Here is a 121,896-nt window from a genome sequence, read left to right as displayed (position 1 = left end):
ATGGTTACCGGGGTTGGAGGGGAAGGGGGTGGGAAGGGATAAACTGGGAGTTTGAGATTTGCAGATACTGACTAATATATATGAAACAGATAAACAACAAGTTCACACTGCACAGCACAGGGAACCATATTGATATCTTGTAGTCACCTATGGTGAAAAAGAATATGAGAATGAATGTATGTATGTTCCTATGTGAAGTATTGTGCTGTACACCAGAAATTGATACAACATTGTAAACTGACTGTAATTCAATAAAAATATATTTTAAAAAAAGAATATGTTGATTATGACTTGATGAATGAAGGGGCACAAGACACCCACATGGGGTCAGCAGGTAGCTCCCTCGACATCCAAGTTCTCACTTTGCGGGAGTCATTTAGATTGAAGGTGCAGTTTCTTTTCTTTTCTTTTTTTTTTTGACATTTAACTTAGCTTTATTTATTTCGTATTAGTTTGTGTTTTTTTAATGGAGAGACTGGGGATTGAACCTTGGACCTTGTGCTTGCCAAGTACGCCCACTACCACTCAACTGTACCCTCCCCCCATTTACGTTTTTGTTTTATTATTACTTTTTTATTTTGGATTTTTCTTTCTGAAGGTGCAGTTTCAATACAACTGCACAAAAGAAGTAGAGTCACAAGATTTATTACTCCTTACAGATCCCAGAAGCAAGGGGGCACAATGAGCTGGGGGAAGGGCAGTCCTCTGTTCCAGGTCACCGGCAAGCAGGAGCTGGAGAGCAGGTGGCAAGTGCCTTTACTTACAGGGTGCTTGGGCCGAGGTTACTAACTTTCGGTAGGCTTAACTCTAAACGGTTATTTTAAAAGGTGCCCTGGGACAAGCAAAGCCAGAACTTACTGCGGGCAGCCCCTAGTTTTTCCCTAAGTGTTCAGACTCTGGGTGTGAGAAGGGTTATCATACTATAAAATGCCTCGGCAGCAACTCAGAAAAACAAAGTTGTTTTTCTCATCAGACGGAGGGACTGGAATTCTCACACACTGATGCTGCGAATGTGAAATGACAACCGTTTTGGAAAGTTTGCTGTTAATCACGGCACCATGGGATCCAGCCATTCCACTCCTAAGTACTTGCCCAGTGGAAAAGAAAGCGTATATGTAAACAAAGACTTGTACACAGATGCTGATAGCAGCTTTATTTATAATAGCAAACAAACAAAATCCCCAGAGATCCATCAATAGATAAATGGATAAATGAATTATATATGCACACACAATGGAAAACCACACAGCAAAGAAAAAGAGTGAATAATTGATGCATAATGACATGGATGAATCTCAAAATCATCATGTTGAGTGAAAGAAAGAAAAAAGAGTACATACTGTATAATTACATTTATATAAAAATCTAGAAAATGCAAACTAATCTATAGTGACAGGAAGCAGGTCAGTGGCCACTTGGGGATGGAGGGGACGTGGGGAAGGCTAGGAGGGAGGGATAACATAGGGCACTGAATATGTTCAGTCTCCTGATTTTGGTTACAGTCTCTCGAGTGTTTACAGAGAGCAAAACATCAAATTGTACACTTCAAATATATGAAGTTTACTGTATGTCAAGGATACCTCAATAAAGCTGTTATGGATAAAATTGAGGAATGAGACACTGATATGTAATATTTTTTAATTTCCTCCTTTATCTGATTTTTCTTTTGTTTAATAGAATTTATTGAGTGTCTTAACTGTGGCAGAAGATCAAAGAATGAGATGGTTTGCCTCTAAGTCCAGTAGAGGAGCCCAGCAAAGACAATCCTGCGTGGTATTCCCGTCAGATATACACATAGGAAGCTAAGAAAATGTCAAGGTCAGTGTGTGCGTTGGGGAAGGCTTCTGAGAGGGCCTTGACCCTGAGCCGTGTTCTGGAGGACAAAGAGGTGGTTCAGGACAGTGAGGAGGAGGGGAGGATGTGTGGTCATGGTGGCAGCTTTCTGTCTTAAGCAAGGCATGCTGTGAGAGGACAAGGGCCTGTGGCAGAAAAGCAAATTGTAGCAGAGAGAGGAGGGTTTTGAAACAAGGCAGGTAGGAACTGATTACTGAGAGCCTGGGAAGATGTGATCAGGAATTTGGCTGATATTGAAGGCCTGGGGAGCCAGGGAGGATATCAAGCAAGGAAGAATGTGATCAGATAGCATAGTGATTAAGAGCACAGGTCAAGGTGATGAAGAAAAAAGACCACATAGTGCCCTTAGATTGTCTCTCATTGTGGTTAAGCAAGCATATTTAGTTAGTCTCCAAGTCTTGCTAATGGCTTTTCCTGGATCGCATTCAGATGTGTTCAGTTCTTTCCATGCCCTTGTTAGAGCTTGCTTGGTTACCATAGCATCCTTCAACTGGTGGTCTCCTTGTCTTCGGTCCTACCTCTGTTTGATACCTGCATCTTAAAACTGTCTTGTGAAACTCCAATCTGATCCCCTCACTCTTAGCTGAAAACCTGATCTTCATCCTCCAGTCTTGTGTCTTACCAGTCCTAACACCATAGTTCCAACAGTGACAATCACAGCATTTATAATAGTCCAGGAACTGTGCTAAGATCTTTGCCTTTATCTCTTCAAATCCTCCAAATACATTGTTATTATTGCCATCATTATCTAACAGGTGAAAACTCTGATACTTAGTGCAGGAGAGGAAGAGCTTTCCTTTACCCTCTTAAGTGCAGTAACTGGGACCTGCAAGTTAAACTGACAAAAGGCAGATTAACAGGAGAAAAACACCAGAGTTTACACACGCAGCACACACACACACACACAAAAGGATTCAGTGATGCATAACTCACAGTGGGGGGTTAAAAGTTTGTGCTTATATACCTCACTTAGTAGGCATTGATGCAAAATTAATCAATAGCAGATCTAAAGAAAAAATAAAGACTTTTTTCTGTGCCAATCTGAGGATTATAAACCTGTAGACAGCCTTTTGGAAAACTCTTGAGGACTGTTCTACTGGTTGGAAGTCGAAACACAGTTATATACATTTTTGAGACAAAGGATCGCTCATCAAAATGGCACACTGACATCTTATATAGAGTTCACCAGAGATACACAGTCCAGACCTACACGGGACAAAGGGAGTAGCAGGTCACTGTAACCCCTTGCAGAGTTAGGAAAAGAATGTTATCTGCTAAGGAGTTACATTACTGGCATCAGAAGAAGGGAAAAACAATCTTTATGATTGAGCAGACATTCCTGCCTTTGAGGAGGTCTGGTTACTGTATAACTCAGATGCAGAAAGGGCCCTGGCAGGCAGGGAATATGTTCTGCTGAAATTTTCTTGTCCTGCTTTAAAAAACATACATTTTATTCCATCCTAGGTGATGGGGAAGGGGAGAAAGGGCCCTTAGGGGAAGGACTTTTTGGAAAGATAAATGGTCCTTTAGGAGAATAGATAGGAGATATGATGGCCTTGGGACACTGGCTGTTTGGGTGTGGCATCCAGGTCTCAATTCCAAGATGACTACAGTTGCTACAGGTGGGGGTTTATGACAATTGAGTTCTTTTGGGAGACTCTGCTTTAGGCAGATAAGGGATTTCAGGAACTCAAATCCCTTTTGCTCAGAACATCCCTGTGCCTCGGGGGCCTGTCCTGGCCCCTGTCATCAGGAAGGTTTAGCAGCGTGCCCAAGGTCACACAGCTGATAAGTATGATTAAATATCTGTCCCCCAAAACCCTTAAAGGCATTTAAGTATGGGATAATTTTAACTTGCACTTGCAAGAGAGTCCAGTTATTATCAGAGAAACGGCTCTGTGTACAAAAAAGTAGGTAGATACTTAGAGGCCGAAATCACAAGGTCGAATGATAGCTCAGTTGTTATCGGGGAGTTGATGAGCTTGCTTGGTTGCATTTGGGTCCATGGTGATAAAAGTGAGACCGTTCTTTCTTTCAATTAAAAAGAAAAAAACACATCAACAAACAACAATAAAAAAGAAAATTCAGGTCTGTTTCTCATGGCTTATGCGGCTTATCGTATCCTAGGAATGTGAGACGTTTTCTGGACTAGAGAATGAACGTTTCACAAGAAAACATTTAAGCGTGCTGTAGAGAATGGTGTAGAGGAAGACAGGAACTAAGGCACTGGCAGGAGGGATGGAAGGCAGCAAGCAGGTCAATTTAAAAACGAGGACTGGGAGAGGATACAGAAGCTGGTTACTAACAACAGCTCTTAGACAAATTGATCGTGAACACCCACTAAGAATCCTTGCTAGCACGTGAATCAGTGTTATTTAGACAGTATAGTTGAGAAAAAGGTTTACCTCAGCTGCTAATTTAAAAAAAAAGCCAATAAGTTAATGAATATGGCTTTATTCATCATAAAAACACATATATTCTTACAGACGAAATCTAGGGCAGAATATTCTGAAAAACAAAGTGCTTAGCCCATCAATCCGAAATAAATACAGCCGTTCATCAAAGAAGCAAATGATAAGGATGCCTCTGGGGCTGTTAATTCCAGTAACAAAGTTTCATTCTCCTGTAGTGGTTTCTAGAGGTTCCAGTTTACAGGGACAGAAGCAGACAACGCAAGCCACCAGCTCTACTTTTGAAGAGGTGGCTGCCAGTTCATTTCTCAAACTGCAAACTCCGATGCAGAAACGTGTTTGCCTGTTTCTAAGTTTGGGTCACACACACACACCCCCACCCCCGCCGCCTTTGGCGCGACAGAGCAGGTCTTAACTGTTGTAAGGTACGATGGTGAGTTAATTTTGGAACGTGTTGAGGGGTTGGAAGATGGACATGTGGGTATCACTCAAGATTTAGGTCGTACATGTATGAACATTATGAGGGAGATCATATTAGGACTTAATCTCGGTTGAATGTAAAGCGTCATAATCTGTGTCTGTTTTGCTCACCACTCTATGCCTATTAGTGTGATCGGCACAAACCAGACGCTCCACGGTTTCAGAGTGGATTTTTTAGAAATCCGAATTTGACGTTCCCTTGTCTCCGAAGTGAGGTCAGGGCGCCCTCGGGTTTCGCCTTCCTGTCCCTTTAAGAAGCGCGGTGACGGGAGGAAGCGCCGCCGGGAAGGAGGGCGGAGCGGGGTGGCGCGGGGCGCGGGCGCGGGCGCGGGCGCATCCTCCCCGCGGGAAGCCCGACCCCCGGGAGCGGTCGTAGTGGAGGCTCAAAAACAGATGCAAAAGCGAGTAAGAGGCTTGCCTGTGCTTAGCTGCCCAGGGCGGTGTTCGCGCAGCCAGGTAAGGAGGGAAGGAGGGCTGTGCCTGCCCCTTTAAGACTGAGTACTCCCTCCTCCCTGGTGGGAAATAACGTGCTAACACGTTTGGAACTTGCCCCCTTTAAGGGCGTCTTCTCTTTACCAGTCAATCCACGTGCCAAGGGTCCGCCACATAATCGCATATTCGTAAACGGATGCTGCGCTGGTGCTGGCGTGGGAGGGGGCGGCATCGGCCTGGAAGACACTGTGTCCAAAGTCAAAGGCATCTCTTACTTGCCCTGCTCGCTTTTTAAAACTTAGGCTTGTACAATTCAAGGGCAATCCTTCCTAACAGAGTTAGGCCAGTGAGGTCAGGCTGTTCGAGTCCCTGGGATTGCAGGGGCATAAATGTGGGCTAATTGAACACTCAATGAAGGTCTCTTCTGAGTTCACAGACTAGTAGCCGGACAAGCATTTTGGCCTGCCCTGTGTCTTGATATTTTAATTAATTGCCCGTGTTTAAAAGTGGGAGTTTATGTGTAAATATTTGGATTATCTTGTGAAATTGGAAGATCTGGCGACATGCCCCTGCCTGGCAGCAGTTTGCTGACCCCTTTGGACTGGTTTGAAACAGTTTCCAGTTTGCTACAGCCTGTCTGTTACCTAATGACCAGTGTGCATCACCAGTCTGGCCCCTACTCTGCTGGCATTTGCGCTTGGGACCCCTACTCTTAAATACTTGCGTGGACATAAGACTATTTAAAACACTTATGCATAACCGACCAGAGGTCCCAAACAACTGGGTGTGTAATGTGTTTAAACTACTATTCCTCATTCTTACTTAATCTTATCAAAGCCTCTTTATTAAAACTAGCCTTTCAGTCCAGGTTTGATAAAGATGACTCAATTGATTTACAGAAAGAGATTTGGGAGTTGGTTTTTTTTTATTATAATTAAATCCATAGTTTTTTTTTTTTTAAGGAAAAAATCTGAATCTTAATGACACTGGTTTTATGCTAGGACTATCTTAATTGAAATAGAACGTAGTCAGTATCATTTGTATCTCTCTGCCCACAGACAGTTACATTTTGATAACCTGCAGAGCTCTTTGGCTAGACTTCATAAAGGTAAGAACCATGTTTGTCCTGTTAATTGCTCTGTTCCACCACTAGAATCCAAGCTTCCTGAAGATGGGACTTTTGTTTATTTTGTTCACAGTTGCCAAACGCAGTGCCTACTTAAAAGTAGGTGATTTATTAAATGCACTTAAAGGTTCACCTTATTTTTTGTGACAGGCATGTTCCTGAGGGAGTCTTTCACAATCAAATGCTTGTATGTTTGTTGTTCTAAATTATTAAAAGGATTCTGTTGTGAAAAGGTATCTTTGAAAAGGTTGGGTTTTCCTAAGTTAATGCACCAATGCACTTGTGAATCATCTGCCAGGGAGCTAACACTAATATTTACTTACCATGTAATAGGATTTGGAGGTGTCAGTGAGCCTTGGAATTTTCAGTTTCATTTCTGTTTTTAGGGGTCCGGAGATTCCAGTTGAGATCAGTTTGACAGCCAGACCCTTATTCTTTCCCCACGAGGAGCAACTCTTACCAACAGCGACACCCACAAACCTGCGCTAAGGGCGGGACCAATGGCTTTGAGCCCAGGTTGGAGAGCATTCGCACCCTTTCCCGTGAACGGCCGTGGTGCCCTTCGGAAGGCTGTCAGAAGCAGTGGTCTTCCCTTGTTCCCCTGGGGCCACTGCCCCTGGAGAGGAACTGGAAGCTTTTTGGACCCTGAGATGAAAGCTTTCCTGGAGGAGAACACTGAAGTCACCAGCAGTGGCAGCCTCACCCCTGAAATCCAGTTGCGGCTTTTGACCCCCAGATGCAAGTTCTGGTGGGAGAGAGCTGACCTGTGGCCCCACAGCGATCCTTACTGGGCAATCTACTGGCCAGGAGGCCAAGCCCTGTCTAGGTACGGCCCTAAGTGAAGCGGGGCCTTTAGGGATATCCTCACATCCTTTCTCTCTTCAGCTCCTTCCAGCTCCACATCCTCCGTGCTCCTCTCAAAAAACCAGAGCTGAACCCAGAATTGTTTTCTTAATTTAGAGCAGTTTAAGAATAGTTTGGGGTTGCTTCATTGCATAGTTTTACCTTCTACTCCTAGCTCATCAAGATCTTTCCCCAAATATAGTTCTCTCCCCAAGAGAAATCCTGGGTCCGCTAAGACCCTGGGCAGCTGTTGATCCAGAAATCTCACACCGTTCTCAGATCCGTGGTTCCTAATGCAGAGTTCCTCGGTGGAGCCTAAACAGCCCCAGTCCTTCGGCTCTCCTGGTTTAGTCCTGTAAATCCTGCTCCTTAAAACTCATACTTCCTCCATCATTGCTTCTTTCCACTCTCTCAAAGAACAAGGGCTGCTCAAGGATTCCCTGTTCTCCAGTGGTTTATTGACATCGCAGGTGAACTCTGGACTTGCATCTGCGTTTTTAAGGTCCCCCCTTTCCGACGCTCCATACTGCAAAGGTCTTCTTTTAAGGACATTTTCTCATACATTCACACTATGCTTTCTATTAAAATGCAGCTGCTGAAACAAAGGCAAGAACGTTGAGCGTTTCAGTCTAGTCTTTGCTCTTAGATTGGCAGAGTATTTAATCTGTGTATGCCTTGAGGTTACAGAGCTGTGAAATGAAAAGGATAAGGACTTCTCTTTCACAGGAATGGTGGGGTCTAATAGAATTCAGAGTGTATAATTTTAAATACAAAAAAAAATGTGATCACAGAGCTTTTTGGAGAACCCTGAGGCCTGGAAAGCTTTCCGGGTAGTATCAAACAATCCCAATTTTCTGGTTGTTATGTTGCCAAAATTTCAAGCTTTATTTACTTACATCATATTTTTGAAATAACATCTTAAGTGACGTCTGTGAAAGTTATTGTTTATCAACTCCAAATATAAATGCAGTCAAATTCTTTAAGAGACTGTCTGAATCAGAGGTCACAAACTGGTGATCCACAAATGTGTTTTCTTTGGCCTTTACTTGTAAACTTTAAAAAGAAATCAGTTGCTAAGGGGAGCGTACAGCTCAAGTGGTAGAGCGCATGCCCAGCATGCATAAGGTCCTGGGTTCAATCCCCAGTACCTCCTCTAAAAAAACAAATAAAAAAGCAGTTGCTAACATTTAATACTTGAGGGATTTCACATAAAAGTTTACTTTGATTTGAAAAACAAGAATCTCTGATAACATCGGATTTCTGTGTGGCAACAGCTCACCGTGGGTAGCAGCTGTCCCTTTAAGACAGGGCGCTACATCCTTGCTGGGCCATACTTCCTGCCCTTCATGATTATTCCAACACCGAGGTCAAGGGTCAGGTGGCATTTATTATTTCAGTATTTTCCCATTCATCTTCATTTGTTTGGTAACTACTTAGCCCTGGTCCAGATTCTTTGGTTGAACTGGACTTCGATGGCACCATACCGGTGAGTTCATTATAACATGCCTCAAGCCGTGGGGAAAGCCACTCTGTGATGAATGGTCAAAAGGAGATGAGGGCTTTTGGATCTGGCTTACTGAATCCTGGCTCCAGCAGCATTCGGCCAGTCTGTATTCTTGGTGCTTGGTGGTTTCTGGATCATAGCAAGTGCTCAATACTTTTTTTAAAAGTTGGCTTGAAGAGCAGGAGTAGTCGGTCGTAGGGAACGGCTCTTCACACCTGCTCAAGACAAAGACCAAAATGACCAGGTCGTCTCTCTGCCTCCTCTGCCCAGCTCTTAAGATTGACATTGTGTCAGTCTGGTCGGGCCAGACTTGCCAATGCTGGGCCAGATTCTTCTGCTAAGCGCCACTCTTTCTTTGTCCAGTCAATCCAAAGAACACATGTCAGACACCGCTTCCTGACCTTCTCCCGTCCCTCTTAGATAATGCTTTCCCTTTTCTTTCTAATTTAGGTACCTTCTGGATAATCCTGGTGTCGTCAGAGGGAAATCCGTGTTAGATGTTGGGAGTGGATGTGGAGCTACGGCTATCGCTGCTAAGATGAGTGGAGCTTTAAGGATCTTGGCCAATGACATAGACCCTAGTAAGGACTTCATATTTTAAAATATCTAAAGCACATCTCTTTTTTTCTTACAGGATTAATACCTACAGGTGCCTCAACACGATGGCCTGTTTCCGTGTGTATTTTGTAATCTGACATAGTGAATTTACTGAGTGGGACGTTACCTGCGGGGCCTGAGTTGATGGTGCATTTTTTCACAGGAGGACTTTGTGTCTGTCAGATGTCCCAAAGCGATGCCAGCCTGGGAGCACTGCCTGGATTTCTGGGCTAGGACTTCCCTGAAATATGTGGGTAGTATTTATTTGACCAAAACCCAAGGGAAGAGAGGCGTGTGTCTTTGAGGGTGATTTTGTTCCGTTAGAGCAACGTCACCTGATTTTCTTCTCGTCTTCGCTTTCACTGAGGACCTCGCCCTCGAGAGCCTCAGAGGCTCTCAGCTCTAACTTGCCATCCTGTCAAGCCCAAGGCTTGTTTCCTTGTCTCCTGGAAAGCCGTGCCGAGATCAGCAAATGCTCCTCAGCATTCCCAGGTGTTTGGGTGTGGTTTATTTTCATATGTTTGAGAATTGTAGGTAATAGCTTACGTTGCCGTATACTTTAGGCTTCTTTATCTAAAAAAAACCTTTCAACAGAAAGGGAAAGGAAAATATTGTTTCTAAAAGGAGAGTTTCTAAATTATTTAATCAACAGTGAATTAAAACAGCCTAGCACATACCAATACCAATTCACTATGTAATTTCTTTTTTTTTTTTTCCAAGTTGCAGGAATGGCTATTACACTTAATTGTGAACTGAACCGACTGAATCCTTTTCCCATTTTAACCAAAAACATTCTGGATTTGAAACAAGATAAGTGGGACCTTGTCGTGTTAGGAGATATGTTTTATGATGAAGACCTGGCAGACAGCCTGCATCAGTGGCTGAAGAACTGCTTTCGGGCCCAGAGAACTCGAGTCCTGATTGGTGACCCCGGGCGACCCCAGTTCAGCGGCCATGGCATTCAGCACCGGCTGCACAAGGTGGTGGAGTATCCGCTCCCAGAGCCCACGAGGCTGGAAAACAACGGCCTGACGACGAGCACGGTGTGGGAGTTTCAGCCTTGAGCCTGCTGAGTGGGACGTTCTCTGGGGGGCCATTATCGAGGTACTTGCAGTGTGGATGCAGCTACGTCTGGGTTTAACCCTAGAAGGAGCTCCAGTTCAAAGAATGCATGTTCAATGTTAAATGGCAGGTCTTGTTCTGTCAGCCTTTGTCATGCAGACTTGTTCTGTGTTACGCCAAATACAGAAATCTCTCTCTCTAGTTTTTTTTTCCTAGTTCTACTGCTGTAGTAATGTAATTACAGAAGGCAAAACCCAATGATGACAACATGTGATTTAAGTAGCAGAGAGGAATCAGATATTGTAGCAGAGTGTATCTTTGAGTTACACTAATGATGATGTGTCTTTGAGTTAAACAAAATACAGAAGAATACTGTATTTTTTGAAAAATCACCTGTAAAGGTCAAAGATGCAGTTAGTGTGGCACGGAGCACATGGCTTTGGAGTCAGGCTGCTGTCACTTTCCAGTTGGGATTTGGGGCTGGTAGGCTCTCTGAGCTTTAATTTCTTCATAAAACAGTAATAAAATTTAATAAACCGGACCTCGAAGGGTTATTGTATTAAATGAAAGTACAAAGTGCCTCATACAGGATTAGTACCTACTAGGGCCCCAGTTCAGGAACATGGATAAAAATACAGGGTTAGAATTTCCTACATACTCAGTACTGTGAAACCTTATGATGCCTTTTTTATGGTTTACTGAGGTCAGCTAGAAATTGGTGATGCCACCACTGCGCGTCCCGGGGTCAGGATCTCATGCATCAATAAGAACATTAGGACGTAAATGAGAAACAGCGTGAAGAAGAACGTGCACAGTGCACCACTGCTTATGTAAAAAGGACACGTGCACACATATGAACGTGTGTGCATTTCCTGGCAGTAAACATAGGATATCCCTGGGAAGATGAGGCGTTGGTACCAGTGGTTACCTTCTGAGAGGGCACCAGTAAAGGGCCAGTCGTTGCGTAGACAGGGAAGTAAGAAAGGTGGATGGGAGTTTTGGAGCTGGGGTCACAGCGGACCTCGGAATTTACTTACTCGGGGTTCTTGAACTTTGGACGTCAGAGTTTACTACAACCCAATGAGTCAGCTCTTGCTGAATCTAATTTCCATTGGTCTACTGGGGCTTAAAACTTATAAACTCACAATTTTGATTCAGCTTTAGTTAAAATTAATAGAAACTACAGGCTGCAGTGGCGCTGGCTGGCATTTGAGAGAAGGGGTTTTGGTTGACATGCTCTGTGAAAGCTCAGGGTGTTCTGCTGAGTGTTGTCCTCAGCGAGATAAGGAAGAGGAAACCTGAGCAAGTTACACTCTGGAGAGCTGTGGAAATCAACTTGATGAGGCAAAGAGTAGATTTAATTTTAAATATCTATAACCCTGTTTCTGTTTTCCTCTCGATGTATAAGGAGGGTACAAGAAGGTCTTTGAGATATCCACATATTACTTAAAATATTTAAAAACCGTCCATAGTTATATAATGGTGAGCCTTGAAATGACGTCACAGCTTAACAAGCAGGTTTGGATTGAGACTGTTCACAGTTAAAGAGGTTACTGATGTAGTGGGATTAATGTCCACCACGTTTATAATTGTTCCCTACTCACTGCCCTTGGACTTGGTTTCTTTTTTGTGTTCCTTTTTTTCTGCGTTTTCTGATTTTAATTGAGCATTTTGTGTGATTCCATCTTCTCTCCTCCCTTAGGATATCAACTGTATTTATTAAAAGACATTTTTTTAGTGGTTGTCCTAGTGTTTGCAGTATGTATTTACAACTAATCCAAGTCTACTTTCAAATAAGACTGCACTGCTTCGCGATTCTCAGCTTGTTCAGCTTTTATCTCATGAGGACAGGAGTGGTGACTTCCTCTGCACACGTCAGATTAGAAACTGGACATCTGCGTATTTTATTTATTTATTTTATCCTTTATTTGTTTTCTTGTCTATTCATTCAACAAATATTTGGGTTCTTTATCTGTACCAGACACTGTTCTAGGCATTGGAGATGTACCAGTGGGAAAAAAAAGAAAAAGAAAGAAATTCTGTCTTCATGAGGCTCACATTCTAGGGTGGGGAGACATAAGAAGTAAAAAATAAAACATGTCAGATGGTGACTGATGGAAAAGGGAAACAGAAAGAGGCAAGGGTGACAGGGATAGGTAAGATAGGGCGGGGGGATAAAACTTTTAAACAGCGTGGTAAGAAACAGCTAATATAACGAGAAATATTTTTTAGAAAGTCAGGCTGCAGACTGCTTCAGGATGATAAATCCTTTACCGATCCTAAAAGTCTGACACATTAGATCTTGAAATCAGTTTCCCCAAAAGGGGAAAAAGCTATTGACATGGTTGGGTATTCAATAATAAATCTTACTGAATTTGTCTTAAGCAAAAATTCCACGCGTGGAAGACCTTCCCCATTTTACGCACATATATACACATACCGCCCTTGCAGTGAGTGGCAGGATGTACATCCATGCTGTAAACGTGTCACACTTACAAGGTAATTACAAGGACAAGAAATAAGCTAAATATGGAAACTCTTCCTCTAAACATGTGCAGGCAAGTCTACCACCCCGTATTTTCCCTGTTCTTCACTACATCGGAGCTGAAATAGGAAACTTCAAGAAAGCCCCTGACGCAGGCTCACGCCCAGGGAATGTGCTGACCGTGGGGGCGGAGCGAGCACAGGGAGTACCCGGGATTTGGGGACTGCAGCCGGTGATGCGTTTCGCTGGAAAGCTGAGCCCCGGGCTGTGTTTCACAGCGCGAAACCAGCGGAGCTTCAGGATGCAAGCTTCGTGATGATGCTTGCATTTACTCATTCTTACACATCCTTGACCGCAGCTTTTAAGGAAGAAAGTCCACAGACGAACAGCACGTGTCTGCCAAGAGCAGCTGTAAAACGCAGCGTAACAAGCGGCTAGGCAAGGGCCCAGGAGCACCCCGGCGCTTGACGACCGAGGTACGTGGTGTCCTCACAGTTACAACAGTGAACCATTATGCTTCTTCGTTTCACCGACATAGTAAATTCCATGGCGAATTCACAGGCCTGATGTTCAGCTTTGCTTTTGGCCAACAGACATTTAAATACTTCGGAAGGTAGTATCCGGAAGCTAGGAAGGTATTCATGCTTACAGAAGTTTCTTTACTTAGAATTCTCCTATTGTTTATCCATATTGGTCAATTTCTCTTGTAACAGCTCAAATATCTAGGTAGAATGAATCCCCAGGGAAAACAGGTAATTTAAAACTTTGTTATTTAAGAAACAAACACAGGACCATCCCCCAGCACATCAGAGGGCATGCTAGGACTAAGTTTCAAGGACAATCACTCATCAAGCAAACACAGAATAACAGCAGGATTCAAATGCTGAAGAGTCTGGTTAATGTCAAGGCATAAATCATATTACTGGAAAGCCAACCTCAAAGACCACTGCTCCCTGGGAAAGTGGTGTGAAGAGCACAGCTTTGATAAAGCTTCCGTAAGAATCAGTAAACAGTCCACGTCACTTGCTTTAGCTTGTTTGGGCCGACTAACTGCTCCAAGACTTCCCGCGAATGATCTACAAAAGACAACAATGATGATATATTAATTCACAGTCATCAAAGATATTTAATGTGTCCTCGTGTGTAAAACGGGGAATGATGATGATATATCATAGGGTTGTTTAAAGGATTAAATGAGATGATATATAAAAAATAGCATACAACTATAAATACATTTATTTGATGGTAACCATCCCTATTGTTCACTGCAGTGCACATATCATAGCAACAGTTTAAATAGGCACTTACTGTTTTCTCTCTCATTTTATCTTAATTTCACCAACCAGAGAGTACCAGGTCAATGGTGTAATTTTACCATTTCCAGTGGTTAATTTCACCATTAACTTGTGTATAAACTTTCTCAGGGTCCTGGCAGGAAGTAGATGACATACTGAAGTGGGTGTCTGAACAGGGTTTAATGAAGTGACTATTTACAAAGAAGTGATTAAAGAAAGCCAACAGGTGTGGTGAAACACCTTGGGCAGCGGCATCATGTCCAAGAAGGTTAGGTGGGGAGAGCAGTTAGCAGAACAGGACAACTTGACCTGCAGTTGAGCATTTTTCCATGTCATATAATGCTTTTATAAAACATGATTTTTAATAGATGACAATTATATGAATTCATTGCAATTTAACCAGTCTGTATGACTGGATATTTAGATGGGTTTCAGTATTCACAATGTATAATAGTGATTTTAATATGGTTTACATATCTTTCGTAAAGTCAGTTTTACAATGTCTTTTAAAAATTGAATTAAATGAGTAAAATAAGTTAAAACAAAGGTACTCCTAAAATTTTATTACTTTGAAAATTATTCAGGAGTTTAACAAACTTGTTCCGTCGATACAACCTATGTTGTATGTACAATGTATCTCTAACCCAGTCTTAGAAAATTTCTAGTGTAGTGGTTCTTAGACTTAAAAGATTTGGTAGACCAGTAGGAAGAAAAAAGTAGGCCTAACATATGGTTACTAAATTTTATTTTACATAAAACAAAAATAAGCCAAAATACCAAGGCTTAGTGCCAGAAAGAGAACCAGAGAGAATATAGAAACAAGAAGTTATTATAGTTGTGAAAACAAAGGTTTACATCAGTAGCTAATTTTAAAAATGGCAGCTACGAATATAACAAATGCAGCTTTCATTGTCATAAAAATATCATCCGTTGTTAGAGAGGAAGTCTATTATACAGGAACTCTAGATCAAGGATGGGTTTCAAATAGGTTGAAAGTAAAAGGATGGACAAAGATGTATCATGTAAATAGCAACTATAACAAAGCTGGAATGGCTATTCTAATAGAAGAGGGGGGAACACTGTCCACCTTCTTCTTATGAGGCCAGTATTACCCTGACACCAAAGCCAGATAGAGATATCACACACACACACACAAAACAACAGACCATTATCTCTTCTGAATATGTACTCAAAAATCCTCAATAAAACACTAGCAAACCAAATCTAGCAACAGAAAAAGGATTATATGCATATCCCAGGAATGCAAGTTTAGTTTAACATCTAAACATCAACTAATGTAATACACTGTATTAGTTTCCTCTTGCTGCTGTAACAAATAACCACAACCTTAATGGCTTAAAATAATACAAATTTTTTGCTATAGTTTTGGCGGTCAGAATTCCAAAATGGGCCTTACTGGGATAACATCAGGTATTAGGAGGTTAGCAGTCCTTTTTGGAAGCTCTAGGGGAGAATCCACCTCCTTCACTTTTCCATCTCCTAGAGACCACCTCATCCCCTGGACTCCTCCATATTCAAAGTGAGCAACATCAGACAGACTCCCTTGCATCCTGCCATCTCTATGGTTCTCCCTCTGTCTCCCTCTTCTACTTTTAAGGACCCTTATAATTACATTGGGCCCACCTGGATAACCCACAGTAACCTTCCTATTTTATTCACAGGTTCCGAGTATTAGAACATGGGCACAGAAAAGCCATTTGACAAAATCTAACACTCACGATAAAAACATTCAACAAGCTGGAAATAGAAGGGAACTTCCTCACCCTGATAAAAGGCAACTCTGAAAAACCCACGGCTCACATCATTCTTAATGGGGAAAGCCCAGATATTTCCCTCTAAGATCAGGAAGAAAGAAAAGGATTTCTGCTCTTGCCGCTTCCATGCAACACTGCACTAGAGGTTGCAGCCGTGGAAATTAGGGAAGGAAAAGAAAAGGCATTCATGTTGGAAAGGAAAAAGGAAAGCTCTTTATTTGTAGATTAGGTAATATGATATACAGAATTTCCTAAGGAATCCACTAAAAATTAGAACTAATAAATTCAGCAAGGTTGCAGGGTACAAGACTAATAGACAAAAATGAATGTATTTCTATACAGTGAACAATCCAAAAGTGAAATTAAGACAGTAATTTCATATACATCCCATAAAGAAGAATAAAATACTTAGGAATAAATTTAACAAAAGAAGTGAAAAACTTATACTCTGAGAACTATAAAATATTGTTGAAACAAATTAACCATGTTCATTGATCAGAAGACGTAAGATGGCAATACTCCCGAAACTGATCTACAGATTCAATGCAATCACTAGCACAGTCCCAGCTAAGATTTAAAAAGAAAAGAAATTAACAAAATAATCCTAATATTTACATGGGAATTCAAGGGACAATACAGTTTTGAAAAAGAACAAAATTGGAAATATGTAATTTCTAGTTTCATTTTAGTTGATGTTTTTAGGACTATTTTGGCATTTTTACTAGTTATGAATATGTTATCAAGTATAATATGTAAATATTTGTTTTCTGACTATATTTGTGTCACTCTTGTAGAAATTTATTATTGCACATAAATAGGAAGATACTTTTCCCTCCAATTGTGAGCATATAGTATATTTTTTATGCAATTAAAATTTTTTGATGCTAGATGGCAGCATTACATTACTCAAAATCTCAAGCATCTTTTTCCCATTTAGGGCAGTGAGTTTCAATACTAGGAATATTAAATGCCTGTGAGTTTATTATGCTATAGGGAGAAACTGTGGCATCTCTAAGTATTTCATGATCCCTTGCCAGAACACTGTAGCAACTGTGGAGGAGGGAAAAAGAATTTTCTTTTTACTCTTCTGAGTTCTTGGCTGTGATCCTCTATAGCAAAAGACATATGAACAAAAGAAAAACAAGTTTTATTAAGTATACCTCATGTATACGTGGGAGACACCCTGGGAAAATGAGTAAACTCCTTGAGATGGCTCAAGCCACTACTTTGAAAACCATCTTTGGCTAAAGACACAGGAAAGATATTGGGGTTGTGGGGAGACCAGTTATGGGAAATTACCAGGAAAAGCACAATAAACGAGGGTAATGAAACCAAGCAGGACCCTATGGGGCCCTCCTGGGTACAAGCCCCTCCGTGTCCTCTAGTTCTTACTTGCAGAAAAAAACTTCCATCTCCTAGGCCTTCCCTGAATTCCAAAGAGCAGACTCAAACAGCTAATGATTAGAAAAGTAGAAAATCAGAAAAATGCAGAAACAAAGGAAAGTGGTTGAACAAGAAAAGTAAAAACAGCTTGAAGGACAGTCACAGACTCCTAGCTCCTCCCGAAGGGACAGAGGTAACAATCTGACACATACCTCTGAGAGGTTCTGCAGACACTAGGACCCGCCCCCCGCTCAGTGGAGGATGCTGACTACACGCTGAACACAAGCACACAGACCCCAAGAGGCTGGAACTAGAAGACTGATGATTCAGATTCCCCTACACATCACCCTATTCCTCCACCACCAACCAATCAGAAAAATGTCCACGAGCTAATCACACACCCTGCAACCCACACTCCTAATGCTGCCTCTGCCTGAAAGCCTTCCGGGAGGTTAGGGTTTTTTGAGCACAGCCTGTTGGGGGACACCATGAGCGGGTGTCTCGGGTGGGACAAGAATTTACTAAAGACACAGGGAAGTTTAAGAAACAAAGGAGAAGTTTGATAGATTCAACAGTGGGCCAGAGGCGCCTGTGTGAGCGCCGGGGTGGACGGGCAGGGTCTTGTATTGCGGAAGGGGCTGTGAACACAAAGGGATGGAACAGATTTCTGACTGGCTACAAATGCGGTAAGGGGCTCTGGTACATGGAAGTACAGTTGGATCTATGACCCCAATAAGACGAAGACATGGGCTGAGACAACCAAGGTAGTGGATGTATGACTCTGGTAAGGAGGAGACATGGGCTGGGACAAGCCGGCCTGCGCTCCAGGGAGGCTGCCCATTTTTCAGGGCGGTTAATTCCGCTCAGGTAAATGCGTGTCAGGGAAGAATGCACTTTATCTTCTGAAGAGCAGCAGGCAGATGCCTAAGGGTTGGCAGTCTGGGGGTCACGGGGCTCATCAGGCACCAGCTGGCACTGCGTAGCCGTCCGTTCTCCTTGCTCGCCACCCTGCACTTTCCTTCACAACCTGGTGTCGACAGGCTGCCTTTGCCACGTGTCACTTGAGCGGACCTGAGTTTGGTTTGGAAATAGTAAGATTTGCCACACGGATTTAAATCAGTGCCTTCTCCGCTGGTAAGATTCTCTTATGATTTAGTCATCCCTGTCAGTACACAGAGGAAGATACTGACTGAAGGAGGCATCTTACAAATGGAGATTTCCTTTATAAATGTCAGCCTTCCTTACAAGAGGGTAACTTCTGCTCTGTTTTCTGAGCTTCTCCATTGTCTGCTGTTTCCCAAAAATAATTAGCTTAAAAGAATCCTTAGGCTAGAGAGGCAGATTCTGGGGTGGCTTGTTCTGCCACTCATCGAAACAGAGACTAAGGACTGAAAAAGAGTCAAAAGATAATGTACACCAATCACACTGCTGATGCTTGATGTCACTCTCCTATATCCCCCCCCCCCCCCCCGTTTTACTACTAGTTAATCTGCTTGACACAAGAGCCTTAGGAAATTGCTCTATTGGGGAAAGGAGTAGAGACTGTGGGTCAGGTGACTTAGGTTTTCACTTCCAGTTCTACTATTAACTACTTCTAAGATGTGGGGCAAGCCACCTAAATTCACTGTATCTTCGTTCCTTTATCTTTAAAACAAGGGAGTTTGTATACGGGACTTCTGAGGAAACTTACCACTGAAACAGAGCAGCACCCTGCAGGGTCTTCCCTGGTACAAATCTTTCCTGTGTGCCCCGTTTCCTGCTTGTAAGAAATAGGCTTCATTCAGCCTCCTTGACCTTCCCTGAGTTCCCAGGGGCAGATTAAAATAGTTGCTGATCGGGGAAGGGAGGGAGTGCAGACAAGGGAGAACAGTCAAGAAGCAACAGTGCAGCCTCGGGGCAGGGCCCTGGCTCCTCCTCAAGGAACAGAATATACGTTAACAACACCTTTGAGCTCTTCTGCAGGAAGTAAGGCCCCCACCCAGGTGGAGGATGGTAACTTCAGGCTGAGCACAAGATTCCTGGGAAGCTGCCCTGCTATCTCACCACCAACCAATCAGAAGAAAGTCACACACCCTGCAGCCCTCACCCCAAATTTCATCTAAGCTTTTCCCTAAAAACCATCCAGGAGTTCAGGTTTTTCAAGCATCAGCCACTTGTCCTCCTTCCTTGGTCCTGCAATAAACCTTGAAGCCCCAAGAAAAAGAAGAAACTATGTGAAATAGAAATTAACAAGCTTATTTTTGCAAATGATCAAGGAAAATGTAATTTAGACATTTTCATAGTGTACACAGTGAAAAAACGGAGGCTGGGCACATTTTTACAAACAGTAATCATGGTTCTGATGCTTCACGACAGTGTCCTGCTGGACTAGTAATGGATGGATAAATGATGATGAGGAAATAAAATAAAACAGGACTTAGAAATGAAATATGAAATAAAAAAAGGAGTTGTCCTTCAAGCAAGTAATCAGCTTTAAATACAGGGAAACTCTGAAGCAAACTGCTTGGCTCTTTGTGGTAAATCTTGACATATTTATTATTCAGGAATTTAAGTAAAGAACTTGTAAAGTAATCAAGCTGAAACAAATCCTCAGATATCACTAAAATTCGAGTCAGTGCAATCAAAAGCGGCAGATTTCCTGTTGGGTTTTCCTGCCTTTCAGCGTAAACATAAAGGCTCTAGTGTTTGCTGCCTAACTGCTCTGCTGCTCTCCTAAAACCTAAACGTTCACGCCTGCGAATACGGTGAAATATGTGTGTGCGTAGTGATTAGAAACGGAAACGCACGGCCATTGTAGACTAATGAAACTGGGTGAGTTGAAATTACTGAAAATCTTTGCAGACATAATGGAATTTAAAATAATTTAATTCATTTAAAAACTCTTTTGCTGTTTCCATAGTGTCTATAATTTACAATATAGTTTTTTTGTTTCTTCTGCAGAAATAAAATCAGAGTGCTTCTAACAATTTCAAGACCTATTTTATAATGTGGAGTTTTGTTTATATTCTGATGGTAATATTAAGAAATGTTATAAAAACTTAGAAATACAGTGAAGATAAACCTACTATTCAGGGAATCTGATGGGTAACTACAGTGGACACGGACAATTGGGGGGGTCAGGTTGCTTTGAGTTTAACACAATATTAGACTTGCACAATTGGATATATATATGTATATATACACTTGTATAGAATATAAATTATATTGTCTTATCAAGTCAGATGTGAGCAATCACATGAATACATAAGAGAAAACATTAAGGTGCCATGAAAAGAGAAAGAACTTTCATTTATCAGGCAAAAAAAAAAAAAAGGCATTTGTCTTCTTTGGAGGAAAAAGAAATTAAAATTAAATTTAAGGTAAATATATAAGCCCACTTTATTTTCCTTCAATGATGGTAGCAAAAATATACCATGGCATGCTGATGGGAAAGGAGGATGAGCGGAGATGACCTGAGTAACTGAAAAACTTCAGCTTTTTGCTCCTTGAGAACCTTTATTGATAAAAGCCATGTGTATGAACTCGTCTCATTATCAGGTCTCCTGATTTCATGACTGGCAATTACGTGTGAGGGAAAGCTGAGGCCCATACAAGCTAAGTTACTCCGTGTTCTGGAGTGACGGCAGGGGGCTGGGGGTGGGGGCTCGTTTCACTCTATCTGGAGATTTTGTTTTAATCTAAGCACTATTATTAAAAACCGTGTCACAATGAGCAAACATTTCAGTAACTCACCTCCTATTCTGTGAGAGCAGGGGTCAAAAAATAATATATAAATTATTCTGTGCTAAGAAAAAAAAATCGGGAAATGCTTCTGTATGGGAGCAAAACTTGCCACCCCAAATTGTCTCTTTGGCATGTGGATTATTTTCAGCTGAAAACAATCAAGACTCAAAAGAAGAAACTCTGACCTTGCCCCTCACTGTCTAGGGAGTGAGGGCCCTTTCCCGGAATAGAGCTGTCACCAGAGAGCGTCTGCAAAGAAAACGGGCCAGGTGTGGAGCTGGAAACTCAGCAGGACCTCGGGATCAGAGCACCTCTGCGTCCCACTGCCTCCACGGGGCCCAACAAACATTTGTGTACCAAACATCTGCTTTTCCATCTTCATGTGAATTTCCTTCCTCCCTTCTGAAGTCCCAAACCACTGTCCCCAACATCCTCTTTTGTCTTTAGCTGCCGAGGGGGGTACGTAGGGTGAGAGTTCCGGCCACTTCGGTGAGTGACTCAGTTCTTCCAGGTCTCTCCCGCGTACACGTATCATTAAACTTTGTTTGACTTTCTCCTGTTACTCTGTCCCATGTCAACGTAATTCTTAGACCAGCCAGAAGGACCTAGAGGGGCAGAGGGAAATTTCTTCCTCCCTGGCACTTGGATTTAAAAAGTTGTTTCTTAGCTACAGTATTTCTCAGCCTTTGATGTATTAACATTCATTATAGTGGTATATTACATTTACCCAGCTTTCTGTACATACAAACATTTTTTGTTTTATGCTATACCCTTGGTGCCGTCTGGAATACCACACCATGTAGCTGCAGCGAGTGAGATCAAGGGATCATGGAGCAGAGCAAGGAAAACGGTATGACCACAAGGTGGCAGTAGCACACAATGAGACTTACGCGGGCAGCGCTTTGACAGGTTTGCACGGGAGGAGAGTCCCTCTCCACAGGAGACCTTCCAAGGGTAAGACCTTTCAAAGGGGGTGTGCGTGTGTGTCGGTCGGCTGGGAAGGGACACTACTCAGAAAGGGAGTGAGCTGAGGCTGAGGAGGGGAGTTACGTGTCATGTGGCTGCTCTGCAGCAAGATAATCGGTAAATTCAGGATTTTGAGTCGTTACGTGGATGGGGAAAAATTTAGTAGGATTAAGCTTTCCTAGTGTCTATGGTCATAGCAGACAGGCATTTCTCTTGAATTCACCAGCTATTAATATATCTTTGGTTACCAGTGATCTCAATAATTATATAATTTTATCTCAAGTCTTCTGCTTTAAAAATCAGATTAATCACTCAACATGTTCTGCAGACTTGAAAACTGGTATTTGTCAGTCAGTTCTTTTTTAATTTATTTTTTACTTTTCAATTTTTTTTAAGAAAGCAATGTCAGTCATTTCTACACTGACACAGGCACATTTAAGCATTTTAATATTAATCTTGTACTCAAATAAATTTTTGGTTGTACCTTCTAAAGATTTCATTATCTACAGGGCCTCTGGTAACCCGTTTTAAGCGGTCTGCCTAACGGTAAGCTTTTCTGGGTGACTGTGTACGCTCCGTCTTGACTTCTAGGAAAAGTACAGGGAAAATGCAAATTTATTTCCAAATGGTAACCAGAAAGGTAATCAAGGTAAAATCATAACATGTTATGTAGCCAAGTTTTCCTGAGACAAATGGAACGTTAAAATAGGACTTTTCAGCTAAGGTTTCAGGACTGGAGATACCAGCCACCCCCTCTCATTCCAAAATGAGATACCTGACCACCTATACATGACTTGCAAATGGTTTGCTGAAAACTGATTTGGGGATCCGTGGTGCCTCAACCAAAGACACAGAAGTGTTAAAGTGGGAAGAGATGGAGAACTGGAAATTGAAGAAAGGATTTCTTTGAAGACAGTTGTGATTTGAATTCTAGGAAGAGGGCTGCAGGTGCCTGCTCTTCCCCTGAAGCCTAGTGAGAGGGCTTTCAGGAGACTGGCTGGAGAATCCGGTGTGCCCCCTGGAGCTTGGGGGAGACACAGCACACGAGCATCAGACCCACACCTAAAACAACTAAAACCCAGGGCTGTGATAAGAGGCCATGAAGCTAGAGAGAGGACTGAAGATAAGAAACACCTGCGCTCTCACTGTCTAAAGCACGGGTTTTCTGTGGACAGATGTGGGCTGGCACGGGTTGCCTTATGTTCTGCTCATGAGAGCAATCTGGGTGAGTTCGGAGATCTCAACAGAAAGAGACTGAAAGTGTGTGGCCAGATGCCTGGGGGCAGAGGAAGACAAAACGCTAGCTAGCTACCAGCCAGAGGACACATTCGCTTCAATCAAGAGAACTGCAGATAAAGAGAGAAACCCAATGGTGAGAGGAGTGGGAGAGGGTGGACCCTGGAGAAGATGAAAGGTGCCCCCCGGCCCCCCGTGGGAAGAGTATGGATCAGGGTCAGCTCACCCACAGAGCCCAGCGTGCTGTGGTCAAGTAAGACTTTTCTTTCCCTTATCTCCCCTCCTGCCCACTACCGTCCTACCCTGCACCGACACCGGTGGGTCAGAAACCACGGCGGGGAAGCTGAGGAAGGAAGAGGAGAAGCATGAAGTGGTCAGCAGGGAAACTAACGATGTCCCCTCACGCCCCCTCCCGGCAAACTGGGGCCGAGGGGAGGAGCGAAAAGCTGTAATGTGAGCTTGTTTAGAGTATTACGTGGGTCAAAGACATTTTGACGATTGAAATGAAATGACAAGACTTTTTTTTTAACTATCTGAGAATGATAAGTCAACAACGTATGTCTGAGATTTTCATTGGTTTTGGGAAAAATCAGCCCCTTTAGAGCAGATTTGTAATTGAAACAATGAGAGGAAAATGGAGTCACTTTCTGAGTACATTTTCTTGTTTAATGTATTGATTAAATGTACACATAGCCCAGTGAGTAGATTTATACACTTTTAGTTGTTATTCTGAAAAGCTCTATTACCAAATGTTGTCGTTATTACATTTCACATTTTGTGGTCTCCTCCACCTTACAGTGACAGCCTACTTGTTATAATGTAATTTTCTGCTTTTTCTGATGACCAGAGGGCCTCTGCCTACCTTCTCATGACCCCCAGAATAGTGTTTACATGTGCCAATTCCCTGTCCTTAGGCCCATGAATTTTTCTGGTTCTAAATTACTTTTTAAAAATTATGATTATTAATTTTTAATAGGTAAAATCATTCACATGATACAAAATTCAAAAGGTACAAAAGGGTATATAGTGAAGGCTTTTTCTTTCTCTCGTCTCTCCGCAACTTTCCCTAGAGGTACCCACTGTTAAAAGAGTTTCTAATGCCTCTTCTGGCTTTAGTGTTCTGAGAAATGTCTGCCTAAAATAAGATTCAGTCTTCATTATGGATGTCACTGATAACCAAATACAGCCCATTACAGGCATGGTTTAGCCTGGTAGTCCAAACATAAGGGAAAACAGAAGCTGTCAAAAGGACTTCTAGGACAGTGACTGTAATTAGAGAGATGAGGTGGAAGGGCTGGACGTGAGCACCGACTTAGAGTAAGATCCAGGTGATGCTGCGGTGTGCGACCTGTCACTGGGGTCATGTGAAAGGGGGCTCGCGGCTTTCATACAGGCCAGAAGGGCTGTGACTGCTTTGTTCTCCTTTAGGGAAGAACCACATGTAGCCTAAGAGTCCAAATTATTCTGAATCTCAGTTTCTCAAGCTACAGCTTGATGAGATGACAACTAACAGGTCACTTAGCATATCGGACTGATGTAGTATTACAAACTTGACTACATAAAGCATCTTGTTTAATGTCATGACCACTATCACTGCCACCGTCGTCATCCTCATTGTAGTGAACATTTACTGAGCACTTGCCATCACCACCACCACCACAATCATCACCACCACCACCATCACCACCATCACCACAATCTTCATGACTAACAATTACTGGGTGCTGGGCACCATGTAAAGTGTTGTCAGATACTCATCATGACCAAGCTTACGAGGTAGGGTGCTGTCATTTCATCCATTTAGGATAAGACACGGAATACTGGAATGGGTTAAGTTATTAACTCAAAGTCACAGTTATTAAAAATGAAATCAGGATTTGAACCCAAACAGCCTAACAACTAACCTGTTATCAAGGGGCATCCATGGAAGAGCAATATGCAGATCTGCGGGCAGCAGGTCAGGACAGCTTCTACCGCCTCGTCAGTCAGATTCACACAGTGTCCCATATGAATCTCCTGTTTAAACATAAAGTGCAGTGAAAGAAAAAAAAAACAGGACAATAATTACAGTATGAAAAAGCTTGGGAAATTCTGTACTCTGATAGCAGAGAAACCAAATATCTACTTGTATGAAAAACTCTGTAGAAAGGCCCAATGTAAGTCTGTAGTAATTTGAAGGTATTGCAACCTTAAAAGTTAAATGCCCAACCATTTTATAAAGTAATCTGGAAATATCTATTAAAACTGACAGTGAGTTTGCCCCAGAACCCAGCAATTCCATCTGCAGATATCCACTATGTAGAGAAAAAAAGCTTGTACATGTATGCAAGGAAGTAATTTATAAATATGCCCCCTGAAATGTTATTTGTATAGTAAAGAAGTGGAAATTGGGTAAATAAATGGCGATTCATTAATATAACGTAATAGAACAGTTACAATGAAAAATATCTACTTTTATTAATAGATATAACTCTTAAACATAACGTTAGCTCAGACACTTCAGAGAACAGTAATGGTAGCATCTTATAAAGCTCAACATATACTTGTGCATGTTTCTGAGCCAGCATTTCCAGTCTAGGTATTCACCCCCACAAAATGAGAACATATATCTACACAAAGACTGGTATGCAAATGTCCATAGCAATATTTATAATAGTCTAAAACTGTTACAACCCAAATATCCGTCAGATGGTGAATGTATGAACAAACGGTGTCATATTCAGTCTATGGAATACTACTTAGCGAAAAAAAAAAGAAATGAAGTATTAACACATGTAACAACATGGGTGAATCTCAAAAACATTATGCCAAGTGAAGGAAGCAAAATAAAAAAGTTAAAAAAAAAAACCCCAAAAGGCAATATAGTGCATGATTTCACTCATATAAAATTCTAGAAAGGGCAAAACTATATTGACAAAATCAGTGGTTGCTTGTGGGGGGAGGGCCATGGCAGGGGACTTACTGCAAAGAGATGAGAGGACTTTTTAGGGTGACGGAAATGTTCTATACTTAACTGCGGTAGTGGCTACAAGGCTGTGGAACAATTAGCAAAATTCATCAAACTATACAGTTAAAATAGGTGAATTTTAGTGTATGTAAATTATACCTCGATATGCTTGAAAAAAATTTTAAATATAATTTTGAATTAAAAAAGTAACTGTAATACAACACATACATTATGAAATTATTATGTACAATTTAAAAACATAGAATATTATATCTTGTTTATGGAGATACACACACGCGCACACACACACATATATACTTAGAGAGATGAAGTATCTAAGCATGGAAGGAAAGATACAAAGGAATCTTTGGAATAGTGGTTACCTCTGAAGGAAGATGGAGAAATACGTGAGGGGAGGAGCTTTAGATATGACGTACTAATTTTAAAAAAGAATTAGAGTAACTGCAGAAAGTGTTAAAATTCAAGTGATTGGTCCATAGGTCTCTATCATATTATTTTCTATGCTTTTCCATATATTTGAAATGTATTATCTTTTGTTTGGTGTTCTAATTTGGAAGCATCTTCCTTTGCTGGTGAGAATGTAAAAGGATACAGCTGCCATGGAAACAGTATGGCAGTTCCTCAAACAATCATACCTAGAATTAGCACACGATCTAGCTACCTCACTTCTAGGGATACACCCAAAAGAACTGGAAGCAGGGACCTGTACGTGTATACCTACGTACACAGCAGCAGTATTCACAATAGCCAAATGTGGAAACATATTGATGGATGAACAGATACATACACAAAGTGTGACTGTAACAGGCAAATTTATAAAGATGGAAAGGAGAACAGAGGTTGCCAGAAGCTGGGGGTGAGGGTGATGGGAAGTTATTATTTAATGGATAAAGTTTCAATTTGGAAAGATGAAAAATTCTGGAGATAGGTAACGGTGATGGCTGCACAGTGATGTGAATGTACATAATTCTACTGAACTGCACATTAAAATGGTTAAAATGGTAAATTTTATGTACAGTTGACCACAATAAAAACATTTTAATGATTCTGGAAGTAAAATTAGCTAATAATTGATGTGTATGTTTATGGTAGCAGTATTTCTTTTCTCCTGAAATGTTGATGTTATGCCAGTGTACATATTATAATCAATCATATCTTAGAAATAAAGGAAACCTGAGTATGTTGAAAAATCATAAAAACTGAGGCAAAAAGCATCCTTATTATAAACTGGAAGAGGCATCCTATGACACAAACTGGCAAAGGCTACAGACAGTGAAATACAATTGAGAACAGATGGAAGGAACCATGTTCAACTCAGGTTCCATTTAAAATATACTAAATTTGAAAAGCATTAAAAAAAAAAAGAAAATATTCAATTCTGGCAAATTGGGATCCTGGCAAAAATTGCAAATTCACAATGTAACCTTCATGGGAAACAATTCAGCATCATGCATTTAGGACCATTAAAAATATTCATACCTATTGACCCACTTGTTTCGTTTTTGGGAGTTCATCATAGCAATGGAAGAAAAATTTGGTATGTCCCAACATATGATTATTTCTAATAGCTAAAAGCTGTAAATAATCTGAATTACCAACACTAGAAAAATGATTAAAGGAAAAAATGATATATAACATGGACAGATTTTGTTCTCTTATAAGCTACTGCCTAGAATATAGCAGATAATAAATATTCTTTTAGTAAAAAAGTTTTATACAGCAAATTAAATTTTTAATCATGAAGACTGCAGAAAACTATAAAATGACTATAATACAAAGTTAAGAATCTGATAACATTTACTGAGTGACTACCATGTATCTGGACTGCAGTAAACCTGCAGATAAAATGATGACAAAATGATGCACAAAAAGGTCTGTGCTCCTGGGAACTCAGACTAACAAAGATTTCAGAGGCAATCCTGACATTCATTAAATGCTGTAACATACATCTGTACTAAATGTCAACCTTTAGGAGGGATTTAATCAAATTTATTTTTCAAGTTATAAATAATTTAGCAACACTGGTAATTTAATTTCCCAGAATCGAACAAATTAAAAGTACCAGATTAAAACAGGGTATGTGATAAATGGTAGAGATACGTATCACCCAAAAGAGAAGAATCAGTTAAAGATATAAATTCGTTTATATTTCAAAAATTTCAGTCAGGAATTGTGGTCACAATGATGCTATGAGTCAAAAGTTAAAATATATTCACTCTACTTCATTTAAGGAGGGAATTAAGTTCTAACAAATTTTAGAAAGATTTCCATTACAATGTTTCTGTACTTATAGAAATAAACTTTAGAAAATTCATAAAATGCAAAATTCCATGATACGGCACCAACAATCACGAATGCATTGGTTACTGGGCCTTTTCCTACGTCCTAAGTTATCAGATCTTAAGTGGGTGCTCCTAGTTTCATAATGCTGAAGTAAACGCGTAGGTGTATTTCCCACCGCTGCGTAACAACTAATTTCCTTGGCTTTATTAGGAAGTGATAAGCTAGGTTATCTGTTTGAGAGCTTTGTTAAAAACGATGGTGATTACAGGAGAATACTGTTGTAAGAATTAAATAGTCTAATGAACACGAGGCAACAGCACGGAGGCCAGACTACAGCAAGTGCTCAACAAATGTTAGTATATAAGAGAGTAGAAATTACGGCAGAATTTATTGCCCCTACAGTTTGATGCAATTTCGGATTTGGAACTTTGTATTAAAAAATGGTAATTTCTTAATTAAAAGATTTGTAAAAACATATATGCTATTTTATACACACACATACACATACATACATGCCAGCAGGATGCAGATATATAAATATCACAGAAAAATCTCCTTGGGCAGTAAGTCAAGTAGAAATATTTTGGCAAAAATGTGGCACCACCCATTCTATTGCAGTAGTGATTGCTGACATTTATAACTCATGTATAGCCTGCTTACTTCCAAAGAGGATTTGATGTGACTTATTGTTGAAAAGCACAGCTATATTGAAAGCAAAAACAAAACAATGTAAACTGCCAAAAGCTTGGGACAGAAGGCTTCTTAGATATGTATGTTCAGAAACAGGTTACAAAGGAGCCACGTCAGTCACTGAATACAAAGGCTGAACACTAATTTAAGATCTTTTTAAATGGCTGCACAATGTGGCTGCTGGGGAGGAAAAACCTTTTCTCTAACCTCTTATGTTTGTCTTTAAAAGTCTCTGAATTAAACTCACAAAAAGATTAGCAAGAGAAAAGACAAAGTTTATTCACATGAAAGCTCACAAAGAAAGTAGCTCAAAGAAAAGGCTAGAATTTAGTGTTTATATACCATCCTAACCGGGAGGGGGAGGGGGAGGAAGGACACTTGCAGAAAAGCAAATGGCTGTTAGGGAAGACAGAACCGTCAGGAGAGGAGCTGGGAGGTATGACAATCTTGTGACAGTGCTTGTTTAGTGCCATTCTCATCTGACTTCTCCAGTGACAGAAGTGATCCCCCCACATATGGGAAATCTTCCTTAAATGGGGTTTAAGGCAGTTGAATCCTTTTGGAAGTCTGGTTTTAGGCAGATGGGAAAGGTAGGGTTTCAGATAAAGCCTTTTTTTCCCCATCTGTTGATTCTCACACATCTTCACTCAAAATAATTTTTATGCCACAGTGGTATATTCTGGATCCCTTCCAGGATCCAGAAAAATACAATGGCAAGAGAATAAGCAGTCCTGATAAAAATATCAGACACAAACATTTGAAAGAATGTCAGTTTGCACTGATAAATTTTCACTATCATCATCCGTAATAAGACTACTTAAATGTATTAGAAGCTAAAACTTCTGGAAAATAATAACTTTTACTGAAAGTAAAATGTATTTTATTATAAAGCAGACTTAATCTAACTTAACCAGTTTTTTTTTTTTTTTACTGTGGGAATAAAGACGTAGAAGCAAAAAAAAAAAAAAGGCCCATGCAAATACCTAATTGATAATAAGGCACTGGTTGTTGGCTAGGTTTGAAAAAGAATTTCTGAGGATAATATAAAAATTCAGTTGGCATCATCTTTACAGATGTTTTAAAATTACCTCTAATTTCTTGGCACAAGGTCCACTAACAAGTGCAACCACACCATTGTCAGATACCTAAGAAAAGGGAAAAAGGAACAGCACGTAAATGGAAATGATCGAAGCAAAATTTTCTAAAATTTATTAATCATTTAGATAATGGTTTCATTGCCTCCCATTTAGCAAACATGTTTAAGCCACACATACCTTCCACCCTTACTAGAATAATTGAGGGGAATGTGCCAAATTACACTGCAATTATTTAACCACCAAAACATGAAGTGTCATCAGTTTCACTAACAACAGGAAGAATTAATTATATTCTGATGAGTCATGGAAACACACTGGGCAAATGCATACCTTCTCTACATTTCAAGCCTGTGTTTCATTTACCTGAGTCGCTGAAAAATCAACACACTGCAAAAATGCGCAGTTTTCTCCCAGCGCCTGTAAGGACACATCCGTAATGCACAAGCAGCCACCCAAATCAATGATCTTCAGCAGCCGGCAATTGAGAGCGAGGGCAAGGACTCCCTCGTCAGTGACTTTGCAGCATCTTTTCAAAGACGCTTCATGCAGGTATGAGCAAGACGAAGCCACAGCTTTTATTCCTGAGGGAAAGCATGATTCTGTATTAATGAGCTACACGTGTCCATATACGAGAACTGTGACTGATCTTCACGTTAGCAATCCCCACCCCTGATACATCCGACTGTATGTTAGCCTTTTTCAAAGTCGTCCATCTGTGGGGATATGCTTAGTTTCCAGTGATGTTATCCTTATTTAGAACTCTTTTGGAATGTTTCAGGAATTCCCTACAAAGTCTGTACCGTATTCTTCAGAATATCTGCAGTTAATGGCAAATCTTATTTATAATTTAGATTTGCTTTTAGAAAATAGCCCAAAATCATTCAGAACCAAATTAGGTAAATTAAATAGCAGGTGAGTCTCCTTCCTGTTAAAAGTTTTAAAATAATAAAGCTAATTTTCTTGTAGACTCCGAAAAGAAATCAAAAGTTAAATGGCCCAAATACCAGCCTTATCCTTAGGACTCACACCTGCGTTCCCTCTTCCCTCTTTGACTCTGCTTTTTCTGCCACCATGCTCCTTCACTGTTAGCCTGGACCAATCTTACATTTCACCAAGGGTCAAGAAAAGAGAAGCCCTTAAATCCAATTAAACGGGTGGAAACGCACATTGGTGGTGGGTACGTGAGAGTTTGCCACATAAATAAAAGGGCACCTCAGGGACCCCGGGCCCTTCAGCCACGGACAGACACTACAGCGTTTTCACAGGCAAACGACACAAAAGGGAAGATGGTAAATTCATGAGTAGGCCATTTTTATTGTTTTTTAAAATCTTAAGAAAGAACTATTATTTTATTCATTACTATCCAGCATGAAAATTCTTTTTAGGAAGTCAATATTTGTGTAAACATTTAAAAACTTATGCTTATTTGGCAATTTTATGAATATCCTAACTTGCTAAGCAAGCTGACTGAGAAATAGAGCCAGCTACCCACAAAATTTTCCAGAAACCTAGTTAGCCCAATAACCCCCTTTCTTATATTGAAGAAAAGGTACAACCCTACATTGAAAAAAGTGGTAAAATTCCACTAATTCATGTAACAATCACACTGAAAAATGCAGTTTTTGTCTTGCTATAAAAAAACATGTATTGTACAGAGGGATAGGAGAGTGCCTAGTAAATTTAATCTGATGATAATTTAATTTTCTGTTGTAATATTGCATCAAGAAAGCCTTAACAAAGTATGAATTGATCATTTCTTGTTTCATTATACTAGGCAAAATATTTAAAATATAGAGGTATCCATCCATGTTTATTTTAAATATGTTTAAAATACAAGGTAGTGACTTACTCAATGTATTCTTAACTTTCGGCGTTGGTTATAAACAAGAATTTTAGTTTGGATTCTTTAGCTTAGTTTGAATATTTTTATTAACATTGTTTCTATTTCTTTCACATCTTCATACTCTCTTTTGACATGTTTTCCCTTCTTTACTCCAAAATTATGCCAGATGGTGAATAGTACTCTACCAATTCATTTACTGTTAATAAACACACCTTTCGAAGTTACGGAAATTCTGTTTCCTTTTGAGGCATTTAAATTTAATTTCTTCAGTTTTCTGCAGTTACACAGGTGCAGGAGAGCAGTATCTGAAATATCACAGCTCCGCAGATCCAGAGACTGGACTTCAGGATGTAAAATCTATAATAAATACATGATTTTGAAAAATTAATTTTTCCTATAAATATAAACATTCATTCCATATTCAGTCTTTTGATGGTCGTAACAGACACGTGGTGGATGGAAAATACAGCAAAGAATGCAGAAACGCATCTGTGTGGACACAGTTACACACAGCAGGAAAACACCAAGCCTGCTTCCACTGGAGGTGCAGCTTCCAGCGTGCCCCAGGCCCTTCCTGGGACGCGCAGCGCTGCGGAGACAGCCGGTCCAGAACGAGCACCCGCCAGGCCTGGAAGCAGAACCAAGGTAGCAGCGGGTGCCAATCCTCTGCCAGTAGTTCCCACTGTTATCAGAAATTCTGGCTACCTGCCTCTTTGCTCAATGGCTACGAGTCTTTAATCACTGATACACCGAATGCTTGTCTAGAACATTTCCCTCCTTTATTTGTATTTTTGGGAGCCAGTACAACAAACCAAGCATTATTGAATGTTTACCTGATGGCGACAAATAGCAGATCAATTACAAAGCATCCTGAGCTCTCTTTCTGGGGGTATTTTTCTTCTTCTTTTGGTTTCTTTCTTTTCTTTTTTTTTTTTTGGAGGAGGGAGGTGATTAGGTTTATTTATTTAGTATTATTTATTTCAACAGAGGTACTGGGGACTGAACCCAGGACCTTGTGCATGCTAAGCATGCACTCTACCACTGAGTATACCCTCCTTCTTTTTTCCTTCTCCTTTTGCGTTATTTTTTTCCAAAATAGAAATGGCTTAACTTTTCTGAATATGAAAGTGATATATTATTAGTATAAAACATTCAGACAGCATAGAAAAATTATAAAAATGATAAGAATAATTATTTCTATGTATTGAGCACTTATCATGACGCGTCCTAACTGTGTTACATACATTGTATCATTTAATATTCTCTCTCTGTCTGACACGCACACACCCCTGACAGACTGGTAATCGCTATTTCTTAAATGATGGAGTTGAGGCATCCAGAGCTTAAGAAGCAATAAAAAGTACACAGCGAAAAAAGGAACAAAGCCAGGACTGGAAACCAGGTCTTTCTAATTCCAAAGGCAATGCTTTTAACTACTATAACTAAAATTATCCGTAATACCAACACCCAGAGACAAACATAATACTCGTTTTGATGTGTTTTGAGTTTTTTAAAAAACATTTGAAGGAAAATGGGATCAGACCACATATACTTGTAAATGAGCACTTTTTATAAAAATAATTGTGGTTGCATACAGATCCATTTGATGCGTACACCATAACTTACTAAGTGCACCCTACACTGGCAAACACTAAGTTGGACATTCAGACTGATTTTAAGAGGCACCATAGTATAAGGGTGTAAGAACACGTACTCTGGAGGCAGGCTGCCTGACCTTGAACCCCGTGATTGTGATCAAGCTCTGCTGTCTTTTTGCGCCTCACTATCCTCAGTAAAACAAGGATAATCTTTTGTGAGAAGTAAAGGTGCCTTGCTTATAATATGCTATATATAACAACTATTTTTATTATTATAAGTAATATTGTGATAATATTGTGATGAGCATTCTTCTGTGCTTTTTAAATTATTATTTTCCTGAGATTAATATCAGAAGTAAATGGTAATTATGTGAGGTGATGGAGGTGTTAACTCACCCTACGGTGGTAACCATTTCACAACATATGTGTATCAAATCGTCACCCTGTGTTGTACACCTTAAACTTACACAATGTTATATGTCTCTTATATCTCAATAAAGCTGGAAGAAAAGTACCAGGAGTAAAATTTTTGAATCAGTGGTAAGCAAATTTTTAGGACTTTTGATAGTTAATGACAAACTGTCCTCATCAAAAGGTTTTTTTAATCAATTTACATTCTCACAGCAGGGGATAAAAGTGACTTTATTGCCACACTGGGTATCATATTTTTTAAGTCTCTGCTAAACTGAAAGACAAACTGTGACTTTGATTACTAATGAGGTTAAATATCATTTTACATGTTATTGGTGATTTATATTTTTGAGTATTTCCTGATTCTTCTGTTTTACTGTTTGTTTTGATTTTTCTTACTGGTTTGCAGGCATTCTGTACATTGTCAAATTAAAAAACCACAGAATTTCATTCATACTACAAATATTTTTTCTAGTTTGCTACTTGACTTTGTTCCTTTTTTTTCCCTTCTTGTCATAAAGAAGTTTATATTTTTATCCATACAGCTTTTTCTTCTTCGTTTCTAACTTTGCTGTCATGTTCAAAAAGGCCTTCCCCATCCAGAGACAGTAAAAAGATTTATGAAATATTCCAAAAAGAGCCATCCAAAGATGTGTGTGACTTTTCAAAGGATGTTAGACCTGACCTTTTAAATAGTTTCATAATCAGGACTTTCATAAGGATGGGGATTAAAAGGAGAACAGCACGGGAAATAATGCTTTTGTTTTTATCTCATTTACCCCCTTAGTCCTTTTTAATTCAGGTAAAATTAGGTTTAAATGAATGTTCAGGATCGCCATAAAAGAAAAATTTAAGTAGAAAAATAGGCTACAGGGATGTGGGGAAGTGAAGAAAATCACGTTTTCTGCACATCATAATGTTTCATCTGTGAGCCACACATGTATCATATGCACCCACTGAACCATCAACAGTGAGAGCCTGGAGATACTATTCTATCCGCCTCCACAGAGCCAGGCAGATGACAACACTAAAATGTGTCTGTTCAAATGCAAGCTAACATGAAGAAAATAAACCACTAAAGGCACATGCCTTTAACACAGAGGAAATTTAAATGGCACATCGAAGCACAATTACAATGTGAAGTGACCTCTGTAGACGTACGCGGAGCGTTGTCACGAAAGCCTGCCTCCTTCTGATCACAGATTGTGGGCAGAATGTGTAGTAAGGTCAGCAGTAAGTACCTCCAGTCTCTGTAGGCAGTGAGTGATGACAGCCACAAACCCATTTTACAGTTAAGAGAACTGAGGTTCAATGTCAGAAAGAGTGGCAAAAACGGGATTTTAATTCAGATTGGAGGCCTTTACTATACTTACTGTTTTACAGAATAGTTCATTTTCGCTGAGTTGTAGGGAAGGGGAGTTAAGTATACATTAGCTGGAGTGAGCTATCCTAAAGAATGCGAAGAGGTTAGAAGAGTGATTTTTAACTGACTGTTATATATGAAAGGATAAAATCAATTTAGTAGGCTATGATCAACATTTTTTAATGAAATAAGACATACTAGAATAAAACAGAAACTATCCAAGTGTACCGCACACAGTGTTGTTACACACAGGTGCGATCTGTGTCCTAGAATCACGATGTAACATATGTATTTCTTACTGTGATTTTTTTTTCCATTTGTTTATTCACCCTGCATTGCAGGTTTTTTCCCAACTTTGTTAAGGATAATTTTGGGGGGAGTATGTGGTAATTAGTTTTATTTATTTATTTTTAATGGAGGTACTGGGGATTGAACCCAGGACCCCGTGAATGCTAAGCTTGTGCTCTACCACTAAGCTCTACCCTTTCCCCAAGGATATTATTTTTATCAAAAAGTTTAAAACTTTTTGAAAGTACTGGAGATCACAGGTGCTGGTACCATGAAGACAAGGGAAACAACTGAAAGAATGGTGGGAGAAGATTTTTTAGAAACCATTACACATGGACATTTTAGTCATCCGGAGAAAAAAAAGACTCCCAATGCTTTATTATATTTTGAAATGATGACTAATCCTATTACAAACTATTGTTCCAAAAATCTGAAACCATATCTGAACGGTAAAATATGCCTGCTTCACAGTAGTTATTAGCATATAGCCTTACCTCACTTATATTTGAATCTGTTATCTGCCCCTGCACGCTCATTATTTTGATCAGTCTGTCTTTTATGTTGGGTGGCAAAGGCTTAATGTCTGTGATATATCTGGAAATATTCTTCATGAAGCACCAAAGGCATCTGAAATACAAAAGACAACAGTCAATCACACTGAACAGGTACCGATTCCTAGTATTTATTTAATGCTATTTGTTAGCACTTAACCCTTTCATAAACAGGGTGTACATTTTATATGAATATTTACAACTTAGCTTGGTAAGATTCAAAAGCCTAGTCTGTGCTCAGTTATGGACAAATTACTTCTCCTCTACAACTTTTTCTCAGCATATCTCATTTACTAAAATGCATTCTAAATGACAAAAAAAAAAAAGTATTTTCCCAAGTTAGTCTCTCTAATTCCTAAGACACAGCTACCGCCAAGATTTCAGTCACAGACTCCTAAGCAGACATTAAACCAGGGCCTACTAATTGACAGGTTTTATTTGTTAATCCAACAAACTTGTTTTCACTATTTTTCTTAAAAATTATGCAGGTATTGAAGTTACTCAAGAAAGAACTATAACCACAAAGATTCCACAAACAGTACAACTCACAGAGATAACAAACAGTGCCAGGATTATACATGCATAAAGTAGAGTTATCAAAGCAGGCAACCACCAAGACTCGTATGACCTACATATCTCACATGTGGCCTGAAATTCCAACCATGTGAGAAACTCATACTTTAAACAAGTACAAATCTTACTGAATTTCTGCCTACGAATACCCCCCCATATATACAATTATATTCATAAATAAATATGGTCATACACTTGAATTTTTTCAGTGCAATCTTTTTTTTATTGAGTTATAGTCAGTTGACAATGTTGTATCAATTTCCAGCATAGAGCACAATTTTTCAGTTACACATGAACATACATATATTCATTGTCACATTTTTTTCTCTGTGCGCTACCACAAGATCTTGTATATAATTCCCTGTGCTATACAGTACAATCTTGTTTGTCTATTCTACATATGCCTGTCAGTATCTAGAAATTTCAAACTCCCAGTCTGTCCCTTCCCACCCCCTCCCCCCTGGTTCAGTGCAATCTTAACTTTTTCTTTTCCTCTTTTGGTTGCCCCTTCTTTCCCTCTCCTACCCCCCTCCCTCTTCCGTTAGTTTGGTTTTTCACACTGTTTCAGTGTATGTTCTTTCCTTATTTTCCTCTGTGCTGTACACACACAAACATTTACTCACATATGTATGTGTATACTCACACACACATTTAAAGGGTTAGGTTGGGGGTGGGCGGAGATCACTGTTTCCTAGACTGGCATCATTGTATCCTCACTTTTCCACATTCTATCTCATTCAATAATATCTTATGAAATTCTTCAAAGCATCGAGGATAGTTTTACTCCTCTGTTAATGGCTATACAGTATTTCACAGTGTGGATGACTCATTTAGTTACCCCCCTATTGATGAGCTTTCCACTGTTTCTAGGATATGTTAACATACATTGTCAGGTTGTTTCCTTCACATTTCCATCAGTGATGTGGGATGGTTCCTTTTCCTCTACATCCCTCAAGCAATACATATGATCGTATATTTTATTTATTTTTCCATTTATTTCCATTATGTCCATTTCCCAATCCCATCCCCCATCACTGCAGGAAATGATTCTAAGGTCTAATGTGTATCCTTTTGTTGTATGTGTCTCTTTTACTTGATGATTATGCATGTATTTCTAATTTATGTATATGGTATTTGTCATAGATTTGTTTAGTTTTTCACTCAGCACTGTTTTTAAGATCTAGCTACTCTTAAATGTTGGAAGATCTCACGGGGGAAAAGTGGTATTTCATTATTACTTTAATTTATATTTCTCTATTAAGTAGTAAATTTAGTATCTTTTCATAAACTTGCTGGCTATCTGGATATTCTTTTCTTTAAATTGTCTATTCATATCCTTAGCCTATTTTGCTATGTTTTCACTCAAATTTGTAAGAGCTGTTTTTGTGGCCGAATACATGACTGATTTTGTACATGCTCCATAAATATTCAGAGAATGTGTATCTTCTATGTGAGAGAGATAATGTTCTCTGTGTATTACATATGCATGCCTATATATGCTGTCTCTGTGTATGCATATGTATGTGCACAGAAATACGTGTAAATGACTGTTTATTGATAGTATTTATCTAATTCTTGTGTTATTTTTTTCTACTAAATCTATAGAATTCTTAGTTTACAATACTCATAGACTGAAATCAAGTTTTCATTTCTACTAGTTTTTGCTTGTTTATGTGCATTACTATTTTACAATGAAAATTTTCCAAAATATAGAAAAATAAAATAGTTTAAGTCAATGTACCCAAAACCTAGAATTTTAAAATTTGTTTTATCACATTGTGTCAGATATCTTTCTTTAGATATAAAGCCTTTCAGATAAAATTAAGGCCTCCTTCATCTACCTATTCAGGTTACTCTCTTTATCTCCCTTTGCAGAGGCAACTGCTGCCATGAAGTTTTAAAAATAGTTTCTGTCCATGATTTTATAATACTTTTAATACTAAAGTATATAACCATAAGGAACATACTGTTTTTGCATTTATAAAATGTACTGTATTAAGCTTCCTACCATGACTGAATTGGTCAATTGTCCTTGTAACTGTGACAGTGTTTCTTTTTATATGGCTATGGTGTTAGCTGCAAATTCATGATCATTTTATCTTTTTGTGGACTATTCCTTTTACCCTTAAGTAGTATCTCCATCTCTATGGATGTGTCTCACTTTAGATTCTATTCAGTCTGGTTTACAGTTGCTCCACCACTTGTCTCTAGCTTCTTTTGCTAACATGTTTGTGAGATTCATCTACCTTGTTGCAGATAGCTACAGGTTGTTCATTTTTATTTTCAGTTTGTTCATGTCCATTTTCATTGCTGCATAATATTCCACTGTCTGACCAATTTATTTATCTATTCTACTGTTGATGTACAATGTGGTGGTTTATGATTTTTTTATTATGAATATTAATATGAATATTCTTGGACAGGTCTTTTGGTGCACATGTGCCTGTGTTTCAATCTAGGAGTGAAACTCCTGGCTCATAGTGTATGCATATGCTCAGCGTAATGGTTTGAACTTTCATTGTGAATATGTTGCAGAATATTCCCTTTATTTTCTTTTTTTGAAATTGAGGTGAAATTCACATAATTTAAATTAATCATTTAAAGAATAAAATTCAGTGGCATTCTGTACATTCACAACATTATGCAACTACCACCTCTATCTAGTCATAAAAGATTTTCATTAGCCCAAAAGGAAACTCACACTTATTAAAGAATCAGTCACCAATCCTCTCTCCCCTACAATACCTGGCAACTACCAATTTGCTTTCTCTAGGTATGGAATTTTCTGTTTCAGGTATTTGCATATAAATGAATGCACATAAATGTGGACTTTTGTGTCTGGCTTCTTCCACTTAGCGTAATGTTTCTGAGGTTCATTTCTGTTGCAGCATGGATCAGTACTTTACTCCTTTCTATGGCTGAATGCTGTTTCACTGTATGGATATACCATATTTTGTTTATTGATTCATTGATTCATTTTGGTTGTTTCCACTTTCTGGCTGTTGTGAATAGTATTGCTATGAACATCTGGGTACAAGTGTTTGTTCAAGTACCCAGTTTCAATTCTGCTGGGTACATACCCAGGTACAATTGCTGGGTAAGATGGTGATTCTATGTTTAACTTTTTGAGGAACTTCCAAGCTGTTTTCCCATTTATTTCTTTAAAGTATGGCTTCCTTTAGTTCTTTGAACATGTTTACAGTAGTTTCTTTAAGTCTTTGCTAAGTCCAACATCTAGGTCCTCTCAAAGGCAGTTTCTGGGTGAATGAAAGCTGTTACCATTGCCTTAGATCAGGGATCAGAAAACTGTGGCCTATGGGCCAAATCTGACCTGTTAACCTGCTTTTATAAATACAATTTTTTAGGAAGTCAGCCATGTTTGTTTATTTACACACTGTCTGTGGTTGCTTTCACACTACAATGTCAGAGCTAAGTAGTTGTGAGGGAGACTGTATGGCCTGCAAAGCTGAAAATGTTTATTATCTAGACCTTATAGGCAGTTTGCAGTTTAGACAATGGACAGTACTCCTAAGATTAAGGCATATTATATTGTTACTGACTCTTGGACTGTTGCCAGTTGCCTAGTAACCTGGTCTGCCATTTGGAAGACCGCAGATTGGCAGATTAAAGATATCCCTCTTTAGGACTGTGAACTGTAGAAACAAATTACAGCTGACAACTAGACAGACGTGGCAATGGCTTGAATCATGCTGTTAAGTATGCACCACCCAGATCCCTGCCATTGCTACTGAGAATCCAGCATCACAGTGAACACAGCAACATATCCACCACCACGGCCTGGGGAAGCAGGCGTTACCTGTGTCTGATGTTAAAGTTGCCACTGCATGCCAGCCTTGTGCTTCCTTTCAAAAGTTCACCTGTTTGTCTTCTAGCAAAATAGGCCACACTGCATGTCCCCTCTCACTCCTGACACGTGGACTATATTGGGCCTTTGACCCCTCGTCTTGGGGCCTCCGTTGATGCCTTAACTGTTGTTGACACCTTTTCAGGTTATGGGGTCACTATTCCAGTCTCAGCAATCAGCTTCAGCTACACTGGCCATAACATACACTGTTATGTTTTTGGCCTTTTAGACTGCTTACAGTCTGACAATGTGATGTCTTTTATTGCAAAGGTCCACTCAATACTGGACCAGTAGTTAAGTATTCAATGGCCATCTCACATCCCTTTTCATCCTCAGGCTCCTGGCTCCAAGAAGAGGTAAATGGCCTTTTAAAAAAGTCAACTAAAGAGATTTCTGACTTTACCTTCTCCTGGTCCCACACATCTAAGTGAGGCAGCTTGGTCACTAAATGCAAGCATACTCTGAAAGAGTTCACATCCTCTTGGTAACCCTAGCAGATAATGATCAGGATGAAATGGATGGAGGGCTACCTTGACCTATCCTGAAATTTGAGGATTCCACTTTGACAATTCCTGAGCATAGTGCATTCTTCTTTTCCCTAACAGCGACCCCAAGCCAGCCTGGTTGGTGCACCTGGGTGGCAGCTTAGCCAAAAAGGAGCTTACAGAATTCAAACTTAACTCTGGTTTCATCACCTGGATTCTCCTTCTGGATTGAATTGGTTCTAGATCAGGGGTCAGCAAACTATAAGCCAAGGGCTGAACCTGGCCTGCTGCCTGTTTTTGTAAATAAAGTTTTACTGGATCATAGCCATGACTGTTTCTTCATTACATATTGTATATGGCTGCTTTTGCTCTACAATGGCAGAGTTGAGTAATTGTGACAGAGGCTTATAATGCTGAAAATACTTCTCTTCAGCCCTTTACATAAAAATCTTGCCAACCTCTGTCCTACGAAGATAAATGACCACTTGGTTGAGCACACTGCTCACCAAGTCCCCCTATAGTAGCCCTATCCACCAAGGTGGGAAATATGATGAATCTCTATAAATGTAAAAAGACCCTTGTTTTTTTTTGCACTTGACCTCTGTGAGTAGGAGATGATGGGAAAAAAGTGAAGTCATATGTGCCGGTATGGGACACACCAATTTTGTGATCGTAAGGGACAGCAGTAATTCCAGGACCTAGGGAAGGAACACTTTAGACCCTGGGAAGTGCTTCAGGAAGGGGAGGAATCAGTGCTCCCTTCATCCTCTAGAGCCAGCGCTGCACCTTGGCAGAACTGTATGGTTCACCTGAGTGACGCAAGCAGCAGCTGCAGCTGATAATCTGACCTCCGCCGGGTTTCTCCTTGTCGTCCCTGTGTTACGGTAACAGAAAATTCACGTGGATATGGAAGGCCCTGAACTATTCTCCTTTGCCTAGCGTCTCTTCATGAGGGTATCAAGACATGGACCGGCACAACTTTGTTTCAACATTAGAGATATAGATGCATGTTACTCCTGACGTCCAAGTGATTGTGGGTCATTTTATGTGTAAAAATCAAGGCTGCAACTACTCAGTGACACTTGCCCATGTGATATAGGCAAAACAACGTCATGGTAATCCAAATCAAGTTTAACCATAAATCTAAACTAAAGTGACCTGTGTCTCTTTGTTTCATGTGCTTGTATATAAAGAAGAACAGGCCGTGGAGTATCTCTCGGTCGGGGTGGGGATTTCCTTTCGGCTCACCTATTGTCCCTGTAGTTACTGACACCACCACCAGAGATTAACAGGTAAGCTTAAATTTCCTTGTACAGGTCATAATAGAGACTATCTCAGGCTGACACTACATCCTGGCTGTCTGAAAGGAGGCCTGCTGGCCTCCTCTGGGATGTACTCATAGTTGCTTGAGTGTGGGACCCTGGAAGCACAACTGAAGTCAACACGGTAGGTTGGCCTCATCCTCCTTTCTGAGCACTATTAATACCTTAGTTGATCACTGAATGACACAAATTGAATGCATCTGGTCTTAGCCTTTGCTGATTAGATTACTCGGTGTGGTGAAGGACTGGCATACTCAGGTGATAATCTTTCAGAAGCCAAGATGGTGAAATGTTGGGAAAAGCAGTCTTCTATGGGCTTTTCACGATCCTACCCATCTCACTGGGACTGACAAGGATACAAGACCCTGATAAGCTTGATGTGGGCCCCTCTCAGGGTTGTGTTTACAAGGAGCAGCACTGCGGGATGAAGTGATGTCTCCTACGAAATGGAGAGTCCCCAAATACAGTGTTTCTCTCCTGTAATCCAACCCACTAGTTGCACAGGCAACCATCTGGGCCTTCTGTGTTGCTGCTGTGCAGAGGTCAAGAGGAAGTATTATCAACGTGCTACTGCTCACGCTGCCTGCTGTACAATGAATAATAAAATCCTTTGTGTCTCTCACCCAAGGCTTTGGTCTTCTACCAGCATCCATGAAACAGGACAAAGCTAAAACACGTAATAGCTTAAGGAAGAGTCAAGTCAAATTCCGCAGTCACTCCCCTAATATTTCCCTTTCTGCAGATCTTAGCTATATTTTAAATGTTTCCTTTTTTCCACAATACCAACCTTTTGTCTCCCCCCTCCCTCTCCTGTTAAGACTTTTTCATCTGGTTCTTGGCCTCTTCTCTGAGCTCAGGCTGTGCCATGTGTTCCACACAGTAAAGGGTGTCCTCTTTCTGCTCCAGTTCCCTCCAGCAGCACTAGCAGGGAGCTGAGACAGAAACAAATATTTCTTAAAATGCTGCTATGAGAATTATTAAAAGGCTCATAAAGACCATTCAAAAAGCCTGTTGGTCAAACAAAGCAAGTTTCAAAAATCTGCTGCAGCAAACGTTTACCAGGGCTTTGATGATGTCTCCGTAGGGGAAGCTGGGAAGAGCACTCTCAGGCTTTGGGGAGTAGTCCAAGCAGTTTAAGAAAGTTCTTCCCCTCCAAGATGGGAGTGGGTCAGGGTCAGGCAGAACCTGTGGCCCAGCAGTCTCACTGAGGGACACGGGGTCTTGACGTTAGGCTTATGGACAATCTATCCTGATAAACATGATGGTTGACTGAACAATGAAATATTTATTCTAACAAACTAATGTTTATTTATATAAATTGATTGCAAACATTTTCTAGAACAAAAAGTTATATTAACATAAGTAATCTCAGTTCTCAAGCCTAAAGGTTGACACAGGTGGTCTCAGTTCTCAAGAAAAAATGAAAAATTGGTCAGTTAAAACTTAACAAATCTTTAAAAGCTGTAAAAAACAAAACAAAACAAAACAAAACAAAACTGTGGTGAGGAAAGAGGTAGATATCTCATCCAGTATGAACTGCTCTAAATTTTATAGTTAAAAGAAACAACCTATTAATAATTAGCCAATAAGTTATATGATGAATTAATCTAACAAAGCAATGGCTTTGGGCAAAATGGCCTGCTTCTAATGTAAGTGTTGCGTAAAATTTAGTCTTTGGCCTCCTCTTCCTCTCTCTGTATCCTTTCCCTTAAACTTAACCATGGCTTCATCTACCATCTATAAGTTATTTACTCCTAATCTTAGACTTAATCCTTGATATCTCTTTCAGATTAAATATTGTATTTTTCCAAAATAGACATACAAATGGCCAACAGGTACATGAAAAGATGCTCAACATCACAAATCAGGGAAATACAAATCAAAACTATAATGATAAATCACCTCACACCAGCCAGAATGGCCATTATCAAAAAGACAACAAATAACAAGCACTGGGGAGGATGCGGGGAAAGGAAATTCCCGTGCACTGCTGGTGGGAATGTACATTGGTAGAGGCAGCTGTGGAAAAGGGGAGAAGTGGGTGAACTGCTGTTGTTAGTTTACAGAAATTGCATAAAAATTTTTAAAAATATGTATTTCTAACAGCCTATTTGATATTTCAACTGGATGTTCTGATTAATTTTCCTGATAGGACATTTACTCCCCCACAATTATCTAATGATACCAGCATTCTCCTGGTCAATGAAGCTAAAAACTTAGGAGTATTTTTTTACTTTTGTCTTTCCTTGGTTCCTTTATTCAAAACTCTTCGCCATATCTCAGATCCAGAGGATTCTCTGTGGCAGGGCTACTCCAAGTGCTAGTCAGTAAGGGGATTAGGAGCTTAGTCAAGGATGTAAGCTGAGCAGTTTCCCTCCTGGAGAAGCCCCATCCTCTGGACTAAACAGTGCACTTAGTAAAACGGTTCACTGCTGTTCTGGATCAAGCTATCCTGTTACTAAGGTAATAGAAACCAAGGTAACCCCGAAATAACTTGCTGACCAACTGTCAGTCTGACCATAACTTGTCCCTAAACATTAGAAAATACTATTCTAAAGGCAAATATGGACCTTTACATGGGAGACAACACCCTTGTATGACAATGAAGGTCATATGGTCATCTTTTTGTTTTAATTCCAAGTCTTGGATAATTTTTCTTAATGTGTTGTTTCCTCTTTTGTCATTAAGCACTATACTCCTCTGGGCCATTTTGCTGTCCGTGACATAAGACCTGATTGTTCACACCATATAGAAACCTTCCTAGGTGGAAACTTACCTACAAACTGCCTCCTAAAATAAGACAACCCTCTGTTTATCCTGTTACGTAAGTAATCGTGACATGGTTCAATATTGTAAGGCACTAACGCAATATTAAAAGGCTTATTTGCACCAGGTCCAAAAAGCTTTCTGTGATCTGCTGTGGGTGTTCTCAAAGCAGTGGACAAGAACAGAAAGCTCAAAAGGCTAAATGAATATTATCCCCAATACCTGCCATCCCATTCTTAATGGTGGAAGAACGGTCTCAGAACTGTTTGTCTCAACTGGTCATTTAAGTAAAAGAGAAAAAAACTGGTTAATGATCACAAGCGTACTGTAAAACCTTCAGAAGGAAAGGAGGATGTTTAAACCAACTAGGCTCTTTCTTAATACGTTAAATTGCATAGGAAGCATTGTCAAATAAAGGTGATGTTTTACCTCTCACAGGTTATATTTGTATGGATATATGTTATTGATATAAGTGTTTCAGAAATTACATGAAATTCCTAGAAATCTGACATATCTTGGTATAATGTTATCAGTTACTATTCTAGTTATTATCTTAAAATATCGTGTCACAGAAATAATCAAATTTACCTGTCAACTGCATCATTTTTTTTATAGTGAACTCTCACCAGATCTTTAATGATGGCTATTAAAAATCTTTTGTCATTCACAGCCAGTTACTGTTTTACTCTTAATTCTTCTCTGAAAGCGTTTACAATCATATACAGGCCAAAATGCTTTGTCTTTATGGAGATTCATGGAAAAGATCTTGACAAGTACTCTATAATAAAGGCATCTGATAACTTTAAGATCATACCACTTCAAACTGAGTAAGGATGGAGAACTCTAATGGAGAAACTATTTAATTCATAAAACCGCTAACCCAAGATCAAGCAAAACAAGAATTAACTACATGGGACCAAATGAACTGATGAAGATAATTATGATTTTTATGACTTTGTTTGAAACACTGTCGGTTCTTTAATGTCTGTTTTCCAGATTTAAAGAACCCCTTTTCTCTTTTCTGTTAAGCTATTTATAACTTACAACAACTTGAAGTAGTATACTTTTGTTAACAAAAAAGAAACATGTATCTTTTTCTCCTTATCTGATCCCTTCAGAATTAAACAACCAAACAAACCAACAAACCCCTCTTATCAAGTATTCTTATTTTCATGGCAATATAGATATTTGCACAAATTCAGTAACAATCAGTTCTCCTTATTACAGGACATACTGGACGAGTCCTGTGCTTGGCTTCTTAGCATAAAGGGGCTTTTAAAGATCTAATCTGAATTTTCTTATTATCAGTTTTAAGGATTTAAGGTTGACTTTATGGAGCCAATAAAACCCCCTGGAAAACAACCAAAGCTTTGACTGGAATATCATATTTGAGGATGTGCATAAAATCACTATTCTTATTGCACTTACGTAAATAAGCCAAGTTTAAAAGACGAAAGTTATAGAGTTGTTTTACAAACGAATTAGCCATTCTGATTATCTTTGGTAAAAATGAGGTGACTACAGAACAAAAAATTATGTTTAAACCGAAAACTTTGGCATACCCATAATCAGAGTCTAATCCTGTTCATTGCCTTTGAGATTCTGTATCTTTCTGTAAACTGGATTGGATCCTGAACTCTGTGAGTCTTCTCCAATATCTGGCTATGACTCTCCAATCTAGTATCTCCAGTTTTCTCCCAGCCTTCTGACCTGAAATTAAAACTAAAATTACCTTTTCCCCAAACCCTACAAGCTAAAGCTGTAGGTAGGTCTTGATACAACTTCAGAGAAATCACCATAACAGGTCACATATAGACAAAAAAAACCTTCATACCTACTTGTGTGCGGGCCACTCAGAGAGCTCCCCAGAACACCTGATGACATCAACAAACACATTCAAACTGCAAACCAGGAAAATCTATCAGTTTAAAACGGCCATCTTATTCCACCATCTAACATTCGTGCTCAAGTCCAGAAATTTTCTTGACCGGCTGGTTCTCTAGACTCAAAAACTGCCTTTATAATTTGCTCCAACCATTAAACTTTGTCTTTCTTTTGTTTCCATAGAAATGCTTCTTAAGTACCTGATTGCTCACACCATGTAGAAGCCTACCTAGATGGACATTTACCTATAACACTACCTCCTAAAATAAGACATCCTCCTATTTACCCTAAGTCATCATGACATGGTTCAGTACCGTAAGGCACTAACGCAATATTAAAAGGCTTATTTTCACCAGGTCCAAAAAGCTTTCTGGGATCTGCTTCCCAAAGAAGACAATGTGCCCCACACATCAGAACCTAGACACTTAATTTATTGGAAAAGACGCGAACAAAAGACTGAACTTAAATCTCATTAGGAGAGACCTTATCCTCTGCAAAATTTCTACAATTACAGCAAGAATCTATATATTCTCTAACCAGAGTTACATTAGACAATTGCATTGCCTTAGACACCCAAACCACCCAAGATTGAGGGGCATGTACTGTAACTGGCAAAAAAAAAAAAAAGTTGTTTCTATGTTAATAAATCAAAAAAACTTAAAGATCAGATGCCAATCTTTCATCAAATAGGCAACGTTTCTTGCCTTTATTTTTCAGTTGGTTAAATCAAGGCTCTTGCAAATCTATGCTCTGAAGAATTTTTCAGTCCTTGGCTATTACTCTCCCCATAGTCACCATATTAACCTCCCTAGTGCGCTGTATCCCCTCAAGATTTTTAAATGCCTTTCAGCAGCCACTCACACGTCAAATGTTATCCATTAGGATTAGACAACTAGAAGACCTCAGTGATCCACTGCCCACATCTAGGGTGACTATGCAACTGTCAATAACAGCGATTAATTACATGACCATCCATCCCAATGACCACATCAAAGATGGTAGCTAGAGTAATACTATATTGGTTCACATTCAGCTTGCTGAATGATCAAAAGGGGGAGTTTTAAAAAAATAAAATAAAGTGGAGACGATGCTTGAAAATCTCCAAGTAGACCAAACCAATTAGGCCACGTAAGTGAAACCAAATATAGTCTATTTCATGAACATAAGTGAAACCTAACAGGTTATTTCTTGCAAATGCCTCGACTGAAGTCGTCTTCTTAAAACAGCATAACATAATCACTTTTAACAAGTCCCTTGCCATCTGTAAACGCCCACTGTAATAACCATTGTAAAGGTGAGGCGACTTCTTCAAGATCACTATGCTTCTGGTTTCTCCCTCAATAAAATATTCATAACAAGTAAAGCTCTCTGAAATCTCTTTTAATACTAGGCAGGCTTCTAAGTATTTAAACATGCTAAATTTATTCCTCACTACAACACCATGAGACAGCTACCGTTTTTACACTCATTTTGTAGATCAAGAACTCGGGCACAGAGAGGTCAAGTTACTCTCCCATGGTTGCACAGCTGGTTAATGGCAGAGCCGGGAGCTGAACTCAGCAAGCGCACTCAGGGAGTTGAGCGCTGGGTTAAACAATCAGTATCTACTCCCGTTACAGTAACTGGGTGGAACTTGGCTGAAGGCTTCTGACAGCCCCATCTAGTGTTTTGTTTTGTTTTGACCAAGGCTTTCAGCTCCCGTCAGAGACAGGCCGCCGCCAGCAAGCGTCCGGGCGCTGAGCTGTCAAGGCTGACAACGGGTTCGGACCCCATCTGCGGGCAGAGAACAGCGGGGCGAGCCTGCCCGCAGCCCACTGGACAGGACTGTCCTCAACGAGGAGCCGACACCACCTGCGGGACCCGGGAACGCGAACACCCGCGGGGCCTGCTCAGCGGTCGGGAGGCGGGAAGGGGGCGGGGAAGGGGAGCCGCGCGCGGCGGCGGGCGCCGCGGTGCCGGGGCGGGGCGAAGGGGAGGCGGGCGAGGCGGACTCACAGATCCAGCAGCTGACTGACCCGCTGCGGGCAGGGCATGGCGGCCGCCCTCGGGAGCCTCTTCCGCCGTGGCGGGGCCGCGCGAGCCTGGCCGACAGAGACCACCCGGCAACCCCGCCCCCGCGCAACGTCACCGCGACGTCACCCGCCCCTTCCGGCGGCCGCGCGCCGCGGCGCTCGCGACGGCACAGGGAAGGCGGAGCGACGAGGCGGAGAGGAGCCCCGGGCTCGGCGGCGGGAGTCGTCGTCCCGGCGGCCCGCGGCCCGGCCCGCCCGGCGCGCGGCCGAGCCCGGCACCCTCCGGCCGCGCGCCCGTCGCCCTCGCCACCGCGCTGGTTCGATGCCGGGCCGTGCGTTTGGCGGTGCACACCCGAGGCCGCTTGGGTACACGCTCCATGACCGTCGGCCGGAGCGTTTAGAGGAGCCGGGAGTGACTGCCGTTTGCCGCGCACTTTCTGTGACGCACACGCTGAGCTACGTGCTTTCAGTAGTTGGCCTTACTCCTTTAATCCTGTGAACTCGGAATTACATACCCGTATTTGCCAGATGAGGACACTACGTGTCTCCAGAGCAGCTCAGTAAGAATTTTCTCACGGCGGGGAAGGGGCTTTTGTTCAATCAGAAAGGTTTCTAAAGAAGGGACACCTTTCCCCAGGTGGAATTCTCTCTCCTTGGGGCCTTGCTGCTTTTTGGTGTGTGCTTTCATTCTTCCTTGTAAAGTAATTTGTTGTTTATGTCTTTCTCCCTTTTGAAAACTCTTGAAAGTTGAAACTGAGTCTTTTTCATCTCTTCAGGTTGCTGATAGTTTTCTCGGCACACGTTTACCAAGCACTGGAAGAGGGCAGGGATTGTGTTGGGTGCTGAGGATTCTGTGGTGAACGCTTGAGCCAGACGAATAAAAGGACAATCAGAATAACTGTTAAATGCTAAGACGGAGTTACGGGAACACCCATGGAGGGGCTGGGGGGGGCGGGTCAGAGAGAAAAGCCTGGTTTGTTAGGGACTGCAAATAGTTCAGAATGGCTACAGTGGAGAGAGGTGAGAAGCGGATGCAGAGCGGGAGATGGCAGACTTTTCCAGTGAAAGGCTAGATAGTAAATATTTTAGGTTTCGTGGGACATCCTTGTTACTGACCTAGGGTCCCCTCACCCTACTGGGAGCCAACCCAGTCTCCTGACACTGGCTTGTGGTGAAGGAAATTGCAGGGCGCCAGGCAAGGAGAACAGGCAACTGATGCTCAAATAGAACCTCTCCCGATGGCTTTCAGGCAAAGGTTCTTAAAGGCAGCATTAGGGGTGACGGTCACAGTGTGTGTGATCAGCTCTTGGACGTTTTTGTGATTGGTTGATGGTGAGGTAACAGGTGATGTTTAGTGAATCATCAACCTTCTGGTTTCAACCATCCTGGTTGGTGTCTTAAGTGCTTGTGTTCAGCAGGTAGTCAACATCCTGTCCCAGGTAGGGATCTTAGTTTTTGCAGAATAATTCAAAGCTGTACACCGGATTGTTATCTGTAGCCTTTCAGAAGGAACTAGGGAGCCCTGTGGCTATTGTTCTAATCATTAAATGCTTGAGACTGCTGTTTGGAACTTGGGGAAGGCCACGTAAGAAATAGGAGACATGAGAGGCTTGTACCCAGGAAGACCCTGCAGGGTCTTGCTTTGTTTCAGTCACCCCTTTTTGATACTCCTCAATCCTGAAGGGAAGAGGGGCTGGACAAGAAAGGGAATAAAGTTTAGGATAAGAGCAGTTAATCGTAAACTCTGCGGGGGAACTCGGTTTCATCCTTGCTTGGTCACAGCTACTCAACTTGTAGCTCAAGAGGAGCCGTAGATGGTACGAATGGGGGTGGTGGGGTGGGGCTGTGTTCCAATAAAACTTTATGGACACTGAAGTGTGAATTTCATATAGTTTTCAGTGTCCTGAAAGATCATTCATCATATGATTTTTTTTTTGACCATTAAAAACGTAAACACCTTAAACTGCAAACTGTACAAAAAACAGGCAGTGGACTGAATTTGGGTGGCTGTGGCAGTGTGCCTTCTGATCTAAAAAGCTAAATGGGGCATGATGGCTTGTGTTAAACACCTTGGGCTTTGTCTGTAGTACTTTGTGCAGAGTCGTAGATGGGTTTGAAGCAAGGACAGTACATGCATAGGAAGGATGAGTTTTAGAAAGACCTCTAGCTGTTAAGTGGTAAATGAATTGTAGAGATCAGCGGTGGAGGCTTGGAGACCAGACGGGAATCTTTGATAATAGCCTAAAGTAATAGTAGTCGACTGGGTGGACAGATTCAAGAGGTAATGGAGGGAGAGCCAACAGTAGGATTTAGAGATTGATTGGAATCTGGGTGGACGAAGGAGAAGACGCAAGGCTAGCTTCTAGGCTTTGGGTTTGGAGAATTGTGGCATACGGTGGTGCCACTTAAATGATCTGAGAGAATTAGAGGGGTCTTTTGAAGAGGGGGAACATTAAATTTTGGACATGTGAATTTTGAAGTGTCTGTGGAAAAATACAGGCTTGGAGCTATAGATCTGGAAATTATGCTGGCTTGCTTTTAAAGGAGAGATTGAACAGCAGTGATAGTACATGTATTTACTTACGACTTGAGTAATTTGGGGGAAGAATCCTCTGATTCTCTGCTGCTCTGGGAGTTGTTTAGGCCTTGGAAGACCTTGGCAGATCAGATAAGGGCAGGTCTTCATGGTCCTTCCTGTCTGTCGAGTGCCGCCACGTCTGAGTGCTGCCAGCTGACTGTCTAGGTCTTCCCATTGATTACTTGGTTCTTCAAGACCAGCAAAATGCAAGTCACTGCCCCAGTATCATGAGCTGTTTAGCTTTGAGTGCCTGTGTTCTTCTAGATAATCAGGATTTCACAACAGTTTTTTTTTTCTTTTACAAAAATGTCAATTATATAAAAACGTAGGATAACAAAGTTCTAGCTATTTCTAGCCAGTAGTTTTAAAGGTCAAAGATGTTTAAACCCTCATGATATCACAGTTCTGAGAACTATTTTTACAGTCATTTCCTGCAGATTTTAGGACTGCAAGTATTTACAAACCAGCCTCTCAGATACTTACCGTAAATGTATTAAGAATGTGAGTCTCTTCCTGTTGAATAAGGTAAGTCTGATGTCTGTTGTGGTTGCTTTAACATTCTCATCTCGTTCCTCCCTTACTCTATAGCAGTGATGTGGTTTAGGAACTGACCCCTTCTTCAGAGGTGGGTCTGGTTTAAGGCTGATCAGTGATTACTGCGGTGATTGATTCAAGGGTCAACAGGCCTAGACTAATCAAGAAATCAGAATATTCCTTCAGCCAGAGATGGGTTCAAGAATAGGCATGTGACTCATTCAGGGCCAATAAGCAAGAAACGTTTTTCTGCAGATTCCTGGGAAAGAAGTTTCATCAAATTTACTACAGTGCTTTATGAAGCAACACTGTTCTCAGCATTATCCTTCTGAACGAAATGAAGTAAGAAAACAGTGTAAGAGAATCACAGAACAGCCAGAGTCCTGATCGAACCATGCCTGAATACCACCCCTCCTCTCTACTGTCAAATGACAAAAATAAAACAATCTAGCAACGAGTGTGATGTCCTTTATTCAAGGGGAAACAATCTATGGATTGGGGGGATACACTGCCTCACAAGCAGTGCAGCTCTCTCCCTGAGGGATGTTTGGGCAAGAGTGAATCTTACAGTGTCTGAAGCAGCAGTGAGGAAGGCTAGGAGATCAGGGATTTCCTTATAAGGCTAGCATTTCAGTCGGGGAATAAGGAGAGAGTATTTGGCTTAAGTTGATTGCCTGGGGTTGCATATCGGAAACAAGGAAATCATTACAGATTCTTGGCAGTTGGGGATTGGCTGGCTGGATATACTGCACTTGTGGTCAAGCAGAGCATTTATAGGAACAAGAAAATTACCAAAGTTTGGGTTTGCTGACATGGCACCCCAGGCAGGAGCATCTCCATCTTGGGCCTAGAAATTGATTTCCACACTACTTTCTGTTACATCATTCAGTTAATCCCCTTTGTTGTTGATAAAATTAGTGGAGTTGGGGTTTCTGTTTCTTATATATTCATAGCAGAAGTTACCAGCGTATAGATGGAAATTAAAGATACAGGAATAGATGAGCTCACCTGATGGATGTATATAGAGTGACAGCAACAATTCTTGTGGAGAGAGAGCTGAGGAATAGCAATTGGCTGGCAACTGACACTGAGAAGGAGCAGCCAGAGAGGAAGGGAAAAAACTGGGTGCTTCAGAAGATAAACATGATCAAAATTGTTACAGGCTGCAGAGAGGTCAACTGAGATAATGCTTGACAGTGATTTAGCAACAAGGAGGTCATCAAGGGTCACTGAGGTGGTGGTGGAGGACGTATGCTGTTTATAATGAGAGGAAGGGATGGGGGATGAGGAAATGAACACTTAAGTTGCCCAACTCTCACTCAAATACTTGATCAGATGAACTGTGCTTCTATTTAGACTCAGGCTGAGAAGAAAAGTGGATTGTCTAAGGCTATCGAGCTCTGCTTCAAAGAAGGTAAAATGGGGCAATTCAGACCTGCCATTTATGGACCTATTTACCAGCTGGCCAGCATGATAAATACTTACATGAGCTCATGTCTTCATCAGATAAGTCTGAAGTATCCTGCTATTTTTATGGAGGAAAGAGAGCTTTCCCAAATAAAAGATGTGTCAGACTCCAAAGACCATGCTTCTTCTATCTTTGGGTGCTCAGGAGACAGGCTTACGGCATCCAGGACCAGCAAGAGAAAAGGGATTAAGCATTTCATGATGGTGATGGCAGAGAATTAAGCCAGGGTGGGGCCCGTGCAGCTGCATAAGTGGCCTATCCCCCAAGCTGGCACTCAGTGCATCCAGCCTCAGGACATCCCGAGAAAATCAGTTCTAACTACTGATGATTCAGGAACTCTTGTCAAAATAAAATTCAGAGAAATGTGAACACAGAGAGATTTTTACAAGCAGTGCAAGGGAACCAGGCTTTCAGAAATAGTGGCTCATCAGAAAGAGTAAGAGGAATTTACAGCTCCGATGATAAGTTCAGATACGGCAGTTGACAGCTCAGGTTGGACAAGAACAAGATATCCCTGTCTTTGGTAAGGGAAACAGGATGTTCTTGTTTTTGTGGCTTATCTTGGGAGGCAAAGCTTCTAGGACTTCCTGTTTGTCAAGGCTTTTAGGAGGTTACAGTTATTCGTGGTTTATCTTGGAATGCAAGGTTACTAGGAACAGAAGTCTTTTCTGGCGCATGATCAGTGATTTGTGGGCAGGGCTGGGCAAAGGGCAAGATGTCATTTTCCCTCTCTTGCCTCTTTGCTTGTGTGTCCACTTTGCTGTAGTTTCCTCTAGCTTAGACCCTCCTCCATTTCCTTCCCTCATCCTAATCATACAAAGAAAACTTCATATTGTTTGTTCCTCTGGGTAGGTTACGTAAGAATATAAGCAATATTACTTTCCTTAAATCATGCTATTAATTCCTACTGTGTGTATAAAAATATAAGTATATATATCTATATATAAAATGGTTAAGTATATCTCATGCTATATGTACGTGAATCTTGGGTCAATAAGAACATGCAGATGGCAATAAATGGCTCAAACATCTTTACATGTCATATCTGAAAATACAAGAATTGACTATGAGTTAGGTTCCTCATTCTTAAGCCATACTGCTTATATTTGGATTCAAAATAGCAATTGCTCTTCTAATATTAATTTTCAATTCAGTATAACATATACATCACTGTCTATTACCAACCCCGTATCACTTCAGTTGGCTGTTGTTAGAGTGGCCAGACTAGGCCCAAGATGGAGTCATTTATGCTAAGCCCACATCTGCAAAGCAGAGATTAACTAAGTTGCTATGCTTTGCTCTCCCCAAGACAGAAGACTTAGGCCAGGCAGTCAACACTTTCCTGCTCAGCACAAGGTACTTGACCTGGCTCCAGGATTTTGCTTTGCTGCATATAATGGATGTAACCCTGCTTTAACCAAGCAGATGCCCAGTATAACTTCCTTATTTCTCCTTGCTTTGGTCTGTAAACATTTCTTGCCTTGTATGGCTCTTTGGGGCTCCTTTCTGTCTGCTAGATTAGATGCTGCCCATTCATGAATTGCTCAATAAAAGCCTACTTATCAGTAAGTTGTCTCTGGAAAATGTTCTTTTAACAGTGTCAGTGACAACTGTGAATGTTTATAGGGTGGTCAGAGGCATGCCTTGCACTCAGTCAGTATTTCACTAGTTCTAACTCATATAATCCTCAAAGTAACCCTGATTGGTAGGTATTGTTAACATTATCACCCATTTTCCAGATGAGGAAACAGAGGTCCAAAGAGATTAAGAAACATGCCAAGTCCACATGGCTTATCGGTAGTAAAGCTGGGATTTGAAGCCAAGCAATCGGGCTGTAGAGCTGGGTTCTTAAGCCCACTGTTAGGAGCTACATGCAAAAGGATCCAAATGGACGGCTTCCTCACACCATATACAAAAATAACTCAAAATGGATTAAAGACTTAAATGTGAGACCTGAAACCATAAAAATCTTGGAAGAAAACATAAGCAGTATGCACTTGGCCATTGGTCCTAGCAAGATTTTGTGGAGTACGTCCCCTCAGGCACAGGAAATAAAAGCAAAAATAAACAAATGGGACTACGTAAAACTAAAAAGCTTTTGCATAGCAAAAGAAACTATCAATGAAATGAAAAGGCCACTTACTAAATATAAAGATATTTGTATATAATACATGCAATAAGGAATTAATATCTAAAAGATACAGAACTCATACAACTCAACAGCAAAAAACCAAAAAAAGCCAATTAAAAAATGAGCAGAGGACATGAACAGATATTTTTCCAAAGAAGACACATAGATGACCAACAGATACATGAAAAGATGCTCAACATCTCTAATTATCAGGGAAATACAAATCAAAATCACCTCACACCTGTCAGAATGGTATTAACCAAAGATAAGTAACAAGGGTTGGTGAGGATGTGGAGAAAAAAGAACCCTCATGCACTATTGGTGGGAATGTAAATTGGTGCAGCCACTATGGAAAAGACTAAAGAGATTCCTCAAAAAATTAAAAACAGAACTAGCATATGACCCAACAATCCCACTCCTAGGTGTTTATCCAAAGAGAACAAAAACACTAAATCAAAAAATATATATACACCCTTATGTTTACTGCAGCATTATTTACAGTAGCCAAGGTATGGAAGCAATCTAAGTGCTTATCAATAGATGAATGGATAAAGACGTGGTATAAAAAGTACTGAATTCTCGGGAGGATGGGTATATAGCTCAGTGGTACAGCACATGCTTAGCAATTGTGAGGTCCTGGATTCAATCCCCAGTATTTCCACTGGGAAAAAATATATATTGTCATTTGGGACAACATAGATGAACTTACAGGATATTGTGCTAAATGAAATTAAGCCAGACAGAGAAAGAAATATAGTATAATTTCATTTATATGTGGAATCTAAAAACCAAAACAAATGAACAAATATAACAAAATGAAACAGAGTCATAGCCACAGAAGGGAGGAGAAGAGAAGTATGTGAGGGACGTTAAGAGGTACAAGTTTCTAGTTATGAAATAAATGAGCCATTGGTATGAAGTGTACATTGTGGGGATTATAGTTAATAATTGAATAACATCTTTGTATGGTGGTAAGTAGTAAATATGTCATGGTGCTCATTTTGAAATATATAGAAATACTGAATCACTATGTTGTGTAACGAACTAACATAGTGTTGTAAGTCAATTATACTTCAAAAACAAACCCATAGAAAAAGAGATCAAATTTGTGGTTACCAAAGACAGTGGGTGGGGAGGAAGAATTCGATGAAGGCACTTAAATGGTACAAACTTCCAGGTATGAGGTAAATAAGTACTAGGGTTGTAAAGTACAACATGATAAATAGAATTATCACTGCTGAATGTTATATATGAAAGTTGTTATGAGAGTAAATTTTAAGAGTTTTCATCATAGGGAAAAATTTTGTTCTATTTCTTGACTGTTGGATCTCACGAAATGATAGCTGTTCACTAAACTTACTGTGGTAATCATTTCATAATGTAAGTCAAATCATTATGCCGTACACCTTAAACTTATACAGTGCTGTGTGTCAATCATGTCTCAATAAAATTGGGAGAAAAAATAAGAAAGTCTTGCTATTGTGATGCTGTCAATTTCTCCCTTTATATTTGTTAATATTTGCTTTATATATTTAGGTGCTCCTAAGTTGGGAGCATATATTTACAATTATTATCTTGTTGGATTGATTCCTTTATCATTATATAATATCCTTCTTTGTCTTTTGGTACAGTCTTTTTTTTAAGTGTATTTTGTCTGATATTGTATTGTTACCCGGGCCTTCTTTTCCTTTCCTTTTACATGGAATACCTTTTCCATCCCCTCACGTTGAGTCTGTGTGTGTAGTTAGACCTGAAGTGAGTCTCTTGGAGGCAGCGTATAAGTGGGTCTAGCTTTCGTATCCATTGAGCCACCCTGTGTCTTTCAATTGAAGCATTTAGTCATTTACATTTCATTATTAATAGGTATGTACTCATTGCCATTTTGTTTATTTTCTATTGTTTTTATAGTTCTTTTTCCCCTTTCATTTGCTCTCTTTCCTTATGGTCTGATGACTATCCTTAGTGTTAGTTATGTCTGGATTCCTTTCTCTTTGTTTGAGTGTGTATTTGTAGGTTTTTGGTCTGTGGTTACCAAGAGGGAAAACAAGTGTATGTATGTGTTTGTATGTATGTATGTATGTATGTATGTATGTATATGTGTGTGTATTTATTTATTTATTTGTTTATTTTAAGTTGATGATCTCTTAAGTGTGAATGCCTTCTAACAGTCTTGCATTTTGACTCCTGTTTCTAACATCATATTTGACATCTTTTTGTTTTGTGTGTCCCTTAGCTACTTATTGTGGGTATAGCTGCTCTTACTGCTTTTGTCTTTTAACCTTTCTACTAGCTTTATAAGTGGTTAATCTATTAACTTTACTGTATGTTTGCCTTTACTAGTGAGACTTTTTTCCTTTGCATAGTTTTCCCATTTCTAGCTGTGCTCTTTTACTTCCTGCTTAGCAACGTCCCTTTAACATCTCTTATAAAACCAGTTTAGTGGTGCTGAACTTTTTTAGCTTTTGCTTGTCTGAAAATTACTGATTTCTCTTTCAAATCTGAATGATAGATACATTGCCAGGTAGAATATTCCTGGTTGTAGATTTTTTTCCTTTCATCACTTTGAATATATCATGCCATTCCCTTCTGGCCTGCAAAAGGTTCTGCTTGAAAAGCCAGCTGACAGTCTTATGGGAGTTTCTTTGGCCCACTGGTGACAGGGACTGGGTCCTGGAGATGGGGAGGCGTCCAGGACAGGTGCCTGCCCACTGGTGGGCAGGTAAGCCCCAGTGCTAATAGGCTGGAGGGAAGACTCTAAAATGGCGCTTGTCAGCAGCATTGTCCTCATGGCAGAATGAGCTTACAAAAACGGCTGCCACCAGTGTCTGTCTCCAGTGGGAGCCACAGATGCCTCCTACCTCCCCAGGAGGCTCTCCAAGATCGGCAAGTGGGTTTGACCCAGGCTTCTTTCAAATTACTACCTCTGTGCTGGGTCTTGGAGCATGAGGGATTTTGCATGCTCCCTCTAAGAGTGTAGTCTGTCTCCTACAGCCCTCTGGCTCTTCCATAAGCAAGCCCCGCTGGCCTTCAAAGCCAGGCGTTCTGGGGACTCGCCTTCTTGGCGTAGGACCTGTGGGCTGGGAAGCCTGATGTGGGACTCAGACCCCCCACTCCTTGGGAGGAACCTCTGAAACTGTGATTTCCCTCCCACTTGTGAGTTGCCCACCCCGGGATGTGAGTTTTGACTACACTGCGTCTCTACTCCTCCTACCCATCTCACTGTGGTTTCTTCTTTATGTTTTGGTTGCGGCAAATCTTTTCTGCTCGTTTCCAGGTTCTCTTAGATGATTGCTCTACGAACAGTTGTGATTTTGGTGTGCCTGTGGGAGGACACGAGCTCAGGGTTTCTCTACTCTGCCAGCTTGACCACATCTCCAATTTCTCAAGACTTCTGGGCAGAAAAATGGCAAAAATAAGACTAAAATGTAGCCAGTCCCTTGTCTGACACATTTTCTAAACCTGATCTTTAGGTTATAACTTTGAAAGGAGCTAACGGCAAACAGAATAAAGGTAAGCCACATGAATCACTACTTTATTATCCTACTGTGTACAGGTTATTTCTCAGTATGAGTGTCCTCAATTTATACCAGTGGGAAAACATGTGCTCTTTTTATTTGATTTCTTTTTATATCTCATTTTATGTCAGACTCCAGATTGGAAACTGTAGTGCCCATGATCGTGAGTTCTTGGGCACTGTCAAAATTTTCCATTAGCTGGACCCTTGATTCAGTTTGCTTCAAGGCTATAGATCCGTGCCTTTCAAATTCTCATGAGTTTGAGGCATACAATGTATGACTTAGGCTCAAAGGCAGGAAACAACTGGGCAAGTTCAAACAGGGTACACGAGGAGATATTAATAATAAAGAGGCTGTTTACAAAGGCTTAAGCACAGCTAAGGGAAAGCAGAGGTAAGGATGTTTCAATGCCTTAGGACTGGCAATAGCAGGAAGCGAGTCAGGACTCTCCCAGTCCTGAAAGGGCCTGGACGAAGCTGCTACCACAACCTGGAGAGAATGGACATAGGTGAGGCCACCCAAAAGGAGCCATGGCCTTTGGGTCGGTGAGGAACACAGCCAGTCTGTGACAACGCAGCCAGGAGGGAGCTGAAAGAATAAACACTCCAACCCGTTCTCCACCCCAACTTTTGATCTCCTCCTGGTGCCGTTAAGGCTTCCACCCAACCAGAAGTCAGAGGTCAAGGGAGCCCAATTTATGTGGTTTATAAGGTCAGTCTGTTAGAGCCCAGAGCAGAGAAGGACAGGGTGGAAGATATCCAGTTCTTAAACACACTATTGATTTTTAGATAAAGTAATTAAATATCGTGAACATTTTGAAAATTCATAAGAATAATAGCTTAGTCTGAGCCAAAATAATAATTATTAGAGGTTTATAACAGTGAGAGGGATAACTGCTCTCCGTGATCAGGATGGTGAGAGCCAGCGCAGTAAGAGCTAAGCCTTGTCTTTCCCTAGTTAGCTTCACCTGTTGTTTTCATTTTAACAAAGTTATAGGATTCCTAACTCACATTCATTGGTCACTTACAATGGGAGCAAATGCTCTGTACTTTTGTCAGATGGTCTGACTTTTAAAATCCATTAATTACACTCATTCAAACTAATACTCGAGGGGGAAGGTATAGCTCAAGTGGTAGAGCACATGCTTTGCATGCAAGAAGTCCTGGGTTCAATGCCCAGTACTTCCTATAAAAATAAACCTAATTACCTCCCCACTGCCAAAATAAAAAATTGAATAATACAACAATAAATAAATAAAATATTAAAATAAGCAAATATTTGGTACCTACTATGTGTCGGGGAGCATAGATCAGTAAACAAACATGTCCTCTTGGAGACTGGCTTTCCCACAAACAAGCGATGTGCAAGATAAAGACTGTTCAGAACAAGGTAGGGGAGGGGAGAGAGGGATGTGGGAGAGTGGGAGAGATGAAGAGAGCGGGTTCACCTTTGGTTATGGGAGGCCTCTCTGAGGCTGTGACATTTTTGCTGAAACCTGTTAAAAAACAAATGTTAGCATCTTAAAACTTTTGAGAGTCTATCTGAGCAAAAATTGATTGGAATTGAGTAGCACCGAATCAGAAGTAGTTAGGAGTGCTCTCCTGATAGGATTTGGGAGGAAAGACTTATATTGAGAAAGTGAGGATGCAAAGAAGGAAATTGTTTGATTGGCTGTAGCTTAAAGCCCAGTTGGTTTGTGAGTTGTGATTGCTTATCTCTAGTGCTTTGATATCATAACCTTGAGGCATTTACAAACTTAGATTTTGATTGGCTTACATAGGCTGTCATGGCATGAGAGCCGACCTCAATCTTTTTGTGTGTGTGTACTTTTTTGGTTTTTTCTTGTTTTGAGGGGAAGGTAATTAAGTTTAGTTATTTATTTTTTAAATGGAGGTACTCGGGATTGAACCCAGGACCTTGTTTCTACCACTGAGCTATACCTCAGTCTAATTGTTTCCCTGTTTAGTTGTTTTGTACTTTAGACCTGAACTATAAAAAGGAGCTAACCATGCAGCGATCTGGGGACAGAGGGAAGAGGAAGACTCTTGTGAAAGGAAAATCAAAGTGGAGTTGGTATTGCTAAGAGAGCGCTCTAAAATGGAGCCAGAAGGCCATTAAAGAAGTGTGGCTTATGCATGACTCACCATGGATGCAATCTGAGCTTTCGACCTGATGAAGTTTAACGCCTTCCAGAAACTTGAGATACTTATCAGACCCTTACCCTAAAATAACTTGTGACAGTCTTATGGGACCCCTCTCCTGAAACAACTTGTTGTTCCTAAGGACGAATATTTTCTGACTCACGTCAGAATCAATCACAAATCTTGCCAGGCAACTTTTAACAGCCTTGTGGCTTTTTGTCTTTATAAGCTCCTGAGTCTTTCTCTTCCTTGAATTCTCCTTCCAGGTTACTTGAATCTGTGTTTCTCAAAGTGCCATTCTTAAGACCCCAAATAAACTCTTTTCTTATTTGCAGCCTCCTTTGTAATTTTTCTTTGGTTGATGCTCTGAAGAAAAAAAAAATGTGCTTAGTAAAGTTTGAAGGACTGAAGGAGATCAGGGTGCCTGAATGGCGTGCGGGATAGTAGGAGATAAGACTGCAAGAGCCAGAGGACAGATCAGGTAAAACCTTGGTGATCAAAGGACTGAATCTGCGTGGTTTCTTGTTTGCTTGTGTGAATCTGCATGTTATATTCAAAAGGAAATGGAAAATGCTCAAGCTTTAAAGAAGGGGATGGATACTACTTGGGCTACAGTGTGAAGAATGGAGGAAGCTGTGGGGAGTGAGTGAATCACAGCAGGTCTTGAACGGAGCTGAGTCTGGTGGTGGTTTCTCCAAAGTCCACCTCTCCCAAGCCCCCACCTGGTAGCCTCAGCCCCCTTACGAGCAGGTGAGACGTGCCCTCCAGGGAAAAAGAACAGCAGTTCTGGTGGTGGTGGTGGTATTGTTGGTAACAGGCAGCATAACGTTTCTACAGGACCTCAGTGCCTGGGAATCTGAAGCCTTCGATCCTGGGTTGCTCTCATGGCAGTGACGGCTCTTGGAATCTCTTCATCATAGACTCCCACATCTCAGAGCAGTAGAGCCTGCACGTGGCTAAGAGCTTGGGCTCTGAACTTAGTATCTGAACCCTTATTCTGGCCTAAGGTGAGTGTGATATTGTGATATATAACATGAAATATATTTGTTCTGTTTCTGGCACAGAGCTCCTAGAAACCCTTGGAATTTCCTAAGCAGTAAGGTCAATGGGAGTATTTTTGTTCAGTGTCTTTGTTCCTGAAATAGCTCCAAAGACTTAAAAGCAAAAGAAGCATCTTGTTATTCATAACGAAGCTGTTTCAACCATACCTGAGTTTACGTTACTTTTGGAAAGCTCCTACCGATGAGGGCTGGCAGCCAGGGGAAACAGCCACTTAATTAGAGGGTTGGAAGTTTCATTCCCCTCCCCTGCAATCTCTGGGGAGGGGAAAGGGGCCAGTGGTTGAATCAATCATCAATGGCTAATGCTTCCAGGCTGGTGAACCCAAGGAGATTTGGGGAGGGTGGCACATCCAGAGAGAGCTTGGAAGTTCAGTGCCTCTTCCCCCTAAAACACACTCTGTCTCTCTTCCTTTGGCTGTTCCTGAGTTATAACCGTTTATAACAAACAGGTAGTCTAGTTAGTAAAATGCTTTCCTGAGTTCCGTGAGCCACTTAGGCAAGTTAAAGGAATCCCGGGAAGGGGTCGTGAGAACCTCCAATTTATAGCTGGAAGGGCAGAAGCCCTGGTGACAACCAGGACTCGTGATTGTAACCTGGTGGGGGTGAAGGGAGGGGAGGCAGTCTTGTGGGACTGAACCCTTGGGATTGATGCTGTCTCCAAGTGAACAGTGTCAGAACTGAGCTTCATCGTGGGACACTCAGCTGGTGTCACAGAACTGCTTGATGTGTGGACAGCTCACACAGCTGGTGTCAGAAGTGACGTCATGTACTAGTTTAGTATTGAGAGCAGAGGAGAAAATCAGAAGTGAATTTTCCTTAGATGTGAGTCACTTAACTCCTTAGTAATTCAGTTTCTTCACTTATAAAATGGTGATAGTAATATAGTACCTTATCCAAAACACATGTCTCAGAATTCAAAAATTTCAGGATTTTGGAAAGATATCATGGTGCATGTACTGTTGCCGGTGGATGTAACCAGTGTTTCAGGTTCTTGTCCCGTCCCAGAAAGAGTTCAGAGATAAGACATAGTGGTTAAAAAAAGCACAGTGAGGATTTATTAAAGGATGGACAGTACACTCTCAAGGGAAGAGCGGGCAGGCTCAAGTGGGCGACTGTCCTGAATTTCTTTGGCAAGTTGGTTACATAGGGTGTAAAAATGAATGGGCAGAACATTCATTGGAGAGAGAAGGGTTTGGGGTCATATCCCCTGATTTTCATCCCAACTCCACCTTCCCAAAGTGAGAAGGGAGGGATTTTTGTCCTTATTTAGTTTGGATTGGAAAAGGTGCATGATGGGTACTTCTAATCTGCAAGGCTAATTTTATTGAAATGAGGGCATAATGAGCAAACAATTCCATTCAGACATTGGAAATTCCTGCCTTTTCTCACCTTTCTTTGTCGGTCTCCAGGCCACTCATCATCTCAAATGGTGTGGCCCCTTATCAGCCCAAAGGTTCCTGCTTTTCTTTCTCTGCCCGGGGACCCCCTAGTGTCTACATGATGTATGTTTTTCTGCATTTGGCCCATGCCCCTCCTTTCTGCCCAATTCCTGCCATTTGGTCTGTGTCCCCCTTTCTCTGCTCATATCTAGCTCTCTGCCTGCTCTAATAGGACCAGATATTATGAGACACCCTCCTAGGGTTCTAGGGCATAATGTTTCTGCATTGAAAGATATAATGGGTTCACTCCCTTATGTGATCCTGTCCCTGCAAGTGTGGGCAGGACCTGTGACTTGCTTCTAACTGAAAGAATAAGGCACAGATAAAAGGACGTATGTGATCAAATGTACATGATTATGTGATTGTGTTACGTAGTATCGTAGCACCCATCTTGCTGGAATCTGTCTCAGTCTTACCCTACTCCTTTCTCACTGGCTTCCAGGAAGCAAATGGTCATATTAGGGGACCCCACATAGCAAATATGTGGGCAGCCTCTGGATGATAGGCAGAAATTAAAAAAAACAAAACAAAAAACGAAAAAACCAAAAAACAAGTTAAGCCCTCAGTCCCACTACCTTAAGGTACTGAATTCTGCCAAAAACACATGTAAGCTTAGAAGTGGATCCTTCCCCATTCAAACTCAGTTGAGACCACAGCCCCAGCTGACACCTTGATTAAAGCCTGGTGATACCCTAAGCAGAGGACCGAGCTGAGCCCTGCTCGGACTCCTGACCAACAGAAACTTGGAGATAGTAAATGTGTGTTGGTTTAAGTCATTAACTTTGTAGTAATATTGTTAGACTGCAATAGAAAACTAATAAAAGAATGGCTTATCCATGCCTTTTCCTGATTTGTAAAATTACTAAATAAAAAATTTTAAATAATTGAAATCGCATCACATCTGTTCAAGACAAGTTTTGCCACCAAAAGAGTTTGGGCTGAAAATACAGGGAAAGTTTCAGAGATTTTTTGTTATTGTTTCCAAATTACAGATAAGGGATTGTGGACTTGTGGTGTTTAAGTTTACAGGGTTACTGTGAGATGGAGAAAGATACTGTGTGTAACAGGCTTGGTACAGGATTTAGCGCACAGGAAGTCCTCCCTAAATATTGGCAGTTATTATGATTAGAATCAGAGTTCTGGGGCAGGTCAGCCTGTCTGCTCTGTTGTTCCTTGCAAGTCACTTTTCCTCTCAGATTCTTCGTCTCTAACAGGAGGGCCTCTCAGAGGAGCCCAGAAAGGGGGTGGAGTCAGAAACTCCTGTGTATTGAGCCCCTATTCTGGGGAGCTTCTGGGCTGGGTGCTCAGCGAGCCATAATGTGAATTGCCCTTGACTGATGAATGACCCTGGGGAAATGGCTTCTCCTCGCTGAGTCTCAGTTTCCCTGTCTGTCAAATGGAGCTGGCTGGTCCTTCCCTAAATATATGAGAGAAGCAGCATGACAAGGTATAGTCCCTCTGGACTGAGAGATTATTTTTGTCTTGATATCATTTGAGGGGGAGAACAGATGCAAAGGTTTGCCTGGCCTCTCCTCATGTACACAGAGGAAGCCTTCCTGATCCCCTGGCCTAACCCCAGCCTCCACCCTGACGCAGAGCGTGGAGGACTGGCTCCTTGCTCCTTGCCTAGTCGTCTGTGCACCTGGAGTGGGGGCTCGAGGTCTCCCTGCGCCCAGACCACCACGCCCACCTCTGCCTCCCCTACTTGTCACTCAGTAATGACCTGGGTCATAGCATTCCTCTCCCACCTCCCCCACTAGACTGCCGGGTCACACGGCACGGCCCACGGTAGAGTAGGGTCAATGAAAAGAGGAAGAGTGAAGAGTTTACCAGGTGAACAGGAGGGTGAGACAACACTTCCGACCTGCACACGCACTGGTGACAGCCCCGGGGGTGGTCAGAGTAGTCCAAGTTGGGTGTATTTTGAAGGCTGAACCAAGAGACTTGCTGAACGACTGGAAGTAAGGGAAAGAGAGAAATCAAGCTGTTGTTCATTCATTCATTTTCAACTAATAATTACTGGTTATTGACTAGCTACCAGGCGCTAACTAAGGTGCTTTGGGAACAGCTGCAAACAGGAGAAGGTCCCTGATCTCAAGGAGTTTACTTTCTAATTGATGGAGACAAACAATAAACAAAGTTATCATGGAGCCCATTAAGCATAAAGAGGAAAGAAAATAAAAGAGGGTGATGTAACAGACTATTAGGTAGGTCAGATTTGGCTGAAAATCCCATTCAAAATGGCTTTAACTTTAAGGTTTTTATCTCTTATGAGAAGTCAGATTAGGATGATTCCAAGGCTGGTTCCTCACTGGCTCCATGACATTGTGACAGCTCAGCATTTCTGTGATCCTCTCGAGTTTTCCTCTCATGCTTGTAAAATGGCTCTGTGGCTCAGCAATGTGTTCTCGCATTAAGGTGGTGGGAGGCAGGGAAAATGGACCTGTTTTTTCTCATATCTCCTTTTCTTTCTTTTTGGGGGGAGGGGATTTTTTTTTTAAGGGGAGGTAATTAGGTTTATTTATTTATTCAGTGGAGGTACTGGGGATTGAACCCGGGACCCTGCACGTGCTAAGCATGCGCTCTACTGCTGAGCTGTATCCTACCCTCTCTTGCATCTCCCTCTCTTAGAGCACAGAATACTTGCCTAGAAGAACTCCCAGCAGAGCCCTCAGTATTACAGCACATACCATGACTAACCCAGTTATTGCAAAGGGAAATGAGACACCATCTTTGGCTTAAATCAGTCACTTTATTGCCTGGGCTGGGAATGGGTCTCACTGCCTCTGCAGCCTTTGGCCACCTGATACCCAAACAAAATCCAGGTTCTGTTAACAGAGAAGAGGAGGGGACAGGGAAATACTGTAAGCAACAAACACTACCATCCACAGAGAGTCAGGGAATAATTAAAGGGGCCACAAGGTGGCCTCCCTAGAGATGGTGACGTTTTATTCATCAAGAAGTTGTCAGTCTTATGAAAACTGGAGGTTAGCATTTAGGCATCTAAAGGGCAAATGCGCTACTTGTGGGTACAGGGTTCCTTCTCGGGGTGATGAGGATGTTCTAAAACTGATTGTGGTGATGGTTGTACAACTCTGAATATATTAAAGCCTATTAAATTCCATACTTTAAATGGGTGAATTACATGCTATATGAATGATATCACAAAACTGCTTTTTTTTACATTTTTTAATTGAGTTATAGTCATTTTACAATGTTGTGTCAAATTCTAGCGTAGAGCACAATTTTTCAGTTATACATGAACATATATATATATTCATTGTCACATTTTTTTTCGCTGTGAGCTACCACAAGATCTTGTATATATTTCCCTGTGCTGTACAGTATAATCTTGTTTATCTATTCTGCATTTTAAAATCCCAGTCTGTCCCTTCCCACCCTCCGCCCCCTTGGCAACCACAAGTTTGTATTTTATGTCTATGAGTCTGTTTCTATTTTGTATTTATGTTTTGTTTTATTTTTAGATTACACATATGAGCGATCTCTTATGCTATTTTTCGTTCTCTTTCTGGCTTACTTCACTTAGAATGACATTTTCCAGGAACATCCATGTTGCTGCAAATGGCATGATGTTGCCAGTTTTTGTGGCTGAATAGTATTTCATCATATAAATATACCACATCTTCTTTATCCAGTCATCTGTCGATGGACATTTAGGCTGATTCCATGTCTTGGCTATTGTAAATAGTGCTGCTGTGAACATTGGGGTGCAGGTGTCTTTTTGAAGTAGGGTTCCTTCTGGATATATGCCCAGCACCGGGATTCCTGGGTCCTATGTTAAGTCTATTCCTAGTGTTTTGAGGACTCGCTATACTGTGTTCCACAGTGGCTTTCCTTGCTTCCCTCTCCCACTCTTACAAAGCTGTTATTTTTAAAAAGAACAATAAATGCAAATGCCCTAAGACTAAAATAAACTTGGTATAAGTTGCAAGAACTGTTTGACTCACTGGGTCAGATTGAGTGGAGAATTCTCCTAGCAGAACTTAATCACAGTTCATTTTTTTAAAATCAGTTTTTGCTTAATGTATATTGAGATCACTTTAGTAGGTACATACAAGTTAAGCATTAATATGTCATCCTGGTGAATTGGACCTTTTATCAACATGATGTGATCCTCTTAATTTAAATACTGCTTCAGTATTAAAGGCTATTGGTTTCTGATATTATTATAGATGCTGAGTTTTGTTTTTATTAGTGTTTGTCAGGTAGGTCTTGTTACCTCTCTTTCAATTATTTATTTTTTAAACACCTTTATTACTGTATGATTCCTATACAGTAAACTACACATATTTCAGATGTACAATTTGATGAATTTTGATAGATGTATACGCCCATGAAACCACCACCACGATCAAGGTACCTAACATTTCCATCACTCCCCAGGAGGTGCAAATATTGAATTCCCAATTTATCCCTCCCACCCCTTTCATCCCCTGGTAACCATAAGTTTGTTCTCTATGTCTGGATCACAATTTATTTTTAACAAGGGGTATAGAGCTAAATTTCTGAACTTCTGATGAAAGATAGAGAAACACTCTGTATTTTCAGGTGTGATATTCCCCATTGATGTTTCTTTCCCAGGAATGCGGGCTTCAATCCACTCAGCACGTCTGGCCCCCAACAGACCTGCAGCCAGCGGTCGGTGGGACCTTGCCTCATCTGAAGGGCTTCCACTTTGACGTCCCATATTTTTTTTTTTAGGCTAGAAGCCATTTTATTTTATTTATCATAATTATTTAACAATTCACATGTGCTTTTTATTTATTTATTTTTTAACTGAAGTACAGTCAGTTACAATGTGTCAATCTCTCATGTACAGCACAACGTCCCAGTCATGTGTATACATACATATGTTCATTTTCATATTTTTTTCATTAAAGGTTATTACAAGATATTGAACATAGGTTCCCTGTGCTCTACAGAAGAAACTTTTTTAAAAATCTGTTTTTATATATAGTGGTTAACATTTGTAAATCTCATACTCCCAAATTTATCCCCTCCTCCCACCTTTCTCCATTAACCATAAGATTGTTTGCTAAGTCTGAGAGTCTGTTTGTGTTCTGTAAATGAGTTCATAGTATCCTCTTTTTTTTTTTAGATTCCACATATGAGTGATATCACGTGGTATTTTTCTTTCTCTTTCTGGCTTACTTCACTTAGAATGACGATCTCTAGGTCCATCCATGTTGCTGCAAATGGCATTATTTTATTTTTTATGGCAGAGTAGTATTCCATTGTATAACTATATCACAACTTCTTTTTCCAGTGATCTGTCAATGGACATTTAGGTTGTTTCCATGTCTTGGCTACTGTATAGAGGGCTGCTATAAATGTGTATCTTTTTGAATTATAGTTCCCTCTGGATATATGCCCAGGAGTAAGATTTCTGGATCATATCATAAGTCTATTTTTAGTTTTTTGAGGAATCTCCACACTGTTTTCCACAATGGCTGCACCAAACTGCATTCCCACCAGCAGTGTAGGAGGGTTCCTTTCTCTCCACACCCTCTCCAGCATTTGTCATTTGTGGACTATTGAATGATGGCCATCCTGGCTGGTGTGAGGTGATACCTCATGGTAGTTTTGATTTGCATTTCTCTGATAATTAGTGATTTTGAGCATTTTTTCATATGTCTATTGGCCATTCATATGTCTTTAAGAGACTGGAGACTGGAGAATTGCTTGTTTAGGTCTTCTGCCCATTTTTGGATTGGGTTGTTTGTTTTTTTATAATTTCCCTTATCAGTGACATTTAGTCTACTGCATAAGCTGTTAATTTTCCATTGGATACAAGCTTTAACAATAGACATTACCCAAGTCAGTTTCTGTCTTCCTCTTTTGCGGTTGAGATGATTTTTCTTGGTATTACAAAACTGCAAGAAAGCATTTTTGTCCGAGCTGCTGTTGTGGGCCTTGTAGCTGGGCCTTGCTAACTTCCTGCAGGGTGGCAGAGGTACAAGTGGGCTTCTGCCAGGGACTGGCACTTGTCCAAAGCTGTGCCAGAGAAGGAGCTCAAGTCTATCTCACACGCGTAACTAAGAACAAAAAGAAGGCCAGTGTTGCTGGCGCTTAGGGAGGAAGGAGATGAGGGTAAAGAGTAGATAGGGACTAGATCATAGAGGGCCTTGAGGATCATGAGAGTTCAGATTCTACAGCTAATTGCGATTGGGAGCCACTGGAAATCTTTAAACAAGGACATGACAAGATCTGGTAGGCATTTTTAACAGATCAATTTCAAGCCATAAATTTGAGAAAAATATCTGCAAAACAGATAACTGAAGAAGACTAGTATCTAGAGTGTTAGAAGTACTCCTGCAAATCAATATGATGAAAGACAACACAACTAGAAAATTGGCAAAATACCTGAGTAGGCAGCTCTCCGCAAGAGGAAATCCAGATAGTCAATAAACATACGAAAAATGTTCGAGCTCATTAATCGACCAGGGACATACATGTTAAAACCTCAATAGAATAGCTGTGTGAGCCACCAGCTTGATAATAGTGGGGGAAAAAAATCTGACATTACCAAAACTTTGACACTGCCCATGCAAACGCATCCTCTAGTGGTCAGAGTGTTAAACTGGTATAAGTATTTTGGGGAATTGAACCTGCCTGCCTGTATCTCATTTCATGAACTTTCCCTATGGTGTGAGCTTTCTCTGAAATTATCACGAATTATCACACATACATATGTGCACGTGCACATATACACACTTCCTTCCTGGATGCTACCCCACCTTCCACTTGAAAAACTGAGCAGCCTCTCCTTTGAGCGTCCCTGCTCCCGTACATAAGTCTGTCCTGGTGTCTATGATTTACTGTTCTGACATGTGAACCTTTGTGTCTTCATTTAGACGGTATCCTTTTTGCTTCCATAGGGCCATGTTGTGAACCTGTGTGCCTAACAAACACCACGGCAGCAGGAACAGAGCTGGTACAATCACTGTGTGTTGAGTTAGTTAACTGAATAAACATCTCCTTTGCTCCAAACACCTCTACAAGTCTTGGCTCAGTTGATCTTTGGGACTGAAACTTCAACCACTCTGGCTTGAAATCCAATTTGTCACAACCCTTTTTTGTATTATGTGAAAGTTTAATGTTCACATGGGCTTGTAAACATCAAAATATGAGTAATACATCAATCATCCTTTTCCATGATAATGAAAAGGCCATGATGAACATTTATGTAAATCAATTTTCATCTTAAATCACCTTGCTTTTCTCTTATTACATGTTGTCAGTGAAAGTCAGTACCATAAGTCTTCTGAAATTTCCTAACCATAAAGTAATTTGTAGTTTCCTTCTCATTTATGCAAGTCGTTAATAGCTTTATAATCTATAGCAGAGCTGAAAGCACCCAATGCCTGTTAATGCTAACCTTCACATAAGCTCACTTACATACCATTTCTCCACCTACTGTCTCCCAGGCCCCTTCCCCCCAAACATAAAGAGAAATTCAACTCAGGGAAAAATGATTGTGATGATTTATTCAAATATTACTGTATGAATAAAAATTTAGTGCTACCTTTGGCTCACCCTATCAAAATGTAAACAATGACTCAAATATGTCAGAAGTCATTAAAATTATCAACTTCATTTCAGAAGTCAATTAAGCCATGGTAATCATTCAGACACAGATATAATATCTCATAAAGGGAGAACTGACAAGGTATGGAGCCCTTACACGTTAAATGGCACAGCAGGTTGACATACCAATTGGGATTCTTGGGTCATAAGCAACAAACATTAACTCTGTCTAAATTGAATAAGAGAGGGACCTATTGGAAGAATATCAAGCGCTCACAGTGTCAGTGCGGGAGACCGGGGACTTGGTCTTGGAAACAGGCAGCTGTATGGGCAGCTCCGGGAGGCAAGAGTGTAGGATTAGTCGGGATGTCCCACGGCAAGAGGGTCTGGTCAGGGGGCCTCCGTCACAAGTGTATTTTCTCCCCTCTGTTCAAGATCCACTCCTAGGGATAATGTGTCCAATGAGGTGGTGTTGGGTCACACCTGCCCCTCATGTAAAGGAGAGCAGAAATCTGTATTACAGTCTGTCTTAATCAGCTCGGGCTGCCGTAACAAAATACCATGGACAGGAAGGCTTAAACAACAGAAATTGATTTTCTTACAGTTTTGGAGGCTGGAAGTCTGAGATCAGGGTGTCAGAGTGATGGGGTTCTGGTGTGGACCCTCTCCCTAGCCTGCAGATAGGTGCCTTCTTGCTATGTCTTCACGTGGCAGAAGTACAGAGAGCTCTCTGTTGTCTCTTCTTATATGGACACTTACCCCCGTGACACACCCTCCATGAGCTCATCTAACCTTAATCACTTCCCAAAGGCCCCATCTCCAAATACCATCACATTAGGGGCTAGGGCTTCAATCTGAGTTCGGGGAAACACAGACATTCAGTCAATAACACAGATCTTCCAGATTACAACCCATGAGGAAGAAGTAACTGCCCACATGGGCATAGGTCTGCCTGGACGGCCAGACAACTAAGTTAGTGAGCAGATTGACTGAGTGTTTAAGGTCATGATGTAATTTAAAAAGACCACGAAACATCAATGTTTAATTTAATCAAACATAGGAGAATAATTAAATTCTAATAACTTTAAAGAAAACACACTTTATACATGAGTCTATGAAAGAGCAAGTTGTTGAAATAAGAGTTATCATTTTCTTTTCCTTGTTTTTTTCATTTTCATTTGATAGTTTCCCCAACAGAGAAGCAATGACCAAGAACCGAAAAGTTAAGAAAAATAGATGGGAAGCAAAAATAAACACTGATAAAATCTCATATGTTACGCTCCTTTATTTTGAGATTTAATGGAAGATAAAACAGATGAATTCCTTTCAGCAGCAGGACACCCAGGCTCCAAGCAAGCACAGCCAGAGGAGGGCACCGTGAGTGGAGGGGACATTGCCAACTTCTTACTCTGGGTCAGGCAGTGTTCTAGGACTTACAGGAACTAATTCACTACAACCACATGAGCTAAATTCTATTGTTATCCCCATATACAAATGCTGTACGCCTGCGCCATCAGTTTGTTCCCTCTAGTGAAATCACAGCCAAGTAATAACAAGCATGTGTGCCTGGGGGCTGGTAAAGTGGGAGTGGTCTGGGGTCTGGGGATGTGTCAGGAACAGCAAAACAGCAATGAACAAAACAAACAAGACCCCTTATCCTCACGGAGCTGCCGTACGAGGGAGCAGAGACGTGACGGATGAGATGAATGAGTAAACGGTGTATTTGGAAGTGATTCCCTAAGAAGGGAAATAGAACATAGAAAGGGGCTGAGAATTTCGGGGGAGAGACAGCGAGCAGCAATCTTAGACAAGATGCGTAACAGCAGTGTTCCCACTGGGAACTGACTTGTCAGTATTTTAAAGGGGCAGAAATAGGACCTTGGGAACCGTCTCAGAGGACCATGTGTGTGAACCTCCAAGTGACAGGGGACACACTCACCTGGTGAGAAGCTGAGGAAAATGGGCCCACACCTTTCACCTCCAGCCACCTGCTTGGGACCCAGGCACGCCTCTGGGGCCCGGGATCGGAAGTTCTGCAGCTCTTCTTTGCGTGACTTGAGCGTGTTTAGAGCCTGCGCCCCATAGACTTAAGCAACTTTTGCGGATCCAACTACGGCTTTTGGTCCCATGAGTAGAACATGGCTCCAGTGCTGATCTTTGCCTCTGGTGTTGATGGTTATTTTGTATTTCTGCTCGAGCATCTTTTCAGCATCACCAGAGTTAGACCAAGACGGGTCTCAGGCTCTTCTTCTCAGGCACTGACCGAGGATGGGAGTGATCCCACATCCCACGCCTCTTCTCACAGACTCTACTTCATCTAATAAAAAAAAATTACTGGTCCAGCATTTTCCTGCCTCAGTTGGACCCTCCACTCCCTGCTTTCTACATGATGCCTCTGAGTTCCTACTGTCGTTCACCTCCAGGGCTCCCCAAAGGCTATTCTTCATAAATTAAAAACCAAAAAATAAAACAATAAAACCAATCAGTGGACTAAATAGGTTGGACACGTCATCTCACAAAACAAAACATGTTATTTCATCACTCGTGGCTCGTGTGACAGTGCTAATCCCAACGAGGCTTCCCGTTCTCTGTGACAGCTTCCTGGGGGCACCACCCCCACCAACTCCGCCTACTCTGTTCATTCAGGCTCATTACCGTGGCTATTTTTTTCCCACCATTTCCTTTGTGCAATTTCACTCCCTTAGTTGCTGAAGCCTAATTTTATTTTTTTCCAATTTGTTTTGTGCTCCTTCTATATGAGTCATATAGTTGGGTATAATTAATAGGAAATTGGGTCTTGTTTTTCAAGTACTTGCTGGCTGACACTTCCAGTGATGTCCAGAATTTAGGTAGAAGAGTATTCATTACGCTTTCATGTGTGGAAGCACTGCCCTAGGTGTTTGGCGAGCGAACACACTGAAAACAGAAACAGGAGATCAATGGTCCCGATGGCCACAGGAAGCCCAGATTACAGGAGCGTGATCAAGGCACAGATGTGTGCGTCTGAGAGTGGATGGCCAACCTTCCGAAAGGCAATCACCCTCAGCTATAATTCCTTCCCACATTTATTGGTCTTGTCTAGATGGAGGACTATATTGGAATGGGCAGGGCGGGTGGCTGTAATGCCAGTCACTTTCTGCATAAGCAAATCAAGGTACAATTTGGGAGGTCGGGTTGGACGGAAGGAGGTTGCTTCACTCCCTCAGACAGAGCGCAGGGGTGTCACAGAGCCCAGAACGTGAGCCCGGGCCCACCGCAGGTTTTCTCAGAGGTTCCAGGCTAGGTCTAACTCTCGCGAAGCTCACCAGGAAAATCTCCGTGACTTTGCTCTAAGAGGTGAGGTCACTGCAGGCATTCAGCTAGTGTCACCCCTCTCCCTGTCTGCCATCTGACCAGTGTCTGGTTGCAAAGCGTGAGCCCAAATTAAACATGTGCTAAGAATGCCCAGCGATTGTCAGTACAGTGGACCCTTTCAGAGCCTGTAACCATGAAAGGCAAGGTCTTTTTCATCCTCAATATCTCCTCTTCTGCATTTTCAGGATGTGCATAAAATGGTAAGTTCAGTATGAAGTGCAGAGAAACCTAGATCTTAGGCATATACATGAAAAGGACCACCATTTTTGTATAAAGCGTGCAAATTTTCCTATACTATCCATTAACAGGAGCTACCCCTCACCTAGAAACAGCTGGTGATAAACGCCAATCATCATTAGGAAAAGCAGGATGCAGAAGGACTTCCTCCTCTGGGGAGCACACAGGGTGGACTGCAGATCCCACCAAAACACAGACTTTTCCTGTGAAAAGTGCTATAGCTCATAACGAGTGCTTTGGGTAAAACCAGACTTGTTTCCAAGAAGTAGCAGTTTGAACTTAGGTCCAGAACTTGACCTGAAATTTAAGTGCGGTTCCATGTAGGCGGGAGGCCAATGGCTTCTCAGGGGACAGGAAGGGCTTCTGACCGGGGGATGTTTGCAGGTGAAAACTTCCACGTGCAGGGATGCAGCATGTATTTCTCCGTCGTGGAGCTCGGCATGCTCGTGAGCCCTCGTTTCTTCTGCGGGCGGGGAAAACACTTTAGTCCTGACTCTTCCGGGCAGCTTAGTCACTTCTGCTTTGAAATGCTCAGGCAATTCAAAGTGCTGGTACTCAGTCAATAGCTGTGTATCATCAAACGCATTTGGATACAGGTATGCACTATTTTCCAAGAGATCTACTCCCCATTAAGCAAAGCCCTTGCACACCTGCACACACCAGCAGGGAAGGGTGCCCTGGTGCTGGGGTAGGGGCTCCTCTGTGGACTGTCACACACTAGGGGAGGGGAATAGAAGGAACAGAAAGAGGATCGCTGGGCCACAATCAAGTTGTCAGCAGGGCTGCGTTCCCTCCATAGGCCCTGGAGGAGAGACTGCTCCTTGCTTCTTCCGGCCTTGGGGCTGCCAACATTCCTTGACTTGCGGCCACAGCACTCCAGTCTTCAAGGCCAGTATCTTCAAATCTCTCTCTGCTCTTTCCAGTCACCTCTTCCTCTGTGTGTTGTCAAATCTCCCCTTACTTCCCTTTTATGAAGAAGACATGTGGGTAGTCCAGGATAATCTTCCCTTCTCAATATCCTTAACCTAATTACATCTGCAAAGGCCTTTTTTCTTTTTCTTCTTTTTTCTTTCTTGTTTTCTTTTTCTTTCTTTCTTTCTTTCTTTCTTTTTTTTTTTTTTTGGCTATACCAGGTAACATTCACTGAGATTAGGACATAGATACCTTTTTGGGGGCGACATCTTTCATCCTCCCACTGAGGTCCTACTCTGAATCAAACCTGTGTCTCCATCAAAGTTTTCCAGGAACCACGCATTTGAGTGTGTATCAAGCACTTTACAACAATGAATATAATACTTTGGTGTCTGTATGGAAAGTAATCTTTGTGTCTATACTGCGTTGACCAGAATCCTAGAGGGAGGAAAGAGTCTTAGGCCTAGAAGTCTTTCAATTTCCTTCCCTGAACCACAGAAGGTTCTACCTATTGGAAACGGCCATTGGCTGTAAATGAAATTAATTCTGAGAACTTCCAGATCATTGGTACTAAGATTTGTATTGTAAGAGCTGACAACTTAAAGACCATTTCTAGAATTGTTTTCAAACTTTCACTCAACTGACCTAAAAATGAATTTTTCTGGAACAGAGCCCCTCTGTATTTTGAGGGCTGCGTTTATTCCAGAAGTGAACTTGCCCTAGTTAGGGCAGAAAGTAATTCTGACGACATTTACTGTAAAAAGCAAGGTAACAGTTATCAAAGTTAAAATAAGAAAAGCCTTTTATGAGCTCCAGGAAAGCCAGGTGGCAGACTTTAAGGTTGCTAGTTGTCAAGTCTTTGTTAGTGACATCCTCATGGCCAACTTGTCTGTGAAGTCATTGTTTTATCTCATTGACTTTCTGACTTCTGAACCACGCTTCTGAGTGTCTCTTTTTGGAATTAGTAGAACAAACACTTGCAACATCTTTCCTCAGACCTCTTCATTAAAGAACCCCCAGTTGACCAGTTGCTTTTACTTTTTTGCAATACGTCTTTTTATCCAGTTAAAAAATGCATAAAAAAATTTACCATTTCAGTCATTTCTAAGTGCAATTCAGTAGTGTTGTGTGTTTACACTGTTGTGCAATCAAGCTCCAGAACTTTTTCATCCTGTAAAACTGAAACTCTGTACCCATAAAACAGCAACTCCCCATTCTCACCCTCCTTCCCCTCAGCCTCTGGCACCAATCCTTCTATTTTCTCTTTATAAATTTTACTATTCTAGATACCTCATTTAGATGGAATCATGTAGCATTTGTCTTTTTGTGCCTGGCTCTTTTCACTTAGTATAATGTCCTCAAGTTTCATCCATGTGGTAGCAGGTGTCAGAATGCCCTTCTCTTTAAGGTTGAATGATATTCCATTGCATGATTTTTATCCATTCATCTATCAATGAACACTTGAGATGCTCCCATCTCTTGATCATTGTAAATAGTGCTCCTGTGTACACGGGTGTACATGTACCAGTTTGAGTGTCTGCTTTCAATTTGTTTTTGTCATATGTTTAAAAGTGGAATTACTGGATCGTATGGTAATTCCATGTTTAATTTTTTGAGAAACTGCCAGACTATCTTCCACAGAGCTGCACCATTTCACATTACCACTAGCAATGCACAAGGATCCCCTATTATTTCTCCACAACATCACCAACATTTATTTTCAAACATCTGGAGTATTTTGATAGTAGCCATTCTAATGGATATGAGGTGGTATCTCATTGTGGTTTGACTTGCATTTCCCTAGTGATCAGTGACGTTGAGCATCTTTTCGTGTGGTCATTGGCCATTGGTCATTGGTATATCATTTTTGGAGAAATGTCTGTTCAAAGTTTTGCTCATTTTTAATTGGGTTATTGGAGTTTTTTGTTGTTGAGTCATGAGAGTTCTTTAAGTATTTTGACTATTAACTCCTTATTGGATACATGATTTATACATATTTTCAACCCTGTAAGTTGCCCTTTCACTCTGTGGATTATGTACTTTTATACACTAAAGTTTTTTTTTTTTTGACATGGTCTAATTTGTCTAGTTTTACTTTTGTTCCCTGTGATTCTGGTGTCACCAGGCCAGTGTTTTTGTTTGTTTAAGACATTTTTAGAGTCATATAAAAGAACTTACTTGATAATCATAGGAAGCATTCTTTCTTAGTAGAAGTGAGTTCCAGAAATGTGAGACAGATGATTTAAGTCAGGTAAATATCAATATAAATGGTGTATTCAAGAATGAGAGACAGAAAACCTAAAATCTTTAATAACCCTTCTAGAAAATGGATGTGGCAGGAAGTGTTGCAGTTTATCTAAAAGTAAATCTATGTTTGAATAAAGTCTGTTCGGTTTAGTTTGTAGTAATGGACCCATGTTGGCTTCTTAAGTTTGCAAATACATGACAGTGTGTGAAATAATGTTAATGTCAATGTTACTGTGAGAGTTTATTGTTAGGGGAAGCTAAAACTTGGTGAGTGGTATCCAGGGAAACTCTACACTGTCTTCGTGATTTCTCTGTAAATCTAAAATTATTTCAAACTCTAAAAATTATTTATATTAAAAAAAAATGAATCCTACGAAGACACAAAACTTTGTTTTAACAATTTTCCTTATAAATCCTAACCTAGACCCACAGGTTGATGTCTAAGAAAACAGCATTTTTTGAACAGAATTTAATTTTCAGAAAGGTCATTCTCAAAAGCATGCTTCTTATAAACATCCACCAATCTTCTCCTCTCCTGCTTTGTTTTAAGGCTACATTTTAGGTTTTATACAATAAACATGTATTACTTTTATTAAAAAAAAAGTCATGATGTTGTATTTTATGATAAAATGTGTTTTAGTTTAAGAAAAAAGAATCAGTGGGGGGAGGGTATAGCTCAGTGATAGAGCGCTTGCTTAGCATGCACGAGGTCCTGGGTTCAATCCTCAGCACCTCCGTTAAATAAACAAACAACCAACCAACCTCCGGTCCCCCCCAAAAAGAACCATCTCTGGTGAGTGAGTGAGTGCCCATCACGGGGCAAACCTCCACCCCTACCTACTTCTTTACCCAACACCTGATGCCACGAAGTCCTGTCTCAGGTGCGGCATTCTCCGGTTCTACTCTGGAGGCGACTTCACTTCTAGGGAACAGACTGCTCCCACCACTAAAGGGAGTCCAACCCCCCTCCCCGCTCAGTAACCACACCTCAGTCCCACCTCCTTAGGCCACCGATGAAAACACAATGCCACCTTCTAGGAGGGTAGTCAGCAGTGTCCTCAGCCTTGCCACACAGCTGGCATCTGGGTTTTTCCCTTTGGTTATTCCCACTGCCTCCCCCGTCCCCCGGGCATGCACAGCTTTCCTCACAACTCCACATTTCATGTTGTCATAGAGACACACTTAGGGCAGAGTGTCCCCTACAGGGTGCAGCCCCTGGGATACAGACACAGCCAGGGAGTGAGCCCCTCAGCCCAGAGGGAAGTTGAGCAGAGATCTAGGGTGTCTGCAGCCCCCAGGTCTGTGACCAGCCCCCAGCATCCTTGTCTCATTCGTCCCAGGTTATCAAACCAGTACTATCATTTTCTATCTATACCATGATCCAAAAAATGTTCACCTAAGATGGACCACAGTGGGGTACATGGAGGTTGGGGGGGCACACTGACTGCCCCCTGGCCACCAATCAGAAGTTAGGGAAATGGATCAATCAGGAGTGAAGGAAATAACCAATCAGGAGTGAGCTCAGGGAACCAATAGAATTTTAAGGGTAAGTAAGCCCTTTCAGAGGCAAAAAGTGAGACAGAGCCTCTGGGCCAGGGAACTGTATGGTGCTGGCAGGAGAGTAGTGGCCTTGCCTGGGCTTCCCGCTTCAAAACCACTGCTTGCTCGCTCTGCTTGGAGTTGTGAGAACAGCTCCAGCGCCAACAGCACTGCTTATCAGCTGTGTGGTTCTGAGCCTCCATTTTCTCAGCTGGAAGGACAGAAATAACATCAACGTTTAAAGTCTGCACATTAAATGAACAAGGGGTGAATGCTTAGCCCCAGGATGTGCAGATCTGCCTCCTCTCCCCGCACCTCACTCTCTGCTCCTTCCTCTTTTCCTGCTTGCCCATCTCTCTTACTCACCTGTGCTTTTCACCTTTGGTAGCATCAGACACTTTTTTTTTTTTTTTTTTAGCAATTTTTAGCCAATGAGACTGCTGGCCAGTGAGTTGCCACACCATCTTTCTTCTATACTTTGGTCTTTACTTAGATCATCCAGCCACTTCTCATGCAGCCCATGTGATACTGGGTCGAATGGTTCTAATATTTCCCACACAACATATTCCCTGAGGTCTTAATAGACATCTCAATCAGAAACAGAGCAGGAATTCTATGCTTAAATACATTTGGTAAATGATGCATTAATCTGAGATAAAAAGATTTCCTTGTAGAAATTTTTGGAACTTTATGAGGCTAAAATGCACTGTAAGTCACCGAGGGGGCTGTAGTTCCACAGAAAACACTTTGAAAAAGCTGAGTTAAATATTGCTGTTGCATTTCTTTAAAAAGTTAAAAATAGAATTACCATATGATCCAGCAATCCCACTTTGAGATATATACCCAAAATAATTGAAAGCAGGGACTTGAACAGATATATATATACACCACATTATTCAAAATAACCAAAAGGTGGAAGAAACCCAAGTGTCCATTGACAGGTGAAAGAATAAACAAAATGTGGTATGCCTGGAATATGAGTATAATGGAATATGAATACAATAGAATAGTATTCATCCTTAAAAGGAGTGAAATTTTGACACATGCTACACCATGGATGAATCTTGAAAACATCATGCTAAGTGAAATAAGCTGGTTACAAAAAGAGAAATATTGTATGCTCCACTTACATGAGGTACCTGGAATACTTAAATTCACGGAGAAAGAAAGTAAAACAGTGGTAGCCAGGGGCTGGGATGGAGTGAACTAAGGAATTACGGTTTAAAGTGTATAGATTTCAGTTTGGGAAAATGAAGGGTTCTAGAAATGTGTGGTCTTGATGGTTGCAAAACAATGTGAATGCACTTAGTGTCAATGCATTAAATGCTTAAAATGGTTAAAAAAGTAAATTTTATGTTTATTTTACAACAATAAAAAATACAAATAAATAATATCACTCTTGAATATTGATGTTCAGGGAATTGCACAAGAAAAGGTACGGTCTCATATAACTGATTATCAGAAGTTATATTCAACTTTCCTTTTTCCAGCAAAGGAATTAGAATGCAACTCCCTCCAACCTTCTTCACAGAAAACCCAAAATAAGCACAACCAGTTAAGAAAAGAAGGGTGTAGGACAGAATGCTTAGGGTAGTGAGAAAAAGCTCAAACATTACACATGCATTCCCACCGTCCACCATTATTGCCTTTCAGTAGATAATCCCAGCCCTCTAATTTCTGCATGATTGATTGATTACACTTTTCTGCACCTTGAAGTTTCATGTGGTCATGTGACTTGCAACAAAGTCAAGTGTCATTTTCATATGGAAGTTTCATATGGAAGCTTTAAGAACTGGTGTATAATTCACTACTTTTTCTTTTTTCTGCCTAAGCTCCCAGCCAGGATGTGCCAATGAAAAAAGTGTACATGGAGGCCCAGGCTGAATTGCAATGAGCATGCAGTGTGGAAAAGAAATAATCTTTGTTGTTTCAGTCTCTGAGATCCTGGAGGTATTCATTATTGCAGCACAGCCTAGCCCAGCCTGACTGATAATATTACGAAAGCTCGATCTGCTATCCATGCATCTGGCAGAGTGTTTTAAAGTGATGCAAAACCTTCAGTAGAAGATGATTGTCAAAGAAGAGATTGGGCTTTTGGCATTGGAGATGCAAAGTCTGAAAACTCTCTGTAATTATACTCACTAAGGCCATCATGGAAGAAGCAACCGAGTCTCTGCTGAACAGCTTCAGGCAAGGATAGTGTGAACAGAATAAGGCCAATGGAACAGCACCTGTGGACTAGAAGAGTTTAGACTAGAATAAATGCCAGTTCTTCAATCATGTGGTTAACCTCAGAATTCCTGCTCCCCAAGTGAGGCAAAGAGAGATATTTGGGACATGGGAATTTTCTTTTTCACTCTTCGTCTAAGACATATATCCAAATGGTACCTCAGATGCTTCCAACGTGAGCTTATGCACAAGGCTGACACTGCACCTATACTTCACTTTTCACCTGTAGTCTTTTTATGACCTCCCCAAAAGGCATAAGTATATTTCTGTGAGCCATCCAGTAAGGCTAAATGTCTCTACAAGTAACCAATGATGACCTTAAATGATCTTAAACTGTGACTACCCAGTGATTAAGTGTTGTCTCTTGCCCAGCATTTAGAGGGATCTAGTATATGGTATCTAATGAATTGCAGGAAGTACTTTAATCAAAGATCTGAGGTGGGACGTAGAACAGACTTGTCTTTTTCCCCCAGGTGCTCACTCATGCAGCCTGCTGACACCGGTGGCTCCAGCTGGAAAGTAGTAAACGATTTCACATCCATTAGTCAACTGAGGCAGGAAACCTGGAGTATTATATTGAATCATATAAAATTGTCAACATTCATCATTTCTGCCCCATATAAATGCCCCTTTTAACAATTTAATCGAACAGTTTATCAAAATGATTCACCCGGGAGGTTTGGAAACCATAGCTGATAGCTCCCGCCACAGCCAATACTCAGTGGAGGGCTCTAGAAGCCGTGCTGAGCAGTGGGCACTGGGATGAGTGTATGAACCCGTGGCCCCACCTCCAGCATCCGTGTACCTGGTGCGGATTTTATCTGAGGTTTCCCATCACTCCTCAGCCACTGATAAGGCAGTTGGAAGCGAAAAGTAGCCCCTCCTCCAAGAAAGACTGCAGATGTTGCAACTGGAGCCATATGAACATCTGTAATAAAGGAGAAGCACACTGCTTAGCTACCACAAGAGTGAGCGGAAGGTGAGGAACAGGCAGAAAAGTAAACGGTAGCGTTCACAGCTAATGTTGCAAAATGTGGACAAACTCCTGTACAAATAGTGACTCAGTCAATCCTCTTGTAGCCCCACAAAGTGGGCACCACTATTACCGTCATCCCCATTTTACAAATGGAGAAACTGAGGCATGGAGAGATTAAACAGTAGTAAAGTGAGGAGCTGGGGTTTGAGGGGAGGCGTCTAGCTCTAAGACATAAACCCCTCACTTCCGGGCTATACAGAAGGTCATTTCCAATACCTGCAGGTGGGCTATCTGTCTTTCCCAAGAAAAATAAATAAAATCTAAATCAAAGAAACATTTTTCAATTACTAAAAATATCACTTGGCCATCTTATTTACTTCCTCTGAGAGAAGAGCAGGTGGTTAATTCCCAGTGCAGCCTGAATATATTTAATGGTTTTATGTGCCTCTTGGGCAGTCTCAAAATGTCTTGAATTCAAACATTTGTGAAAAAGCTCCTTTAGCCCCTTTGTAATCCGGCTTTCTCATAATTAACAGCAGTTTCCCTTCCTCCTGAATCTCCTTCCACGTAGATTTAATAACAGTGCTTGACCCTGACTGTTATGTCTTGTTTTCCAGGCAGTCTGCCTTGTGCATCGTTTATCATCCCATCATCGGAGAAAGCCAGTAGTTCTTTCTAGCAGTCAATCTTGCACGAGAGGGCAACTGGTTTATGATCCAGAAAAAAATTGCTTGGCTTATTCTTGTGATCAGTCAAATGATGACAAAGTATTTTCCCCTCCGCATTTTAAAAGGGAATTGCTTTCTGCTTTTTCCAACTTCATCTCCCTCTTCATCTCCATGGGAGATGGAGCGTAGCTGCAGTCATATATTTTCTGACTCTCAAACCCACAGAATTTCCTGAGGCTTCCTCCCTCTTCTCTGAATCCCAGTCTCTTCCTCCTTTAAGGCGTGCCTTGGGGGCTATTTCAACCCTGAGTTATATATTTGAATTCTTATGTCAATTACTAATTAAGTTTCCTGTAATATCTCTTCTGGTGTTGTCTGAAATGAATTCTTGTGCTGCGGGGGTGTGGCCAAGAGGGCAGAGGAGGAAGACCTTGAGCTCACCTCCTCCTGAGGGCACACCGACATCACATCATTTACAGAGCAACTGTCTATGGGAATGAACTGAAGGCTAAAAGAAAGGATTTTCCACAACTGAAAATACAAAGAAGGGAGGGATAAATTAGGAGTTTGGGGTTAACATATACACACTAAAATATACAAACTAGATAAGCAGCAAGGACCTACTATATGGCACAACAATATCTTGTAATAACCTATAATGGAAAAGATCTGAAAAAGAATATATATATATGTATGTATGTATCACTGAACCACTTTGCTGTACACTTGAAACTGACACAACATTGTAAATCAACTGTACTTCAATTAAAATATATTTATATATATAGAAGGAACCACGATAAGATGAATAGGAGGGCAGAGACATGGTGAAGATTCCTGGGTAGGTGGCTCACAAACAGGAGGAAAATCCAATCGCCAAGTCTCTCCCTGAGGAGCAGAGGGTCTGAGCCGCACACCCTCCGCCTGAGGGTCCTACACCGGGAGGAAGAGCCCGCAGATTGTCTCGCTTTGAAGGCCAGCAGGGTTTGTGCACAGGAGAGCCAAAGGGCTAGAGGAATCAGGCTTTGCTCGTAAAGGGGACACAAAATCTTACATGTCCTGAGTCCCAGTGCAGAGGCAGCAGTTTGAAAGGAGCCTGGATCAGACCCACTTAGTGACCTTGGAGAGCCTCCTGGAGAGACGGAGAGCGACTGGGACTCCCCCTCGGGACGCAGATTCCGGCAGCAGCCTCCTTGGGGAGTGTGTTCTCCGGTGAGGACACTGGTGCTGGCGAGGGGCATTTTGGAATTCTTCCTCCAGCCTGTTACTTCCAGGGGCTCACCTGCACACCAACAAGCCAGCAGTAACCACACAGGGAGGACCTGGCAGCCAACCAGGCCAGGGGCCAGCTCCGCCTACCAGCATTTCCATGGTAGTCAGCCCTGCCACACAAGAAGGGACCACGCAGCCTACGTAGGTGGTACCTGATCACCAGAGGGGAGTGTGCTCCAGGACGCACTTCATGTCTCCTGCATATGGCCACTTCTCCAGGATCAGAAGTGTAACCAACCTACCTAATACACAGAAATAAATACAGTACACAGGCAAAATGAGGAGACAGACAACTATGCTCCAAACAAAAGAACAACACAAAACCCAGGAGAAGAAATAAGCAAAGTGGAGATAAGCAATCTGCCCAATAAAGAGTTCAAGGTAATGATCGTAACGACGCACAAGGAACCTGGGGGCATAATGGATGGGCCCAGGGAGAAGCTTAGTGAAGAGTGAGAAACATAAAGAAGAACCAAACAGATGTGAGGAGCACAATAACTTAAATAAAAAATATATACTGGAAGGAATCAAGAGTAGATTGGATGATGCAGAGGAATGGATCAGCAACCTGGAAGACAGAGTAGTGAGAATCACCCAATCTGAACGGAAAAAAGAAAAAGAGTCTTGTAGAGTCAGCCCCTTAAAAGCAGAGTTTTTCTCAGACCGCGGACAGAGCCAGCTCACGGCCACCTGGTCACAGGGCGCAAGAGATCTGGTGCCCTGGCCTCACCTCCTACTTCCCTCCAGCCCCCTGCTGGGCTCCCCCCTACCTGAACCCAAAGGGAGTGGGAGGAGCAGGGGCCTGTCTGAGGTCAGTGCCCCACAGATCAGCAACGCAGGAGGAGAGAGAGTGGAAATGAAAATACCATGAACTGTGTGTAAGCAGCTTGGAAACCATCATTCTGCCCTGAGAACAAGAGAAAATGAACAATTATGAAAAATTAACAACTCTTAAATATGTCAGAGTAATGAGGTCATGGGGCAAACTGCTGCTCCCAAAATTGGAGAGACAGACAGGCAGGCACAGAGAGTCACAACTTAACCAGACTAGACTCTCAGGAGCAGAAATCTCCCTGGAAACCAACACCGGGGTAGGAAAACCTGAGCTCTAGCGGATGAATCACTGTTGGCTGAGTGGGGACAACTCTGAGAGTAAAACACTCCAAGTGGACCCAAGGGAATATTACTCAGTATTGAAAAAGAAATGAGCTATGAAGCCATGAAAAGACACAAAAATTAAATGCATGTTACCGAGTGAAAAAATTCAGTCTTAAAAGTCTACATCCTGTATGATTCCAGCCTGCTGACATTCTGGGAAAGGCAAAACAGTGGTGAAAATTAACAGATCAGTGTTTGCCAGGGATGAGGTGGGAAAGGAGTGAACAGGTAGAGCAAGGAGAATTGTTAGAACACAGAAAATACACTGTATGACACTTTAATGGTGGATATGTGTCATTATACATTTCTCAAAACCCACAGAATGTCTAGCACTGAGTGAGCCCCAATGTCAACTCTGCACTTTGGGTGATGGGAATATATCAGTGCAGGTTCAAAGGTACCTCTCTGGTGGGGGATGGAGGCTTTGAGTGTGTAGGGACAGGGGATAGACAGGACATCTCCGTATTTTCAACCAGTTTTGCTGTGCATCCAAAAGTGCTCTGAAAAATAAAGTTTATTAATTAAAAAATTATAAACTATGGCGACATGAGCCATGAGAAGAAAGGGGACCCAAGTGCTGGCTCGGAGGAGGATGTGCAACGTTTCAACACATGTTAGAGTCGACTCCCCACTGCAGTGACTCCCCGTCTCTGCTGTGCATCAGAATCGTGAGAGGATCTTGGAATAAATACAGATGTCCCAGCCCCTCATGGGACAGCAGCTGCATCAGAGCCTCCCCAGGAGGGGCCCCAGGTCGGGGGTTGCTACCGCCTTGTCTTCCTAGGAGCACTGTTCGGGGCACAGCAACTTCATGTCTTTGTATCTTAAGACACAATGTCTTACTTCACCACAAAATACCTTTGAATCTGAGTCCAACCGAAGACTCATTTATCCATAGTTTAGGTGAACATCGCATCACATGGATTTTGCATTAGAACAGGCTCTTGTGAAAAGATTTTCAAGAAGAGTCTGATTTCACAGTCAACCCGAGGGCCCTTAACTGTAACCCAAGCATACTTGGTGTGTTTATCCCATGTGTCACTTGGCTTTTAGGGGGAGCTTCTCAAAACTAAGATGGCTTATATTTGGCCTTCATGAATGTAGAGTCATCTTAGTCAAAAATGTGATGCCCCTGCATCAGTTAAATTGGGAAAACTGTGGGGTTCCTCCAACTGCCCGTGGCTGCACTGAGGTTTCAATTTAACAACCTCAGGATGTTGCCCAGGTGATGCAGGCACAAACGAAGCTGTCCCAGAATTGTCCAGAATGCAGTGGGATGATGCCTGCACTTGCTTGTAGTACCCAGACCCAGGAGACAGGGGTCCATGGTTAGCTGCATCTTCATTGCATGTGTACCAAGGTACAGTTTCCCTCTTGCCATGCTCAAGTCATGGAATAAACTGTCTGCTCCAGCCGCTGGGAGGAGAGGGATGGAAGAAGCATGGAGGCGTGGAGCCCAGCCGGATGGATGGTCACAGGAGTGACAGTGATCTCAGGGAGAGGGGTGGTTTGCACTGAAGACTGGCAGCTGAAACTGAGAGAAAACAGAGGGACTTTGATGGAAACTTCTGTGGACTATGGGATGGATCTGATGTAGAGAGTGAGGAACAAGGGTCAAAGCAGGAGGGGTCCCCAGGTGTCTGGACTGAGCAAGACAGCGGAGAGCGGGTATCTACTGACACGGGGACTCTGGAAGCCTAAGGGGGCCGCCCGTGGCTGGCTCCTCCGAGGACCATCACAAGGCTGTGGTTCATCGTGCTCCCCTAAAGCAGGCCACGTCCTCAGGACAAGATTCCTCCTTGGCAGATCGGAGCTGCTTAGATGGTAATTGGGAGCAGGGCACCTGCACGCTCATAAATTCATTCTGCCAGGTTCTTCATGCCTTCAGGTGTGCTCCTGGGCCAGACGTCTGCCAGAAATGCCCCCATTCCCTTTGCCTTTCCCCCACTCCTGTCCCACAGGCATCTGAGGATCTATACTCTTCTGTGTCTGGTCCTAGCTTGGGTACCGCCTGGCACCCACAAGGAGGGCCTTCAGGGATGGAGAACAACGTGGAGTCCAAATGCGCATGCCTCCTCCACGCTCCACTCCTTAGGGAAGCAGGCTTCACTGGACGTGGTGTATCTACGCCTTGATGATATTTTTTCAGGATTCTCCGGGAGAGTTTTACTATGGTTTACTTAGTGCCAAATAACCCACAGGATGATTAGAAAAGCTCTTCATTCCTCTTCTCTGACCCACATCCACCCAAACGCAGCCCCATGCATCCTCCTCTACGGTTTCCTGACGGCCCTCCCCAGGGCTCCATGCAGACCTTTGTGATGACTCTCCTTATATCGTGCCCCCTCCCCAACTCCACCTTCCACTCTCCCCCTACCCACAGAGATCTGTGTAGGATACACCTCACACCATGTGCTCGGGCCTCCAGCCCTCTCCCTGAGGTCTGCACCCGCCCGTGGTGTCCCTACCCTGCACTAGAGAGACGTCTGTACAGCGGGCCTGCTCCCCGCCCTCCTCCCCCTCCCGGTCTTCTTTGCCCCATTTCCCTGCCCGGAAACCCAGTTCTCAGGCCTTTATGAATTCCTGTTTCCTCTGCCTGGAATATTCCACCTCATGACTTTCCCAAGCTAATGCTTCTCATCTTTTTTCTTCTTTGTTTTTAAATTGAAGTATAGTCAGTGTGTAACATGTCAATTTCCAGTGTACAGCATGTTTCTGTCCTGCCTATACATATGTATATTCATTTTCATATTCTTTTCCATTATGGGTTACTGCAAGATATCGAATACAGTTCTGCGCTGTACAGGAGAAACTTGCTGTTTATCTATTTTATATGTAATAGTGTCTGCAAATCTTGAACTCCCAGTTTGTCCCCCCGCCCCCACCGGGTAACCATACGTTCGTTTTCTATGTCTGTGAGTCTGCTTCTGTTTTGATATCATCATAAATATCACCTCCCCCTGTTACCCTGTCACCCCTCTTATCCATCACCCTATTAAAATTGTCTGCCGAGCACATATCACCATCCTTTTCCTCTTTTTTGTTGTCTGACCTGCCCCCTCACTAGACTGTAACCTCCGGGGTCCACATGCCCACAAACTCCCAGGCTTTCTCCATCCCTGCATCCCAGTCACCAGAATGGTGCCAGAGATTGTAGAAGCTCCGTAGATATCACTAAATAAATTGATGTGAATGAAATCAACAAAACACACACACACACACACACACATGCACACACAGAGTCAAGTGAACTGGTCATCCTCCAAAATGATTCAGGCCTTTTCTGGGCTGCTCTGTGCCCGAGGCTGCCCCCCTGCCTGTACCAGCAGGCTCTCTGGGTGGCTGCTCATTGCTCCTTCAGTAAATGAAAGGACAGGACAGAGGGTGGGGGCAGGACCCCTGTTCCCCTGACAGCCCCTCCCTGAGCTCAGACGACACCTCTTGTCCCTCATTCTCCAGGCTCAGGACTGAGAAGACCTTCCCATGCTGTTAGTATCCGGGAGCCCCCACCCCCGGTCTTCCCCTCCCACCGCCACAGCTCAGGTGTCTGCCTTCATCCCAGTTCCCTCACCTGCACCGTTTGGATGAAATGCTTCTAGTTGAAATCTTCTCTGATGTATCAAGTGACTCCCCACCTTTGTGTATATGATTTAGGATTCTTTTGGATACATACCAGTGGCGTGTAGTTTTTGTCTATTTCCTTTATTTAAAAATTATTTTCAAATTTGAATATCTCTTACTTTTACTTTTTTAAGATACTGGAATAACTTTTAAAGTAACCTGTATCTTCACTGTGGTCTGAATGTCCGTGTGTATGTGTGCATATGTGATTGCTACAAAAGGCATAAATTTTACTGTGTATGATTTTGAAATGTTTAAATAGCAGGCACTATATGAAAATACCAAAGGTTAAAACTATTGAAAAACAGATATCAGATGACTGAAAAATGCCAACTCTTCTAAATGAATCAATGATATTGGAACTAAATTAATAATAAATTATGATTTTTGAGTGTTTAAACAATTTGCATCGTTTTTTCAAGCCAATCTAGTTTTAGGCAAATATTTAGTTACTTATGCAGATTTCTAATAGTTCACATCCTACAGTAACGACCTGTACTAATGTAAGCATTTACAACTATGAGTAGTTCAGTGGTGGCGTAAGAGTGCCTTTTGTTTAATCAAAACACAATACCTACCAATCTTACTCTAGTGGGTCTAAGGACATAGAAAAAATTAATCATAGGAATTATATTCAATGAACTTTATTGGAAATAATATCTTACAAATTATATCGGTTTATCTACTTGAATAAGAACTAAGTTACCAATCAACTAAGTGAATAAAGTGAAAAGAGAAAAATCACAATTCCTTTAAAAGGAGAAAAACTGCCCAGCTGTTGTGCTGTGGTTGTGAGTGTCTGGATCAGCTGCTGTGAGCTGCGTCAGACCTGCAGGTGGCTGCAGGTCCCTGGACGCTCACCACATTACCCTCCTCCTTCCTGGGGGGCCTCATGGCCCAGGCCCCCCCCCAACACTGCCGGGCCCCTGGGGGCTGCGGGCGGAGCAGCAGGAGCACCAGGGCCCCTGGGGGGAGGCTGGATGTTGGACTCGACCTGGGCCAGCATCTGCCTGGTGCGGTCACTCTCCTGTCGCAGCTCCTGGAGCTTTCTCTCGGTGGCCGCCGCCGCCAGCCAGCTTTCCTCAGCTCTGTTCTCTTGGAAGCGGATCTCCTTGAGGTGGTAGGAAGTGGTTCTCTCCAATTCCTCGCCTGCGTCTTGGGCTGTCTTCTTGCAGAGGTCGCGCATCTGACATGTGGAGTCCAGGTCTCTACGCACGTTGATGAGTTGCTTCTCTACTTCTATGCAGCGAGCTTCCACCTGGGAGAACTCCCTGTGAAGCTGCATCACGTGCTCGTCATAGGCGTCAGGCAGACTTTGAAACTTCAGCTTCAGCTGCTCAATCTCACCATCGAGCCAGGAATTCTCACACTTCAGAGAGGCTTCTTCTGTTTGGAGACTTGTTATTTGTGCTGTAAGCTCTTGGATCATCTTCTTTTCTTCTCGCAAGCGCCTGGCTGTCCCCTGATGTTCCTCTTGGGGACGTGGAAGGGGCGCGTCGCGGCCAGCATCACCAGTGACGCCCTTCAGATCGCTTTCCGCCCCGTGGACAGGGCGATGGCCATTTTCTGCTTCCTCCTTCGGCTGGATGTCTGGGCGCCCGCCATCCGCGTGACCTCCAAGGAGGTCCTTCAGGTGGTCTGTGATGGATCTTAGTCGGCTGATTCTATCTTGCAGGGCCGACGCCTCTCCTGCCTTCTTCTCTGATGGTTTTAAGGTGCATTTTCCATCAGTGACTTGGGAAAGTTGAGGAAGCTGGCTCTTCAGTAACTTTTCCACAAAGTCAGCAGTGTCCAGAACCAATGTCTTTCTCAGGTTTTCTTTCAAGGCCCAAAAACATAAGATTTTCAACAAGGGAGGACTGGCCTCCGGCCCAGGTGGCTTGAGGGTTTCGTGGGCCTGAGTGGTCAGTCCCATAGTCTCTTTATCTTTCTCACAAACTTCATCTCGGGCTGAAGACGTTTTTCCAAGCAATTTCTCCCTTCTTAAAGCGTACCATCCACTTACTGCCAGGACCAGCACCCTGGCACACACCAGGATCTCCCAGCGAAACACAGGCAGACCTGGGACGTGTGTCAAGCTTTCATAAACAAGCAGCAGAGCGCCCCACAGGGGCTCCAGGATCGACTGGAACGCGGACCCACAGGCAGACAGCAGGACCTCCATGGCGGTGAGGCCTCCGCAGCTCTGCCTCTGAGGTCCAGTGTCCTGTGAGCCCAACTGACCGCTCAGAACCCTGCAGTGTTCCGTTTCCAAGGTAAACAAGTGCCTGACCACCAGGGCGGGGCAGTTAGGCCGGGGGAGGGGATGGGCCAGCGAGGTCATAGTCAACAGTTGTCCCCAACTTTGCTCTGAAAGTGGAAAGGGACCCAATTACACAGGCCCTGGGGGAGGGGGAAGGGCTGATCACAGCCTGGAGCTGGGCCACTCGAGCGAGGCCCGCCTGGCCCTACAGCAAACCTAGGGGGTCAAAGCCGGGCCAGGCCTGTCCCTTTCTGCGCATAAGAGCAGGTCAGGGCAGGGTGCTGGGGCGCTGTCCTGGGTGACGGCCAGTCTCCTGACTTAGAGTTTCCTTCTGCTGCAGAGAAGCCTGGTCCTGCCCCCCCACCAAGAGGTCCTGGGGATCCCCCTCCTCTGAGGCTCCCTCTCCCCTTGTGTGTGGTCACTGTGGGGGGCTGGAGTGAAGGGTGAAGCGTGTCCCAAGAGGTATTAGTTAAAAGACCTGGATTCTAATCCTAACAACTTTGGGAAAATCCACTGGAAATGGCAGAGTCATAATTTCATGGGGTCTGAGGAGCCAGCCCGTCCCTGTGTGATCCACGTGCAGCTGGTAGAGGCGGACCCTGCTCTGGGGGTGACACAGTCTCTCACATAGCCCTGCCATCTTCGGGAGGGTCTCCAGTCCACTGAGTCATCTTCAGAGTGGGCTTCTGTGGAGGCTACACATCCTTCTTTTGGCTCAATTAACCAACGTTTATTTCATTAAACCACACCCGGCTCTCCTAATATCTCCATGGCCAGCCAGGCTCAGAGCCTCTAGGTCATGCTCTGGGCCTCTCCCAGGAGAGGCTGGTCTCTAGTCCTCTTACTGATGAGGGAACAATGTCATCTGAGGCCAGTCTGGGGGTCCTGGAAGATGCCAGGCCTCAAGAGCTCTGTGGGACGTGGAGGGGGCTTTGGGGGCAGGGGGAGACTCCCAGGGGAAGGCAGCCCCCTTTCAGGGGAGGCAGGAACCAACTCTGTACCTGCAAGCGATCTTTACAAAGGGTCCAAAATGGGGGAAAGAAATAATATTCCACCGAATACCAACTGAGGCTTTAAAGAGTGAACTAGAGTTAAGGCTACTGCCCGATAGGCAGGGCCAGGATGTGAATGAAACGGGTAGATGCCCATGGAGACGGTTCTGGAAACCGGGCGCAGTGCAGCCCGTCCGCAGCCCCACCGGCTGGGGAATTCGCAGGAGCAGCAGGGAGAAGCCTTGCCCCTCCCCTCCATCCCCTCCCTTCCCTTCTCTTCTGCCTCTTATTTTGTCTTTTTCTGTCTTTTTTAATTTATGTTTTATCAATCTGATATTATTATTACGAGCATAAATTATTTGTAACTCTTGACACTTGATGTGTAGCCAGGTTGAGGTTTGGTTCTCCCCTCCCCCGATCGTACAGTGTCCCCTGAGACCTGCCCCGCTGTCCCCAGGGTGTGAGCCGCCCCTACCTGCTTCCTCTGCCCGCCGGCCAGAGGCCCCACCTCTACTGAGCAGCCTCGGCCTCCTCCTCCTCATTAGCGCACTGGTACCCAGGCCGCATGTCCTCCCAGGGTCTCCCCTGCTCCCAAGCCCCTCCCAGGGCCCCTTCCTGTGCAGAGCGAGGCAGGCCTTTCTGCTGTGGAGTCCCCTTTGAGCTGCCCCCCCCCAGTGTGTACATATGTACATTGAAACTGATCATGAGAATTTAATACAAAGTAAAATGCAAAAAAAAACCCCAAAACCCCAAAACCCAATAGCTCTTCTGTGTACTAGAAAAATGCAGCACCTGTTCAAGGAAACTGTATAACTTTATTTAGAGGTGCAGATAAGGCTTGAATAAAGAGGGAGACACTCAATCTTTCTGAATCAGAAGAGTCAGATGGCAACATCTCGTTTTCCTGCAGAGATCAAATCCACCCCCCGACACGCACACCAGTTTTTCCTGTATCTTGACGAAGTGACTCAAAAATATTCATCTGGAAGAATAAGCAGGTGTGAGAAGATGAGTTGTGTAGGTAGAGTGGGTGGAAGGAACACGAGCAATTGCTACACCTGTAGTAAATCTATAATGGTTAGAAGGGTTTGGTGTATTATTTTGGCAGAACATTCAAATGAAAAGCAAGGAGAAGGCACGCCTTACAAAGCAAACCCTAGTACATATAAAACCTAGAATGCAGTAAAAAAAATTACAAATAAGGAGATTAAGAAAGGATTACTCAATATATGCCTCTGAAAAAAATTAGCTAAATATTTGGGGAAAATAGAAAATAAAAAAAGGTGAGCACCTCCCCTACACCTGTATGATGATGTTGCAAATAAGATGTGGAAGCTGGGTTCAGATCCCAGCCCTGTGACGTACTTGCTAGTGTGATCAGTTCCTGGTATAGCTGTGAACATGCAGGTGTTTAACATCTGTAAAAGAAGGACATGGTGCCTGGCACATGGGATATGCTTAATAAATGACAGTTAAATTCAATGTAAAAAAAATGCAACTACATACAATCTAGAAGACATTTTAGGTTAATTTCTGTCTAAACATGATCTTGGAAGCAATGAAAGCAATCAACAAAATCACAGAGGGAAAATGATCACATTTGACCACATAAAACTTCAGTATCTAAATGGCAGGTTACAAAAATCATGGGCACAATTAACGTGGAAAATGCTTTCTAAAAATATGATGCTCAGCTGGTTACTATATATAATTTGTGAAATATCATGGAAAATGTATTTAAAATTAAAATAGAATTTGTGCAAAGAATTGGAAAGATCACTATACAATGAAAATGGAAACTAAGCAAAAATGTAAAATTCGAGTCATCAAATTTACCAAGTTTTAAAGTATATATTTACCAAGGTTTTAAAGTATATATTTACCAAGTTTTGGCCAGGGCACCCTGAACTGGGCATTCTAGTCTTGCTGGTGAGAGAGTTAACTGGTACCATCACTCTGGAAATCACTTGCTAAAATATGTCAAGAATCTTAAAAAGTCATGTCCTTTAATGTACTTTGACATAAAAATTCCAGTTATAAGAACACATCCCAAGAACATAATTGGCTTTTGGACTAAATATGCTGCATGAGAATATTTATTACAGAATTGCTTGTAATAGCAGAAACCTAGAAACATCACTTAAAGTCCCAACAGGAAGATGCTATTTGACTCTGGGGAGCAGGAGAGGACTGGAGGAGGGGGCTTATTGTTAGATACAGCTTATTGTCAGTGAAGCTTTTGTCATAGGGGGTGGATTAAAGGGTGTGTATTACATAACTAAAAACACATACACATGTGCATGAAATATACCTGCCTCACATGGACCAATGATGAGATTGCACCATGAACTAAGGAATGTAATTTAGCCAATTTAGAGGAATGGACATCCAAACAAAGATAGATAGATTGATAGATGGATAGATAGATACAAGATAGATAAATAGATGACAGATTAATATAGATGATAAATGTGGATATACTCACACTAACACATATACAGTTATATACATATATCTTATTACATAACATTTTAAAATAAAATTTCAAAAATACTCTAATAGTATCCAAAAACACAAGCTACTTAGAGATAAATTTAACAAAAGGTACATAGGATCTCTATAGTGAAAACTACAAAACAATAGTGAGAGACATAAAAGAAACCTAAATAAATGGAAACACAGCTAAGTTCTCAAGTTAGCACTGTGCTGTTTAAAGAACAGACAAAAGTAGATCAATGAAACCAAGTAGAGGTACCAGAAATAAACTGAACATATACGATGCAATAATTTTTCAACAGAGATGCAAAAACAATTCAAAGGGAATTTTTTTCAAAAAATAATGTGGAAACAAATAAATATGGGGAAATACTATCTTAATTCCCACTTCATACTATACACAAAAATTATTCCAAGAGGGATCTAGGCCTAATCGTAAAAACTAAAACCATAAAGCTCTAGAGGAAATCAAAGAGATTAACTTCATGACTTTGGGGATGGACATAAATTTGTTAGAGAACTCACAGAAAGCAATAACCATTAAAATTTGTTTTGGTAAATTGGAATTTATCAATATTAAAACTTCTGCCCATCTGATAGATGTTATTAAAAAACTAAAAGACAAATCACAGACTGGTAGAAATTATTCATATACAACTGTTAAGGGATTTCTGTGAAGAAATATTTTTTAAAACGACTACAATTTGGTGATAAAAAATATAAACAGCTCAATTTAAAAGTGAGCAAAAGTCAAAATACCAATGACGTTTTTCACAAAACTAGAACAAAGAATCCTAAAGTTTGTATAAAAGCACAGAAGACTTTGAATACCCAAAACAATCCTGATAAAGAAGAACAAAGCTGGAGGTATCATGCTTCCTGAATTCAAACTATACTACAAAGCTACGGTAATCCAAAGAGTATGGTCCCGGCACACACGCACAAAGAAACAGACACACAGACTAATGGAACAGAATAGAAAGCCCTGAAGTAAATCTCTGCTTTTATGGTCAACCAGTCTATGACAAAGGGGACAAGAATGTACAATGAAGGAAAGGCAGCCTCATCAACTGATGTTGGGAAAATTGAACAGCTACATGCAAAAGAATGAAATTGGGCCTCCTTCTTACACAATGCACAAAATTAAATTCAAAATGGATTAAAGAATGACATATAAGACCTGAAGCCACAAAACTCCTAGAAGAAAACACTCTTTAATATGGGTCTCAGTAATATTTTTTTTTGGACCTGTCTCCTCAGGCCAGGGCAACAAAAGCAAAAATAAACAAATGGAACTACATCAAACTAAAAAGCTTAAGGACAGAAAAGGAAACCATCAACAAAATGGAAAGGCATTCTACTGAACGGAAGAAGACATTTTCAAATAATATATCCAAAAAGGAATTAATATCCAAAATACAGAACAAACTCATACAACTCAATATCAAGAAAAAATAATTCATCCTGCAGATGGCCAACAGACACGTGAAAAGATGCTCAATGTCACTAGCCATCAGAGAAATACAAATATCAAAATCACAATGAGACATCACCTCACACCTGTCAGAATGGCTACTGTCCAAAAGACAACAAATAACAAGTGTGGGCGAGGATGTGGAGAGACGGGAACCCTCATGCTCTGTTGGTGGGATTGCAAATTGGTGCAGCCACCGTGGAAAGCATTTTGGAGGTTCCTCAAAAAATTAAAAATACAACTACCACAGGATCAGCAATTCTATGTCTGTATATTTACCTGAAGGAAAAAAACCCCACTAATTTGAAGATACACACGCCCCTGTGTTCATTGCAGCATTATTTTCAATGGCCAAGATATGGAAGCAACCTAAGTGCCCATCAATAGATGAGTAGATACAGAAAACGTGGTGTATCTATGCAATAGAATATTATTCAGCAATAAAAAGTAATGAAATCTTGCCATTTATGATAACATAGATGGATCTAGAAGGCATTGTGCTAAGTGAAATAAGACAGAGAAAGACAAATCCTGTAAGATTTCACTTATATGTGGAATCTAAAAAACAAAACAAATAAATAAAACAAAATAAAATAGAAACAAATTCATAGATGCAGAAACAAACTGGAAATTGCCAGAGTTGGGGGAGAGAGGTTTGGGGGTAAATAGGTAAGGAAGATTAAGAGGTACAAACTTTGAGTTATATAATGATGTCATGGAGAGATGTAATAGAAAGCCTGAGAAATATGGGCAATAATACAGCATAACAACTTTGCATGGTGACCGGCCATGGTAAGACTTACAGCGGTGTTCATTTTGTAATGTATTTAAATGTTGAATCACTATGTTGTACACATGAAACTAACATAACATTGTACTTCGACAATAATATTTTAATTTTAAAAAATCTTATACTCATGTAAGCTTTTTGGCGTTTCTGTGTCAAAATCTGCACTCAGATTGTAAGCTTTCTGAAGTAAGGACTAGGATCTACATCTATTTGCACATCCTGGAGCATCTAGCCCTTTACCTCAGCCATAGTAATGGGCCCTGGGGTTGCTTATTTTGGGATTTGCTCCCCATCTTTGGCTCCTCTCTCTCAGTCTTCCCAGTGGGGTGACAGCACAGTCCATTCCCCTACCCCCCCATAGCCATTAGGTCAGCAAAGCTCTGCTCTGCTATGAAATGAACCTAAAATCCTACTTCTCCTCACCTCCACCACTAGCACTGTGGTCCAGCCCCCATCATGTCTGCACCTGGGTTGATGTAACAGTCCCCCTGCTGGCATTCTTGCTCCCTGCTTGCATCCCTGTAGAAGGTTCTGCACAGAGAAGCCATAGGGGTCCTTCTTGTCTGCGTGTTTTGAATAGCTTTACAAAGATATAATTTACTTATTATACAACTTACCCACGCAAAGTACACAGTTCCAATGCTTTTTAATGCATTGACAGAGTTGGGCAACTACCACCACAATCAATTTTAGAAACTTTTCGTTCCCCCAAAATGAAACCTGCCGCTCCTTAGTCATCAACCCCTTTCTCTCTTCCCCCGAGGCCCTGACAACCACTAATCTGCTTCCTGTCTCTGGCTTTGCCCGTCCTGGACATTTCCTATAAATGGAATCGTACATTATGTGAGCTTTTGTGCCTGGCTTCCTTCATTTAGCAAAATGTCTTCAAGATTCATTCATGCTGAAACATTTAACCATTCCTCATTACTTTTTAATTGCTGATTAGTATTCCATTATATGGACATATCGCATTTTATTTATCCATTCATCAGTTGATGGCCATTTGGGCTGTTACCACAAATAATCCTGACTACGGTGAATAATGCTGCTGTCAACATTTGTGTACAGGTGTCCACTTGGGCCTTTGTTCTCATTTCTCTTGAATATACACCGAGGAGTGTGCTTGTGGGATCATATGGTAATTCTATGTTTAACATTTTAAGCAACTTCCAAACTGTCTTCTCAAGCAGCTGTATCATTTTACATTCTCAACAACAATCATGAACGTTCCAGTTTCTCCACATCATCACCAACACTTGTTACTGTCTGTCATCTAACCATCCTAGTGCGTATGAAGTAGTACCTCACTGTGGTTTGGATTTGTGTTTCCTTAATGGATAAGGATGTTGAACATCTTTTCACGCTTAACATCATTAGCTATTAGGGAAATGCGATTTGCGTTAATCATTTGTAGATCTTCTTTGTAGAACCGTCTATTTGAATCCCATTTTAACTGGATTATTTATCATTTTATTCTTCATTTGTAAGAGTCCTTTATGTATTGCAAATGTAAGTCCCTTATCAGGGACATGATTTGCAAATATTCTGTCTCTTCACAGTCCTTTTAAACATGTCTCGTCCCTCCTCTGACATTCCTTCTCACCAGAAAAGGCTCTTCGGAGAACTTAGATTCAATGAGCACCTGTTTGTTGCCCCCCCCCCCCCATTACCAGTCTGACCTCATCTCTTACTACTCAGCTCACTCACTCCGCTCCAACCACATAGGCCTCCTGGTCAGTCCTCCTACCCTGGGGCCTTTGCACCTGCTATTCTGTTCTCCCCGGATATCTGCATGGCTCCCTCACCTCCTGCAGGTCTTTACTGCAGACGGTAAATAAAGAGAGTGTCTCAGGGGAGCCTTCCCTGTCCACCTCACTTAACTGGCAGCCAGCCCTCTACCCTGGATCACCTCATGCACATCTTTGCTTTGTTTTCCTCTGCAGAGCTCCTCATCTTGACATTCCACATTACTCTTATTTATCTGTTTATTTCCTGTCTCCCCTAACTGGGCTGAATGCCATAAAGTTGAGGTTTTATCTGTTTTGTTCACTGCTCTAGCCTCATCACCTATAACAAGCAGGCAGGACTTGAAGGAATAATTCTACTCCTGAAAACCTACAAGGAAATCAAAATTTCAACAAGCAAAACACTTTAAATTCAATCAAGGAGCACATTTCCTAAAGTAAATATGTCCTTTTTTATTACATATCCTTAGAAAAAGAGGTTCCTCCCAACCTATCCATTTTATGTTTTCCCATAGATTTTTTTTTTGGCTTTATTTTCCACAGAGGACAATTGAACCACCCAAATGGGGGAAATTATTAAAATGGCAAAAAGTGGAGGAGGAATGAAATGAACATATAGGACAGAAAAGGAATCTTATTTTTTTTTTCAGGCTATTAAGGGAATTGTGGTGTTACATTCTCAGCCAACCCAGAAAAGCAATTATGAAAGTGAACACAAATGGTTTTCTGCCTCATGGTTCAGAAGCACCTCTGTGTGTTTGTTCACTAAACTGGTGTAGTGTTTCTCTTCCTGTGACTTGGAACCCAAACCAACAAAGCAATTTTATCCTCTCAATTTACTTATGTTGCTTTCTACCATCACTTATAATGAACTCAGCAACTGGATTCATTCTGTAGTTTTATGCTAGATGGACAGCTGCAATCCTTTGACAAGGACACCAGCCATTTCCCTCTGCTGTGTATAAAGACACAGCATCCTGTATCTCCTTTCAGTGTTCCTTGGTTGATCTTGGCTTTACTCACCCAGATTCTCTCTAACTTTGCAACAAAACCTCACATCACTTCATCCACCCCCTCTCTTCCAAGGGCACTGGGAGAAATCCTTCAAGTCATCGCCTCCAATGTGATCACCTGGTCCAAGATGTTATCATTTCTCACTGGGTTATTGCAGCAGCCTCTTAACTGGCCTCCCTGATTTCCCCTTGGTCCTGAGTATCAGTGAGAAAGCAGCTCATCCCCCACAAAATACGATGATCCTTCTAAAGCCCAAGTCACATCATGTCACTCCTCTGCCCCAAACTTCCCATGGCTCCCCACTTCATTCAGCTGAACAGTCATCATCACGCTTACAGCAGCTGCACGCACCCACTCTGACCCAGCTCCGCTGGTCTTGCTGCCCCTGGGATGGGCCAGGGTCACCACACATGAGGTCCCTTTGTCTTAAACACTGTCCTTCCAGAAATCTGTCTGACCCTCTCCCACACTCCTTCCGGTCTTCATTCAAACTATACCTTTTCCAGTAAAGCCTTCCCTGATGATTGTATTTAGGATTGCAGTATCTCCCCTGACCCAGCACCTCTGTCTAACTCGGTACATATTCCACTTCTGCAGTTAATAGTCTGTGTCCTTCTCCCCACCGGCCTGTGATGTCAATGAGGACAAGGCTTTGATCTATTTGTCCACTACTGCTTCCCAGTACCTGGCATGCATAGTAGACCCTCAACATTTGTTGAATGAATGAATTACATGAATAAATGCGTATTGGCTGCCTATATGGGTAACAGCTGTAACAGCTTCTAAACAGCTTCTAAACAGCTTCTCCAGCATGTAGAAGGGACACGCTCTCATTTCTCTTAGGTAAATACCTGGGAGAGGAATTGTTGGATTGTATGGAAACTCAATGTTTAACCTTTTGAGGAACTTATGAACTGTTTTCTAAAGCAGCTGCTCTGTTTTATATTCCCACCAGGGAATGTTAGGGTCCAAATTTATCCACATCCTTGCCAACATTTGATTCCATCTGTCATTTTGATTGTTGCCGTCTTAGTGGGTATGAAGTCATACCTCACTGTGGTCTTGATCTGCATCTCCCTGTGGACAGACACCCGCGAGGCACACATCAAAGGGACTGAAGGAGATTACTAGAAGAGCCTCTAGGATTCTGAGCTCACCTCCAGGTGTCCCTCAGTCAGAGGGGAGCATAGGAAGGACAGCCATGAAGGGGCTAAGAGGCACAGCCCCTGGGTCTCTCTCTGGCATCATCAGAAAACATCAGTGGGAAATAAAGGAGACCGAGCAGGGTGACAGCCCCATATCCTGTTTATTTCAAGCTTCACCTTCAGCAGTCGGGTGGTTTGAATGTGCCCGTTTATCTAAGGGTGTTAAACCAGGGAAAGTTTTACTGGAGACACCTGTCTTACAAATATTTTTTAAATCTCTACATCCATAAAAGTCCAGTTTGTCAGTTGTATTTTGGTCTCACAAATCTTGTCATCTTTTAGAGATTTTCTTCAATGAGCACCGAGAAGCCCATTGTGGGCTTCAAAGTTGAGATGACAAGGAACTGAAGCGGAAACGGCTTGTGTTAGCATCCCCGTTGCGCCCCTCGGGTGCTTCACTTTGGAAAAGCACCGTCAGGATTACCTACAACCTCTGCTGATTAAGGGAAGTTTTGCCTTCGCCTTCCTGGTTGAGAGGTGGTGCTGATGTCCCTCTGCTCCACTGATGCCAGACCTTGGGGAAGCACCTTCCAGCCAAGATGGTGAACTGACTGTCCCGAAGTGGGGCTTTCCAGTGGGGTTGGAAGGAGAGCTCCCTGGATGAGCAGCTGAAACCATTAACAGTTGGTGGCAGACCCCTCCCAGCTCTCCCTCAGCCTCCCCACCGCCCTCTGCAAGAGGACAGGAGCTGAGAAAGGGGGATGGACTGTCGGGATGAGCATGAGCATCATGGGTCTTACTGGGCACTTCTCCTGAAGGTCAGTACAACCTGCTAAGGCACTGTGAGCCAGACCAGTGTGACAGCACTCCCCCATCCTGGTAACTGCGTGCCCATCCCTTCATTTTCTGACCAATACAACCCACTGTGTTTTTTATTTCACCGTGCCCGGGCAGGCGTCTCCTCCCCATAGTGAGCTTGGAAACTCTTCAAGGTTTTTGTGTCGTACAGACATCTTGTCGCTCTCTGTTTCTTCTTTCAGAGTGCCCACCAGGCCCTGTGCCAGCTTCCCAGGGAGGGGGCCTGCAGATCCTAGATGAATTAAAGCCACCAGTGCCAGTCGCCTCCCTCTGCACGCTCCCTACTCCCTCAGACACACCCATGACGCGCCCTAGAAAGGCGTGGCAGTGTGTGTGGAGTTAAGGAGCAGCACCTCTTCAAGTGAAACCTATGAAACAAACGGGAAGCTGCGGCAGTGGTTCATGGTTCATTCCGTCGTGGAAGGGTCTCCATGAGGCTGTCCTCCAGACCCCTCTAAGCCTCCCACTGCTTCCAGACAGGAACACAGGCAAGTCCCCGTCTTCCTGTCTTTGAAGAAGCTGAGGTTCACAGAAGCCACGTTATTGGCTTAACCTTGAAAAACAAAACAAAACAAAACAAAACAAAAAAGTGGTTTTGAAGCTGACACAGGTTTTTAGCCTCCTCACTTCTAGCCTAGTTCTCTGGGCCACATTAAAGTTGTTTTGTGTTTTGTTTTATTTTTAACAGCCATATCCACTCTTTCAAAAGTCTAACTTGGTACCCAACAACAACAAAAAAACAAACACTCCAAGTCAAAAATGGGCAAAGGCCTTGAAAAGACATTTCTCAGAAAAAGATATAGTGAATGGCCAATTCGTACATGAAAAGATGCTCCATGTCACTCATTATTAGGGAAATGCAAATCAAAACCACAGTGATATACCGTTGAGCCATTAGGATGGCTACTATTTTTTAAAAATCAGAAAATAACAGAGGAGATTGAGAAATTGGAATCCCTGTGCACCATTGTGTAGAATGGAAAATGGAAAAGCCATTGTGGAAAAGAGTATGGCATTTCCCCCAAAACTTATAAATAGAACTACCATGTGATGAAGCATGCAATTCAGATATATATACAAAAAGAATTTAAAGCAAAGTCTTGAAAAGCTATTTGTACAACCATGTTCATAACAGCATTACTCACAATAGCTGAAGTGTGGATGCAATCCAACTGTCTATTAACCATTGAACAGATAAATAAAATGCAGTAAATCCATCCAATGGAATATTATTCAGCCTTTAAAAAGAAGGGAATTCTGCAATATGCTACAACGTGGATGAACCTTGAACACATTAAGCTAAGCGGAGTAAACCCTGACACAAAAGGACAAAAACTATATGATTGTACATATATGAGGTCCCTAGAGTACTCAGATTCATAGAGACAGAAAGTGGAATGGTAGGTGCCGGGGACCAGAGAAGGGAGAACAGGGAGTTACTGTTTAATGGGAATAGTTTCGCACAGAGAAGAGTTTTACAAGATGCAAAGAGTTACAGGGATGGATGATGGTGGCGGCTGCACAGCAATGTGAAATGTACTTAACATCTCTGAACTGTAGGCTTAAACATCGTTAAATTTTACATGTGTATTATTTTAGAAAGAGAAAAAGAATCACATTTGGCCTTCGAGGGCTGTCTCTTTCCCATTCACACAAACATCCCTTCACCGTGTGGTCTGCAGTCTGTTCATTAGACCCATGGAGGGAACTCAATAGAAGTGATGATCACACAAAAGCAGCTGGCGATGTGGTGGCGCCGGAGTCCTGCGTGAATTCACAGATGATCCGTGGCGGGTAAGCACGCGCCCCCCGGGCCCCTGACAGTGAGCTGGGCCCTCAGCAGGTGAGGCAAAGCAGCTGCCCTCATGACCTGCTCTTCTCCTCCAGGGTCCTTCCATTTTATTCCCCTCCGCTAGTGGGCAGTCTTCCTTTCACCCTAGATTTTGTTTCCTGGGGAATTAAACTGCACTTTGGTCCTTGAATTGACCACCTGCCAAGTCATAAACATTTAAAATTTTTTCAGCCAAATATAATATTGCTAAAAGCCTGTTTTAAACAGATAGTCAGTTTTCATCTAACAAAAGGCTGGTGGTGGACCCCAGAAGCCAGCTGGCAACCAATGTGTTTTACATTCAGTCAAATCCCTCAGCAGGAAGTCTGCAGGCCCCTCACCTTGGCCAGTTCTGCCCCTGGGCAGTGGTCCTGTGTCCCCAAGCATGACGTGTGCAAAGGAGCCGGGCAACTAGAAGGGACGTCAACAGCCGTATCTGAAGGAGTGATTTCCCGAGTGGAAGTTCATGTTGTGTTGGCCTCATCTCATTACCCGGAAAAGCAGGGCCCCACCACTCAAGCAAATGAACTGCATCCTACTTATGAACTTCACATCAGTTCAAACATTGTGCAAAAAAACAAAAAACAAACAAAAAACAGGCACTTGTTTTTGTCACGTGGGGCGATCGCAGGGCCTGAAGCACTTTCAGATCGCAGTTCTGTCTTTTCCGAACCAGGAGGACAAGCATCGTTACCGTGGGCAAGCTTCATTATGGTTAAGCTGCATCCTGAGGACCGGCTCGACGATGCACCAGCATCTCTTGAACCTTCCAAGTTCCCAAGCTGGCTGTCCGACAGCCTCAGAGGCCACTTGCGTCTAACCCAGCTCATCTTAATATTAGAAAATGCTTTCTCCAGCCTACAAACTAATTCTCTATTTCTATCTGCTCAGCCTGCCAGTAAGTTGCCTGTTTTATTCAACTCTGAGAGCAACTTGTTCTTCCTTTTTTAAATTACTGACAAGAAGCTTACAGAGAAGAACAGGTTCAAAGAGCTCGATGCCATTAGCAGTGAGCCTTCCTCTGACTTACGACTCCCAGTGCTCACACGGCGGAGGCACTGAGCTGGGGCTCAGCCCGCGCTCGGTCCCGGGCAATGTGTCTCACCGTTGGTCTGCCCTCGCACCACGCACTTTCACAGGGACAATCTCCTTTCTTCTTAACAACACTGTGAGGGAGGCACTGTTTTTTCACCCACCTTTTTGGAGATGCCTCTGAAGCACAGAGAATTTAAGAAACATGTCCAAGGTCACACAGCACGTGATTGACAGAATCTGGATTCAGCCTCAGTCTCCTTAATCTGAAAGCTTCTGCTTCTGGCCACTAGGACACCTGCTCCTCACTAGCTCACAGGTCATAGGTAGTAACACAGGCACAGGGTGGCTTTTCACAGGAACTTCATCAACGGCCGGGGTGCTTGTGTCCGTTTCCTAGGGAGCAGTAACAAACCACCACAAACGTGGTGGCTCAAAACAATGAGAACTGATGCTCTTACAGTTCTGGATGACAGAAGTTGGAGATCAAGGTGTGAGCAAGGTCACGCTCTCTCCAGACACTCTAGGGGAGGACCCTTCTTTGCTTTTTCCAGGAACAGGTGGTTCTTGGAGGTCCTTGGCTGTGGTAGCACAACTTACTCTGTGCCTTCACCTTCTCATGGGTCTGCACATGGTTTTTTCTGTGTCTCTGTCTCTGTGCCTTCCCATCGAATCTCATTTACTCATTTTTAATTTTTTAATTTTTATTTTTCATTGAGGTATAGTTGATTAACATTGTTTCAGATGTACTGTAAAGGGATTCAGTTATACATACAAATGTATATCTATATATCCATCCTTTTTCAAATTATTCTCCATTATAGGTTGTTACAAGGTATCGAGTATAGTTCCCTGTGCTGCACAGTGAGTGGGTCCTTGTTGTTTACCTATTTGATATGTAGTAGTGTGCACCTGTTCATCCCAAATTCTTCATTTATCCCTCCCCTACCCTTTCCCCTTTGGTAACTATAAGTTTGTTTTCTATGTCTGTGAGTCTGTTTCTGTTTCATAAATAAGTTCATTTGTATCTTTTCTTTATTTTCCACATGGAAGTGATATCATATGATATTTGTCTTTGTCTGACTTACTTCACTTACTATGATCATCCGCAGGTCCACCCATGTTGGGAGTGGCCTGTCCTTGATGTCCTTCCCTCCATGACACACACGCATGTAAGAAACAGCCACCGCAGCTCACTGAGGCCTCTCACTGGATGAGTTATTAGAAATCACAGTACCAGTGGCTTCACTGCATCTGAATTTGGGTTGTGTGCTCTAGAAGAGGCAAAATTCAAAATTTTTGGTAAAGAAATAAAAGCAATTCAATAGAGGAAGGATGATCTTTTCAACAAATGTTGTTGGCCAACAGCTGGGTATCCACAGGCAGAAGGACATAAACCCAGCTAAGATCACACCTTACACAAAAGTGGACCAAAGATTTAAAAGTGAAACGCAAAACTGTAAAACTTTTAGAAGATAAGAGCAGAACACGTTCATGACCTAGGACTCGCTAAGAGTTGTATACCTGATGCCAAAAACATAATCATAAAATAATAAATCAATAAATTTTGCCTTATTGAAATTCAAAATTTTTACTTCATGAAATATCCCATTAAAAGGATGAAACCTGTAGTCTGGGAGAAATATTTGCAAACCATGTATCTGGTTAAGGACCCATATTTAGAATATATCATGAACTCTCAAAAGTCAACAGGTAAAAAAATCAAACCATCCAACTGGAAAAGAGACAAAAGACATGAAAGTATACGGATGGGAATAAGCCCATGACAAAGTGTTCAATGTCATCAGCCAGCAGAGAAATGTGGATCAAGACCGTGACGAGAGGTCCCTGCACGCCTGCCAGAGCAGCTGGAAGAAGAGTAGAGACACAGACAGACGCTGGCCTGGCGAGGAGGCGGGGACGCTGGGTTGCTCATACACCGCAGGTGGGAATGTGAAATGATACCGCCATCCTGAAAAGTAATTCAGCAGTTTATTAAACATTGAACATGCGCTTTCCCCACAACCCAGCAGTAGCACTCCTGGCCGTTTATCCCAGAGAAATGAGGAGTTACGTCCCCGCAGAACCTGTGCTTGAATTTTCATAGCCGTTTTATCTATAATAGCCCCAAACTGGAAACAACCAAAATGTCCCTCAATCGATGGATGGTTAAACTGTGGTATGTCCACAGCAAGGGACATTCAGCAACTAAAAGGAGCTGAAATTTTGATACATGTCAGGACTCAGATGTATCTCAAGGGCATTATGCTGAATGAAAAAAGCCGATCTCAGAAGGTCACATACTTATGATTTCATTCATATGGCAATCGATATATACATTTATTTATGTCTTTATTTACTGGGGGAGTAGGTTTATTTATGTATTTTTAGTGGCGGTACTGGGGATTGAACCCAGGATCTCGTGCATGCTGAGCACACGCCCTACCACTGAGCTATACCCTCCCACCCTCATTCATGGAACATTCTTGAAATGACAAAATCACAGAGATGGAAAACAGATTAGTGTTACGAATGGTGGAGACAGTATGGCAGGTGTGAATCTGAAGGAGTAGTGTGAGGGAGGTCCTTGTGTGGATGGAACAACTCTGTATGTTGATTGAGGTTGTTGTTATGAGAAATCTACACGTGGTAAAATGACACAGAACTTGACACACACATTGTATCAATGTCAGGATCCTGGATTTGATGGTGAACTATGGCTTATACAAAATGTAACCATTGAGGGAACCTGGGTGATGGGTACGTGGGCTCTCTCTACACTATCTTCGCAACTTCCTGCGGGTCTTGCGGGCCTGCGAGTCTAAAATGATTTAAACATTAAAGTTTTAAAAATTGTTAAAAATAATGAAAACTTAGAAACGAATCACCCAGTCTTAGTATTTAGTTAATCTGGAAGCCTGAAGGACCCTTGAATAAAGGCAGGATCATGTGAGGATGCTGTCGCTGCTTTCACTGCCTTAGCAGAGAGCTGGAACACCAAAGTGGAGGAACCCTTCTGCCTGGAGTCACACAAATTCTGAAAACACAGTTCCGCCCTATTAAAGAATGACAGAGGATGTAGAGTTTTGATGCATGGTGCTCATAAATCCAGCTCTTATTTTAACAGCTGTGAGCTGCAGGCTCACCACTGTGGGTGTTACAGGCTTCCCTGCCCCCGCCCGGGTATCCAGCACCCATGCCGCCTCTGAGGGGGTGTAACCCCAGGTGGAGCCACCTCCTCGCAGAGCCACCCGAAGTGGCAGTCCAGCTGGGGAGCTTTGTGGAACTCTCGCCCCTCAGGAGCACTAAACACCACGGGAGGCAAACATCTCTGGAAAAGAGGAAAAGGAAGAAAAGCGAATTTATCAGAATTCAACTCAAAATGAGTAACACACCTGGCCGAAAGGAGTTCTTATATAGATGCTGAGGGGACAGGGAAGTGGTTGGGACACACCAGGTGCGGATAAACGAAGTCCCACCAAGAGGCCAGGTCCTTCATCCACAGGTTTCCTTGTACAGATCTGGGAGTGTTTGGAACTGGATAGGCTCCCTCGAGACCACCGAGGGGACGCTGAAGGCTCAAGCAGGTGACCTTCCTCCTCCTTCCTTTCCTGACACTGCACTGAGGCCCCCCAAAGACACACCCACTTATCAGAGGCCACTGATTAAGCCCAGCACTGACCTCAAGGGGGAGGGGCAGAATCCAGAGGGGACCAGTGTGTCCGGCTGGTTCTCTGTATTATTTACAGAAGGAATGGGTTTGTGGTGAGGATCAAGGGGTGAACTGCAGGAGTCAAGACCCAGAGTCAGACCTTCAAGTCAGTTATGATTCTTACAACACACACTTGACATCTGTTATCGTCCCCTTCAATACCTGTAGTTTTGTCCTGTTTCAGGAACTGCACTATGTAAGTCATTGCAGGACGGGTTGTGGCTCCTTGTCCTTTATGCTTCTGCAGTGAGTTCCTGTGTTAGGTTCCTACGGCTGCTGAAACAAATTTCCACAAACCTACAGATGCAAAACAACGCAAACGTATTATCTGATAGTTCTAGAGATCAGAAGTCCTCAAATCAAAGTGTCAGTCAGGCTGTGTTCCTGTTGGAGGTTCCAGGAAATGATCCAAGTCTTTGCCTTTTCCAGCTTCTGGAAGCCACTGCATCCTTGCCTTATGGCCTCTTCCTCCGTCTTCAAAGCCAGCAAGGTATCTGCGTCTTCCAGTTGCTCTCTGCATTGTCCCACCTCCATCTGGGACTCTGACCCTTAGCCTCCTTTTTATAAGGATCCTTGTGAATATATTGGGCTCACCCTGATAACCCTGCATAATCTCTCCATCTCAAGATCTTTAGTTTAATCATGTTTGAAAAGCCTGTTTTCCCATATCAGGTAACGTATTCACAGGTTCCAGTGATTAGGGTGTGGACATTTTGGGGAGGGGGGTCCTTGTTCATTATCTTATTGTTAGTGGTAGTTTGACAAAAACCTGGGTGAGGGAATGAATGAGACAATAATAAGACAATAGTGGTTTTGAAGATAGCTCTATCTAAAAACAGAAACACATCATACAGTGGAGAATCTGTAAGGTTCTGACTCCATTCATGTTTAATAGAAGAGCAGGAATTATTCTTTTTATGTTGTCAGTAAAGAGTAAGGTATCTTAAAGGTGAACATGTGATACAAAGGAAATTTCTAAAATCAACTCCTTTCCTATGTATCATTAATAACCAATTGAAAACATGTTTGAGAAAAGATTTCAGCCACAAGACCAAAAAGAAGAAAGTTAAAATAGCAATTAAAGAGTAAGAAATCTAACGATAAAAATTAATAAAGCGTGTATGAGACTCACATGAGAAAAACTTAAAGAATTTATAGACTAACATAAAAATACTTAGCTATATAGATTCTTCATATTCCTGGATTGAAAGACTCAATATAGTAAAGATGTCAATTCTCCCTCCAGATTAGTCTGGGGAAAAGTTTAAATGGAACTTAAAAACTGATTCTCAAGTTCAAGTGGAAAAATAACAGTAGTTTTTGAAAAATAAAAATAGTGAATAATAATTCATGTATCCTGATATTTGAGGATATTTTTAAAGTTATAACTTAATGAAGAATGGCTCTGGTTGAAGAGACAGCAGAAAAATGAATGAAACAAAATAGACATTCTTAAGCAGTTCTGAATATATAAAGGAGAATTCAGGGTATTATATAAGATGGCATTAAAATCATTACAGAAAGACAGATAATTATTTGATGAAGTAGTTTAGAAAAATAAGTATTTAGACTTAGAGGGGCAAAAAAAAGTAAATACTACCATCCTCGTCCTAGCGGTGGTCATCATGCATGTCCCTTACTGCATATGTCACCCTCAGTTATAAGCGCTCTTGTGTTACTTACTGTAAGGTCCCCCAAAGCAGGGCTGATTTTCTCTGAATATGGAAGAACAGTAATAAAGCTCTGTCTCCCACTAAAGAAAAAATAAACAGAAAACCCTAAAACCTCACATTGTACTCCAAAAGAATTCCCAGTGGATCAAAAACAAAAAATGTCCTTTGGTTCATTCCCTGAATGCCTCATGTAAAGAGCCCACTGACGGCTTGGTGTCTATGTGGACACTGCGCTGGAGTGACCACAGGGTCTGGGACACTCAGCAGACGCTCACTGCAGCCACCTCTCCTCCCAGCTTCCTTTGTCCTCTTTCTGACCCAGAGTGTGGAAACCCAAACACACGCTTCCACAGGAGACGTGGCACTAGACTTTCTGCCACCACCCAGAATATCCTCTTTTAATTTTTGCAAAATATAGACCTCAGCCCATCGGGTAAAGGTGGAAATCATTTGTCAAAGTCTTTGGAATTTCAAAATACCATTGGCATCTCCTGTTCTCTCTAAAGCCAAGAGATCAGCTGATGGCTACTCCTGGGTTTCTGACCAGACGACAGACCCATCCCTCTGGAGAAAAAAGTGAGGCAGAGAATGTCACAGAGGGACTTCCCAGACCATGTTTATTAGACAATCTAACACCCACAGTGTCGTAGATACTTACCTTAGAGAAACTCTTGCATTTAAGTACCAGGAGTCCTGTATCAGGATGTTCATTGTAGCACTAGTGATAACTGAGAACATCCCAAAGCCGTGAGTAGTAGGGTCTAGTAGTACTGATTATAGTACATTTAATTGTGAAATTTTATACAGAGCTACAGCTCTATCCATCAGGATGGATGAAGCTCACTAACATAACATTGAGAAAAAAGAAGAAAGTCTCAGGGAGTGGGTATAGCTCAGAGCACATGCTTAGCATGCAGGGGGTCCTGGGTTCAATCCCTAGTACCTCCAGTAAAAAATAAAATAAAATAAATTTTTTTTAAAGAAGGAGGTCACAAAAGAATATACACAGTTGGATTCCATTTCTATAACTTCAACACTGATAAAACTAAATTATACTGTTTATGGATATATGTGGTAAAACCGAAGTAAAGCAAGAGAATGATAAAAGAAAAAAAGGGGTTGTGGCTATCTCAGCAGGTAGGAGGAGATGCGAGCAGGAAGCAGCCTTAGGAAGTACTGAAAGGGTTCCATTTCTATGAAGCACAAAAGTTTCAAATGTTGATGGAGTCACTTCATGTATATTTTTTCCTTTTTTTGTCTGTGCTTTTGGTGTCATTATTTAAGAACTCCTTGCAAAATCCATGGACACAAAGGTTTATCCTTATATTTTCTTCAAAGAGTTTTACAGTTTTAGCTCTTACATTCAGATCTTTGGTCCATTTGAAGTTAATTTTTGTATGTAGTGTCAGGTAGAGAGCTTGACTAATTCTTTTGCATAAAGTGTTCAATTTCTAAAGCTGTGTGTAGGTACACAGATATTTACTTTATAATGTCATGTATATACTCTTCTGTATGTGAACCATATTCCATAGATTTGAAACTATACATAGGAAATAATTGCTTAACAAGAGACAAAGCAGGAATACCATTTGGAATGTCTCATGGGTTTTTGGCTGGTGACAGCAATAAATGCAGAAGGAACAAGGTTTGGGGGAGAAACAAAATTATCTTTAGGATATGTTAAATTTGAGTAGCTTTTTCAACACCCACGTGGAGAAGTCAAAAAGGCAATTGGATAAATGAGTCTGGAGTTTAGAGAAGGAAGCAGGGCACCAGGTGCACATCTGGGAATCGATAGCATTTTGTTGTCATAAAGCCATGGGACTGGTTGCAATTGTGTAGACAACTCAGAGTAGAGACAAAGAAGAGTATATGGACCCAGATTTAGAGTGTGCTAGTCTTTAGAAAATGGGCAGAGAATGGGGTAGGTACTGGAAAGGAGATTGAGAAGGAACAGCCAGTGATGAAGAATTTTGGAGAGTGTGGTTTAGAGAAAAAATGTGGCGTAGAGAGAAAATGTTTCAGCAAGAAAGGAATAGTCAAATGCCACTAGGAGATCAACTATGATTTGGACAGATAACGAGTCACTAGATCTGGCAAGACGAAGATGCTTGGCGGCTTTGGTAAGAGATGTTTCATAGGAGAAGCAGGTAAAAAGCTTGACTGCCTTTACATAACACACTGGAGAGCTGATCAAGTGGCCAAACTTTGGTTTATTCACTTTACAAAAAGAACAATTTCCTTTAAATAAGATCACAAGCCATATTACTGACCTCCCATTCTTCTTTATAAAGCAATGCCTGTATTGATTTTAAAGCGTACCCTTCATTGTTGCACGTAGTTAGCTGATGTAGCATCAGAACTGAACCCAGCATACTCCTTCCAGTCCATGTTATGGCTTACAAAACAGCAACTACTCAAATAAAAAATATTTTCTCCAGCAGCACTTGATTTTTGTAATGAGCAGAACAAAAAGTACTTTAGTACTTGTCCTTCATATGCCATCTATAAGCCAAGAACTGATTCATTTTCTGCACATCGGTGGCTAGTGGCTTCATCCAGCTCTAAGTGGAATATTTGCTAGCATACATGCAGGGCAGAAGTTCCTCTTTCATCTTGAATGGCACCGACGTTACACAATGACAAATAATTTGACCGTGAGATCTTGCCAGTAGCTTGCTTTGCTTCCTCTCAGAGGGTATTTTCAAAAACTTTGCAGCTGCTTTTTACAGAACTTTTAAGAACAGTGAGAACTCTTCTAGTTCTGAAGGACTGCAACTTTGAATAAAATGTCTGTAGTTTTAGCCTCTTTCTGACTTTAGCAAAGAAATTAAATTTTGTACCATATTGTTTGTTTTAGTAGTGAAAAATTTAATTGGGTTGCCAGAGGCCACAGCATTTCGTTAGAAGTTGGAATGAAAACATCATTAACTTCACGCCAAAACTTGATGAAATTTCTTTGAAGATAACACGGTGAGAAAAAATTAACTGGATTGCTAATTTTTAAATATCCACTCCCATACTTCTGTTTACATTTTTCTTTTTCACTTGTTTCTCTGAAATTATCACATTTGCCTCGTATCTAAAAAAAGGAGTCCCGTTCATTTTTCACATTTATGACATTCTGAACTTTAAATGTTTACATTACTGTTTTCATCATTAGGTTTCTGCTTTAGCAAAACACCTTCAAAGTCCTTGATAACATTCTTAAAAACATTGAAGGTACAAGGCTACATAACAGTCACTTCATGAAGAATTAAAGTGTTGAGAAAATATTTTAAACCGAGATGAGTTGCACCTGGTAATTGAACGTCAGTGGAGACAAACTGCCAAGTAGTTTTTAAAGTGCACCTGGTATCTTCAAAAATGAAATTATCATGAAGAATGTACTTAAGAGACTTAAGATTTGGAAACAACAGTATAAAATTAGCATTTTTTTCTTTTTTGGGGAGTATCACCCAAAAGTGACAAGCAGAATGAGAAGAAGAAACTACAGGACAGATCCCTAAATGACAAATCAGCAGAAAGGTTGAGCATGCACATTTTAGAACGATCTCATTAGACTTATGGTTTGGGATTGGATTTGGGTGAGGGTTAGGGCTAATTAGCAAAATATATTGCTTGAAGGTTAAGGACATAACTTAAATCTCTTGTTAGAGTCTAAATCTTTCATTTCAGAGGCAGGAATGAGATCTGTAGGCTGGTTGTAGGAGCTTCTCTAGACTCCATATGATTCCAAGAAGCAGAGAAACTGTAGCAACATACGAATCATGTGGGCAAGTTGTATTTTCAGAAAACGGTCTGCATCTGTGACAGTGAGAGAAGAGACTTTACATTGTAAACATCCCTGTAATGGTCTATCTCCATTGGCTGGGGAGAAGTCAAGGTCAAACAATCTCAAACACGAAGTACTGGGTCATAAGCCAGGTTCCTGTTGGCTTGGAAATCAGTAAAGAGCCGGAGTAGCAGGACGCTGCTTGGATGGGCAGGAAGCCAGAAAGTACAATGTTGACTTGAGGAAGTATTCCCTTAGCAACACACTTGTTGTGGGTATCAGGCCTTGGAATGGCAGCTGTGGGGACAAACTGAACCTGAAACACTCTAAGCCAAAACCCCAGGAAGCACTGGAGTGTTCTTGATTACTAACAGAAATAGAAACAAACCTTGCCTAGGGGAGAGCTCGCCAAGTTTGGTTCAGAGGACGCCCCCAGATTATGATCAAGCAATAAACTCACAAACAAGATGACCACACACATAAGAAGGCAGTAACCATGAGTGAGAGTCAGCAGAAACAAGAAACAGATTTAGACTTCTCAAAGATTTCAAGTATTAGAGGCATAATTACACGCACGTAACATAAAACACTTACGTGGGAAGTGCTTTAAGTAAAGCATGCAACTTAAAAAGTGAACATTCAACTAGAAACACTCAGGAATGAACAGAAATATTTTGGAAACAATCCAAAAGAAACCAGAAATCAAAAATGTAACTGTTAGCAGCAAAACAACTTCAGTGAAGAGATTAACTAGATTAAATAAAAGAATAATAAGATCTAACAATTAGAGTTCCAAATAGAAAGAATGGAAAGGAGGAGAGGTAATATATACAGAGATAATGGCTGTGAATCTGCCAGAACTGATGAAAAATATAAATCCATATCTTGAAAGCAAAGAAGAAATAATGGAATAGGGAAAAAAAATACTTCAAGAAAAAAACTACAGAAATAAAAGGAGAGACTTAAAATGTAAAAGGAACTTTAAGAAAAAAAAAGGACACCATTGTGTCCTCATAAAAAAATTAGATTTCAAAAATAAAGCATTCTTTGGAAGTTAAAGAAAATAAATTACTTGTAATGGGGAAAATTTAGGCTGACTTCATTTTTCATCACAATAGTCACTCCTAGAAGACATTGTAGATAGAGCAACACAGACAAAATCTTCAAGAAAAAATTGTGGCTCAGAAATTCTATATCCAATCAAACTTAAGTATAAAGGCAAACAATTCTGAAAACCAACACAAGATCTTAGTAGGCATATTGTTTCCATGAAGTCATTTGAACAATCTGCCAGTAGACACATTTTATCAAACAAAAGATGATTAGAAATCCTAAGGTAGGTAGCACAAAGATACAGATAAGTAAAACTAAAACTGAAACAAATATGTGGGGTTTTGCTATTAAACAGAAAGATAAACAATAAGGAAGATAATATAATCAAAATTGGGAAATTATAGAGAGAAAGGGGAGAAGGAAGGAAGAGAAAACCTGCTAATTGAATTATTGTTCAGAATAGGACATTTATAATGTCTGAAGATAAGGAAGGTTAGACATTACACAAAAATACCAACATTCATAATCATCAAAAGACATGCTCATACAACCAAGTAAAATCTCACACAGGAAATTATTTTTTAACCTCGAAAACATGAATCATAACACAAAATAACACGACATAACCATGACTAAACATATCTTTCATATCAATATTGTAATAATTATAAATGAGTTAAACTCGAGGAGTAAAAGTCAGATTAGATACGAAACAAAAATAATCAACACTAAAAAAAGAGAAAGTTAAAACCATCAAAATGATAGAAAATGAAAAGAAAAAAATGATAAATGAATGGACAAACCTGACTAGGCTGATGCAAGCAGAAGTGGTCATAATCTTCATTTCAAATATGACTGAGTTTAGGACCAAAAAAACATTAGGTAAGAAAAGGAGGATCACTTCATATACTAAAGGGCCCAATTCAGAGACAAAACGTTTATCCATGTACAAATAACACAGCATCAATATAAGCATAGCCCTTAGAGCAAAAGTTAAGGTCTGCATAGAGAAGTGGACAGAAGCGCATTAGTGACAGGGTACTTTAATTCATCCCCTTAGTCCATGACAGATAAGCATACACACACAAAAAGGACATAGTAGACTTAAACAACATAATTAAAAAGGTAGAGCTAAATGATAAATGTCAAGTTCTGTGGTTCTGAAAAGAGACTATACTTCCTATTTATATTTCCAATTTATTAAATTCTAAAAAGATAATACAATACAGATAACTTTCTCCAGGAGCAATGCAATGAAACTAGAAGGCAATAGCATAACAAAGCATCAAAAGCCTCTCCTCACTTGGAAATAAAATACCGTAGCTCTTGGGTCCGAGAGAAAAATCCACATAGAAAATAATGATAATGAACACATTACGTATCAGAATGTATGTGATATGGCTAAAGCAGTGTCCAGAGGAAACACTGTATTTTAAATACTTTTATAGTGTGCCATAATAGCAGATATATTGACCTGGATGTGTTCAAGATAGCTAGGGACTGTATTAAGGGATTCCAAAAACCTATATAAACATACTAGTTAATGCAAAAAATCACTACCTGCAAAATTACAATCCAAAAGTCGATGGAGAATCTGTCTCCTAAGGCAAAAGAAATAAAAGTAAGACTAAACAAATGGGACCTAATTAAAATTAAAGTCTTTGCAACCACAAAGGAAACCATTGACAAAACAAAAAGGTAACCTATGAGATGGGAGAAAGTATTTGCAAATGATATGACTGATAATTGGTTAATATCCAAAATATATAAATAGTTCATACAACTCAATATCAAAAATGAACAAAAAAACAAACAACTCAATCAAAAAATGGGCAGAAGAATTGAAAAGACATTTTTCCAAAGAAGGCATAGAGATGGCCAACAGGCCCGTGAAAAGATGCTCAACCCACTAATTATTAAAGAAATGAGAATCAAAACAACAATAAATTATCAGCTTACATCTGTCAGAATGGCCATTGTCAAAAAGTTTACAAATAACAAATGCTGGGGAGAATGTGGAGAAAAGGGGACCCTCCTACACTGTTGGTGGGAATGAAACTGGTGCAGCCACTATGGAAAATGGTAAGGATTTTCCTCAAAAAATAAAAATAGAACTACTATATGATCCAGCAGTTCCACTTCTGGGTATATACCCAGAAAAAATGAAAACACTAATTTGAAAAGATGCATGCACCTCAGTGTTCATTGCAGCACTATTTATAATTGCCAGGATATAGAAGCAACACAAATGCCCATCAACAGATGACTGGATTAAGAAGGCGCAGTATATCTGTATAATGAAATCAACCATAAAAAAAAAAAAAGAATGACATTTTGCTATTTGCAACAACATGGATGGACTTGGAGGGTATTATGCTAAGTGAAGTAAGTCAGACAAAGAGATCACTTATATGTGGAATCTAAAAAATATAATACAATTGAATGTATATGCAAAAGAGAAAGAGACTCACAGATACAGAAAACAAACTATACCAAAGGAGAGAGAGAAGAGAGGAAGGGCAAATTAGGGGTATGGGATTAAGAGATACAAACTGCCATGTATAAAATGATAAGGAACAAGAACATATTGTATAGCATAGGGAATTATAGCCATTATCTTGTGATAACTTTTAATGGCGTATAATCTGTAAAAATACTGTATTAGTATGCTGTACATCTGAAACTAATATTGTAAACTAACTATACTTCAATTGTTACCAAGTCCAAACTTGTTCTGTTCACCACACGACAGGTCAGTCAATCGGGAGACAAGGTGCTGGGGCAAGGAATAACAGGCTTTATTTGGAAAGCTGGCAGACTGAGAAGATGGCAGACTAATGTCCTAGAGAACCATCTCCCCCAAGCCAAAATTCAGGCTCCTTTTATACTAAAAAGGGGAGGGGGTATGGTTGGTTGGTGTAAACTTCTTGGTGTTGGAATCCTTTGTTCTTGCAGCTTTCCACGTAGGTCAGGTCATGGTGTCCTTGCAAACCTACAAGAAAAGTTATTTTCTATTCTGCAACTTTTTGTCTTTATATGAATGGGAAAGTGTTATACCTTTAAAGGTCAGAGCCCTGAGAATAGGCTATCCTATGTATTTCAGGTTAGAAGCGACATTCTTTTACAAAAGGTGCAGAATGAGCATGACTAAGCACAGGAAAAAGAGCACAGGGTTAGAGACAAAGGAACAGATTTGTTCTTCCTTATTACACAATTTTTTTTAAAAAAATCAATGGAATTCTAGAAATCAAATGGTCTTACAAACTCTTCTGGTATCAAAGCAAAACTGTGAGTCTGGACATTAGCAAGGCAGGACTTTATTAAGGGAGATTATTGCAAATTGGGAGATACTCAAAACAGAAGCTAGAAACACCTCTGAGAAGGTGTGCCCAAGCATAGCTTTTATATGCAGAGACCATGCGACAAATGGTTGTGGAAAGAGGAAGTGAAGTATTAAAATTGGTAGGGAAAATCCTGACCTTAATGAACCATGTCAAATTTTGCAAAAACAGGAAGATCAAGGCAGGAAATATTAGTTGGTGGTTAGGCACATGAGATGAACTTCGCGTCTGAAATGAAGGAAACAAATTACAGTGCAGAAAGTTTGCATAAAGCTCAGGACCTGCCTTCCTGTAGCAGACTATAAAGTTATGTCGGGGGCTAAGTTTGACCAGCCTTCTCATTGGCTATCAGTGTCTGCTTAAATGATTTTTGTTTTTAAACAGATTTAAATTGCACATATTCTGGGTTGTGCTGACACAATCATCTCCTAGTAGCTCTACAAATATTCTGAGCTAGGTCTTATTTACAGTGAATAAATTGCAAAGCAGCTAGAAAATTTAACTATATTAACTAATAGGAAAGAATGTAAACAAAGGAAATATTCAAATGAAGTTAAGATCAGCAAAATTAATCTAAGAAAGCAGAAAGAAGAGATGAAAAAGGTAAAAGTAGAAGCTACTAAATTAGAAAATTTAAAAATGGTAGAATTAAATAACCCAGGAGCTGGTTGCATGAAAAAGTAAATTTTAGCAGAGTTAATTACGAAAAACATGCAAAAATGTACTTGGTACAATAATTTGGAAATTCTAGATAAAATGGATACTTTTTAAAGAAACTATAATTTACCAAAATTGGTCTCAAAGCCTAAAACAAAGTAATTACCATAAAAGAACGCACACACACAAAAGCACCAGGTGCTTTATGTAGGCAGTTATGCTGCATCGTTAAGGAATATATAACATCAAAATTATTTAAGATGTCCTATCACATAGAGAAAGAAATCTTCCAAATTCTTTACATGAAGCAAGAATAATTTCAATACTAACTCTGACAAAGACTATAGAGGAAAAAAAGGTCATTAATCTCACTTGTAAATATTGATGAAATAATACTAAATAAAATATTAGGAAAAGGAATCCTGCAATATCTTAAAGGAGTATTATGACAAAATGAGGTTTATTTCAGAAATACAAGGATGATTAAATATTAGGACAGAATTTACAAATAGATCTGAGAAAGATCAACTCTATGGACTTTGAGAATTTGATAAAAACATCTAACATCTACTTTTGAATCAAAAATGTCCATAAGAGAATAAGAATATAGGACAGTTCCTTAACATGAATCAATTTTAACCCTGAAGCCAGTTTATGTTCAATAGGAAAATATTGGAGAGAGTCTCATTAACAAAAGGTTAAAAAAATGATGACTACTATTTCCACTAACATTTTTTTTCTAGCTAATGTGATTATCTTTATATTTCTAGGGAAAATTAGAAGTATAAGAATACTGAAAACAAGGATACCTGCTCTTGTCATTTCTATTCAACATTGTACTGGAAGTTCTAGCCAGGACAATTAGACAAGAAAAAGAAATAAATGGCATCTAGATTGCAAAAGATGTAGTAAAACGATCTCTTTTTGCAGATGATATAATCTTACATATAGAAAATCCTAAGGGATCTACAAATCCATTAGGGGTAATAAATGAGTTCAGCAATATTGCAGAGATATGAGATCAATATACAAAAATAGTTGTGTTTCTATACACTAGTTATAATCCAAAAATAAAATTAAGAAAACAATTCCATTTACAATAACATCAAAAGAATAAAATATTTAAAATAGATTTAACAAAAGAAGTGGATGGCTCATACTAAAAAAACAAAATATCATTGAAAGAAAGTAAAGAAAATTTGAAATTGAAAAGATATCTGTGTTCATGATAACCTAATATTGTTAAGATGATGATATTCACCCAAATTAATCTATCGATTGAATACAATCCCTGCCAAAAGACTTAATACAATCCCTGCCAAAATTCCAATAGCCTTTTTTTTTTTTTTTTGCAGAAATGGAAAATCTGATCCTCAAATTTGTATAGAATTGCAAGGGACCCTGAATGGCCAAAACAATCTTGGAAGAGAAGTTAAAAGTTGGAGAACTCACATTTCCCCATTTCTAGACTGACTTCAAAGCTGCAGTAATCAGACTATGTGGTACTAGCATAAACAGAATGAACTGAGAGTTCAGAAATAACCCATATACTTACGATCAACTGATTTTCAACAAAGGTGTCAAGACAATTCAGTAGGGAAAAGAACAGTCTTTAGCAAACAATTCTGGGACAACTGGATTATTTACATGCACAAGAACAAATTTGGAACCCAAGTACCACACACTGTATTCAAAAGTGAATTTAAAAAAAAAAAAGATGAAGACCTAAATATAAGAGCTAAAATTATAAAACTCTTACAAGAAAACATAAATATAGATCTTTGTGACCTTGCACTAGACAACCATTTTTTACATATGGCACCAGAAGCACAAACAACAAAGGAAAACAATAGATAAATTGGACTTCATTGAAACTAAAAATTTTTGTGCTTCAAAGGACACCATCCAGAAACTGAAAAGATAACCTACAGAATGGGATAAAGTATTTGCAAGTCATATATCTGATAAGGGATTAGTATCTAAAATATATAAAGAACTCTAACAACCTAACAATAAAAGACACCCCAACTAAAAAAAATGGATGAATGATTTGTGTAGGCATTTCTCCAAAAAGATACAATGGCCAATAAACACATGAAGATGTGTTCAACACCACTAATCATTAGGGAGATGGAAGTCAAAATTAAAATGAGATATGATATCATCTCATCATACCTCACATGATGGCTATATTAATTTTTTTAAAAAGACAGTAACAAGTATTGGCAAGGATGTGGAGAAATAGGAACCCTCATACATTGCTGGTG

The 121,896-nt window shown here is 41.3% G+C and overlaps 2 protein-coding genes and 2 long non-coding RNA genes across 9 annotated transcripts; 3 read left to right on the top strand and 1 right to left on the bottom strand.

Moving 5' to 3' along the window:
• Window positions 1–5,024: 5,024 nt before the first annotated feature.
• On the top strand, window positions 5,025–12,046 carry ETFBKMT (electron transfer flavoprotein subunit beta lysine methyltransferase). Of its 4 annotated transcripts, none has more exons than XM_031670558.2 (5): window positions 5,025–5,201; window positions 6,236–6,285; window positions 6,690–7,129; window positions 9,101–9,231; window positions 9,968–12,046. In XM_031670558.2, exons 3-5 carry the CDS (start codon window positions 6,804–6,806, stop codon window positions 10,309–10,311), a joined length of 801 nt encoding a protein of 266 aa, XP_031526418.1. In that variant the 5' UTR covers window positions 5,025–5,201; window positions 6,236–6,285; window positions 6,690–6,803; the 3' UTR covers window positions 10,312–12,046. The 4 variants fall into 4 exon arrangements, with proteins under 4 accessions (XP_031526418.1, XP_006200037.1, XP_072810507.1 ...); XM_072954406.1 differs by lacking the exon at window positions 5,025–5,201 and adding an exon at window positions 5,244–5,441; XM_072954405.1 differs by lacking the exon at window positions 5,025–5,201 and adding an exon at window positions 5,244–5,961.
• Window positions 12,047–13,541: 1,495 nt separating this feature from the next.
• On the bottom strand, window positions 13,542–49,576 carry AMN1 (antagonist of mitotic exit network 1 homolog). 3 transcript variants are annotated; one of them, XM_072954274.1, is made up of 8 exons: window positions 49,155–49,279; window positions 43,297–43,441; window positions 36,208–36,340; window positions 32,266–32,410; window positions 30,574–30,791; window positions 30,202–30,258; window positions 25,077–25,188; window positions 13,542–13,870 (listed from the first exon to the last, which is right to left on the bottom strand). In XM_072954274.1, exons 3-8 carry the CDS (start codon window positions 36,322–36,324, stop codon window positions 13,797–13,799), a joined length of 723 nt encoding a protein of 240 aa, XP_072810375.1. In that variant the 5' UTR covers window positions 36,325–36,340; window positions 43,297–43,441; window positions 49,155–49,279; the 3' UTR covers window positions 13,542–13,796. The 3 variants fall into 3 exon arrangements, with proteins under 3 accessions (XP_072810375.1, XP_072810376.1, XP_006200038.3); XM_072954275.1 differs by lacking the exon at window positions 43,297–43,441 and having other exon boundaries at window positions 49,175–49,576; XM_006199976.4 differs by lacking the exon at window positions 43,297–43,441 and having other exon boundaries at window positions 49,155–49,305.
• On the top strand, window positions 49,423–52,741 carry LOC116276832 (uncharacterized). The gene is made up of 2 exons (XR_004186314.2): window positions 49,423–49,731; window positions 52,539–52,741. It is a non-coding gene; the product is annotated as an uncharacterized lncRNA (long non-coding RNA).
• Window positions 49,727–50,077, top strand: LOC140691250 (uncharacterized). The gene is made up of 2 exons (XR_012066819.1): window positions 49,727–49,845; window positions 49,948–50,077. It is a non-coding gene; the product is annotated as an uncharacterized lncRNA (long non-coding RNA).
• Window positions 52,742–121,896: the final 69,155 nt, after the last annotated feature.

The sequence above is a fragment of the Vicugna pacos genome, chromosome 34, assembly GCF_048564905.1.
Source record: "Vicugna pacos chromosome 34, VicPac4, whole genome shotgun sequence".
Taxonomy (NCBI): Eukaryota; Metazoa; Chordata; class Mammalia; order Artiodactyla; family Camelidae; genus Vicugna; species Vicugna pacos.
Note: the sequence above shows the minus strand (reverse complement) of the source record. Positions and strands in the feature narration are given on the sequence as shown.

What these genes read in the sequence shown, in the direction of transcription:
- ETFBKMT (XM_006199975.4), top strand. Translation starts at nt 6,804, where the DNA reads ATGGCTTTGAGCCCAGGTTGGAGAGCATTCGCACCCTTTCCCGTGAAC. An exon ending in GGAGGCCAAGCCCTGTCTAG is followed by an intron (nt 7,130 to 9,100) that starts GTACGGCCCTAA and finishes TTTCTAATTTAG; the next exon opens with GTACCTTCTGGATAATCCTG. An exon ending in GGCCAATGACATAGACCCTA is followed by an intron (nt 9,232 to 9,967) that starts GTAAGGACTTCA and finishes TTTTTTTCCAAG; the next exon opens with TTGCAGGAATGGCTATTACA.
- AMN1 (XM_006199976.4), bottom strand. Translation starts at nt 49,192, where the DNA reads ATGCCCTGCCCGCAGCGGGTCAGTCAGCTGCTGGATCT. An exon ending in GTCAGTCAGCTGCTGGATCT is followed by an intron (nt 36,341 to 49,154) that starts GTGAGTCCGCCT and finishes TTTGTATTTCAG; the next exon opens with ATGCCTTTGGTGCTTCATGA. An exon ending in CAGATTCAAATATAAGTGAG is followed by an intron (nt 32,411 to 36,207) that starts GTAAGGCTATAT and finishes TATTTATTATAG; the next exon opens with ATTTTACATCCTGAAGTCCA.